General features: G+C 39.9%; 1 protein-coding gene across 3 annotated transcripts; it reads right to left on the bottom strand.

The window, feature by feature from the left end:
- Positions 1-30,402: 30,402 nt before the first annotated feature.
- On the bottom strand, positions 30,403-135,560 carry LOC126474873 (uncharacterized). Of its 3 annotated transcripts, none has more exons than XM_050102367.1 (9): positions 135,234-135,560; positions 134,497-134,604; positions 103,655-106,774; positions 101,759-101,847; positions 97,817-97,849; positions 47,694-47,861; positions 37,155-37,352; positions 36,840-37,067; positions 30,403-32,769 (listed from the first exon to the last, which is right to left on the bottom strand). In XM_050102367.1, the coding sequence occupies exons 2-9, from the start codon at positions 134,564-134,566 to the stop codon at positions 31,897-31,899; spliced, it is 4,779 nt and encodes a 1,592-aa protein (XP_049958324.1). In that variant the 5' UTR covers positions 134,567-134,604; positions 135,234-135,560; the 3' UTR covers positions 30,403-31,896. The 3 variants fall into 3 exon arrangements, with proteins under 3 accessions (XP_049958324.1, XP_049958315.1, XP_049958332.1); XM_050102358.1 differs by having other exon boundaries at positions 134,497-134,589; XM_050102375.1 differs by lacking the exon at positions 97,817-97,849 and having other exon boundaries at positions 134,497-134,589.
- Positions 135,561-144,179: the final 8,619 nt, after the last annotated feature.

The following is a 144,179-nucleotide window of genomic DNA, read 5'->3' as shown; positions in this document are numbered from 1 at the left end:
TTGCAGTAGGTACTGGGAGATGAAAAAGCTTGCACAGGATAGAGCAGCATGGAGAGCTGCATCAAACCAGTCTCAGGACTGAAGACCACAACAACAACAACAACAACAAAGAGTGTAATTTGTTAAAATTATGGCTTCTGTGTTGTGGTTCTGGCACTTCGTGATTTGAACGATTTGTCCTCTTTTTTGAAAACTGGTTACTCAAGTGTCTTTAAAACGATGATGAGCAGATCTTAATTAATTTTACCTGTATGGTTCAAGTTTTAAGGGTTATTTTCCTTTATTTCTCAGGAAACATAGTGGGGTGGGGAATCTCATGAAGTCCTTCAGACTGCAAACCCACTATTTCATTTTCTTAACTACTTCATTATATTAACTAACACACAACTTCTTCAACTTTGAAGGGAAAGTATAGAAACAAATCTGCAGCACAGCCATAAGTAGCTGTGCCAACCTGTTTATCAGCCACCTAAGGGACACCTTCCTAGCCTACTCAATCCCCAAACGCTGGTCTGGTCCAGGTTCATTGGCAATATATTCATGATCTGAACTCAGGCAAAAGTCCAACATATCCTCATTCCTTTATAATCTCAACACATTACCTCCCATCCACTTCACCTGGTTCTTCTGAACCCTGTGTGTCACCTTCCTGGATATTTACCTCCTCCTCTGTGACAGCTCCATCTACACCTCTGTCCACATTAAACCCATCAGCCACCAATAGTACCTGCATTTCGACACCTGCCGTCCCTTACACACCAAACAATCCTTCTCATACAGCCTGGCCACCTGGAGAAGGTGTGTCTTCAGTAAAAGAAACTCCCTTGCCAGTAAGCTGAATCTCTCATGAAGGCCTTCACTGTCAGGCACTATTGCCCAGACCTAATCCGCAAACAGATTTCCCATGCCATACCCCACACATGTCCGATCCTCCAATTGCTCCAAGAACCAACAACAAGGGAGTGCCCCTTCCATCACCCACCACCACCCCAGACTGGAACAACTAAGCCACATCCTTTGTCAGGGCCTTGATTATCTATCCAAATCCCAACCTGAACCCCTTGCCACAGGAATGATACCCCTGTGGAAAACCCATTTGCAAGAACTGCCCAATCCACCCACTCAGCACTTCCTACTCCAGTCCTGTCATAGGGTTATCCTACTCCATCAGTGGCAGAGCCAGCTGTGAAAGCAACTCTGCTGCAATCACTGCAACGCCGTTTTGTGTTGGTATGACTACCAACCAGCTGTCTACTGTTATGAACACGATGGCATGTCTTGGTGAAATTAAACTAATTGTTGAATTTTTAGTGGCCACTCGATTCCTATGTGATGATTTTGGAGTCACTGACAGAAAGTATACAGTCATTAGTGCAGAAATACCGAGATCGTACAATATTAGTTGGAGGCGACATTAACCTACCGAGTATAGACTTGGAAAGCTATGGATTCGTTGCAGGGGGTACAGACAGACAGTCTTGCAAAGTACTTCTCAACACGTTTTCTGAAAACTGTCTTGAGCAGCTAGTTCCACAGCCCACAAGCAACTGAAATATTTTAGACTTCGTAGCTACAAACAGGCCCGACTTACTGACGGTGTCAGTTTAGCGACAGGGATTAGCGAGCATGATGTTATCATAGCGACTTTGGTTACTAAAATTAATAAATCAATCAAGAAGGCTAGGAGATTATTTCTGCTAGAAAGAGTTGATAGACAGTTGTTAGCATCCCACTTAGACAATGAACTGACATCATTTAGTTCCAGTACGGTGAACAAGGAGGAATTATAGGCAGAGTTTAAACGGATTGTAAATCATACTCTGGGGAAGTATGTACCAAGTAAGTGGATTAAGGATGGGAAAGACCAATCATTGTTTAACAACGAAATTCGAAAAATGCTGAGGAAGCAAAAGCTGTTGCACTCTTGGTTCAAAAAAGAACGGGCAGATGACGACAGGCAAAAGTTAATAGAAAATCGTACATTTTTAAAAAGATCGATGAGCAAACTTACCGCAATTACCACCGTCATACCTTAGCAACAGATCTTGCCGAGAATCTGTGAAAATTCTGATCCTACGTAAAATCGCTGAGTGGGTCTAAGGTTTCTACCCAGTCACTTGTTGACCAGTCTGGTGTGGCAGTAGAAGATAGCAAAAGTAAGTCAAAGTTTTAAATTACGCATTTAAGTAATCGTTCACACAGGAGAATCGTACAAACATATCATCGTTTGTCCATCGCACAAACTCCTGTATGGAGGACATTGAAATAAGCATCACTAGTTTAGAGAAACAGCTGAAAGAGTAGAAAGCAAAGAAGTCGCCAGGGCCTCATGGAATCCCATTTCGGTTTTACAGATAGTGCTCTACAGCATTGGCCCCTTACTTAGCTCCTATTTATAGCTAATCTCTTGCCCACTGCAAAGTCCCAAGCGGTTGGAAAACAAAACCGCAGGTGACCTCAGTATATAATAAGTGAAACAGAGTAGACCTGCGGTAATACAGACCAGTATCTTTAACATCGATTTGCTGCAGAATCCTTGAACATATTCTCACTACGAATATAATACATTTCCTTGAGGGGGAAAACCTTCTGTCCATAAACCAACACGGTTTTAGAAAGCATCGCTCGTGTGAATCTCAGCTTACCTTCTTCTCACATGAGATCCTGCGAACCATGGGTGAAAGGTAACAGGCAGATTGCATATTCCTATATTTCTGTAAAGCATTGGACACACTGCTGACCGTTAACGAAGGTACAAGGATACAGATTACGTTTCCAGGTGTGTGAGTGACTCGAAGACTCTACATCTACATACATACTCCGCAGTCCACCATACGGCGCATGGTGGAGGGTACCTCGTACCACAACTTGCATCTTCTCTCCCTGTTCCACTCCAAAACAGAACGAGGGAAAAATTGCCCATATGCCTCTGTACGAGCCCTAATCTCTCTTATCTTATCTTTGTGGTCTTTCCGCGAAATATAAGTTGGGGGCAGTAAAATTGTACTGCAGTCAGCCTCAAATGCTGGTTCTCTAAATTTCCTCAGTAGCGATTCACGAAAAGAACGCCTCCTTTCCTCCAGAGACTCCCACCCGAGTTCCTGAAGCATTTCCGTAACACTCGCGTGATGATCAAACCTACCAGTAACAAATCTAGCAGCCCGCCTCTGAATTGCTTCTATGTCCTCCCTCAATCCCAAACGCTCGAGCAGTACTCAAGAGTAGGTCGTATTAGTGTTTCATAAGCGGTCTCCTTTACAGATGAACCACATCTTCCCAAAATTCTACCAATGAACTGAAGACGACTATCCGCCTTCCCTACAACTGCCATTACATGCTTATCCCACTTCATGTCGCTCTGCAGTGTTACGCACAAATATTTAATCGACGTGGCTGTATCAAGCGCTACACTACTAATGGAGTATTCAAACATTACGGGATTCTTTTTCCTATTCATGTGCATTAATTTACATTTATCTATATTTAGAGTTAGCTGCCATTTATTACACCAATCACAAATCCTGTCCAAGTCATCTAGTATACTCCTACAGTTACTCAACGACGACACCTTCCCGTACACCACAGCATCATCAGCAAACAGCCGCACGTTGCTATCCACCCTATCCAAAAGATCATTTATGTAGATAGAAAACAACAGCGGACCTACCACACTTCCCTGGGGCACTCCAGATGATACCCTCACCTCCAATGAACACTCACCATCGAGGACAACGTACTGGGTACTATTACTTAAGAAGTCTTCGAGCCACTCACATATCTGGGAACCAATCCCATATGCTCGTACCTTAGTTAGGAGTCTGCAGTGGGACACCGAGTCAAACGCTTTCCGGAAGTCAAGGAATATGGCCTCCGTCTGATACCCTTCATTCATGGTTCGCAAGATATCATGTGAAAAAAGGGCGAGTTGCGCTTCGCAGGAGCGATGCTTTCTTAAAGCCGTGCTGATGCATGGACAGCAACTTCTCTGTCTCAAGGAAATTCATTATATTCGAACTGAGAATATGTTCGAGAATCCTGCAACAAACCGATGTCAAGGATATTGGTCTGTAATTTTGAGGATCCGTCCTTCTACCCTTCTTATATACAGGCGCCACCTGTGCTTTTTTCCAGTCGCTCGGGACTTTACTTAGGGCAAGAGATTCGCGAGCTAAGTAAGGAGCCACAGCAGTAGAGTACTCTCTGTAAAACCGAATTGGAATCCCATCAGGACTTGGCGATTTATTTATTTTCAACCCACTCAGCTGCTTCACAACCCCAGGGATGTCTATCACTATGTCCTCCATGCGGGACTCTGTACGAGACTCAAACGGCGGTATGTTTGTACGATCCTCCTGCGTGAAAGATTTCTGAAATGCTAAATTTCAAATTTCAGCTTTCGTTTTGCTGTTTTCCGTTGCTAGGCCAGACTGATCAGTGAGCGACTGGATGGAAGCCTTCGACCCGCTTACCGATTTTACGTAAGACCAGAATTTTCTTGGGTTTTCAGCAAGATCTTTTGCTAAGGTATGACGGTGGTAGTGGTTGTATGCTTCGCGCATCGCTCTTTTTACAGCAGCACGAATCTCTACTAACTTTCGCCTGTCTTAATTCTCCCGATCTTTCTTGTACCGCGAGTGTAACTGTCTTTGCTTCCTGAGCATTCTCCGAATTGCGCAGTTACACCACGGTGGGTCTTTTCCGTCCGTGACCCACTGTTACTCCTTAAGTAGCAGTACCCAGTATGTTGTCCTGGATGGCGAGTGTTCGTCAGAGGTAACGGTGTCGTCAGGAGTGCCCCACAGAGGTGTGATAGGATCGTTGTTACTTCGATGATCTGGCGGACAGTTTAAGCAGTAGTCTGTAGCTGTTTGCTCATGAGGCTGTGGAATATGGGAAGGCATATCGTTGAGTAACTGCAGGAGGATACGAGATGACATGGGCAAAATTTCTAGCTAGTGTGATGAATGGTAGCTAGCCTTATTTGCGAGGGGAACAGCAGCGAAAATGATTAGTAATGGTACAGGATACCCTTCGCCATGCAACATACAGTGGCTTGCAGAGCATGTATGTGTATGTAGATGGATGGGCACCACCAAACTGTGGCCAAAATCAAAGTGGACCACCTTGTGGCACAACATGCCACAGAACATAACACACTTGATTTCAATGGCTGTTTCACAACCTGGGGCATATTTATATTTCCCTCCGTCACCAGCTTCTCTGAACTTTGCAGATGGTACATATCCTTACAGCTCATTCTCTACTCCCAGAATCATCTCAGCCTCAACCTAAGAAACCTATGTCCCTACACCCTCCAATCAAAAGTTTCCACCCCCTCTGTCCTATCATCTCTCCCCAATTCACATACATCACCCTCGCTGTGCTCTGCTCTCTGCCAAAACCATCAGGATGTGCCCATTTCTGATGCTCTCCTTTTCTGCTCCCCATCGCCCCCTATCTCTCCCCCACAACCTCCTCATACCATGCCAGGCAGTCTTGTCGAGCCACCATCTAGTCTCTGCACACACTGTGCCAGGCAGTGCTGACATCTCTTTTGTCACTTCACGTGTGATTAAACACTGTTCAAATATGTCCACATGCGAGCAGGTGAGCTCCTGGAGAAATTTAAAGATCGCAAATGTTTGTATGACAGTCTGTGCGACTAGTAGAACAATAGGGATGCAAGAAGTGTAGCACTTTTCTCATTTTTTAACAAGTCCATAATGGGAACCCATAGTGGTTTCATGTTGTGCACAGAAACAGTAAAAGACATATATTTTAAGAGCATAATTCCGTCAGCCTTCTGTATTTCCCTTTGTATGTTTGATTTCCAGTGCTTTTTGGGATTAAAATCTATAAGCCAAAACAGATGCAGATTAGAGCAGGGCTGTCCAGTATATGGCCCACAGACCAAACATGGCACACGGTCACAAAGAATCTGGTCCACCATAGCTCGATGAAGTACCTGTGTTTTCAGACAAAGTAGTAAGTGAGGACAATGTTTTAAAATTAATCTGCTTTTTCAATTGCATGTTGGCACAAACAAATATATATATGTGAGGCAAGCAGTTGTTGCCCAGTTGCTAACCTACTGGCTGCCCACTTTTTTACCTGCTACCTGCCACATGTTTCCCCACATCTGAATCAAGCATGTGCTAAGTTGGCCACCGTGCTATGCCCAATGGCGACCCCACCTGCAATCATGCAGATTCTTTGTTTCGGGTCAGTTAATAAGTCAGACTCACTCTGCACTGTTGCAATGGCTGGACGTTGCTTAATAGTCAGCTCCCAAGGTCGCATATTTCCTGTCACTCACATGCAGGTGTTTATGTTATTTAACCCAGACAGTCCAGTAATAAAATTTTAAAAATTTTTGGTTTACATTCTGATATTTTATTAGCATTTGTTATTACAAACACAGAAAACAGATTTTACAACAATTTCATTTACAGTTTAGTCACAATAGGTCTTCCTTCTAGAAGGATGGCAGTCTAATATGACTACATTTTCTACAATATTACATCAACTACAATTTTGTATGGAAAGACAGAAAACATGAAACATGGAGAGCCAAATCACACATGAGACACTTAGTAGTGGTCTTCTTCTCACACATTCTGCATTGCAGTTGTATTTTCTTGTTTGTTTTGCCATCTACTGCCAAATCATCAACATAATTTTCTTTCCCATCATAACGTCATTTGCTTTATTTAGGCTGGAATGTCGCCCTCTGCTCTCGACAATCCTCTTATTTCTGTCAAGTATGGCAGTGGCAATACGTCGCCTAAATGTAAGATGGTCAATTGGCCCCTCATTATGCCTGTACAGGTTCCAAGCATTTTGTTCAGCAACATCGATTAGATGTGCTATTACAGGAAAATGCCGGTTTTTGCCTCTTGTGGATGTTCTATATAAGGATATATTTTGATCTGCGTGATCTACTCCACTTATATGATTATTATATGCTTGGAACAGTCTAGGTCGAGGCACTGACACTTTCTGTTTCTTCTCCCTGGAGAATTGGCCTACCTGTCTCAGTAGCAGAACCTGGTCGTAATTGGTAGCCAAAGTAACAACACTGTTATCATTCCACATGACAAATGATATTCCTGAAACAAAAGTAGGTTAATTAACATGTTCATTTATATGAGAGCATAACATTTTAACGTATATGTCAGACTTTTATCAGAAACAGGACTTGTGTGTTCCTCTTTTCTCCTCCTTGAATTTTTCTGGTGGAGACAAAATGCAGCTTTTAGGTATTATGTTCCGGGGGATCTCCCAGTACCTTCAATGCCTCTTTTTTGAGATCTAGCAGAAGCTGAACGCTGGTAAACAGGTTGTCAAAGAAAAATCGGTATGGGATATTTTTCAGCAGCTGATCAACATATGTACATATAACTCCATATCCCAGACCCTCGCCCTCATGCTTTTCGCCGCTAGTTCGAGCTCCCTGATAAGGTTCCAGCTATATTAGATGTCCATCACTGGTGCCTCCATATCAGAACTTATATCTGTATTGAACTGGTTTTCCTGAAACATATACCATTATGAAAACACTTGAAATTATTTGGACATAAAGCATTTTTTTAAATGAGTTATTTACCTTCAATGAACTGTTTACTGTTACAATAGGTGACAGTAGTGGTCTTCTCCCTGAATTTGGAGGAAACTGTCGCTGGTAATCGACGAGGATATGTGGCACCTGAGAAGGGCAACAATGGATCAGTAACTCCTGCAACATGACAAGTAAGTGTCAATGTTTCGTTTGGTGGTTTGTCTGAACCTGTAGCATAGTCCGTCTTCCCTTCCTGTTCTTCTTTCTGGGCTTACTGTAGTCTTGATTCGATAGCTGGTAGTGATGGAACAATCTGTGTCAGCCGAGGTGGCTATTCAGCAGCTACTTGAGCGAGTGTCTGAATCAGAGACAGAGCTTGCTCGGTCTAAAGAAGCGAGCAAGGAACGGTTTCCTGTTAATGCAGTAATTCTTGACACTAACACTTCGTCTTTGGTCACCCCTTTCGCGGGAAAAGCTGGGGAGGATGTTATTTTATTTTTTTTTTTTTTTTTTTTTTTTGAGAACCTTAGCACGGACTCTAAATTGGGAAATTGGGGTGCAGAAACACTTTTGCATGTGGCTAAGTTGAATGTAACTGGGGATGCCAGAGCGTACGTTACATGCCATGAAGAATTAAGGGATGCTCGGACATTTGGAGTATTCAAAAAAAGGGTTGCTCGAAAGGTATCGGAGGAAAAATACGTCTAGATATTATCGGGAACAATTGAAAGGATTGTTTCACAGGAATGGGGAATCAATAGAAGCTTTTGTAGGTCGAATTCGAAAAATTAATGTTAACACCTATGAGCTAACGGATTCCAGTAGGGTTAATGAAGCCTTCCTGCAGGAAGCTGAGCAGAGGGCACTAGACGCATTTTTGCGGGGAGTACAACCTGAAACCTCCCGCAAGATTAGGGTGGAATTCCCTAAGACTCTCAATTAGGCAGTCGGAATTGCTGTGGCGTTAGAGGAAGTTGAAGCAGTAACAAAGACGCGGGACAGGAAAGCAGTATTTAATGCAGAAATAAAATGTTTCACATGTGGTCGGATGGGACACATTAGACGCGATTGCAAGGAAGTGAAATGCAGAAAATGCAGACGTTGGGGTCATATGGAGCGTAATTGCAATGGGTCCTGGCAGAAACATGATAGGAAACCGCAAGGTGGGCCTCACTCCCCTCAGTTAACCGGGGCAGGGGGTGGTGTGTCCACTGTGCAACAACCCCTGTGATGATTAATGCTAGTGCAAAATCAGTGACAGACATTTTTCTGACCGGCTTGGTGAGGGGCAGACAGTGCAAATTTTTATTGCCGGGTCTCAGGTATCCGTGGCGAGTAGACATGTACTCGGTAAAGTAGAATTAAAACCACCACGCTGGGCGTTAATTGGCGTGGGTGGGGGACAGGTGAAGTCACTCGTATCAGCGGTGTTAAACTTCCGACTGGAAATGAGGAACTTCCAGGTGAAGGTAGAAGTTCTTCCAGTTGTTGGCAGCAGCTATGATGTCATACTCGGATTGGATTTCCTGGTTGCTCATCACGCAAAAGTTAACCTGGAACGGCGTACAGTAGAACTGGACGGAATACAATTTCGCCTAGGTTCTGCGGCCGAAAAACCATTACTGTTGCAGGGAACCGCTCAGACGTCGGGTGGGCCAATTAAACTGCGTACAATGTCCCTTATGGTTAACTCGCGGGATACTATACCGAAGGGTACAGGGAAAGTAATCTGGGCAGATGTTGGAGCTAGCGTACCGGTAAATTCGATGTGTGTCGTTGAACCTTTGTCTGAGAATGAGCTGCTGCATAAAATGAAGTGTTTTACGCGCCGTAGCGTGTCCTACGTGCGAGAGATAGAAGGAAAAAAGGTTGTGCCTCTCAGTATTGATAATTTTGGCCTTGAAGAGGTGCAGTTAGCATGGGGTACCGTAATAGCGAATCTAGAGATAATAGGGGAAGATGAACTAGATAAGGATTTCGCAGTAGATTACACAATGAGGGAGAGTCTTTCAGCTGGTCCACACTGAGGGGAAAAGTAGCACATTTAGCAGGGCAACACAGAGATGTCATGGAGAACCTTTTGACGGAATATAAAGAGTTATTTAATTCTCATGGCCCACTGCCCGCCACACTGTTAGTTCAGCATTACATCTCCACTGGGAGTGAAGCACCTGTGTATAAACGTTCACATCGTGTTCCAAAAAGTTTACGGCCTATCATGGAAGATTTTATTAATCAACATCTTAGGGAAGGGATAATAGAAACCAGTAGTAGTCCCTGGTCCGCTCCTGTCGTAATAGTGGGTAAAAAATCACCTGATGGGGGCAAGGCATATCGTTTTCGTTGTGATTATCGTTTCCTGAATCAGAAAACTGTATCGGATGCATACCCAATGCCTAATATCACTGAAACTCTGAATAATTTGGGTCAATGTCGGTACTTCACGACCTTGAATCTTCGAAGCGGTTACCACCAGTTGGAGGTCTGCCTGGAAGACAGACCGAAGACAGCTTTTTCGACACCTACAGGTCATTTTCAGTATCGGCGAATGCCTTTCGGACTCAAAAATGCTCCGGCAACCTTCCAACGGTTACTAGATAGCGTGTTACGAGGGCTGAAACCTAATCAGTGTATGATATATTTGGCCGACATAATTGTTTTCTCAAAGGACGTGCAAGAACGTGCGCCGTTTGCGCGAAGTTTTCGATCGTCTGAAAGCAGCACGGTTAACTCTACAAATGGAAAAATGTCATTTTTTGTTGCAAGAAGTCCGTTATTTAGGTCATATTATAGGACAGGAGGGTGTCCGCACGGATCCAAAACTTGTAGAGGCGGTAATGAATTTTCCGACACCTACAAAAGTAAAAGAGTTGCAGCCTTATTTAGGTCTCGCCAATTTTTACAGGAGGTATATTCCAAAATTTGCGGAAATTGCAAGGCCCCTCACGCAGTTGTTGAAGAAGGAAGCAAAATTTCACTGGTCAGCAGAATGCGAAGAGGCTTTTCAAAAGTTAAAAAATTTGTTAACATTTAGTCCGGTTTTGGCTTTTCCAGATTTTAGTAAACAGTTTATATCATCTTGCGACTCTAGCAATTTTGCTTTGAGTATTGTACTATCTCAGGAAATAGATGGGCAGGAACCCCCGATAGCATATGCTTCCAGACAGCTAAACAATGCAGAAAAAAATTACTCAACAACCGAGAAGGAGTTATTGGCATTAACTTTCGGAATAACCTATTTCCGGTGTTATTTGTTTGGATGACGTTTCAAGGTGATTACTGACCATGCAGCACTTAAGTGGTTGTTAGGGCTTAAAGACTCAATGAGTAGATTAACTAAGTGGGCTTTGTGTCTTAGTGAGTACGATTTTGAAGTGATTCATCGACCGGGTAAATCGCACAGAAACGCGGATGGTCTCAGTTGTAAAGTATGCAGCATGGAATGCACAGGAATAAATGAGAACGAATGAGTAGAGGCACCGCCGACACAGATTGTCAACGATTTACCTCACAGCGACAGTTCGTCGTGGAAGATGGGATATTGTACTGTAAAACTAGGAATGGTCCATGCATAGTCGTACCAGAAAAATTGGGAAGCGAAATTTTAAGGCAAGCACATGATTCAATGTTTTCTGGTCATTTGAGTCGAAGAGCAACGGAAAGGAGGGTAGCACGGAGTTACTGGTGGTCAACACGTAGACAAGACGACGATCAGTACGTGAAGAATTGCATTCTGTGTGCTCAATGGGTGGAATTGAGTCATCAGAAAATTGTGTTGCAACGACTACCGGAAGTGGATAGACCTCTACAATTACTGGGCATAGACGTCCTAGGACCGTTTGTACAACACCAGCGGGTAATCGCTATATTTTAACAATAATAGATCATTTTTCGCGCTACGTGTCTATGACAGCTATTCCGGACCAGCGAGCCAAAACAGTGGCTCACGCCATGGTACATCAATGGATATTGAAATTCGGAACACTTAAAACTATAATTACAGATCAAGGGTCAAACTTCATGTCCGATTTGATGAAACAGTGATGCAAGTTGTTGCATATAAAGAAATTGAGAATGAGCGCGTTACACCCGCAGGCTAATGGTCGGACCGAGAGAGTTCATCGTACAATAGCTAAGATGTTAAGTTATTACGTAAATTCGCAACACAACAATTGGGATACCCTATTGGCGTTTGTAACCACGGTGTATAACCCAAAAGTGCATGAAAGTACAGGACTGTCTCCGTATGAAGTACTGTTCGGTCGGAAGATGCCATCTCCGTTTGATTTGCTCATGACCCCACCAGGAACCGACATTTCGGCTGTTAAGGATTTATCCACAAAGTTGAAAAAAATGAACACTAAAGCGTTAGAGAGACAGGACAAAGTTCACAATAGAAATGCGGCTTTACACAAATACCATGTAGGACAATGAGTGATGATGACTAATCCGTATGTGCCAAAAGGCAAAACGAAAAAATTTGTATTCCGTCATCAAGGTCCTTTCTAGGCGATCGAGATGACATCGCCGGTGAATGTAAAATTACAGCTTCCAACTCGCCCTTCTATTGTGCATGTGAGCCGATTTAGGCCTTTCAAGGGGAATTTTGAGGAACTTCCTTCTTTGTCTGCAGTAACTTCTATTGGAGAGAAAGATGAATCTAAGAAAGGAGTAGATACACAAGAGAACCAAGTTAATTGTGGAAGCGATCAGGTATGCTATTATGCTCTTAGGCCACGCGTAAAAAGGAAGAGCTAATGTGAGTTTTTTTCTTTTGTTTCTCAGAAGGCGTGACGTTCTGGTAGACCAGCAGTTCCAGCGTCATGGGTTGCGCTGAAGAGGGAAGAGGGAAGGTGTGCACTATCTCTCAGCATAGTTATTCTGTTTTGCTGTTGCAACTTAGCTGAAGCCTTGAAGGTACGTTCTACACTCCTGGAAATGGAAAAAAGAACACATTGACACCGGTGTGTCAGACCCACCATACTTGCTCCGGACACTGCGAGAGGGCTGTACAAGCAATGATCACACGCACGGCACAGCGGACACACCAGGAACCGCGGTGTTGGCCGTCGAATGGCGCTAGCTGCGCAGCATTTGTGCACCGCCGCCGTCAGTGTCAGCCAGTTTGCCGTGGCATACGGAGCTCCATCGCAGTCTTTAACACTGGTAGCATGCCGCGACAGCGTGGACGTGAACCGTATGTGCAGTTGACGGACTTTGAGCGAGGGCGCATAGTGGGCATGCGGGAGGCCGGGTGGACGTACCGCCGAATTGCTCAACACGTGGGGCGTGAGGTCTCCACAGTACATCGATGTTGTCGCCAGTGGTCGGCGGAAGGTGCACGTGCCCGTCGACCTGGGACCGGACCGCAGCGAGGCACGGATGCACGCCAAGACCGTAGGATCCTACGCAGTGCCGTAGGGGACCGCACCGCCACTTACCAGCAAATTAGGGACACTGTTGCTCCTGGGGTATCGGCGAGGACCATTCGCAACTGTCTCCATGAAGCTGGGCTACGGTCCCGCACACCGTTAGGCCGTCTTCCGCTCACGCCCCAACATCGTGCAGCCCGCCTCCAGTGGTGTCGCGACAGGCGTGAATGGAGGGACGAATGGAGACGTGTCGTCTTCAGCGATGAGAGTCGCTTCTGCCTTGGTGCCAATGATGGTCGTATGCGTGTTTGGCGCCGTGCAGGTGAGCGCCACAATCAGGACTGCATACGACCGAGGCACACAGGGCCAACACCCGGCATCATGGTGTGGGGAGCGATCTCCTACACTGGCCGTACACCACTGGTGATCGTCGAGGGGACACTGAATAGTGCACGGTACATCCAAACCGTCATCGAACCCATCGTTCTACCATTCCTAGACCGGCAAGGGAACTTGCTGTTCCAACAGGACAATGCACGTCCGCATGTATCCCGTGCCACCCAACGTGCTCTAGAAGGTGTAAGTCAACTACCCTGGCCAGCAAGATCTCCGGATCTGTCCACCATTGAGCATGTTTGGGACTGGATGAAGCGTCGTCTCACGCGGTCTGCACGTCCAGCACGAACGCTGGTCCAACTGAGGCGCCAGGTGGAAATGGCATGGCAAGCCGTTCCACAGGACTACATCCAGCATCTCTACGATCGTCTCCATGGGAGAATAGCAGCCTGCATTGCTGCGAAAGGTGGATATACACTGTACTAGTGCCGACATTGTGCATGCTCTGTTGTCTGTGTCTATGTGCCTGTGGTTCTGTCAGTGTGATCATGTGATGTATCTGACCCCAGGAATGTGTCAATAAAGTTTCCCCTTCCTGGGACAATGAATTCACGGTGTTCTTATTTCAATTTCCAGGAGTGTATATAAAGTGGTGTGTTGTTCTCGCGACAAGCGGACGTAATTATGTCTGGACATCAATGAACCTTAAGAGTGGACTGTAATATGTGGGCGGTTGAAGACGAAATCTGTAAATTAGAGGTTACATTTAATGAACTTCATTCCATGGTGGCTAATCAGTCAACGTTTTATGACACACAGGGGGAATATCAGCTACTACGATCAGCTTTTGCACGCTTAGAAGCTCAGTTGCGGCAAACTGCAGGGTTAATCTCGCACGTCCTTAGTAAAAGAGGATGGTTAGACGCAGGTGACCGTATCCTAAAAACTGTTTTTGGGACCGCTGACGCGGAAGATATTAAATGTATTAATGAAACGCTACAGCAGATACAGGATAATGTGAATAGCAACCAGGGAATGCTAGATCTTCACACAACCCAATTAGAGAGTTTGGAGAAAGATGTAGTTAATAATACGCGCCAATTGCGAGCTTTGGTCGCGACCTTGATGTCCCACATTAAGGCCACAGCCGACACAACCAATCACGACTTGGGTATAATCAAGTACCGGTTGGATAACATCGATTCACAGCTGATAATCGCTAAGCTGCTCCGTTTTCTTGCTGATAGTATTACGGAAGCACTCATAGAAGCCACGGAACTACTACAGGAGGCTTTGTTGCACGCAATGCGCGGGCACCTAACCCCGGTACTGTTACCTTCGGAACAACATCGGGAAGGATTACGGAAAGTTCAATCAGAACTGCCTGCATCCCTGGAACTACTGATGACATTAACAGACGAACACTTATCTCTGTACTACAAAATGGCCACTGTTACCAGTACGCGGACGGTTGCCCTGCTGAGAATTCATATGATAATACCATTAACATGTAAGGATTGTAAATTTGTATGTTATGCCTTGCATACGTATCCAGTGAAGTGGGAAATTCTCCAGAAATTCGTACAATTAACCGTACGGGAAATACTGTTGGTGGCACGTAACAGACAAGCTCATGCGTTCCTCACTACACAACACTTGCTGCGTTGTCGAACAGGTCCAGTTACCATCTGCCACACGAAATTGTTACACACTGTTCCCAAATCTTGTGAGTGTTCTCTATTCCGCTCTCAAGAACCAGTTGCAGAGTGCCCTAAGGAAATTATATCACGCACAGTGCAGTTCTTTCAGCAAGTGGGTCCACATTGGGTATTTTCAGTAATGGAAAACACAGTCGTTATTTGAGTTTGTTACGAGTAGGGTAAGCAAGGGAGTACGCAAAGAATAGAATTGCAGGGGCAGGGACTGTTAATTAACGGCACACAGTGTGACATTTCAGGGCCAACTTTCCGTTTACCAGCCGTGATTACTGGAGCTACAATCATGAACATAACACACACATTGATCTACGTTCCCGACCAAACGGTGCTATTCGCCACGAAAGAAAATGTCACTCTTTTGAATGGCACATTAGACCCGACTTTGCTCGCCTCTTTGGACCGGATGCTAGCAGCTGAGGATGGATGTATAACTATGGAACATCTTTTTCAACAAGTGCATGAGTACCGTAATGAGTATAAGCAACGCTTACTAGTTATTGGATCATCAACCACCGCCACCTTTTTTTTATCTTTGTCATAGGATTAGTATACTATCGGCTCAAGAGAAAGGTAGCCCAAATCCCGCCCCTTCCAACCTTTAACCTAAGGCTCCAGACAAAATCACTGAACAGTTGTGATGCACTGCAGCAGAACCCTGAGTAATGTTTATGGACAAAGATTATACTGAGGATAGAAGTGAAAGAACACAGAGTAAACAGTGAATCAATCGCATTTTGCGGTGTTTGTGAAGTGAACTGAACTTGTTTTGACTTTTTGGTTGAATTCGGGAACGACATCTCTTTTCGTAAAAGAGAGAATTGTAGAGGACAAGGGGTAATTGTTAGGAAATATGGTGCGAAATTGTAATTTAGTGTGTTTCACTGTGCGATACGCCAGCCTCACGGCAAACTGAGGGCGAAGGCTGACCAGCGCGTTATGCAGGTGACACACTTTTGCAACGAGCGTCGGTATGTGTGTACGTGCGCGGCAGCCATCAGAACGCAGCATTAGCAGAATTATGCTGGCGCGGGCCGCGTGTGGCGCGGTTGTTAGCCAACTCATCGAGAACATTCTAATAAACACACCGCCGCGTAACCAGCGGATTCAGCAGCGGTCTGCACTATTTAAGGGCATCAGAGGTGGGCGTCGGGATGCGGTTCGACCGATTGGGCGTTCGGTCGCTGTCACGTCGTCGTCATCAGTGACGCTGTCCCCGAGGACCGGTCGGCGGGGGCGTTGCCCGCTGCTACACCGGCGACTCCCAGCGTCGTCACGAGCCGCCGCGTCTGCAGGAGGCGAGCTGGGCCAGGCCTCGGGCTGCTAACCTCCTACCGCCTGCGCAGCCACTGACCGAGCGTGGCGTCGCGTTCCCCAGACTGCGTGCATCACCGGAAAATGTATTGGGAGAACCAACAATAAAGACGAAGATTGCTAAAAACAGCCACCTTCTTCTACCCAGCCACACCTTACAACCCCAACCATGTCACCCGCTCCGGTTATCCTTTTACACTTGATATGGCACTGAAGACAAGTTCATTATGGCTGTCAGTTTCTCCTTGCCAGTACATCTCCCTCCTCGGGATCACAACATACCCACTAAGGAGAAGAACAGCTATAAAAACCCGCAATTTATTTTCAGTGCAGTGTGTCAAATTTTTTTTTTTTTTTTTTGCAGTATGCTGATTGGTGTATGGAACCATCAGGCTAATAACCTCTTCATAAAAAAAAAAAAAAAATTCATTCTATTCTTAAGCACTCCTACCTTTTTTGTTAGATACAGTATTCATTACAGGTCATTCTACAGTTGATTCAGGAATGCTGTCTTTTGTCCAGTTGCACCTTTCTTTTTTCCTAGAATTGGGTTTTGAAAAAGAATACCATTTACATTTTTTTGATGGAGGAGGAATAGCTGACTGAGATATCTGATGCTTACTTCCTGTATTATTTCTGTTGTTGCTACACATTCAAGATGTACCAGGTATTTGTTCTTTCTGAAAAGAATTTGTTTCCATTGGTGAATCTACAGTCAATGTCCGAATATGTGGGTCAGTAATCAAAACTTTTGCATTTAGCTGACTTGCAGCAAAGTTCTCTATTCAAGGATTATTCTGAGCACCTCTTTGTCAATAGCAAAACTCCTTTACTACTTTAAGTGTCTCATTTCGTAATCTAATACCCTCAACATCACCCGACTTAATTCGACTACATTCCATTATCGTCGTTTTGCTTTTGTTGGCGTTCATCTTATATCCTCCTTTCAAGACACTGTCCATTCCGTTCAACTCCTCTTCCAAGTCCTTTGCTGTCTCGGACAGAATTACAATGTCATCGGCGAACCTCAAAGTTTTTATTTCTTCTCCATGGATTTTAATACCTTCACCAAATTTTTCTTTTGTTTCCTTCACTGCTTACTCAATATACAGATTGAATAACATTGTGGATAGGCTACAACCCTGTCTCACTCCCTTCCCAACCACTGCTTCCCTTTCATGTCCCTCGACTCTTATAACTGCCATCTGGTTTTTGTACAAATTGTAAATAGCCTTTCGCTCCCTGTATTTTACCCCTGCCACCTTTAGAATTTGAAAGAGAGTATTCCAGTCAACATTGTCAAAAGTTTTCTCTAAGTATACAAATGCTAGAAATGTAGGTTTGCCTTTCCTTAATCTAGCTTCTAAGATAAGCCGTAGGGTCAGTATTGCCTCAAGTGTTCCAATATTTCTACGGAATCCAAACTGATCTTCCCCAAGGTCGGTTTCTACTGGTTTTTCCATTTGTCTGTAAAGAATTCGCGTTACTATTTTGCAGCCGTGACTTATTAAACTGATAGTTCGGTAATTTTCGCATCTGTCAACACCTGATTTCTTTGGGATTGGGATTATTATATTCTTCTTGAAGTCTGAGGGTATTTCTGCCTGTCTCGTACATCTTGCTCACCAGATGGTAGAGTTTTGTCAGGACTGGCTCTCCCAAGGCCGTCAGTAGTTCTAATGGAATGTTGTCTACTCCGGTGGCCTTGTTTCGACTCAGGTCTTTCAGTGCTCTGTCAAACTCTTCACGCAGTATCATATCTCCCATTTCATCTTCATCTACATCCTCTTCCATTTCCATAATATTGTCCTCAAGTACATCGCCCTTGTATAGACCCTCTGTATACTCCTGCCACCTTTCTGCTTTCCCTTCTTTGCTTAGAACTGGGTTTCCATCTGAGCTCTTGATATTCATACAAGTGGTTCTCTTTTCTCCAAAGATCTCCTTAATTTTCCTGTAGGCAGTATCTATCTTACCCCTAGTGAGATAAGCCTCTACATCCTTACATTTATCCTCTAGCCATCCCTGCTTAGCCATTTTGCACTTCCTGTCGATTTCATTTTTAAGACGTAACACATATGAATATGGTTCACAGAAGCAGAGTTGCAGTAGCATCACTGGAAAATCGTTTAAGACTAGTAATGAATGTGTTTTGGGTTCAATAGGAACTGTTTATGAGTAGACCTACATCAACATGCTTGGTATGTACTTTTTGATAATTTGTGTCGATTGCAGTTCGCTTCACGAGTTTCTTCGTAGATTTCAGACTCATTTTAATTTATTCAAAATTAGGTAAGATTTTTATAATCTTGGAGGTTTTAATACTGCTATAATTTATTTACAGCAGCGCAATTAACACCAAAAGACGATATCATTTGCCTTTTGAGTGTTATTCTACACTCCATATATAAAATAGACCATTGTTATGTAGTGCGTTTATAAATGCCAGCAACTTGCAACGCTCCAGCGGCAGTTGGAAAAAGCTGTGGGAGTTTCACAACTGTTTGTGTGTAGACTGCAAACAAAGTTGGTTAGTCGGTCGATTGTTGCAGGTGTAGCGCCATTTAGCAATTATCAATTTTGACAGAACATTTTAGAAATTTACACAAAGCAGCTCCTTTTCGAAACAGCAAGTTTGCAACCAAAGCGTAATTCGCTGAAAAATCAAGAACTATATCACAACAAAGGCCAATCCACATTGGTCGTCACGCTACCTCATGGTTTCGAGAGAGAAGAAAGTTACGGCAGTGTCGTCGTCTGCTAACACCGGAAGTTAACGTATTTTCACTGTGCACACTGATTCTAGAGTTGTGGATTGCGTCCTTTTGTGTCATCTTTTTATTATCAATAATTATTATTGTTATGTTGCTTTCGTGGCTAATAGCAAATGCTGTACAACGACTTGGATACTGAGTATTCTTCCACAAGCGAGGTCAGATATTCGAAAGCGAAAAATTATTTAGGTTTTACAATAACAGCACGGAGCTGGCACCTAAAGACATAAGTTGATAATGCAATTTTCATTAAATAACATCCTAAGTGAAAAATTCATCTCTAATGAAGGAGAAAAATACGGTTGTTTATGACATTATTAAGTGTGTGAGACAAATATGGATACAGTAACAGGCTCTGTTTATCCCCTCATATTTTGATGTATTTGTATGTATATATGTCTGCTAGCAAACAAATGTTGATGTCTTAAAATATTATTTCACTACTCGCACTTTACCTTACAAAGCTGATCAAGAATTTTTTTTATGAATAACGTATTAAGGATGGGACTTCCTTTTTGGAAGTACACAAATATAGTTTTTCTTTAATACTCAAACAAGCTTTGCTATAATATCATCTTCAGTAGGCTTTTTTTTCTTTTTCTGAAATACATACATACAGATTACATAGATCATGAAATTTGTTACACCATTGTTGTTATTGAAATTATATATGCATTTTACCCTCTATTTTACATTGTGTGGGTCCTGTGGCTGCCAATGGAAATCAGGCACAGATCTCAATTTGTACAACATATTATCTGCAAAGGTAATGGATGTTAGGATATCGTCTGCACTGAATTTTTGTTTGTAATCCAAATTTAAAGTATACATTCCGGTAAAAGTCATGGCTTATGTCCCTTTCTGGCCGTACTATTGCTGTATTTGGCTTGTCCTGAGCTATGACAGGTTTGTATTTATGTGCCAAACATGTTTTTGTGCAATCGGAATTTAAATGCATCAAGTTGGAATGACCTGTGGACATTGGTAATTATTTTGCACGACTTTGGTATGGTTCGTTATTCATGGTTCATGTTTCGTATTTCAACAGCATTTACTCACGTTTTCTCCTTATTTCCGAGTACTGCGTCTTGTTTGTTTGATGTGGCTTGGACACATGTTTCATTGTCCAATTTAGGTTTTGGATGCACTTTTGACTTTCATTTGTTTCACTGTTTTGCTTTCATTACAGGTATCTTATCCAGAAATTTCTACAAGTCTGTCTCATATATATACAGAGTAATAGTCTTTGCAGAATCTGGTATGTACCTGCATTGTTGAATTGTCTATGGTGGTGTTAGGTATTTTTCAATCTTTTTTGCAGTGTGTTGCTTGTTCTATAAGCTGCACATGTACCTTGTTTCCTCAAGGATGATTGGATGATTTAGAGGGAGGCGAAAAACAGTGAGGTCTTCCGTCCCATTTTTTCATGGTTCTTGCTCTGTGTTACTTTGTTGTCACATGTCAGTTTCTGACAAGTTTTCCAATTTTTTGTGGTTTCTTCATCTTGTGTGTTCTCTGTTTTGGTGGTTAGTGAACCAGGTCTGGATATTAACGATAACTGTGTATTTGCGAAGAGGTGTGTTCACCATTCATTCATCATCATTTTCTGCAAGCACAGGAACTGAGCTAAAATTTCCAATATGATATACTTCATAGCGTTTGGGTTTGCCATCAATAAACTTTATCATTGTTACATTAATTCCGGTACCATACGCTGACTTTTTGTGTCATTGTGCTCACTCATACTGTGAAACAAGATAACTTTGGGGCAGTTTCAGATGTTCTTGTCAATGCCTAACAACTCAGTACACTTTTAAGATTTGACCTGTAGTGCAAAAAAATTGACCTATCAAAATATGGATAGTAGTATTCTATTTTACGAACATTGCAATTTTCATAAATGTCCTCAATCAGTGTCCCAATTTTACATTGACATGTGGAACAACATCGGGACTGCACCATCTTCACTCTGAAATACTATGAAAAAATCACTTTTTCCACTGTTACGCTTCAATCATTGAATTATGGCTACACAAGGCAAAAAAATATATGTACAGTAAATTTGTCACATTTCTTTAATATAGTTAATCCATATAAAATTTATGTGAAGGTGATCCCATAAGTGAGGTTTCCGACGCGCTGGGCCAATAGAAAAACTGTTTCTGTGGCTGTTTGGCCACATTGTGTTCCCCTTGCTCCCTCCACACTCTACAGAAACCATTGCACATCTGCTGGAGCTTCCAGTCTTGGCTTGCGAGCCACTTGTAATGGAGCTCCTGTTAGCCACTAACATCAGGTGCAAAGTTCGCCCAGTTTTTCGGTTTTGAGAGCGAAAGGCGTTAAACCAATTGACATTCATTGACAATTGCGAAGGTTGAACAAATCATGCCTCAAGATCGCTGGATCACACTTGATGAGCTCTGAAATGTTGTTCCTGACGTTTCTCGAAGCACCATTCAGTGGACCTTGACTGAAATGTTGAAATTTCTGAAGGTGTGCTATGTCCCAAGAATGCTGACAGACTACCACACACAGCAATGCAGCGAAACTTCCAACAAGTTTCTTCTACACTATGCAGATGAATAGGACAAACTTTTGGAATCAATAGTCATGGGTGATGGAATCTGGGATTTCCAGTGCACACCTGACACCAACCGCTAGTCATGTGCGGAAATTTAAAAGAACACTTTCTGCCAGTATAGTCATGGAAACCGTGTTTTGGGATCGAAGGGAGATATTGCTGGTCGACTTCATGGTTTTTTGGGACAGGTATTGTCAGGCATTAAAAAAACTCAGGTGGGAGATTCAGAAGCAAAGAAGAGAAATGCTGAGCAAGAGCATAAGCCTTCTCCACAACAACACTCACCCTCTCGCCCCCCCCCCCCCCCCCCCCACCTTCAAATCCTGGATCTTCTGTAACAGTTTGGATGGGACCAATCCACCTTATAGTCTGGACTTGGCGCCCAGTGACTACCACTTGTTTCCCTAGTTGAAACAACATTTGGCTGGAAGGCGTTTCAGCGACGACGGTGGCGTGAATTATGAGGTCGATGCTTCTGCAATGGCATAGTGCTGGACTGGTATGACATGGGCATACAAAAACTGCTACAGTGTCTACAAACATGCATCGCTCGACATGGCGATTACATCGAAAAAATAGAAAATTGTTCAGACTTGAAAATTATATATAATTTATTGTAAATAAATAATACCCCCATCTTACAAAGGAATGGGTCCAATCCAACATGTCGAACCTTACCCTGGAATTTTTTATACATTAAGAATACACAAGAAGAAAATCTGAAAATTTTAGCTGTAAAGTATGTTTTAAAAATGTTGGAACTGCCAAATTCGTACCCTGGTAGGCGCCTGAGGAATGTACACCCCTATAGGAGCTCTGGCAGATTGGGCACGCGCAACACAGCAGGTAAATAGCCATAGTTGACGGTACACCGGTAAACAGATACTCTGACAACTCAAGTTATATAGTGTTAAGCGAACTACAGTTTCCGTTGATAGTTTCTGACACCGTTATTCACAGTTCCTATTCGCTGCAACTCATTTAACATCTATACTAACTACCAGTTGCCAGTTGGTTTTGTGGAATCTGTTTAACAATGGAAACAAAGTCGAACCATATTCATTGTGTTTTCTTCATGTACATCTGCTAATAGCACCTTTCATCACACAAGCTTCAGGGTTTCACAGCAATGTGGAATCCATTTTATGTTCTCAAAGTTGCAAAGATGAAATATAAAGAACATGGTGTCCAACCGAAATCACCTACTTCTCCTGAAGACTTACATATGTGTTATTTGTTGATTTCTCGGGCATTAATTTGAATGGCATCAATATTTCGTTAGGAACTGTGGAAACATTAGAAGTCTTGACAATTCCGTGAACTGTGGTACGAACAATGATGGTTGTCCCAATAGGAGTGGAACAAGAATACCTTCCCAGTCCTAAGGAAACGTGTGTAGTAATAGCTTTCTCCTGCCAAAGAAAAGGCTGCGTAGTTTTTGTTAAACGAAGGAGGGAGAAAAGCTTCACAGTTTCGTTTCGTAAAATCTGAATATGAATTGTATAAATAATTATATGAAGCAAGAAAGATGCCTATCACTGAAACTCACAGAAGTGCGAAAGAAAACCTATTTGAAAGACTGCTCGTGAGAGACCGTGCACCATTACCGATGGAGAACTGCGAGATTGCTCCTCCAAACTATATGTTGATGAAAATTACTGATTTACAGGCTTATTCGGCTGCTAACATCGCTGTCCAAGGCTTATTCGAGCTAGTTATGCAAATTCATGTAACTGTACGGCATATGAAGACGAAAATTACGACGTTTGCAGCTAGTAAACATGTATGAGATGCCATTGACAAAAATTCATAACTGACAAAGACGAAGTTATCATCCCCGCTGTGCTGTGTATAACGCTGATCAGCCAGGTTTCGTGAAAGAACTGCATGCAAATAGCACTATCATTCCTATGAAACATTCGTGTACAACAGCGCCAGTGATAAGCGTGAGGGAAGTTCTGTTTCCGCTGACTTACATCTGTCCTCAAAAACCAAGGCAAATCAGGACCTAAAATAGAGGACTGTTAAGCTACAGATATCTAGTAAGCGATGAAACAAAATCTGGAAAAATGGTGAAGTGTAATTTTCTACAGTTGAAATATATTTCCGGAAATCTACAGTACAATTTTCGATAGCTCTTTGCTATTTCAGGGTTATCAGAAGAACAGGATCCCTAAATTCCAGTCATATCACACACTATCATTTCGCATTGCCACATTTTATAAATTGGGTGAAGTATACCTTATACGCAAGAAAAAAAAGGAAGAACAACGGCTGGGACTATTTTTTGCCTCATTTTCTTCTATCAGATATGCTTGGTATAAGAAAAATGTTTGCTTTTGTTGTTGAACAGACACTTCCGTATTTCTGTGTCGACTATAGGGAATAAACAAGTAAATGTTATACTGTTAATAAAATATACATTATTTTAAAAAATACAAAAGGCCCGACGCTAGTAGGGCTCGCGCACTGTGGTTCCGAGCAGACTTACTTATGAATGTGTACAATTCAATTGATTCAGCGAATAGAGAATCTTGAAGATTTTTGCCGTTTACCCACCTTGATATTCGCCTGATACCGCTCCCACGGATTCCAAGACTTTCGAGAATTGTTTTAATTTCAAGCTTGTAGTCGAATAACAAATAAGAAAAGAATTATTTTTCGTGTTACATTACAAATTAGCATTTTATGATTTTTTTCCTTTACTTGTACTGTGAAACTTCTTCCAAAATTTTATGATTCTAGACCAGTGGGTAGTACCAAGACCTTGTAGGTTTTGATGAGCGAGTTTGCGAGAATCAAAATACCGTACGTGACCTAAACAGCCGTTACCTTTTAGTTGCATTGACCTCGAAGCTTACGTCTGTTACACCGCCAGGGAAACATAGGATGTGTCAAAAATTTCAACTTAATCCAACTGCCCGATCCTATGAAAAAAGAGGATCCCATTCGTTTGATGCGATTGTAAAATAACAATTTTTCCTTTGGTTATACTATGAGCCCTTGCTTCTTGCCAAATTTCAATATTCTACGTCAACAGGAAGAACCCTGTTAAGTTTTGATGAGCTTGTCTCAAAATAGGCGACAAACGACCGTATCTTTCGATTGCATTGACTTGGTGACGATTTTAACTTGGTACGTCTACCTATTCCTGAATAATTAAAAGATTTTTAACAGTCAGGTAGACAGAAGACAACGAAGTGATCCTTTTAAGTATTTAGCCGTTGAGGCATGGGACTAGTTATTGGGAACGACGTACGTGTAATTATTATTTAATTTCAATACATTGAAGTCCCAACCGACACAACTTGTTTATAATATAACGTCAAAAACTACCTTAATTCTCTTTTCTCTGTTGGTCACCTTTGAAGGAATTACATTTGCAACAGTCACTCGGAAAGTATGAAATGCAAGTAACTCGATAATTAAGGATACACATGTTTTAGGTGATCAGACTTCGCGTGTATGTTCTCAGGAATTTTCTGCTATGTGGCGCTACACTCTCGTCACGACTATGCCTCCTCTATCGCCAGTTTGTAGCTAGGCTGAAAGGGCTTTATAAACTGCTGCTACAAGCGGTTCTTCGAGTGGCAAAAATGAGCAACTTAAGTCAAAGTACTCCTTCGTGTTCCTGATAATTTGCAACAGTTTATGCACTTCTCATTAATTTTTTTTCTTGTTGCTTTCCTAAGGTATTTCAAACAACTTTCAATTCATCACAAACATTTATTTTTCCGGGTACTAATTTTCCAACATTTTAGCATTACTAGTGTCCTCAGTATTGGCTTATAGTTTATAACATTCTCTGAAATTCAGGTGGTCATTTAAGTATTTGGGAACTCCCGAGAGGTATATACTCCAAGCCAATGATTTTCTTAGCCCAGAAGTGATTCATTTGTGTCTAATTTTTTAGTTTTAAATGGTAAAGCAATTCTTTAATTGAAGGAGATACGAGATGTATTTCCAAGACCTAAAATTTGCATCCCTCTTATTTGAATAATAATGCCCAAATTCACAGTAAGTTCTTACCCTGTTGAAATATATGGTTTCTAAAAGTTTTGCAGGACTAGTTTCAATGGCTTTCTTTGGTTAAAACCTTATAGCCAGCCAAAGTTGCTGGTGATTTTTTCTTCTTTTGGAGAACGTTTTGTTTGGAATACTTGCATCCCCAAAAAGCTAATTATAGTCTGCCCAGGCATGGGACATATTGCTACATGAAAGCACCACAAATAAGGTGTGGCAGAAGCATGGGGGTTGATCACTCTAGACAGTTTAGCTTAGATAACCATCCATCCAACATGATACCATCATGAAGTCGTCATTATTATTACACGTCTCATACTCAATGATGCTCTCAAAATAGAAGAAAGATTGAACAGGCTAATCCAAGTTCTTGAATCAGATCTTTGCCAAATCTGACTCCTGCCATTACTGATTTGTCTCCCTTAAGTGCTCGTCATTTATCACAATCCAGAGGGCACATATAGCTTGGGAAATATATATTCTACAGGCTTTATCATTTTCTCCCCTGCTCATCCCAGTGTACTTTGACAGTGCTGGTGAAAATGCAAAGTGCTTAGATTCACCAGTATGAAGCCTACAATTACTTTTACAGTCAGATCCTGGCAGAACCATTAAATTCTCAGAAGTTTTAGTCACATGTTAAGTCAATCAATATGTTGTGGATATACCTGCTGTTGATATTAAAGGCAGAAATTTTAAACACCTCATTTAAAGATGTATTCATGTACCAAAGTTTGACCACTGCACAGACATAAGTAATGAATACCGAAAAGGAAATAAGAGTGGTGAACATGAAAGAGACAACAGATCCTGACACAATTCAAGTTTGGTTTTGCATTGAATGAACACACTGAATAAGGTCGAGACTGGAGGAAGAGTGCAGGTCACCACTACTAATTTTGCAAACAGGACACGAAGTAGGATACATGGAATTACAGAAAAGTAATACTGACACCCACATGTTTTAGGACGATATGTAGAAGAAAATAAGTTTCTCTCAAAATGTCGGGATGGCTTCAGAAAAACCAGTCATGTGAAACACAGATTGCTTTATTCGTACGCCTTGCAAACAATAGATGCAGACGAACAGGTAACTTGTGTCTTCCTATGTTTGCAAAAGATGATTGACACTACAACAAATCGTTGACTGCTAACCAAAATATGCGATTATACGGGATATCTTAGCAAATATGTGACTGGTCTGAGGAATATGACTAATATAACCCAGTATATGAATTGGCTGATCACATAAAATCAGCATTGAGGAAGATGAATTGAAGACTTTCGCTGGAAGGGTTCTGCTCAAGTGCAGTGCATCTGTAAATAAAATGCATACAAGATGAAACCTATTCTAGAGTACTGTCTCAGTCTTTGGAGTCCCTCTCATGACAACAGACATTGAACAAATTAAAAAGACACACTGTGCTAGAACTGTAATACGTCAGACAGCCGGCACAAATGCCAGGAAACAAACTCTAAATCTGCAGAACAAAGATGATATAACTTTCCTGAAATCAAGTTCTGTAAATTGTATATCTCACGTAAGAATCAAGAGGATAAGAGATTAGAGCAGCTACACAAGCACTTCGACAATCTGTTTTTCCCTTGCTGAATGTGCAAGTGGGTTAAAATAAAATCTGTACTATTGATAAACTTTACCCTCAACCATGCACTGTATAATGACCTGCAGAGTATATGTGTAGAAATCACTTCAAGACAGCACAAGCAAAATACCTCACAAAACAGTAGTCTAAATGTATCAAAAAGTTTTTCTATAGAGATCATCGACCTTTTGATGGGAGAGATGCACCTGGAAGATTTAATTTTGGAAAGGGGGGTGGGGTGTGGCGCCATGATCTGTTACAATATAAGTGTCATACCATTAAGGAGGCTTACAGAATGGCAAATAAAAATATTGACAATGAAATAGAAAATAAAGCAGTGAAATTAAACTATTTAAAATTATCAATCAATTTTGTCCTTTTGTTCTACTTGGTGGTTTGGAAAAGAGCTCCTGCTCAAAAGCTGTTACTTAGACATATCTGCACTCATCTTACACACAGGGAAAATTTGTGGGTGGGCTGCAAGTTTGGTGATTGGCATTGCTTCTCTAACATTGTTGTTTATGCTTTTAACAAATGTACTATCTATGGTTACTGCACTATATTTGCATCTGCAATGGAATCCACAAATCCTCAAGTTACTAACAAAGGAACTATTTGCACAATGGAGCATTGTCGTCAATGTTACTAAGGAAATGATAAATTTATGACTGACAGCCACAAAATATTTTCTCTCTTTGGAGAATCCCAAAAGTGGCTCATCTTGGAGGGCCCTAAGACTGCAGTATTAATGACTCGCATTTGGAATCAGTCAACTCATACCTTGGGTGTAACGTTTTGTAGACTTATGAAATGGAACTATCACATAGCCTCAGTCATAGGTAATGCAGGTGACAGACCTGGTGGAATACTATGGAAGTGCAATCATTTAAGAAAGGAAATTGCTTAAAAATCATTTTTGCAACCTATCCTAGAATATTTCTTAAGTATCTGGGACCCATAACATGTAGAACTAATGGGATTCTAAATGTATACAGAAAAGGGTAACACAAATGGTCACAGGTCTGTAAGCCATGTAGGATAGTGCCACAGAGATGCTGAAGAATTTGAACTGAAGGACACCTTAAGAAGATAGTTTGTGTCTATCCCAGAAGGCTTGCTTAAAAAGTTTCAAGAAACAGCTTTAAACAATGACTCTAAAAATACACTGCAATCCCTACACATCATCACTTCCATATGGATTGTGAGGACCAGATTAGATTAATTACAGCACACGCAGAGGTCATCACTCTTCCCGTGTACCATATGTGAATGGAACAGGAAGAAGCCCTACTAACTGACACAATGGGAAGTAGCCTCTGCCCTGAACTACACTGTGGTTTGCAAACTACTGACATAGATGCTGAAGTACACAATATAGACTATGCACTAAGTAAATCAATTTTAACTGTGCAATTTTGTGAAACTGTTCTCAGAAGAGATTGAAGGCTCACTATCATGTAGTTTTTAGCTCATGCTGAACTACAAACAGGACTTCACTTTACCAAACACATTAGTACCTTCCATACATATGAGGAAAAAACCAATAACACCAAATGTAAAAGAAATGATGCTCATGTACTGACCATATTTTAGTATTATTTTGGGCAGATTTTTACTGTATATGGTTATGGTAAAACTATCAAGGGATTGGTTACTTGTTTACTTCAGGTAGTTTCAACAGATTTTTTAATACCTCAAGTGCTCCTATCAACATTATAAGTGTGTGTGTGTGTGTGTGTGTGTGTGTGTGTGTGTGTGTGTGGACTGGGTAGACATTCATCAATCTTGACTGTTTCATGTTTGAGTACTGCTCTTTTAAGTTTGTTAAGAGCTGAACTACCAGTATTTTAATTTGTCTTCTAAACAAGATGTTTGTATCAATTCCAACATGCACAAATACGCTCTGCTTTTCACAAACTTCTTGCTTCAGTGAGTGTCATTGCTGTAATGGCCTTATGATTTCTAACCTTTTTGTCTTCAATTACAATCTGGGTCTGTTAGTAGCCAGATGAGCTAAAATATTTGTCTTGTTTGTTGGCTGTTGACCTAATTATTGAAGGCAACTATTTTATAACGTGTTCAGTATTAGTCCAAAAGACCATCCCTATCTGCTGGTAAGGTATGTGTAATTTATCCAGTAAATCTTACGCACATTTATGTGACCCTCAGCTACCATTAAATAATTCGACTATTTCCATGGCCGATACAAACATCTGATCCCACACTCGCTTATTACTTTTGTCAGTGCTATTTTGCAACTGTAAACTTACTGGACTTGTATGTTTTAGCTTCTCATAAACTCTCTTAAATGTTTCCTTCCTATATGTACCATGTATTTACGAAAATTTTCCAAAACACTACTCCAGTTTTCAACCATTTTAGTTCGTAATATTATGTGAGAGTAACTGCTTTTGATGGCCTCTTTTCTATGAGAGATTATTCTGCACAAGGAAAATGTACATGCACATTACATTCGTCTACTTATTGTAAATGTTTCCATATACTAGCAACTGAAAAGCCTACAATTAACAACTCCTCCTTTCTTCTGTGTCTTTACCTGGACTTTGAAAGAATCTGCTGTTTGAACACACTGTGAGCTCTGTTTCATTATCAGTGAGAGACAGGGCCTTTAACATATAACTTATGAGAATGCAGTAACCAGTTCAGCCATCTGCCACACAACATAGTTCTGAATCTCTGCACAACAGGCCTGCCACTATCAGGTGATGGTTTGGTGACTGATTGGTTACATCTGTTGATCAGGAAAGGCTAACATTCCCATTCATAAAAGGAGTTACAGTCCTTCCAGTACATCAATGCAACTACAGTTATCACTCAAAATGAGCAATGAGCACACCCCACCAACAGAGTCAAAGCTTCAACCTGTCAAGGATCCCTCCCCTTTTCATCCAAATCTAAATCTTTGCACATCCAAATCTAAATCTTTGCATGTTTGCCACACCAGCCTCTCATGTCTAGGACAAAGCATTAGTTACCCACCTCTGTTAGATTTATTGTGTCTTTTACTAATATTTTATTATGTACTTACCTTGTTAATCTTCTGTCCAAGAACAAAATTGAACTATGCCTATTAGGAAGTCAGTATCACTTAAGCAACATTGCAATCATTTTTCAATACTCCTTGTTCCAGAATAAAAACTGTACATTACATTAAAGAAAAAATAAATATGTAAATATTTAATGAAGGCCCAAACAAAGTTTGGCTTAATAGTTTCACACAAATACACTGTGTCTGATGGAATGCACTTATCCGAAACAGTATGTCATGCTCCCACTTCACTGTTTAAAATGTTTTCACAAATAGAGGATGCACAGACTAATAAATATTTTACATAGATAACCTACATTCGCTCACATATGCAGTATTTATAAAAGCACTCAAGGGATTAGTACACAGTTATTCTAAAGAGCAGTTGCTTCTTAAGCATAATTCTCAGGCTAGAAATCAAATATGATTTCTGAATTTGCAGACTGTACACCATCCTGAGAGGAAATTCTATGTACCTGATTATAAGAAAAACACAAGAGCTTGTAGCTATTTCACATCAAAACAAAATTCCAATAGTTTACATAATACATACACCAAATATCAGAATCAAAAGTATGAAAATTTCATGGCTAATTTGGCATACTTCATACACAATAGCTGTTTTGCCAGGATACTTGACCCTCAGCACATTTGCAGTTGATGATATAATGTAAACAAAAATAAGATCTACAAGCTTCGCTGAAGTGTAGTCGTGTAAAATTACTTTTTAATAATTGTGGCACGAAAATACAACATTGTGTGGAAAATTACATTGTGAATATTGTTTCATTTAACAGTTAACATAAGAAACAGTATACTCACAAAAAGGCGACTACTATTGACTTACAACTGAAAGTCGTAAAACAAATATACAATTCAAAATTTGAAGAGAGTCTCAGTTCAGTTGATTTATCGGGTATTACTTGGCTGCCTGTTTATTTTAGTATGATACTTTCCTTCCTAATAACACATTTCCAGCCACTTTCACAGATCAGCTAAATCTTCACAAAGTTATAAGATTTACAGAAGCCACATATGGTCAGCAAATATGCAGCTTACACATTTACACATACAACTTCACCACATTCTACAAACACAACCATAGAATCCACTTTGGTTAAACTTAAAAAAGTGGCTGTCTTTCTTTAGATTACACAGATTTGTTGCCCTGTTATACAGATGATGGCTTCTTTTTATTACGTGTGTCCAGAAATAAATAGAACACTGCACAAATTCCACTGTTAAGTATTTATACTACCTATTGTTTTCCGTCTGCTCCTTCCTTAAAACACACACACACACACACACACACACACACACACACACACACACAAATATATATATATATAATCAGTCTGTACAATTTCAGAATTGAGAACAGTCTTACTAACCACTGATTCAGACCATTATGAGCTATTATAAATTATACAGAATTACTGTAATTTCCACATGAAGAAATTTTTACTTACTTTTAACTCAGTATCATACTTTTCCTACCCATCGAAATAACAGCTAAGACATTAAGCAAGACAACTAAAGAGCAATCCATACTTATAGCAAGATATAGTAACTATTCATCATCTAATTTGCGTCTCTTCGAAGGTATATCATCACCAGAAATGGGAGATGAGCATTCAGAATCAACCTGACTTATCTCTAGGCTCTTCCTTCTTCGTAACCGTTCTTTTACTGCATGCAGTGAGTCTTCCCCATTTTCTCGGAATGGAGTGTCATCATTAGTTTTGTTTTTTGCTGGGCTATCTTCTAGTTCTATTACTTGTACATTACTTCTCTGCTGAAGCTTATGCTTGAATCTCTTTGGTCCTGGGGCACAGGGTACTTTAGTTATAGTTATTTCATTCCGACCCTGACCTGCTATTAATAATTCATCATCAGAGAGTTCAATAACATCAACACCACTCTTATTATCTGCTATATGGTCAAGTACCTCCTGTGACACATGCTGACTACAAGTTGGACAGTCTTCCAACCTACACACTTTCACATTACACAATCGCAGGTGTCGGCGTTTCATGTGGCCCACATACATAATATAACCTGACGGACCATCAAATGTTGCCTCACACTGTTCACAGTAATAGACCTTTTCCTGTTTTTGCTGCATTGCTGCCGGTATTGCACCTGTTCTACTTGCAGGACCTGGGCGTGGTCTTGCTGGCTGTGGAATTATTGTTATCTCGTCATTAATTTTCAATGGCTTCAGTATGGTGTCACCTGACTGCAATCTTGGTGGCTGCGTAGTTTTCTTGTCCACGACACCTCTCTTTGCAACTACACTGTGAGCAGAATACACGTGGTTCTCAAACTGTTTATACATTCCAAATGTTGCCGTGCATACTGTGCATTTGTATGACAGGTGTGCTGGTTTTAGAGACATATTGTGATCCCTTGCAACATGACTAAGAAGTTTCCATTGATAAACCTGGAATGAAAGAAACCTATGTAATTATACAGCATTCTTGTAAACAAATTATTTTATTTCATACAAACTACAGAGAGAAAGCACAATACACGACACTAAAAATAGGACTCGGAAAGAATAAATTCATAACTTAAGATTTTCACATGATGTACATAATTAGGCATGATGTGAAACAGCATGTACTATGCACCAATAATTTACAACCCCAATTCATGGATATATAGAACTAATGGCAAAGAGATGCACAACAGAAGTCAGTTGATCACAACTATTACTGACGTACACTGCTGGAAGTACTATATGCTTCAAATTTAGCACAATATATGCAAATAATGAAATTATTTAACAATATTATGAAAAGGAAAGTTGCCATTGACCATGTAGCAGAGATGCTGCGTTGCAGATAGCCACAACAAAAAGGCTGTTACAAATAAGCTTCAGGCCAACAAGGCCTTCGCAAAGAATAGACCACACACACACACACACACACACACACACACACACACACACACACACACACACACACGAGACTGCAGTCATTGGCAACTGAAGCCACACTGTGAGCAGCAGCTGCACCAGTGCATGATGGGAGTGGTGACTGGGTGGGGATAAGGTGGACGCTGGGGCGGACAGGTGGTGGAATAGTAGGGTAGGGGACGTGAAGTGCTGATGGGGGAGTGCGCGGGAATGAGGTGGAGGGAGGGTTGGGCAGCTATGTGCAGTCAGGAGGTTAGACGGAGGGCAGGGGAGCGGTGGAGGGGGTAGCGGCTAAAGGAGAGAAGTAAAAGGACTGGATGCGATGGTGGAATGAGGGCTGTGTAGTAGCTGAATACGAACAGGGAAGAGTCTGGATGGGCGAGGACAGTGTTACGGGAACACGGGATGTATTGCAGGGAAAGTTCGCACCTGCACAATTCAGGAAAACTGGTGTTGGTGGGAAGGAACCATATGGCACAGCCTGTGAAGCAGTCACTGAAATGAAGGATGTCATGTTTGGCAGCGTTCTCAGAAACAGGTTGGTCCACTCGTTTTTTGGACACATTTTGTTGGTGGCCTTTCAATGCGGTCAGTCAGCTTGTTGCTCACATGACTGGTTTCACAGGTAGCCCTGCCTTTGATGGGATAGGTGATCTTTGCGACTGGACTGGAGTACGTGGTGGTGGTGGTGGTGGTGGCGGCGGTGGTGGTGGTGGGAGGATTTATGGGACTGGTCTTGCATCTAGGTGTATTAAAGGGATATGAGCTATGACATAAGGGATTGGAAGCAGGGTTGTGTAGAGAGAGATGAGTATATTATGTAAATTCGGTGGACGGCAGAATATCACTGTGGGAGGGGTGGGAAGGATAGTGGGCAAGATGTTTCTCATTTCTGGGTACGATTAAAGGTAGTTGAAGTTCTGGCGGAGAATTTAATTCAGTTGCTCCAGTCCTGGATGGTATTGAGTTACGAGGGAAATGTTCTATTGTGGCCTGACGGTGAGACTTTTGGGAGATGGAGGGAGACTGGAAAGATAAGGCACGGGTGATTTGTTTTTGTACAAAAATGCGAGGATAACCTTGTACAAAAACAAATCTTCCATTACGTTATCTCTCCAGTTTCCCACCACCTCCCAAAATCTCACTATCCAGCCACAGAGGAGCATTCCCCTTCATAAATCAGTGCCACCCAGGGCTCTAGTAGCAATTGCATTATCTGCCAGGGTTACGACTACCTCTCATCGTGCCCTGAAATGAGAAATATCTTGCCCAATACCCTTCCCACCCCTCTCACAGTGATATTCTGCTGTCCACCAAACCCACACAATATACTCATCCATCCCTACCGAACTCCTGCTCCCATCCCCTTACCTCATGGCTCATATCCCTGTAACAGACCTAGATGCAAGACCTATCCCACGCATCCTCCCTCCACCATCTACTCCAGTCCAGTCACAAATATCACCTATTCCATCCAAGGCAGTGCTACCTGTGAAACCAATCATGTAATCCACAAGCTCAGCTGCAACCACTGTGCTGCATTCTATGTGGGCATGACAACCAACAAGCTGTCTGTCTGCATGGATGGCCACTGACAAACTGCAGTCAAAAAACAAGTGGACCACCTTGTTGCTGAGCACACTTCCCAACACGATATCCTTCATTTCAATGACTGCTTCACAGCCTGTGCCATATGGATCCTTCCCACAAACACCAGCTTTTCTGAATTGTGCAGGTGGGAACTTTTCCAGCAACATATCCGACATTCAGGTAATCCTTCTGGCCTGACATTCCCATAATCCTTCTGCCCTCAACCTTCGTTTGTCATTGTCCTCACCCATCCAGCCCCTTCCCTGTTCCCATTCCAGCACTACACAGCCCTCATCCCACCATCGCACCCAGTCTTTTTACTCCTATCCTTTGCCACTACCCCCTCCACTCCATTTCTGCCCTGCCCTCCATCTAACCTCCTGACTGCACATAGCTGCCCAACCCTCCCATCACATCATTCCTGCGCACTCCCCCATCAGAACTTCACATCCCCCACCTCTACCATACTATCCCACCACCTGCCCGCCCCAGTCTCCTCCTTACCCTACCCAGTCACCACTCCCATCACGCAGTGCTGCTGCTGCTGCTGCTCACAGTGTGGCTTCAGTTGACAGACTGCAGTCATGTGTGTGTGTGTGAGGGGGGGGGGGGGGGGTCTATTTTTGACAAAAGCCTTGCTGACCTGAAGCTTATTTGTGACAGCCTTTTTGTTGTGCCAATCGGCGATTCAGCACCTCCACTATATGGTGAGTGGCAAGTTTCCTTTTCATAATATTGTTATATTCCATCTTGAATTTTCCATTGGTTGAAATTATTTATCAAACACAAAAATTTGGCTGGGCAAAGAAGATTCAACACATTATCAGACATACACAAGGAACAGAAAATCAATGTCTACTGTACCTCCAATTACAATCGGTGAATCTAATTGTCAAATAACTATTATATGAATACCTGTCACAACACAAAGCATGCTAATGGAAAGACAGTAATTTCCACAATGACATATGAACTCTCACAATTCCATTAGGTGAGAGAGAGAATTTCTCACCTAACCACTATGACTATAAAGACAGGGGAAGCTATTTTTTTTTCTTTCTTTCCAGTTTTGGATGAAGAGATTGTATACCTATAAGCCAACAGATAAAAAGAAATGAATTAGTGATGGAAGTACATCAACTATATGCCTTCCCAAACAAAGAGTGTATGAAAGTCTGGTTCTAACATAATAATGGCTCTTTTCTGCTACTGAGTAAGATTACGGACACTGTGAAAGCAGTTCCAAATGTCAGTGCATGAAATTTTTTTTATATCTGTTGAGTGTGGAAGTCAGTATATGATGAAAATGAAATAATGAAGCTGGTTCAATTTCTATATCCCTAAGCTACCGATTCTCAATAACACAAAGGACACATTCAACTGATACAGTTTAAGCTCATTGCTGCAAAGGGAAATCTTATTTGTCTTACAGTTATATACTGCTAACTGGCAGTAGTGCATAATATTATGCCAACTGTATCAACAAAAGTGGAATCAACAGGACACCTAACAGTCGAACAGTAACAAATGAACAACATCAGTGACTACTTCCCATAAATCTTGGGGCATGTCAGGTAAGAAAAATAGTACCAGAAAATGGTATAGTGGTCTGTGTTCTAGTCTGGGACACAGTTTAACCTTATATGAAGGTTCAATCATGAAAACGTTACATTATTTCAAGATGTCTCCTTCACCCTGAATCTGTCATAAGGCAACAGTTGAACTACATCACTCAAAAAAATGTTCAAATGTGCGTGAATTCCTAAGGGACCATGCTAAGGTCATCAGTCCCTAGACTTACACTACTTAAACTAACTTATGCTAAGAACAATACACACACCCATGCCCGAGGGAGGACTTCAACCTCCAGCGGGAGGGGCCGTGCAATCTGTGACATGGCGCTCAGGTCGCACGACTCCATCACTTATCAACGAATGTCAATACCACAGCCAAGTTAATTATTTTAACATAAGATATTCATAAGAAATGATAGCATCACTCACCCGTCCACAGACTGGACACCGGCCACTATCTTTTCCTTTGTTTGATGCGTCCTGCATACTAGAAGTAACAAGCCCATGCGAACCGAGTAAGTGACGTTCCAGGCCCTGATCAGTGAAAAATCTGAATTGACATTTTTGACAGTTCAATGGTGGCCGATTATATATCATCTTCGGATGAATTTTCACTTTGTGAATCCACTGCATATGATTCCTCAGCTGCTCCAGATCCTAAAATGGAAATGTAACATTTTATTTGTAAGGCAACAATGAGACAAAATTCTCAAAAGCTGTTAACTTTTTTCATGGTTTACATACCTTTATATAACCATCACATATTTCACAAATTACAAATGTGGGTTTCGCACCCGGCGTTCCTGGATGACCTGGCAGACCAGGATGTTTAGAATTTTGAGTATTTCCTTGGGATACTCCAGTTGTTTGTCGAGGTAATGGAGTAATTGATATACTGGGCTGCTGAAGAAGCTTTGCTGCTGGATTCTTGCTATTTGCACTCTGAAATCAATGAAAGGAAAAAGAAATGACTCAGAACCAAGGAAAAAGGACTCTCCTCCCAAATGCTAAAATTAAAGAGAGCCAACACACAAGTACCGGTAGCTACAAATAAATGGCAATTAATTTAGTACACAAAAAGTATGGTTTTGACAGAGGAACTACCTAACAGAGCAGAAAAGATTTTGTAAGTAAATTAATATCCTCTCAACTATCAGTTTTACAAACACAATTCCATATGTATTGCTATCTACCACCTTCCTGTTCAATAGTAAAGCCGTGCTGGAACACAAAGATATTAGAAAAAGAAGTTCTACGGATCTATTATATCTGCCCGGGATGGCCGTGTCCAACTGACCAGAAACACACCAAATGTTGCTATCAGATTAAAATGAACAATTAACACTATTACACTGAGGTGACAAAAGTCACGGATACCTGCTGATATTGTGTCGGATCACCTCTTGCCTGGCACAGTGCAGCAACTTGATGTGGCATGGACTCAACAAGTCATTGCAAGTCCCCTGCAGAAATATTGAGCCACACTGTCTCTACAGATGTCCATAACTGTGAAGGTGTTGCTGGTGCAGGATTCTGTTCACAAACTCACCTCTCGATTATATCCGATAAGTATGTTCACAGAAAGGCAGCACGTTTTATATTATCGCGAAATATGGGAGAGAGTGTCACAGAAATGATACAGGGTTTGGGATGGACACCATTAAAAGAAAGGCGTTTTTCGTTGCGACGATATCTAATCACGAAATTCCAATCACCAACTTTCTCGTCTGAATGCGAAAATATTTTGTAGACACGGACTTACATAGGGAGGAACAATCACCAAGATCAAATAAGGGAAATCACACGAGATTGGAATAATAGAGAATTGTGAAGGTGGTTCGATGAACCCTCTACCAGGCACTTAAATGTGACTTGCAGAGAATCCATGCAGATGTAGATGTAGATAGATGTTGCCACCCTGACTTGTGGCACTCTTGGGACTAGTTCTTACTGCATGACAATGCAGGACCCCATACTGCTTTATCTGTTAATCTAGCCAGAAGTTTTATTGCAATCCCATATACACCTGACCTCTCGCCGTGCGATTTTATCTTGTTTCTGCGAGAAAATTGTGGACATTCAACGTGCTGTGGCAAATGAGCTTACAAGCACTGCAGTTGAAAATTTCCCTGTTTGCTTCCAAGACCTCCAGAAACACTGGCAACAGCGTGTAGCTAGCCAAGGTACTACATCGACAGGCACTAGCATCGTTAACTGGTAAGTGCAATTTTCTATTTTTACAAAAAGGATTGCATAACCTTAAATGTAATTGCCTTATATTACGGATCATGGTTTATCCATATAGAGTGGCAAATACCTCACATCATGATTAAAGATTATGATCAATAAGGTTGTTCTGGAACCAGAGCTTCAACTGCAAACATACCAATAACTGAAACGTAACAAATGTAGATGAAACTCAATACACTGCCACATGCCCTCCCTCAGTGGGCTCACTGCTTTAATTTTTTTTAATTTATTGTGGGAAAGGAGTGGGAGTCTGTTGATGGCAGCAATAAAATGGTATAGTACAAGACGACAGAGTACTTAATAGGATCAAATCTTTAGATTAAGGCTAGCATTAAACTAGTAAAATACAGATTAAATGTGTTGCTGCCTCTTGACTTTATTAACATGTTCATGCTTGTACTGATAACTATTTTCAAAGTTGTTTAAGTCCATCTCTTTAATAATAATAATAATAATAATAATAATAATAATAATCGAAATATCCATACCCAATACAACAAATATACAAAAGAAAACAGGAGAAAAAATTGAAAAATACATCCAACTGGCTGAGGAAGTCAAAGACATGTGGCATCAGGATAAAGTTGACATCATACCAATTATACTATCAACTACAGGAGTCATACCACACAATATCCACCAGTACATTAATGCAATACAGCTACATCCAAACATATATATACAGCTACAGAAATCCGTAATTATTGATACATGTTCAATTACCCGACAGTTCCTAAATGCAATATAACACATACCGTACAGTTAAAAGTAAGTGACGCTTGATCAAGGTCCGCGTCACTCCATTTTTAACCGGACTTAATGTCTGAGAAAGTGAAGATAATAATAATAATTTAAAAAACAAAAAACCCACACGAGATATCATCTTACAGAAAAAGTTTAATCTAATTTAATCACAGATTAAGTGACCTCATTTGTTTATGGACTTACTCCATCTTCAAAATAAACAGTCCAGAATAAGGCCTGTACTCGATTGCGTGAGTGTACTGTTGTTTAGAACGATCATTGTAGAGAGTTGCCAGAGATATTGATCGTGAACAGACATTTTGATGGGACATCAAAACTAACTGCATTTAATGTGTTGCAGTAACTTATTTAATTATACTCATTATGATTCATACTGGACCATCACATGTTGGAAGCTATGGAATACTCATGCTGCTTGTTCACCCTGACCACACATTTTTACAGTACGCGTAACTAGAGACGTGGTTGGAATTTTCCTTCTTTTAATTTTTGCCCACATCAATAAGAGATAATACGGATGTGGAAATACAATTTAGCGTCAAAGAAACTGGTGTAGCCATGTGTGTTCAAATACAGATATGTAAACAGGCAGAATAGGGCGCTGCAGTCGGCAATGCCTATAAATGCCAACAAGTTAGTCACAGTTGTTAGATCGGTTGCTGTTCCTACAATGGCAGGTTATCAAGATTTAATGAACGTGGTGTTATAGTCGACACACAAGTGATGGGACATGTCATCTCCGAGGTAGCGATGAAGTGGGGATCTCCAAATAAAACCATTTCACGAGCGTATCGTGAATATCAGGAATCCAGTAAAACATCAGATCTCCGGCATCGCTGTGCCCAGAAAAAGGTACTGCAGGAACAGAATCAACGACAACTGAAGAGAATCATTCAACATCACTGAAATATAATCCTTCCACAAACTGCTCCAGATTTCAATGCTGGGCTATCAAGAAGTGTCAGCATGAGAACCATTCAACGAAACATCATTGATATGAGCTTTCAAAGCTGAAGGCTCACTCGTATACCCTTGATGACTCTGCACGACACAAAGCTTTACGCCTCGCCTGGGCCTGTGAACAACGATAATGGCTTGTTGATGAGTGGAAACATGTTGTCTGCTTGGAAGAGTCTCTTTTCAAATCGTATCGAGCAGATGTACGTGTATGGGTATGGAGACAACCTCATGAACCCCTGGACCTTGCAAGTCTGCACAGGTCTGTTCAAGCTGGTGGATGCTCTGTAACTGTGTGGGGCGTGTGCAGTTGGAGTCATGTGGGACCCCTGATACATCTAGATACACCTCTGACAAGTGACACGTACACAAGCATCCTGTCTGGTCACCTGCATCCATTCATGTCCCTAGTGCATTCTGATGGACTTGAGCAATTACAGCATGACAATGTGACACCACACACATCCAGAACTGCTACAGAGTGGCTCCAGGAACACTCTTCTGAGTTTAAGCACTTGCCTTGGCCACCCAACTCCTCAGACATGATCATCATTGAGCATACCTGGGATGCCTTGCAAAGTGCTGTTCAGAAGACATCTCCATCCCCTTTTACTCTTACGGATTTATGGACAGCCCTGCAGGACTCATTGTGTCTAATTCCCTCCAGCACTACTTCAGACATTAGTCGAATCAATGCCACATCGTGTTGCGGCACTTCTGCGTGCTCGTGAGGGCCCTACACAATATTAGGCAAGTGTACCAGTTTCTTTTGTTCGTTTGTGTAAATGATTCATATTATGAATATGTAATTACAAGAAGAAAAAAAGTTGAACACCAAGAATACTCTAATCTCTTGAGACAAGGATTTTGTTCATGTGTGAAATGAAGATGAATAATTAGTTAATGAAGTGAACAATCTACCGCTGAGGAGGATTCCAAGTCCGATTCATTCTTATAGGAAGAATTGTTAGTTGAAAATGTTGACCGCAGTAACTGTTCCTTTATACAAATTGTTCTTCACTTATCATATATTTTGAATGATACCTGATGAAACAAATATGCAGGGCAATGCTTAAATTGTTTATCTAGCAACAGAAGATGCCAACATACCTAGCAGCCTGTGGTGAGAGGCAAAATGAATACTTTTGTTGGCATACTGCTTATTATGGGTATAGTGCCACACCAGAAAACACATTATATTGTTCTGAAAAGGACATCTATACGTACACACACACAAAAAATGCCACGGCACACAATTGAAAAATATCCACATGGAAACTTATACGGGTTTTGGACAATAAATTAGCTAAATCTGAAGATCAATTGAACAAAACTTGGAATATTGTACAAGCAATTGCTGATACTTTCAAAAATGCCATTAAATCTTGCAAAAACACCTATTGGCAAAAGTATAGTTTCAAGGAGAAGATGACTTGGTTTTTACCAATAATCAGGCGAGCACTGTAAGTATGGTCAGAAGTATATAAACTGTGTCTTCTTGAAGGTTATACTTATTGACACATACACCAAAGGAAATGCAACAATTGAGAAAACAACATTAAAATGATGTTGTAAATGGATTATTATTCAAGAGCTGTAAATTATTTATAAGCAGCTATTACGTGAGTCTCCCTTTGACTGAAGCTTTTTGTTAATTTATTTGTGGTGCTGTCAAAATAAACAAAAGATTCCTACTGACATAGGCAAACGAAGTACAGAGCGAAATAATGATGTATGAAAGCTGAATTTTTAAATGGACTGACAAAAGACTAGTGTGTGTGTTAACTACATGCGAGAATCACATTAGTACAATTGGCCAAGGGATAGGTAAACTGAAGCACAATGATGATGATGATTACTATTTTTTTTTGTAATATTAACACATACAAAAGAGTGTCAATTAATCTGACAAACTAAGTGTTACTGCAGCCATTAAATGGTATAGAAAAACTGTTACACAATTTATGCGTGGGAATTGATTAATAAATGCACGGTATACATGATGTTCCAAAAATCAACAGCAAAACGTCAGGAACGGAATCCTCATCTAACAAGATGAAAAAACGTCTAGTTAAAGTGGACTCTAAAATGCATATTTAAGAGCTATGAGCACTTAATCTTCAATACTGTGAAAAAAATTCCCTTCTACTGCAAACTCTTTGCTTTCCATATTTTTGGAGGAGGTAGTATGAAACAAAATAAGAAAAAATGTCCAGTAGACATGCACTCTAAAATACACACATTAAGAGGTATGAACACTCGATCTTCACTACTGTGAAATACTTTTCTTCTACTGAAAATTGCTCATAGCTCTTAAGGTATGCATTTTAGAGCCTACGTTTACTGGAGGTTTTTTTTTTTTTGTCCACACTACACCCCCCCAAAAAAGTATGCAGAGCAAAGAGCTTGCAGAACAAGAGATTTGTATCAGAGCATCAAATACAAAGAGGTGTTCATAGCTCTTAAGGTGTGCATTTTAGAGCAGAGGCATACTAGCTTTTTTCCTTGTTGTTAGATGAGAAATCCATTCCTGAAGTTTTGCTGTCAATTTTTGGAACACCCCGTATAAATCAAAGACTGTGTAACAAACAAAACTACATTAAAATTTAGACAGGGTGTATACGGGAACAAGGGAAAAAAATTCCCGGATTTCTCCCGGATATCCCGTTTAATAAATATGCTTCTTCCCGGGCGAAAATACACTTTTTCTGTGCTAAGTGACAGTAGGTTTTACGTAGATTTTCCCTCGGAACTGTAAAACTTATCAATTCTTTGAATGGTTAACGTTTTATACAATCGCATAGAACTTCTCGGAAAAAAAGAAGAGACAGGGCAGAGAAGTTTTGGAGGGACTTAAAAAAAAAAAAAACAGGAGAGAAGTTTTGGAAAGACCTTTGATGTGCAGCAACATACACACTGCATATTTTCGTATTACGAAAGTCTAAATTCAAATTGCACCAAACACAGCGCGTTAGTTTCCGAGCGTTGAAACCGAGGTTGCGATGTCCTTTTGTAAGCGAGTCATATCTCAAGCCAAGAGATGTCGCCAGCCGATGACAGCAGCTATTCAGAGCATAGAACACGTGTTATAGTCAGCCAACAGCAAGATCAGTTCGCGCTAACGGTTTACATTAATGTACACAGTACCGTATATCTACAAGAAAAGCTAAGCTTTCATGTCTAACATTAGTCTCTAAGATTAATACGCTACAACAGAAGTTAAGCTTTCACATTTAATATTGATCTTTTTTTTTTTTTGCGTGTGTTATACTTTAAGACACATCACACAAATGTGTCAGTAAATTTAAAATTATGCCATTAATGTCTCGGCTCGAAATTCGTGTAAGTGGCTGGTCCTCAAACTGTTCAGTTTCGAACGCTCTGTGATTTAGATATCCATCCCACTTTCTCACACGTAACATAATTTATCTTGCGTAAAAAGAAATTTACTTTGAAAGTAACGCTTTTCGAACCACCGTTCGCAGTACTATCCGGAGATTGTTAGAAATAGGTTCGAGTTACCAGTTGCCAGAGAGCGTCAGAAAACAGGCACTATTGTGCGTGTGCAACTGCAGTGGTGTAGGAAGCCCATATGTTTGTGTGTATAAAGCACTAAGAGAGCTTACATTACACCATAAAAGAAACAGGGCATCAGAGGATACTACACAGAGCATCGGAATTTTGTAAACCATACTAAAATGCATAATTCGGCTTGAAGTGCAAATTGGCCTTTTCCAGATTCACAATGAAGTAGGTCCCATCTGATATTAAGCTTTTCAGTGTGGTTTTTGGGATGTAAATTTTTTGGGGTACCAGTACTCTACGATCTCATTTTTGGTTCTGTATTATGGCATAATGCCATATATGGCAGAAGATGATAACGTGCACTTGAAATTCAGTGAACAGTTGGAACTAGCCAATACTGTGAAATGAAACACTTCGTTTCAAATCAAATGATTGCCTTGGTGGAAAGATTAATAAAGCCAAATTTCTTTAGTAAAACTTGCAAAAATAACTTCACTGTTCTGCAAGGCTTAAGCTTGACTGCTATTAACTTGGAAACAAAATAAAATCAGAAAACTGAAATTAATAATATATTTTTGCCCTCCGTAATTATGTGAATGCATTTTAATTCACTTTGATAGCTCCCAGCCACAGAAATCAATTTTGTTTTCATTTTACATGGGAGCTGTACATGAAGAGAAGCAGCGAAATCACTTAACGTAAACACGGGCCACGTGGAAGTTAACCCCGTCCCCACTACAACTCAGACAACTCTGTGAAAACATGAATCTGGCAGCTAGAGCGCGCGAGAAAAATTTTTCTCGTTTGCATCTGGCTGCTTGCTGCTACTACCGATACAGCTAACAGCCAAACTTCAAGTAGCGGCAGATGGTACTGCTTGTACGTGAATCAAATGCGCATGCGCAACAGACCGCTGGCAATTGCTCAAATGAACCTAATGTGAACAGTTGTGACGTCATGCTCATAGCAAGCAGTTTATTGTTACGAAGAATTACAGTCTGCGCCCTACGGCCTTTGACATATTTTTGCTATTTTCCAACGCTTGTGTGTGCACGGTTTTTTGTTGTTGTAAATTGCACATTTCCTTTGCCACTGAAGTATTATTTTTTTCCCTCTCTTTTATATTTTATTGCTGCAGTATCATTCTCCAGTAGCAGGATACAATAACATTCTTTGCTAGAGAATCAATTCTGCAGTCAAAATTACAAAAATTTAACTGAAAGCTAAAACAATGAAAAATTCTCGCAATTCCGAAAAATTCCCAGGTTTTTCCCAGCTTTCTCCCGGATCAAAAAATTCCTGGGTTTTTCCCGGATTTCCCGTTTGTCCCGGGTCATATACACCTTGTTAGAGAAAAAATTCTTGATCATCTTTGAGTTCACTGCATTGAACAAATAAATAATGAAAGAAATACTTTAAAAAAGAGTGACATTTTCTTGAATCATACAGACAGCCTGCAAAAAGTCAAGCAAAAAATGCAAGGAATGTTACGAATGGCCTTAATTGCATGGAAAAACCAAGTTTGTAATATTTTTAAGTATTATGTTTTTACAGTTAAATTTCTGTTTATTATAATACACACATCAAAAAAGGTTTTGCATGAGCCCAGTTCCCAGAACTCCTGAAGACAGACAAGGGAAGCGTCCAGGTGTCTCGGAGTGAACCAAAGTAATGTTGTTCGGACACAGAGACAGGAACTGATGATGACCCGCCTCCCTCAGGCTGCCCAAGGGCTACTACTGCAGTGGATGACTGCTACCCTGACAGCAATGCCTCCATGTCGAATAACACTTTTCGTGCAGCCAATGGACGTCGTGTTACGACTCAAACTGTGCGCAACAGACTGCATGATGCGCAACTTCACTCCTGTCGTCCATGGTGAGGTCCACCTTTGCAACCACGACACCATGCAACCATACAGTGCGGTAGAGATGGGCGCAACAACATGCCGAATGGACCGCTCAGGATTGGCATCACGTTCTCTTCACTGATGAGTGTCGCATACACCTTCAACCAGAAAATCGTCAGAGACGTGTTTGGACACAACCCGGTCAGGCTGAACACCTTACATACACTGTATAGCGATTGCAGCACAGTTGGGGTTCCCTGCTGTTTTTGGGTGGCATTATGCGGGGCCAGCTTACACCGCTGGTGGACATGGAAGGCACTGTAACTGCTGTACGATATGTGAATGCCATCCTCCAACCGATAGTGCAACCATATCATCAGCATAATGGTGAGGCATTCGTCTTCATTGACGACAATTCGCACCCCCACCATGCACATCTTGTGAATGACTTCCTTCAGGATAACGACATCGCTCGACTAGAGTGGCCACCATGTTCTCCAGATATGAACCCTATCGACCATGCCTGGGATAGACTGAAAAGGGCTGTTTATGGACGGCATGACCCACAAACCACTCTGAGGAATCCACGCCGAACTGCTGAGGAGTGGGACATCTGGACCAACGGTGCCTTGATGAACTTGTGGATAGTATGCCATGAGGAATACAGGCATGCATCAATGCAAGAGGAAGTGCTACTGGGTATTACAGGTACCGGTGTGTCCAGCAATCTGGACTACCACCTCTGAAGGTCTCACTGCATCGTGGTACAACATGCAATGTGTGGTTTTCATGAGCAATAAAAATGGTGGAAATGGTGTTTATGTTGATCTCTATTCCAAATATCTGTACAGTTTACGAAACTCTTGCAACCGAGGTGATGCAAAACTTATTTTGATGTGTGTATTATATTTAGTTAACTTTATGACACTGAGTTGTGTTTTCTTACTATAGAAATTTTGTTAGTTATATTTTTCAGATGAAATAAAATAACACTTATTCTTTTTCACTAACTTATGTTAAACAGAGTGAGCCACCGATGGTACACGCCAAGATATGACGACTCCTGCATGAGTCACTGCTGGTACACGTGGCCTGATGGGTGACTCTGGTGAGAGTCCTAGCGGGGCACGTGCCGACCAATAAGAGAGCAGAGTGCAAGCTACCGCTGGTATGCGACTGGTGTGATTGTGTTAAACACCATGGACTAGGAGGGATGAGCAGTCAGGGTCAACCAGTCAAGAGGACGATATCACTCTTAATGAAGTTAAAAATTGAGGTCTGGTTAATGTCAATAAATCTATTGTGGTAAGGTAACAGTTGTTATTTTATTCATAGTGACAAGCTCTGCTAGTTTTTGTGTAACAAACCACGGGTTAGAATACTTCACTAACACACTCATCAGAGATGGCACTCCAGGGTTGGGAAGAAGTCAAAACTTGTACTTATCTCAAAAGTCACCTTGCAAGGCTTCACAGAATTCATGAGTAGCCTAAATTACAATTATTCTGTAATGACACGCTACCATAAAATTTAAACACTTTTCAATCTACGTCATTTCAATCACATATCAGCAAAAGACCTGCTTAGCTAATCACAGAAACGAGTTTTCTGTTGTCCATAGGAGTTTAAAACAATCCATATTGTAAATTAGAACCTATCTGCTCCAAATGTGCCCAGCTCTTACATAATTACACACTTTAGCTATGAACATTTCCTTTGTTAGTCCTTTATATCTATTAAATGTGAAGTACTCTAGGTTATGTCGCAAATTCTGTACTGAGCTGCAAGTCTTATTTGAAGCATATGTGATGCATATATAATTCTCTTTGATCTGAAGGCCAGCAATGTCGGTCTTTAGACAAGTGACTTTTGTATTATGACATGGTCCACACCATAACATTTACCCAATAATACTGTATTATTGTATGACACTTTACCTGTATAGTAATGGAATTGCTTGCAGCAGAGATGTTTGGAACCAAAGCTACGGGGGCTGGAACGGAAGCCACTGCGCTTGCAGTGCTTGGTGGCATTATTGTAAGACGTGGTACAGATGGGATGCCAGCAGGCATCATTGGCATCATCTGGCCCGGACTTCCAACCATCTGCAAAAAAATAAAAAAATAAAATAAAAAATTACTTCTTTGTGACAGATGCTGAATGAGCAGAAACTAATGTGTCCCAGGAATGTTGAGTTTACAGATGTTCCAGTTAATGTAGTGTGTATACAGGCTCCGCTAGTGCTGCACAACATTAGTAAATAAAATTGGTATTAAAATAATGTGTAACAAATGCTTTCACTCCTATCTAGTGTAAAATTCATGTCTGGGAGATTACCAATTGTAATCTTAAAAACACAATCAATTGCTACAGCATCCAACTACTTTTTAAGCCAAACACACAGTCCATGAAGTAAGAATATGCTCCTCTAACTGCACTAAGAATTTATTATTCTATTGCACAACTGGTTTCAAAGCATTAGAGATCCATCCTCAGGTGCTGACTACAGAACAGACTGGACGGAAAGGCTAGTTTAAAGTCCACACAAAGAATTACAAAAAATGACAGTCTGCATAAAGCTGGCTCACTCAATTAAAAAAAAAAAATCACACATGCATGGTGGTTGGGTCAGTCAGTATGTTGAGTCAAGCACATGCACTCCCATGTGTAGTGAGCTGAAAAAACCAAGAGTTTAACAGCTGAAGACCAGAAGACAAGTGGCATATAAAAGGCAAATATAACCAACATTTATCCTATGAGCACCCAGCAGAGGACGTCACTGAGGCAATCAAGGCACTGTGTAGTTCGATCTGCCAAGGGGCTAGAAGGACGTGACAGTGCATACACCTAACATGAACCAATACGGATCACAGACAGTACCATAAAATTCCACAAAAAGGGCTATTAGTCCATCCATTTACAATGCGTAGGTATTAAAATAACTTCATCAAAAAACTGCAAATAGAAGAAGGAAAGTCTCGTATAATATCCAAGATACAACCATTCTACCATCATAAATGCAAAAGGTAACTCTGTGTTACCTTGTTACATTCCATCCTGGGTTTTCCATTGTTTGATCTATGTTACCTTTTCCGACAAAACTGCTGAACTGTTTTTGATAAAATTTGATATGGGGTTAGACTGAATACTGAGAAAGAACACAGGCTACTTTAGAAGGTGTGTGGTACAAGATATTTATTGATCTGAAGAATGTTGAATGAATTACGGAAAAATATATACTCTTTGGAAAACTATTTACTCTTTGACTTTTGAACACACTTATTGCTTGATATTTCCTATGTAATACAATTGAAGGTAATGAACACAAGGTTTACACAATCCTCAGTGTGTTTAATCCATAGTTCTAAAGTGTGAAAGCAACTGTTTTTGGCAAAATTTGCTATGGCGATAGCTCGAATCCTGATGAAGAACATAGTCACTTTAGCAAGTTAAATAAATAAATAAATAAACAAAACACCAATAAAGAATTGTCCCCTAAAAGGGTACAGCAGAGAATGGAGTATCTTTTTTTTTTTTGTAACCACGATAAAAAAATTATTAAATCTGTTGCACAATGTACATGCTGTATAGTGTATAGCTATTGCGCATGGCACACCACGAGCTATGCTTATCTGAACAGGGAAATACTTCAAGGCAGCTGATGTTCTTGCAGCACAATAGCTCACTTGTTCAGCTTCACTCAAAATAACAAAACTAATGAAATGTGAGTCCATCATTGGGTGATAGCTATGAATAAATGAAACTGTATCAATAATACGTAAAAAATTTAACAAGCCTGAATGTAAATGAGAGAGAGGCAAGATAAAAAAAAGGGAATAAAATATTATACACTATATACGTCATAAGTGAAGAAGCCATACAATGCATGAAAAGAAGAGGAGGGAATAAATGTGAGAAGTATAGTCAGGATATTGACTACAGTAACGCACAGCATATGTAGTTTGCATATATATAACCTACGAGTAACAGGTGGTGGCAACTGTATAAACTTTATAGGCATTAAAAGTACTACACTCAAACTATTTTAAACAGAGCAAGCTTAAGATGTGATAAATAAGGCAAACCACATTCAATGACAAAGCCATATAGACTTGTTAAAGGGCATGCTTACATGTGATACATGCACATGATACAATGGAGTAACAGTCAAGAGTGTGTGAAGCATAATGTAAAATGACAGCAAAAGTTGTGTAGTAAAAGGATTCGTTAAATATTGGTCCTCAACTGTAGCATGTACATTATGAGTGAGCTAACAGTACTAAACAATAAACATGCAACACTACTCACAGGCAGAATGATTATAATTGTACACCAGCACCGTGGAATTTTTTGAATGATTTTGTGATGCTTTCAGCTGCTATTTTCTTTATTTGATGTATGACTGTACATTTTCAACTTTAGCTCTTTTTCATGTATTAGGTTGCTGCATAAGTTTATAGAGTTTTACTGCACAACTGGTACACATAACAGTGACTTCAGTTATCAATAATATATTCACCTTCACTATTTACAATAGTATGCCAATACTGGGATAATTTTTTTGATTCTGTGACTGTAGAAATCACGTGGTTTTGAGACGAAAAACTCGTCGAGCCATATTCAGAGTGAATTTTCATTTGGGAAGGAAATTCCTTGAAGGTTGTTCAATAGGGAGCAGGAAAGGAGTCAATCCATATGAAGTTGGTTGCTTGACGATTTTTAAATATTTTAATTTTTTTATGTGAGATTGCCCTTTATTTGAGAAATTCTAACAGTTTTTTAAAATAATTTATCTTGCACCTTTACTGGGTGGTGGCCATTTTTATTTGTGGGCTCTCGACAATTTTTCAGTCTGGAGACATTAGCGAAAATTTTAATATCTCTGCACTGGGTTAGGTTACAACATTGCAGTTGACATGATTGTTTTCAGAAAAGTGTCCTCTACAATGTTGTCTATTACACAAAATACATTAAACTAAAAAATAACCAATCAAAATGACCCAAGTTTGGTATCCAAATTTTCAAAAATCTACTCTTTAGGCTGAAAAATAACAAACAAAGAGTGATTTATGGGAGTATCTGACTGTGAACAAAGATATGAATTTTTGAAAATGAGGAAATAATACACATTACTCTACAAATGATCTTATGGCTGTTGCCTATTTAAGTGGTTTATTGTTTAATTGTAATAAAATTTTTGACATATATTTAGTTAACACTATCACCCAATATTTATTTAGTTTATTTATTTTTAATAATGCAATATTAAACAATAGGAGCTTTTGCTTTTGCTCTGTGGTAATTAAATGCCCATTTACGTTTAGGTTTATTGTTTATAAAGAAATACATTATTGCTGGGTGTGGCATTGTAGAAGTACATTATTGCTGGGTGTGGCACTGTTGTAGTCAGTCTGTTCTGAAACCTCTGTTAGAGTGGATGTACATACTTGTAGAGTGTAGAATGTGTTATGTGCTTTGTTCTGTGTGTAATTGGTAATTAATTTTGAGAGATTTACTGGAATGGAATAACATGGATGAACGGTGCTCTGTTGGACAGTTAGCAAGTGAAGTGTGTCACAAAACAGTTTACAGTTCAGTTTCAAAAAACTTGAAAAATGTCAATGACTTTGATGAAGCTAGACAAAATTTCGAGTAAGTTCTTCTGTAACATTAGTGTTCGAGTATCATGAGAAGAAATATATTCTGAAGTACAACCACGTTTTTGGAAGGAAGTGCTGTGATCCACTTAAAGTTCTTAAAAAGCCAATTACTAAAGGTTTGAGGTAAATAAAACCTGTAACATTTGTCCTTGTTATATGAGAGTGAAACAGTTTCCCAAATGAAACACAATAATTCCCTGAGCCCAAATCATTACTCAAAAATATTTGTTGTGAATCCAGAACCAGAATCATGTAACATTGTTAATGACATTTATATTCCTAATGAGGACGCTGTTAGCATATTGGATTTTGCTTGTTCTAAGTTAGACATATCTCCTGCTTTGAAAATAATAAAATTAAGTAGCAGAAAAAGAAAAGCAGCTGTTGAAAATAAGGTACAACAAATTTCAGACAAAATTAGAAGACTTGGAATCATGCTTTAATAATACACATACCAACATTTTTTCTAAAGGAGAAGAAAACCTACCACCAGCATCATCCGACACTTAATATTTGGGCATAACAGAGAAATTAAAAATTAAATGTTCCGTGACATGTAAAGAGGCAAAAGTTAAAAATTTTAAGTTTGCTCCCTGATTCATGGTCGAGAGAAAAAATAGTTCAAGAATTCAATGTTTCTCATCGTTTGGTTAAACTAACCCGAAAATTAGTGAAAGAGCATTCTTGCAATTTTAGGAAAGAAGAAAGGAGTAGGTATAAGTGAAGAAACAATTAAAAAGATCCGTCAGTTTTTCGAAAATGGCGAAAACAGTTGAATGTGCCCAGGTTGCAAAGATAGCAAAAGAGTTGTTACAAATGGAGTTAAAGTAACAAAGCAGAAACAACTAGTGCTGTCACATTTACATGAACTTGATGTAGCTTTCAAAAATTCTCATCCTGAATGCAAAATTTGAAGGTCAAAATTTTGTGACCTCTGCGCCAAGTGGTGTATTTTGGCTGGATCCTCAGGGACACACACACTGTATGTGTTTATATCATCAAAATTTCAAACTGATGATTGCAGGTGCAAAACCCAGTGATCTTAACTGCAAAGAGTTACTAGATTTAATGGTCTGTGACACCAACAATTATGAATGCATGATGAGTTTGTGTAATAAATGCCCTGGTAAGAAAACCGTTACTGAATTGTTTCACAAATATGAGCCAGACAGTATTACGTTCAAACAGTGGGTCACAACTGGGCAGAAATGATAACAGTGGTTAAGTCTCAGGAAGAGTACTTGGAATCTTTAACTGATAACTTACAAAAACTCACCACTATGTTTCTAAAATCCAAAGTATGTTTTTGAAGGACAAAAAAGCACAACTTCATGAAACTGAATGCATAGTGCTCACTGATTTTGCAGAAAACTTTAAATTTGTGATTCAGGATACAATACAAGGGTACCACTGGGTCAATGACCAGACAACAGTGCATCCAGTTGATGGACAGTTGTGGCTTGTAGAGGTTGAAAGAATAAGTTTGTAAAACAATAATGTTTTTGTGGATTTTTACCACCATGCTGGCCCAAGAACATCATTCAAGAAATCTACTAGTGACAAAGTTTGGATACCAATGAAAAATGTTTTAACGAAACTTTCAGTGCTTGAACTTACCACAGCAACTGGGAGGTCTTATTCTATATCACAAAAGCTGTCTGAAGAAATAAGTGTTCCTAACATTCACCACCAGGCTTAGGAACAGTTGCATCTCAAAGGATGTTATTGAAAATATTTATTTGAAGTATGTCAAAATAATATAAATGTTAATTTCAGTGATGTTTCCACTTTTTGTATATAATTTAGTACCTTACTTCAATAATAATTGATTATATCCTGCCAATATCACACATGAAAAGGCAACAGCCATAAGCTCAGTTGTAGAGTTATGTGAATTATCTCATCATTTTCAAAAATTTGAATTCCACCAAACACTGAATCTCACTTTCCAAAGCATTGAAATCAAGACTGCGATGAGCTTTTGTAAGCCAGTCATAGCTCATGTCACGTGATCTCGCCAGCTGATGACAGTATAGGACACGTGATGTAGTCAGCCAATAGCAAGATCACTCATAAGTAGCACAAACACACAAATAAGAAAAGTTAATGGTTTAAATTAATATACATAGCATTCACATATAATATTGGTCTTTTAAGATTAATAAGCTGGAAGAGAAGCTAAGCTTCCATATATAATGTTCATCTTTCTTGCGCGCGTTACACTTTAAGATACATTACACAAATGTGCTAGTAAACTTTTTAATAACGACGTAAATGTCTGATGATCTGGGCTCGAAATTCTTCTAAATGGTCGTCCTCAACGAGTTGATTTTTAAATGAGAGTCAAACACTTTGCGATTTAAGAAATTCATTGTACATTCTCGCACATAGTTCATCTTGCGTAAAAGGAAATCTGCTTTGAATGTAACTCTTTTCAAATCACCATTCGCAATGTTTTCTCGCGACCTGTTAGAAAAAGGTACGTTTCAGCAGTTGCAAGAGAGCGTCAGATTACAGGCGTCACTGTGCTTGCGCAGTTACGATGACGCAGGAAGCCCATATGTTTGTACATGTAAAACATTAAAAGATCACTATGTCATAAAAGAAACAAGACATCAGAGGGTACTCCAAGAGCATCCGGATTTCGTGAACCATACTAAAATGCATAATTCAGCTTAAAACGCACATTTGTATGTAAATTTTCTTGGATTACCAGTACTGTATAATCTCATGTTTGGTTCTTTATTATGGCATAATGCCATACATTCACTTAAATGCAGCGAAGAGTTGAAACTAGCCAATAGTGTGAAATTAAACACTTCGTTTCAAATAAATTGACTGCCTCAGCAGAAGATATTAATAAAAGCCAAATCTTTCTAGCAAACCGGCAAAAATAACTTCATTGATCTGCAAGGCCATTAATGCTTGACTGTCAGAATCATGGAAATGAAATCTGAAACTAATAACATATTTTAGCTTTCCGTAATTATGCGAATGCATTTTAATTCATTTGATAGCTCCCGGCCACAAAAATCCATTTTGTTATCATTTAACGTAAGAGCAATAAACGAATAGGAAACAAAAACATCACTGAACATAAGCACACGTCAAGTGGAGACGACTCACCTGCCCACCACAACTCCGACTGCTCTGTGCATCAGCCCCACATTTACTACATTTCCGAACCGGGCAATATTAAGTAGTGGTGCCCAGTTATACTTCTGTAACCAGAAGAAGGTTCTACTCATACGAGACTCAACTGTGCATGTGGAAGAGCCCGCCCACAACTGCTCAAACGGAACTAATTTAAACAGCTGCCACGTCACGCTCATTGGAGGCAATTTGTTGTTATGAAGCATTGCATAGTCTTCCTAAAACCTTAGACATGCTTTGCTCTTGGCAGATGCTTGTATGAGCACTGTTTTGTTGTTGTATACAGCGCATTTCCTTTGCAACTTAAGTTTTATTATTGTTCATATTTCGTTGCTGCAGTATTATTCTGCAGTAGTGGGTACAGTAACATCCTTTATTAGAGCATTGGTTCATACCAGTCAAAATCGCACAAAATTTAGCTGAAAACGAAAACAGTGAAAAATTCCCGGAATTCTAATCAATTCCTGGGTTTTTCCTGGTTTTCTCCGGGATGAAAAAATTGCTGGGGTTTTCCCGGATCTCCCGGAGTCGTATACACCCTGCTCTATCACACTCAATAACAGAAAGACGTGTCGGACATGTTCTAATTGCTTTATTTGGCACACCATTTTCTAGTGTTCACAGCTCCACTCACTATCTCCAAACGACAATACGCAAATTCAAATAGCAACAGTGAACCACAAACAAAAAAATCTCTGAGCAATATTAAGAGAGATACTATCTAAGACAGTGTTGCCAAAGCAGAGATACTAAACACAGCCTCCCAAAATGCCTTCACAAAAGGAGACGAAGTAAATATTCCAGAATTCGAATCAAGAACAGAAGCCAACATGAATAATGTAGAAGTAGATATCCTCTGAGCAGTCAAGCAAGTCTTCCGGTTCAGATTGTATACCAGTTAGGTTCCTTTCAGAGTATGCTGATACAATAGCTTCATATTTAATAATAATATACAACCGTTCGTTCGATGAAAGATCTATACCCAAAGACTGGAAAGTTGCACAGATCATACCAATATTCAAGAAAGGTAGTAGGAGTAATCCACCGAATTACAGGCCCATATCATTAACGTTGAGTTTGGAACGCATATTGTGTTTGAACATTATAGATTACCTCGAAGAAAACGATCTACTGACACACAGTCAACACGGATTTAGAAAAAATCATTCTTGTGAAAAACTAGCTCTTTGCTCACATGAAGTGTTGAGTGCTATTGACAAGGAATTTCAAATTAATTCTGTATTTCTGGAAGGCTTTTGACACTGTACCACACAAGCGGTTTGTAGTGAAATTGTATGCTTATGGAATATTGTATCAGTTATGTGACTGGACTCATGACTTCCTGTCAGAGGGGTCACAGTTCGTAGCAATTGATGGAAACTCTCTGAGTAAAACAGAAGTGATTTCTGGTATTCCCCAAGGTAGTGTTATGGGCTGCTGTTCCTTATCTATATAAACAATTTGGGAGAAGATCTGAGCAGCCATCTTAGGTTGTTTGCAGACAACGCTGTCATTTATCGACTAGTGAAGTCGTCATAAGATCAAAACAAATTGCAATATGATTTAGAAAAGATATCTGTATGGTGCAAAAATTGGCAAGTGACCCTAAATAAAGAAAGCGTGAGGTCATTGACACGAGTGGTAAAAGGAATCTGTTAAACTTCAGTTACATGTTAAATCAGTCAAATCTAAAGACCGTAAATTCAACTAAATACCTAGGAATTAGAATTACGAAAAACTTGAATTGGAAGGAACACATAGCAAATGATGTGTGGAAAGCTATCCAAGACTGCGTTTTATGGCAAGACAATTACACAATGTAACAGATCTAATAAAGAGACTGCCTACACTACACTTGTCCATCCTCTTTTAGAATACTGCTGTGCAGTATGGGATCCTTACCAGATAGGATTGACGGAGTACAGCGAAAAAGTTCGAAGAAGGGCAACACGTTTTGTATTATCACTAAATAGGGGAGAGAATGTTACTGAAATGATACGGGATTTGGGATGGACATAAATAAAACAAAGGCATTTTTCATTGTGGCAGAATCTTCTCAAGAAATTTCAATCACCAACTTTCCCCTCCAAATGCGAAAATATTTTGTTGACACCGACATACATAGGGAGAAACGATCATAATAAAATAAGGGAAATCAGAGTTCACACGGAGATATATAGGAGTCAATTTTTTTCTGTGTGTTATACGAGATTGGAGTAAAAGAACTGTGAAGACTGTTCAATGAACCCCCTGCCAGGCACTTAAACATGATTAATAGAGTATCCATGTAGACGTACAATGACAATAAATCAAATAAACCCATAGCAACTGAAATAACCAATACACAAAACAAAACCACAGTGAACTTGTGCACCAACCTAATATTTTGTGGACGATTCTTTATCGGTATACTATGCCCTGTATGTCATTGCTACTCCTCAAGGCATCATCACGAAATCATTCAAAAAATTAATCACAGTTGCAGAACTTATCACAATGGAGATTATAGAACCACAGAAGTTCGAAAAACACTAACATCTCATCTACTGGTTTAATGTTTCAAGCTCATTTGCTGCTGTCCTCCACAACAAATCCTTTGTGTCAAATGGAGTATCAAATCAAAGAGGAAGGCGGGCTGAGCTCTCTACTTCATTGTAAATAAACACTGTCCACACCAAATACTTTTAGAGCTGAAAAATAACATTTAGCACAAATCATTCTGACTAGCAAACCTTATCTTTCAGTGAAATATAGTAAATACTTTAATAAATTATTTTAACTGTAAGCAAGTCTTGCAGTCAGATAAAATTGCCGATTTCTCTAAATTTCAATGTGGCCCGATATGAAGCAGAATGACATTTGTTCTCTGTGTCACAACAATATATGAGGAGATCCTGTATGCACTACGATGTTTTCAGTCTGCTAGTAACTGCCAGAACTTTTTGAATCAGATTCTGGATGACTATATGAACAATGAGTCACTGCTAGAACTGGCCAATTCATACAAATATATGAGTGTACCACTTTGTCACGATATGAAATGGAATGATCACACAGGCTAAGTTGTGGGTAAAGCAGGTGGTAGTCTTCAGTTTATTGGTTGAATACTGGGGAACTGCAATCAGTCTACGAAGGAGATAGCTTACAAATCACTCGTGTGAGCGGTTCTACACTCGTGCAAGCGGTTCTAGTATACCACACAAAGTACATTGGACCTGTACCTATTTCAAGAACCAGCTTCAAATGATGACTCTACGAATATACTACAATCCCCTACACATCACATATATAGGGATCGTGAGGATGAGATCACAATAATTGACACACACACACACACACACACACACACACACACACACACACAGAGAGAGAGAGAGAGAGAGAGAGAGAGAGAGAGAGAGAGAGAGGCATTCAATCAATCATTCTTCCCACACTCTATGCATGAATGGAACAGGAAGAAACCATAATATCTGGTACAATGGAACGTACCCTCTGCCATGCACTTCACGGTGGTTTGCAGAGTCAAGGTTTAGATGATGGGGTCAATGACACTGCTATGCAAGTGTACTAGAAAATAGACGGCATATTATTTTAACATTGAACAGAAAATATTCAATTCTGGGCATAAATAAGGCAGCATATCACACTGTACAGGACATTTGAGGAATACAGGGTGAACCACCTAAAATTTGCACTGCAAGTATTGTGTAAATGTGAAGTGCTATTGATGTGTGGTTTTCACAGAATGGGTTGGTAGTCAGGGGCTCGTATTATTATCCAATCAACAGATTGTAATAATCCTGAAAAAGTGCATTTTTTGTGCAAAGATACACTTTTTTAAATGGAACAATGCCACTCAACATTAACAAACTAAAAGTAGGGTAAATTAAAATGTCAGAGGTGTTTGTTGCAGAATTCTTGTGGGAGTTGTTTATGAGACACCATATCTTGAAAAGTTCCCACACTGACAGTCCTTCAATACCTGTGGCAGCACACACTAAAGAATACAACAAGTGTATACACTAGTTTGTGGATTCTGACCAGTAAAGAGGCAATTGATATTCACAGGTTGTGTTCAAAAGACCACTGGCAGCGGCAATACACGCTCCCAGTCTGATATGGAATAACTGCTGCAAGCGTGCTAGCATTTCAATGGAGATGTTTGAGCAGGCTGCAGTAACACACTGCTGCATATCATTGGGTGTAGTTGGTATGTTCTTTTAGAGAGCGTCTTTCAGCTTTTCGCACAGAGAAAAGTCTACAGGCATCAAATCTGGGGAACATGCCAGCAAAAATACAGGTCCTCTGCATCCAATCAAACTATCTGGAAACAATTTGTAAAGACAGGCTGTAGTACTTCATGCACTTTCAGTTGGACAGCCATCATGCTGGTAACACAGGCTGCTCCTAGTCTGCAGAGGAACGTTTCTAGCATCCATGGAAGGTAGTCTGTTAGGAGGTTGTGATACTTAGACACAATCAGTGCAACAAAAACCACCAACACTGTATTTTACTCTGCTTTCAGTCTGTTAATGTCAATAGGCATTGTTCCATTTTAAAAAGCATGTTTGTGCAAAAAATACACTTTCGAAGTATTATTACGAGGGCAGTTCAATAAGTAATGCAACACATTTTTTTTCTGAAACAGGGGTTGTTTTATTCAGCATTGAAATACACCAGGTTATTCCCCAATCTTTTAGCTACACAACACTATTTTTCAATGTAATCTCCATTCAATGCTACGGCCTTACGCCACCTTGAAATGAGGGCCTGTATGCCTGCACGGTACCATTCCACTGGTCGATGTCGGAGCCAACGTCGTACTGCATCAATAACTTCATCATCCGCGTAGTGCCTCCCACGGATTGCGTCCTTCATTGGGCCAAACATATGGAAATCCGACGGTGCGAGATCGGGGTTGTAGGGTGCATGAGGAAGAACAGTCCACTGAAGTTTAGTGAGCTCCTCTCGGGTGCGAAGACTTGTGTGAGGTCTTGCGTTGTCATGAAGAAGGAGAAGTTCGTTCAGATTTTTGTGCCTACGAACACGCTGAAGTCGTTTCTTCAATTTCTGAAGAGTAGCACAATACACTTCAGAGTTGATCGTTTGACCATGGGGAAGGACATTGAACAGAATAACCCCTTCAGCGTCCCAGAAGACTGTAACCATGACTTTACTGGCTGAGGGTATGGCTTTAAACTTTTTCTTGGTAGGGGAGTGGGTGGGGCGCCACTCCATTGATTGCCATTTTGTTTCAGGTTCGAAGTGATGAACCCATGTTTCATCGCCTGTAACAATCTTTGACAAGAAATTGTCACCCTCAGCCACATGACGAGCAAGCAATTCCGCACAGATGGTTCTCCTTTGCTCTTTATGGTGTTCGGTTAGATAACGAGGGACCCAGCGGGAACAAACCTTTGAATATCCCAACTGGTGAACAATTGTGACAGCACTACCAACAGAGATGTCAAGTTGAGCACTGAGTTGTTTGATGGTGATCCGTCGATCATCTCTAACGAGTGTGTTCGCACGCTCCGCCATTGCAGGAGTCACAGCTGTGCACGGCCGGCCCGCACGCGGGAGATCAGACAGTCTTGCTTGACCTTGCGGCGATGATGACACACGCTTTGCCCAACGACTCACCGTGCTTTTATCCACTGCCAGATCACCGTAGACATTCTGCAAGCGCCTATGAATATCTGAGATGCCCTGGTTTTCCGTCAAAAGAAACTCGATCACTGCCCGTTGTTTGCAACGCACATCTGTTACAGACGCCATTTTAACAGCTCCGTACAGCGCTGCCACCTGTCGGAAGTCAATGAAACTATACGAGACGAAGCGGGAATGTTTGAAAATATTCCACAAGAAATTTCCGGTTTTTTCAACCAAAATTGGCCGAGAAAAAAAATGTGTTGCATTACTTATTGAACTGCCCTCGTACAATCTGTTTACTGGCGAATAACATGAGCCCCTGACTGTCAATCCATTCTGTGTAAACTGCACATCACAACGCTTACCATTTCTGCAATATTTGTGGTGCAAGTTTTAGATGATTCATCCTGTATAACTGCCAAGCAATTTTAAGGATGGAAACATCACAGTGGTTCAACAGGTAAGGTAGAAAGACATCATAAAAGCATAATGAGCTTTACCACAGATTCTGGACTTTGTGTGATAGCTTTATGATTATATACCAATTTTGTGAAAGAACTTAATATGTTCTGCAAGCCATGAAGGGTACCATGCAATTGGAAAAAGTAGCAGGTTATTCTCTTCTTCAAGTAAGGTTGCGCAACAGACGCTTATTATACAGGCCTAGACCGCTGACATCAATTTACTGTAAAATTAAGGAAAATTTTTTATATTTGCATATTACAACCTTTTTGGAAAATAAAAATTTCTCTGTAATATCAACAAGGATTTTACAAACAATCATATTGTTAAACTCTGTTCACTCTGAAACTGTCCATAACAATATTCCGGTTGACGACGTTTACCCACAAAATTCTTAAGTTTCTGACGGATTTATATAACTGCATGAAATTATTAATATATACAGAGTGTTTCACAATTCCTACTACTGGCTTCTAGCAGTTGCAGTGGCGACTTAGTGGACATAGTTTTTATAAGGAATGCATGTCCAGAAATGTACGATTTGGCTATAAAATAACTTTGAAGACTGAATCTCTTTCATTTCTCCCACTTCACAGTATCCACACAGCAGAGACAATGAGCTCTGACTTGTGTGCTCTACAGAAAACCATGGCAGGAGCAATGTTTTAAGTGCTTGTTGTCAGGTCCTCTTCACTTGATGTCGTCACCTTGGAGGTAGAGATTTTGATATCAATGTTTGAAAATCCTTTGAAGTTATCTCCTTTGGCACCAACACACCCTGGAAGGCATTGATGGGGCTCTGAATTGAAGCCCCTTTCTTGTTGTAACTGACTGCTCAAGACAAGTGTCTCTGGCATTTTATTCCTGTACTGACAAGGAGAGAATCATGGATGCAGGACCCACTTTTTGCAACAACCTAGGCAGTGATGTAATGTCAATACATTTTATAGAAAATTCCTGCTTTGAAAGAAAAAATAAATAAACATATTATGGGTCCAACACCCCCCCCCCCCCCCTTTAGGCTTCCAAGCTACAGAAAATTTCCCTTAGTAGGATTTCGTATTTCTCATCTCTACAACAATGCAGGTTAATTTCTTGATGGTTGGTATTCTTGATATCCACAACAATCTGTTTGCTTTCAGAGGAAGTAGTTGATGATGTCAGTCAGCTGTTATTTATCTTGTAAACGTGCAGTGATTTAGTGCAGTTCCCAACATGTAGGCCTCCAGTAACTTTGGTGTCCTACACAGCAAAAACGAAACCAAGTAAAAACTTGCTGATGTTGTCAACAATGCACCAAGATAAAGGCACTCTTGTAGGAGAGAAGAGTAAAACCGAGATAAATGCATATTATAATTCCACTAAAGGTGGAATTGATACCATTGATCAAATGGCGTGTATGTATACCTGCAAGAGGGGAACAAAGAGATGGCCTCTATTTGTATTTTACTCTCTCGTTGACATTTGTACTATCAATGCAACCACCATATTCATCCAGCAACATCCAAGATGGGGGGGGGGGGGGGGGGGGGGAAGGGGGGGGGGGGGGGGAAGAGGAAAAAAAAAACCACACACACACACCAAACGAAAACTATCTTCTGCAAGCTGGGATGGAACTAGTTAAATTGCAGGTAGAAGAAATAAGTGCCAATGCAAGAGGGTTATCTAACCAAATTGTTCAATCAATGGAGACTATTCTACAAAAGAAAATCAAAGAAGTGACAACAGAAGCACATCAGCCTCCTGCAGGGAAAGGTCCATGCCATATTTGTGTAAGAAAAGCCAAAAGAAAGAAGCAGAAGTACAACAATCTAAGTAAACCAAAACAGTATTTTGGACAGTGTCATAAATATGTGTGAAGTGTGTCTCTTGCCTTGAAGTTGAGGACTCAGAGTAGTCTATTGTATATGAACACATCTCTATTTTGTATTGTAATATGTCAATTTTTTATTCACTCAATCCAATATTTATAACAATTAACAACATTTATAAACCAATGCCTTAGTTAAAATACATAAACCATTCCGAAACTTGTAATTTTTCATCAATAAACTTATTTAATACCTGTGGGCTCGCCAAACCCCCCCCCCTTAGGCATCCAAGTTAGAAAAAAAGGCTTGGGCGTCCTACGGATAAGGTCCCAGGTATTAACACCCTGCAGCCATTCACTTTGGTGGGTCATCATTTGCAAGTAATAGATGAAAAAAGATTTCCAAATCTTGTGATGCTGTACAGCTTTAAGAAAGGGGTGTTTAACAGACTAGTTGCTCAGCATAATGGTTGATATACAGGCTCCACATGCAAAAGGTTGTGGATTCGTGTCATCAGACGCTCTGAAAATTTTTATTTTTTGACCTTTATCACAATGACATTGGTCATTATTTTTAATTTGATTTATTGGTTTAAAAAATATTTTTATTTCCATTACCTTGTCATATTGTTGTATTCAGTGTTTTATCTCAGATTTAATTTTTACCATTTTATCAAGCTTTTTTAATTCACGTTATTGCATTCATACAGGGGCGGAAACAGAAAAACATCTGGCTAAAGTCTTTACTTTGTGTATACAGGGCTATTACAAATGATTGAAGCGATTTCATAAATTCCCTGTAGCTTCATTCATTGACATATGGTCACGACACACTACAGATACGTATAAAAACTCAAAGTTTTGTTCGGCTGAAGCCGCACTTCAGGTTTCTGCCGCCAGAGCGCTCGAGAGAGCAGTGAGACAAAATGGCGACAGGAGCCGAGAAAGTGTATGTCGTGCTTGAAATGCACTCGCATCAGTCAGTCATAACAGTGCAACGACACTTCAGAATGAAGTTCAACAAAGATCCACCAACTGCTAACGCCATTCGGCAATGGTATGCGCAGTTTAAAGCTTCTGGATGCCTCTGTAAGGGGAAATCAACGGATCGGCCTGCAGTGAGCGAAGAAACGGTTGAACGCGTGCGGGCAAGTTTCACGCGTAGCCCGCGGAAGTCGACGAATAACGCAAGCAGGGAGCTAAACGTGCCACAGCCGACGGTTTGGAAAATCTTACGGAAAAGGCTAAAGCAGAAGCCTTACCATTTACAATTGCTACAAGCCCCGACACCCAATGACAAAGTCAAATGCTTTCAATTTTCGGCACGGTTGCAACAGCTCGTGGAAGAGGATGTGTTCAGTGAGAAACTTGTTTTCAGTGATGAAGCAACATTTTTTCTTAATGGTGAAGTGAACAGACAGAATGTGCGAATCTGGGCAGTAGAGAATCCTCACGCATTCGTGCAGCAAATTCGCAATTCACCAAAAGTTAACGTGTTTTGTGCAATCTCACGGTTTAAAGTTTACGGCCCCTTTTTCTTCTGCGAAAAAAAAAACGTTACAGGACACGTGTATCTGGACATGCTGGAAAATTGGCTCATGCCACATCTGGAGACCGATAGCGCCGACTTCATCTTTCAACAGGATGGTGCTCCACCGCACTTCCATCATGATGTTCGGCATTTCTTAAACAGGAGATTGGAAAACCGATGGGTCGGTCGTGGTGGAGATCATGATCAGCAATTCATGTCATGGCCTCCACGCTCTCCCGACTTAACCCCATGCAATTTCTTTCTGTGGGGTTATGTGAAAGATTCAGTGTTTAAACCTCCTCTACCACGAAACGTGCCAGAACTGCGAGCTCGCATCAACGATGCTTTCGAACTCACTGATGGGGACATGCTGCGCCGAGTGTGGGAGGAACTTGATTATCGGCTTGATGTCTGCCGAATCACTAAAGGGGCACATATCGAACATTTGTGAATGCCTAAAAAAACTTTTAGAGTTTTTGTATGTGTGTGCAAAGCATTGTGAAAATATCTCAAATAATAAAGTTATTGTAGAGCTGTGAAACTGCTTCAATCATTTGTAATAAACCTGTACAGAATGGCAGCATCCCAACCTGCTGGAACAAAGCGAACATAATCTTACTACATAAGAAAGGAAGTATTCACAATCTGAAGAACTACCACCCCATTATTTTACTTTCTGTTTATATATGAAGTGTTCACTAAAGTCCTGATAAGTCACATTAAAATGGTAGATGAAGACTGCACAGCCAATAGAACAAGCTGGATTCCGCAGTGGTTTCAGTACAATTGACCATATAAACACACTACGTGAGGTAATTAGTCGAGCCAATGAGTATGAAATGCCACTATGCATAGCCTTCACTGAGTTCAAAGAAGCTTTAGGTTCTGTCAGCCACACTGCAGTCAAACAAGCAATGGCCGAGCAAGGAGTGGAAACAAAATATATAAACATATTGTGAAACATATTGTGCAACATTTATGACACCTATGTGGCATCTATCAACATAGGAAAAAAAAACAAGTGGGAATTTCCCATTGGAAAAGGAGTAAAGCAGGGCGATCCTATATCCCCGAAGTTATTTATAGCAGTTCTCGAGATGGCTATGTCCAAAATTATTTGGAACAACAGAGGAATAAGGATAAATGGTAAAAGGCTCACCAACCTGAGATTTGCTGACGATATAGTGGTCCTAGCTAACAGTAAGATGGAAATGCAGTCCTCTATAAAAGACTTAACTGATGATTGTCAGGAAGTTGGACTTAAAATGAATCACTCTAAAACTAAGGTTATGCATAGTAAGTGGGCAGCTGCAGGACAAATGTTACAGAATACATTTATCTGGGGCAATTAATTGACACAAAAGGGGGTTTGAAACCTGAAATTTTTTGTCGAATTAAACTGGGTTGAAGGGATTATGGAAGGAATGCAACAGTTTTCAAATCTAACATGCCAGTCTACTTAAAAAAAAAGGCAGTTTTTGATCAGTGTGTCCTACCGGTTTTAACGTACGGTTGTGAAACTTGGACTTTAAATTAATTTCGTAGAACTGCTCAGAGAGCTATGGAAAGGCCAATGTTAGGTCTCACTAAGAAAGATTGACAGAAAAGTGAAGACATTTGAGCAATAACAGGAGTAAAAGATATTATACAATGGGTTAAGACTCTAAAATGGCAGTGGGCAGGACATATTGCACGAACGAAGGATGGAAGATGAACAAAATCAGTTTTAGAGTGGAGTCCCAGAGAAAAACTAAGACCACCAGGGAGACCACCTGATCGCTGGGATAAGGAACTCGAGAGAGTTGCGGGCTTCAACTCGCAGAAGACAGCAACGGACAGAGATGCATGGAAAAACATCTTAAAAATGTATTTAATAACTTGAATTCATCTGCATTTTTTGTGCACAGTGCAATAATAATTTATATTTTAAATGTTTGTATAAAGATTGCTATCCAAAAAACTGTTCATCTCGTAATAAAAAACGCATTTTTGACACATCGGGACAGTCAATGTAAATATATTATTTCGACTCTGGGTTTTTAACCAATACATTGGCAATTTCAAGTGTTTAATAGCAAACATAGATAAATAAAAAGAATTAATTCACATGCACGCGGATTCAGAGTGAACGAAGAATGATAAAAAAATGAGAGTACCTGAAGAAGTTAATGCGATGATTAAAATGACATGACAATAGAAATAAAAAAATTACATTTAATCCATAACAATAATGCTCAAAGTCATTTTGGTAAAGATTTCACAATAAAAAATTCAGAGCACCTGGCAAGATGCAAATCTTTTCCATGAGAGTTCTGTACCTTGACCGTTCCTCTGCGGAACCAGCCCATTGAACGTCCCTTCTTTAAAGCTGCAGAGCGTCATGCAATTTTTTTTCTTCTCTTTTTCCAAGTTCATCAGTTACTTGCAAGCAAAGCCTCACCAGGGAGAGTGGCTGTATGGTGTGATAACTGACACACTAACACACATCACTTCATAGATTATTTCAAAAAGTCAGTCCCACTACTGGGGGCCTTGCCTTGTGAGTCTCGTCTGTTTTGAGTCGTCATTTTCGTCTACACGTCCGTGAGAGTGTTGTGAGAGCTGTCTGCCGAGCAATTGGCTTCTGAACTGTGAAAGTGAGCTTACGAGAGACTATTCTTTTTATGAAAAAAATTTAAATATAATAATACAATGTAGTAATAAGCAATGATGATAGAGTTTATTCATAAGCAAAGCAGAATTCATAGTAGAAATTCTTGTCACATGTCGTGTGATAAATTCTTTACTCTCCTGAGAATTGATAGGGCTGGAAATGTGTCATCAAACATTTCAGAACATATAAATTTTATCTGCTCGAGAAACTACGTACTTGCAAACACATCAAACAATATCTAGGACACAGCAAATAGTGCCATTTTTGTCTTTCATATCTTGTTTTCTTGCCAAGTGTCAAACTGCTTTTACCTTTAACAGGAATGTTACTATTACAAATTGCAGATATCACCTACACCATTTTTTTAAACTAGTTGTTAGCCAAGGGAGTCCGAGCCCATGCCCAAATGACACAAACAAATTGCTCAACATTTTGTTGTGCTGTGCAATTATATGTAGTAACAGGAGCATGCGGCTTCAATTTGTTATCAACACACGTAACAGAGTTTTTTTGTTTGTGGCGGTGTTATGGTACTCAACAGAAGTTTTGTCTTAAAATGTCTAGCTGTGCAGTAACAGCATGCCTTTCATACAGCAGGTATTCTGGATCATGAATCGCCATCGAAAAGATTCCTTCAATGTAAGGACACAAACCATGTGTCCATTATATTTCAAGCCTGATGATTATGTATGCGACTTGAAAGCAGAACTTCTTAGTCTATCGCTGACAAAAATGCTTAGGGCCAGACACAGTGCCAAGTGTAAGCATACAACGAAGCGTTCTCAGTGCAAGCTGTAATACAATTGCTGATGGTACAGTTCACCAAATAGGGCAGGCAGGTTGCATGCAAGGAAGACAATGAAATATGCTCTTGGGCACTCGGTTAATGCCCCCCAAAATAATTATATATATATATATATATATATATATATATATATATATATATATATATATATATAAAAACAAAGATGATGTGACTTACCAAATGAAAGTGCTGGCAGGTCGACAGACACACAAACATACACACAAAATTCAAGCTTTCGCAACAAACTGTTGCCTCATCAGGAAAGAGGGAAGGAGAGGGAAAGACGAAAGGATGTGGGTTTTAAGGGAGAGAGTAAGGAGTCATTCCAACCCCGGGAGCGGAAAGACTTACCTTAGGGGGAAAAAGGACGGGTATACACTCGCGCACACACACACATATCCATCCAGATGGATAAGTCTTTCCGCTCCCGGGATTGGAATGACTCCTTACCCTCTCCCTTAAAACCCACATCCTTTCGTCTTTCCCTCTCCTTCCCTCTTTCCTGATGAGGCAACAGTTTGTTGCGAAAGCTTGAATTTTGTGTGTATGTTTGTGTGTCGACCTGCCAGCACTTTCATTTGGTAAGTCACATCATCTTTGTTTTTAGATATATATTTCATACGTGGAACGTTTCCCTCTAATATATATATATATATATATATATATATATATATATATATATATATATATATAAAAATAATAGAGGGGACAATTCCACGTGGGAAAAATTAGATATAAAAACAAAGATGAGGTGACTTACCGAACGAAAGCGCTGGCAGGTCGATAGACACACAAACAAACACGAACATACACACAAAATTCAAGCTTTCGCAACAAACTGTTGCCTCATCAGGAAAGAGGGAAGGAGAGGGGAAGACGAAAGGAAGTGGGTTTTAAGGGAGAGGGTAAGGAGTCATTCCAATCCCGGGAGCGGAAAGACTTACCTTAGGGGGAAAAAAGGACAGGTATACACTCGCACTCACGCACATATCCATCCACACATACAGACACAAGCAGACATATTTAAAAGACCCAGATGACAGACAAATATGTCCTTTTTTCCCCCTAAGGTAAGTCTTTCCGCTCCCGGGATTGGAATGACTCCTTACCCTCTCCCTTAAAACCCACTTCCTTTCGTCTTCCCCTCTCCTTCCCTCTTTCCTGATGAGGCAACAGTTTGTTGCGAAAGCTTGAATTTTGTGTGTATGTTTGTGTGTCTATCGACCTGCCAGCGCTTTCGTTCGGTAAGTCACCTCATCTTTGTTTTTATATATATATATATATAAATATAATTGAGGGAAACATTCCACGTGGGAAAAATATATCTAAAAAGAAAGATGATGAAACTTACCAAACAAAAGCGCTGGCAGGTCGATAGACACACAAACAAACACAAACATACACACAAAATTCTAGCTTTCGCAACCAATGGTTGCCTCGTCAGGAAAGAGGGAAGGAGAAGGAAAGACAAAAGGATATGGGTTTTAAGGGAGAGGGTAAGGAGTCATTCCAATCCCGGGAGCGGAAAGACTTACCTTAGGGGGAAAAAAGGACAGGTATACACTCGCACACACACCCATATCCATCCACACATACACAGACACAAGCAGACATTTGTAAAGGCAAAGAGTTTGGGCATTTTTTGGGCAGAGATGTCAGTCGGGGCGGATGTACAGAGGCAAAGATGAAGTTGAAAGACAGGTGAGGTATGAGCGGCGGCAAATTGAAATTAGAAATTAGCGGAGATTGAGGCCTGGCGGATAGCGAGAAGAAAGGATATGCTGAAGGGCAAGTTCCCATCTCCGGAGTTCTGACAGGTTGGTGTTAGTGGGAAGTATCCAGATAACCCGGACGGTGTAACACTGTGCCAAGATGTGCTGGCCGTGCACCAAGGCATGTTTAGCCACAGGGTGATCTTCATTACCAACAAACACTGTCTGCCTGTGTCCATTCATGCGAATGGACAGTTTGTTGCTGGTCATTCCCACATAGAACGCTTCACAGTGTAGGCAGGTCAGTTGGTAAATCACGTGGGTGCTTTCACACGTGGCTCTGCCTTTGATCGTGTACACCTTCCGGGTTACAGGACTGGAATAGGTGGTGGTGGGAGGGTGCATGGGACAGGTTTTACACCGGGGGCGGTTACAGGGGTAGGAGCCAGAGGGTAGGGAAGGTGGTTTGGGGATTTCATAGGGATGAACTAAGAGGTTGCGAAGGTTAGGTGGACGGCGGAAAGACACTCTTGGTGGAGTGGGGAGGATTTCATGAAGGATGGATCTCATTTCAGGGCAGGATTTGAGGAAGTCGTATCCCTGTTGGAGAGCCACATTCAGAATCTGATCCAGTCCCGGAAAGTATCCTGTCACAAGTGGGGCACTTTTGGGGTTCTTCTGTGGAAGGTTCCGGGTTTGAGGAGATGAGGATGTGGCTCTGGTTATTTGCTTCTGTACCAGGTCGGGAGGGTAGTTACGGGATGCAAAAGCTGTTTTCAGGTTGTTGGTGTAATGGTTCAAGGATTCCGGACTGGAGCAGATTCGTTTGCCACGAAGACCTAGGCTGTAGGGAAGGGACCGTTTGATGTGGAATGGGTGGCAGCTGTCATAATGGAGGTACTGTTGCTTGTTGGTGGGTTTAATGTGGACGGACGTGTGAAGCTGGCCATTGGACAGGTGGACGTCAACGTCAAGGAAAGTGGCATGGGATTTGGAGTAGGACCAGGTGAATCTGATGGAACCAAAGGAGTTGAGGTTGGAGAGGAAATTCTGGAGTTCTTCTTCACTGTGAGTCCAGATCACGAAAATGTCATCAATAAATCTGTACCAAACTTCGGGTTGGCAGGCCTGGGTAACCAGGAAGGCTTCCTCTAAGCGACCCATGAATAGGTTGGCATACGAGGGGGCCATCCTGGTACCCATGGCTGTTCCCTTTAATTGTTGGTATGTCTGGCCTTCAAAAGTGAAGAAGTTGTGGGTCAGGATGAAGCTGGCTAAGGTAATGAGGAAAGAGGTTTTAGGTAGGGCGGAAGGTGATCGGCGTGAAAGGAAGTGCTCCATCGCAGCGAGGCCTTGGACATGCGGAATATTTGTGTATAAGGAAGTGGCATCAATGGTTCCAAGGATGGTTTCCGGGGGTAACAGACTGGGTAGGGATTCCAGGCGTTTGAGAAAGTGGTTGGTGTCTTTGATGAAGGATGGGAGACTGCATGTAATGGGTTGAAGGTGTTGATCTACGTAGGCAGAGATGCGTTCGGTGGGGGCTTGGTAACCAGCTACAATGGGACGGCCGGGATGATTGGGTTTGTGAATTTTGGGAAGAAGGTAGAAGGTAGGGGTGCGGGGTGTTGGTGGGGTCAGGAGGTTGATGGAGTCGGGTGAAAGGTTTTGTAGGGAGCCTAAGGTTCTGAGGATTCCTTGAAGCTCCGCCTGGACATCAGGAATGGGATTGCCTTGGCAAACTTTGTAAGTAGTGTTGTCTGAAAGCTGACGCAGTCCCTCAGCCACATACTCCCGACGATCAAGTACCACAGTTGTGGAACCCTTGTCCGCCGGAAGAATGACGATGGATCGGTCAGCCTTCAGATCACGGATAGCCTGGGCTTCAGCAGTGGTGATGTTGGGAGTAGGATTAAGGTTTTTTAAAAAGGATTGAGAGGCAAGGCTGGAAGTCAGATATTCCTGGAAGGTTAGGAGAGGGTGATTTTGAGGATTGGAATGACTCCTTACCCTCTCCCTTAAAACCCATATCCTTTTGTCTTTCCTTCTCCTTCCCTCTTTCCTGACGAGGCAACCATTGGTTGCGAAAGCTAGAATTTTGTGTGTATGTTTGTGTTTGTTTGTGTGTCTATCGACCTGCCAGCGCTTTTGTTTGGTAAGTTTCATCATCTTTCTTTTTAGATATATATATATATATATATATATATATATATATATATATATATATATATATATATTTCCCCACGTGGAATGTTTCCCTCACTTGGTTAATGTCCTCCCTCCCCCCCCCCCCAAAAAAAATAGAGAGACAACAGCTACAGGCGAGTTTGAGATTGATAGTAAACAAATCTGTAAACTTAATAACTAATTATAATGTAGGAACAAAACAGTCAGCTGTGTTTACAAACACGATGTATAGTGAAAAGTCCTTAAAACTAATGTTGAAACATTGTGTTTAGAAATTAAAACAACAGCAAAAATATCGAAAGAAGCTAGTGCAGTGGAAGAAAAGACATTTGCACAGCTGTTACACTTCGTGCTGCATTTAAGAAGTGTTATTTGTTCTCACAGGTTAAGTTGGTTTCCCACTTCCAGGATTATCAACACTGAAAACATGGACATCACGTCCTTTCAGATGCTTTCCTGGTGTGCTCCCTGTCATCTGTATCATCAAAAGTTTAAACTGTGTGTGTGTGCGCTCTTATTTGACAAAATAAATTTAGGCAGTAGTATTACATACAAACACAATTCTGTTGAAGATTATGTTGTACGATCAAACAATAACATTTCATTTTTAATGGTACACAGTTTACTTTCAAGATGAAAGCAACCAGTCCACTACATTTTTAACACACAGGTAAACACAATTTACCTGCTCCATACATTATGTTGGCAACAATGTTGTTGCAGTAGTATTCAACCGCAGCACAAAAAAATTGATATGTTTGGAAACGGCTCAATAAGATGGGAACGAACTCCTAATTTCCCAATCCTAAGTATGGAGAGAAACAAAGTAAAGATAGGTCAACTGTCAAAAAATTCACAGTAAATTGTTGAAGTACTCTTGACAAAGTACCTGAAGTTATCGCACTCAAATTATTCTCGGAACCTATAACTGGTTGAAACCTGAAGTAGAAAGCTCTGAAATATTTAGCGAAGAATAGAACATATCCTGAAAAGCCAGAATAGACACTACAGGAGTAGTGTTCATTGCAGTCACAAAAATATTGTCAAAATTGAGTGTAGCTGCAAGTTTTCTGGATGCGAGAAACAGGCCTATGTGAATTTAAGTTATTGGATGATTTTACCATCCACTAAATCCCACTGTGACAGATGGAGAATCATTCAAAAGTAATCTACACTGTATAGCATAGAAATTCCTAGATTATTCAATATTACTTGAAAGTGACTAACCTTCCAAGTATAGACTGGAATGTCGACAAATTCATTGCAGCTGGTATGGACAGGCAGTCTTTTACAGTAGTTTTGAACATGTTTTTGAAAACATGTCTTGAGAAGCTAGTTCGACAGTCCACTCACAATGGAATTAATTTCTAAGCTCATAGCTGCAAACAAACCTGCCTTATTGACAGTGTCAGTATAGAGACGGATTAGTGATCATGGGGTCATCATAGCAATGATGGTTGCTAATGTTAATAAACCGAATGAGGCTAGGAGAGCATTTTTAATAGAAACAGCAACTAAGCAGTTTTTGGAATCTCATTTAGACAATGAATGGACATCATTTTGCTAGAATATGAGGGATGTAGAGGATTGGACAATGTTTAAACTGATAGCAAATCACCCTCTGAAAAAGTGTGCCGAGCAACTGGATTAAGGACAGAAAAGGCCCACTGTAGTTTAAAAACAAAACTCAGAAAATGTTGAGGAAGCAGTGACAGTTGCACTCTCCTCAAAAGAAAAAACACAAATGACGACAGCTTAGCAAAATATCTTGCCGAGAACCCAAAAAAATTCTGGTCTTGAGTAAAATCACTAAGTGGATCAAGGGCTTCTATCTTGTCACTTGTTGACCAGCATGGTATAGCAACAGCTAATCATCCATGCAGGAGTACTGTACAAACATACTGCTGTTTCACCTTTGCACAGACTGCTATATGGTGGACAGCCATTCTTGGCACAGTAAAGCAACTGAAAGAATTGAAAACAAATAAGTCACCAGGTCTGGATAGAATCCCAATTCAGTTTTACATAGAGTACTCTGTGGCATTTATCATGAATTATCCGCCTATCATAAAGTCCCTAGCATCTGGGAAAAAGCACAGGTGACCCCCATATATAATATAAGAAGGGTAAAGAATGGAGCCAAAAAGTTACGGGCAAATATACTCAACATCGGTTTGCTGCAGATTTCTTGACCATATTATGAGTTCAAATACATCAAATTTCCATGAGACAGAAAAGCACCTGTCCACAAATCAGTACCATTTTAGAAAGCATTGCTCCTGAAAAACTCGGCTCACCTTTTCCTCACATTAAATTCTGTGAGTCATAGATGAAGGGCAACTGGCAGATTCCATAATCCTAGATTTCCGGAAAGTGTTTGACATGGTGCCCCACAGCAGGCTCGACATAAGTCCGAGCATATGGATTTGGTTCCCAGATATGTATGGGCCTTGAGGACTTCTAATGCAATAGAACCCAGTACACTTCCTCAACAGCAAGTGTTTAGAAACCAGGGTATCATCAGGAGCGACCTAAGTAAATGCGACAGGACCGCTCTTCTTCTCTACATACATTAACGATCTGACTGACATGGTAGCAGCAATCCACAGTTGTTTGCTCATGACGCTCGGCCATAGGGGAAGATGTCATCACTGAAAGACTAAGACAATACAAGATGACACACAGAATTTATAGTTAGTGTGATGAATGCTAGCTGGCTTGCTCTAAATGCACAAAAATATAAATTAATGCAGAAGAGTGGGAAAAACATCCCCATAATGTCCGAATGCAGCATTAAGGAGAGCACGTACAGAACACTAGTGAGGCCCATTCTTGAGCACTGCTCAAGTGTTTGGGATCCCAACCAGGTCGTATTAAAGAAGGGCATTGAAGCAATGTAAACTGCTAGATTTGTTACCGGTGTATCTGATCAACAAGAGTGTGTTATGGAAATTATTCACTAACTAAAATGAGAATTCTTGGAGGGAAATCAAAAAACACTACTGAGAAAATTTTTAGAACGAGCATTTAAAGCTGACTGGAGAATAATGTTACTGCTATCAACGTACATTTTACATAAGGACCATGAATATAAAAGAAATTAGGGCTCATACAGACTTACTTCATTCTAGTTGTGAATTGAACAGGAAAGAAAGCAATTAGTAGTGGTACGAGGAACACTCTCCACCGTGAAAGAGAGCTGCAGGATATAAACTTTCCTCTTCAACATGCACCAGAAAAATCTGTTGTTAAAGAAGGTGTGACTTCTCGGCAGAAGAATTTCTCAACCTGGCTGGCTACATTGCATAATGCACAAAGAACTGACAACAGCTGGGATCATCATCCAGTGTTATAAAATGTCCTCCTACAGATATAGAACATTCTGGTTGGAATGATGTCCTGTCTTGGGGTGGCCTCACAGTTCTTACAGATGACGGTTCGCATAAAATGTTCAGTTGGAATTTATTTTTAAAAAATTTACTGGTTTGGAGAATGTTTCAAAAGAAATAAAAACAGCAAGAGCAAGAACAAATTGTGCTGCTGTCCAAAACTGTTCATCAAAACTAGACATTTCATTCACATGTGATTCCTGAATACGAATTTGAAAATGCAAAAGGCAGCAGCATCATAAAAGCAAAAATCTCTTCACAATACACAAGAGCGCATTTCAATAATTTAGAAAGCTGAATTATATCTTCCACAATATATTTCAATCATACTGGATATTCTTCACCAGTTAATCCATTTCACACTAATATTGCACTCAACAATATCCATTACAGCACACGTACCTTGTTTACCATAAATCTGATGCAGATATCTGTGATCTCGTTTCGACTTTAATAAATTTCATGGCTGAAAAGTCTCTTCTTTCTTTGTTTGTTGTCCCAAAGAGACTTTGGTTTAAATAACTACAAGCAAATGTCCTTCACTCTAGTAATGTTCACTACGTAATGAATGCCCAAAATTAATTACTGCACAATCATTTCTGTATAAAAAAGCTTACAAATTTCCTTCTTAATAATGGTTTTGTTTTTAAACTGATCAGCCATGTTTCTATGTCACCAGGGATCTACTTTACATTTCGTTCACCATGTAAAACCAGGTTGAAAACTTATGGAAATGACTTTAATTGACCTCTGTGCAATATTAAGGTTTTTCAGTACGTTTGGTCAAAGTGCTGCTTCCACAGCACATTCACCTTGTTCTTGCGGGAATATAAATTGACACAAATTCTAGTTATCCAAGTCAGAGATGATCAGTTTTAATATAATTTTAAATGAACTGATGCTTCTGCCTTCTTTTTTTAAAACTAGGCTCTGGGATGCCAACTAACTACAACTAAATATGCAAAAACAAAGTGCTTGTTGTCATAACAGGATTCTTTCTTCAGCTGTTAAAAACAAGCCAGAAACAGCATTTTTAAGCAATGTTAAGACATGGTTGGAATATCAACAATATTATGAGGATGCACTGCTACTCACAGTAAAAATGACACGTGGTGTTGGGACAGACAGAATGGAAAGACTTAACACTGAGATTTTGGTCAAAGTCTTCCTCAGAAAAGAAAACACACACATTCACAAGCAGGTACACCTCACACACATGACCACTATTTCCGGCCACTCTGAGCAGAATGTCCTGAGATAAAAGTCCAGTGTGCATGAGGTTTGCCTGCTTGTGTGAATGTGTATTTTCCTTTCCTTTCTGACCAAGGCTGTGGCCAAAAGCTCAGTGCGTAACTTTTTTCATTGCGCCTGTTGCAACCCAACACTTCATCTTTACAGTGAGTAGCAAACTATTCTTTTCATAACATTGTTGAAACATTTTTCAATTGCCAAAATATATTCAGAAGCTTTTCTTTAGAAATGCTGCAGGTCCGAATAAAACACAAGTTCACCAAACTTTAAATCCAACTATTCACAGTACCCTCAGAATTCTCGTATAGTTCATGCCCTAGCTCTAATTTTATTCACATATTTCTGAACCGATGGCATAAAATGCTGTATATTTGAGATTTTAAGGTTTTTCCACACAGTGTCTCTCAGTGTATAATGCAGTAATGTTATAGAACAGGACAATTTAAAAAGTTTTCAACCGAAGTTGCAGTGCAGTTGATTTGTACCTATCATTGACACTTTACCTGTCAGTATATGTACTGATGACGTAACTGTCATCTAGTTCTAAATTTTGGTAGGCATAGTTTGACTTTCTCAAATAATTCTCATCCTCCTGCTTTAGCACAAAGTGTCTCCAGCCTAGCAAGTTTTTCGATTATGTTAAAATTAACATCAATGCCTGTTATAAAAGCAGCAAACTGGGCAACATCACATGTCAGTTAATTAACCAAAAGTTAGAAAAAAGAAGTACAAGCATGGACAAGGTCTTCCAGAGATACATCCTGAGAGAGTTCCTAGTTTTGTTTTAACTATTTGCCCTGATACAGCAACCCCCCCCCCCCTTTCCTTTTTAGCTTATTATTAAAATGGCATGCAGATATTTGGCATGCTCACATCCAAAAATCTGGTCCAAGTTATCTCAACCACGACAATGCTCACCCTCCTGTAAAACAGATTATTTCCAACTACTGATTACTGGTGCTCCACTAACTGTATGTTTCAGAACTGATGTAAAGTAATTAAATTAACTGCATGAACTGGTTATTCTTTTACCTCCTCTGAGCAAAGAAGACCCTGTAGTTATCCCTATCTTCCAACACTGTCAGTGTACAAGAAGTACTTGAACTGTCTAGACACACATGAATTCATCTCTGTGTGTGTGTGTGTGTGTGTGTGTGTGTGTGTGTGGGAAGGGGGGAGGGGGGGGGGGAGTACGTGTTGCTAAATGCTAAATGTTGCAAGTGCGTAGATTTGTATCAACTCACTTTTCTGATCAAAAGGCTGCATGTTAGTGAAGTGGATCTCTCATCCTAGTGTGACCGTGTGTATTTTATGTAGCGAAAATAAGCTTCTCATTATTGTAATAACCTCATAAGCTATTATCTGCATAAAAAGCATCATTAGGATTTTCTGTAGAACTCTTGGGGATCTATTCAGAATTGTGATGATCATTTTTTTCACAAATCGGGTAACTAATTTTTTACATGATTAATGTTCTCCCAAATACAATTTTTCCCAAAAATTCTGCACAACTATTCAAATTCTGTACAGAAAACACTAGTGTAGATTAATCTAATCTCGTCCTCATAATCACTATGGGAGCAATGTGTATGGGGGCCCAATGAATTCCAGTGCAGTTTGTTCAGCATTTCTGTTGGTTGGTTGGCTGGCTGGCTCATTTGGGTTGGGGGAGGGGATGGTAAGGGACCAAACAATGAGGTCATCAGTCCCTCAATCCAAGAGTGGTGCATCTGGGAGCAGAGACGTCCACTGAGAACATTTTCTGGTCTAGTCGGGAGATTGATAGCAGGAGAGTAAAAATGTAATGGACATTTTTTGTACTGTCAATAATAAAAGTAAAATGAAGAAGATAAAGAAGTCAAGAGGTGGGCATCCCCGGGCCTCTGCATATGACAGGAAACATCCCTCTCACAGTTGTCCCGCTCGTGTTTTGCAGATTCCTTGACTTGCGCCATAGGGTGGTGGGGTTTCAGGTTCCGCTGAATAAGTCAGGAGTTCACCACACTCAGCTGGCAGCTACAAGGATAGCGGAGACTGTGTGGCGTGGACTGGGTGGTTTTTTAGCTTAGAAGGCCTCGGGAAAGTATGGGGTGGGCTGCAATCTCTAAGGGTGCATGGCAAATACAGGATGTGCTTGGATCAAGGAACAGTCGGAATTGTAGTTGTAAATTGTTGTAGTTGTGCTGGGAAAGTCCCCGAGCTTCAAGCGCTAATAGAAAGCACAGAAGCTGAAATCGTTATAGGTACAGAAAGCTGGCTAAAGCCTGAAATAAGTTCTGCAGAAATTTGTACAAAGTCTCAGACGGTGTTCAGGAAAGATAGATTAGGCATAATTGGTGGTGGAGTGTTTGTCTCTGTCAGTAGTGGTTTATCTTGTAGTGAAGTCGAAGTAGACACTCCGTGCGAATTGGTATGGGTGGAGGTTATACTTAACAGCCGAAGTAAGTTAATAATTGGCTCCTTCTACCGACCCCCAGACTCCGATGATATAGTTGCTGAACAGTTCAGAGAAAATTTGAGTCTCGTAACAAATAAATACCCCAATCATACGGTTATAGTTGGTGGGGACTTTAACCTTCCCTCGATATGTTGGCAAAAATACTTGTTCAAAACCGGTGGTAGGCAGAAACATCTTCCGAGATTGTCCTAAATGCTTTCTCCGAAAATTATTTCGAGCAGTTAGTCCACTAACCCACGCAAATTGTAAATGGTTGCGAAAACACACTTGACCTCTTAGCCACAAACAATCCAGAGCTAATAGAGAGCATCATGGCTGATACAGGGATTGGTGATCACAAGGTCGTTGTAGTTGGGCTTAATACCGTTTCTTCCAAACCCACCAGAAACAAACGCAAAATAATTTCATTTAAAAAAAGTGGATAAAGTGTCACTAGAAGCCTTCCTAAGAGACAATCTCCATTCCTTCCGAACTGACTATGCAAATGTAGACGAGATGTGGCTCAAATTCAAAGATATAGCAGCAACAGCAATTGAGAGATTCATACCTCATAAATTGGTTAAGAGATGGAACTGATCCCCCATGGTACACAAAACAGGTCCGAACGCTGTTGCAGAGGCAATGGAAAAAGCATGCGAAGTTCAGAAGAACACGAAATCCCGAAGACTGGCTAAAATTTACAGACGCGCGAAATTTGGCACGGACTTCAATGCGAGATGCCTTTAATAGGTTCCACAACGAAACATTGTCTCTAAATTTGGTAGAAAATCCGAAGAAATTCTGGTCGTATGTAAAGTACACAAGCGGCAAGACGCTGTCAATACCTTCGCTGCGCAGTGCCGATGGTACTGTTACTGACGACTGTGCCGCTAAAGTGGAGTTATCGAACGCAGTTTTCTGAAATTCCTTCACCAGGGAAGACAAATGGAATATTCCAGAATTTGAAACACGAACAGCTGCTAGCCTGACATTCTTAGAAGTAGATACCTTAGGGGCTGCGAAGCAACTCAAATCGCTTGATACGGGCAAGTCTTCAGGTCCAGATTGTATACCGATTAGGTTCCTTTCAGATTACGCTGATACAATAGCTCCCTACTTAGCAATCATATACAACCGCTCATTCACCGATAGATCTGTACCTGCAGATTGGAAAATTGCACAGTTTGCACCAGTGTTTAAGAAGGGTAGTAGGAGTAATCCATCGAACTACAGACTTATATCATTGACGTCGGTTTGCAGTAGGGTTTTGGAGCATATACTGTATTCAAACATTATGAATCACTTCGAAGGGAACAATTTATTGATACGTAATCAGCATAGTTTCAGAAAACATCACACAACTAGCTCTTTATTTGCACAAAGTAATGGCCGCTATCGACAGGGGATCTCAAGTTGATTCTGTATTTCTAGATTTCCGGAAGGCTTTTGACACCGTTCCTCACAAGCGACTTCTAATCAAGCTGCAGCCTTATGGGGTATCGTCACAGTTGTGCGACTGGATTCGTGATTTCCTGTCAGGAAGGTCGCAGTTCGTAGTAATAGACAGCAAATCATCGAGTAAAACTGAAGTGATATAGGTGTTCCCCAGGGAAGTGTCCTGGGACCTCTGCTGTTCCTGATCTACATAAATGACCTGGGTGACAATCTGAGCAGTTCTCTTAGGATGTTCCCAGATGATGCTGTAATTTACTGTCTAGTAAGGTCATCCGAGGACCAGTATCAGTTGCAAAGCGATTTAGAAAAGATTGCTGTATGGTGTGGCAGGTGGCAGTTGACGCTAAATAACGAAAAGTGTAAGGTGATCCACATGAGTTCCAAAAGAAATCCGTTGGAATTTGATTACTCGATAAATAGTACAATTCTCAAGGCTGTAATTCAACTAAGTACCTAGGTGTTAAAATTACGAACAACTTCAGTTTGAAAGACCACATAGATAATATTGTGGGGAGGGCGAGCCAAAGGTTGCGTTTCATTGGCAGGACACTTAGAAGATGCGACAAGTCTACTAAAGAGACAGCTTACACTACACTCGTTCGTCCTCTGTTAGAATACTGCTGCGCGGTGTGGGATCCATACCAGATGGGATTGACGGAGGACATCGAAAGGGTGCAAAAAAGGGCAGCTCGTTTTGTATTATCACGTAATAGGGGAGAGAGTGTGGCAGATATGACACGCGAGTTGGGATGGAAGTCATTAAAGCAAAGACGTTTTTCGTCGCGGCGAGATCTATTTACGAAATTTCAGTCACCAACTTTCTCTTTCGAATGGGAAAATATTTTGTTGAGCCCAACCTACATTGGTAGCAATGATCATCAAAATAAAATAAGAGAAATCAGAGCTCGAACAGAAAGGTTTAGGTGTTCGTTTTTCCTGCACGCTGTTCTGGAGAGGAATGGTAGAGAGATAGTATGATTGTGGTTCGATGAACCCTCTTCCAAGCACTTAAATGTGAATTGCAGAGTAATCATGTAGATGTAGATGTAGATGTAGGTTACAGTCAAGCGTGCACCCTATGCAACAGAAGTGCAACACCCGGAATAGAAAATTGGGTGTGGTAGAATGGAGGCAAACACAATCTAAAAGTGATTAATGAGGACAAGAGGGATGAAGGATTAGTCAACAAAGTAGGGTTGGGAATCCACGAGACCTAGCACATAATGCGAGATGCCCCATTCTCGACCATCCAGGCCATGCTCTAGAGGTAGATTAAAACCTTTTAACTGAGAATAAAAAACTTTCACGGAGAAAACTGAGAACCAGTTCATCCAACCGTGAATCATCTGCCAATATTAGAGGCAATGAGTGTGGAAGACCGTACTTTGCACAGAGAGCCAAAAGGAGGGGGCACTCCACCAAGAAATAAGCTAATGTCTGTAATGCTCCATAACCACAATGTGGGGGTGGTTTGTTACACACGAAAAACTATGGGTTAACCTGGTATTACCTATATGGGGACAACATAAGACTGTTGATTCCTGCTGGGAGAATTGGAAGGGGAGCACAATAACCCACCAGATGTTGTTCAATTTCCGAGCAAGCAGAGATCATGTGTGCATCCACAAATCCACACTAGTGTCAACAAAGCAAACAGGGTGTAAGTAAGTGCTCCACTGATCAAACTGTCTGCCACTTCATTCCTTGGGATACCCACATAACTTTGGAGGCAGGAAAAGACAACTGACAGAGAGAGGTGGCGCAGCAGTTAGCACACTGGACTCTCATTTAGGAGGACGACAGTTCAATTCTGCGTCCAGCCATCCTGAGTTAAGTTTTCCATGATTTCCTTAAATTGCTTCAGGCAAATGCAGGGATGGTTCCTTTACAAGGGCAAGGCTGACTTCCTTCCCCATCCTTCCCTAATTTGATGAGACCGATGACCTAGCTTTTGGGTCTCTTCCATCAAATCAACCCAATCAAAGACAACTGAGCAGACAACATGACAAAGATCAGTGAGATCACAAATAGCTGTAACCAAAGCGTTGGCAAGCATAGCATTAGTCAATAGCCTGGAGACTGCTCACTGAGTTGGTACGTATTAATTTAATAAAATGGAGGGTTCTGCTTGTGGGTGTCAACTGTGGCATACACACACACTACATGTTCCTGGCAGCGAAGGACATTCCATACTGGCAGATGTGAAAGCATATCTCATCTGACAGCGCCCATGCAGGACAGATATCAGGAAGATGACACCCATCATAAGTAAAGAGAATGGGACACTTGGGATGATCAGGGAATTTTTTTAATGGTGATTGCATATGAGTCCAAGAGCTGCTACCACTGAAGAGGAGGTATCCCTTTCACCAAGAAAGTTTTCTGTGGGACCTGTCCGGAAGGCAGCACTGGCTAGACACATGCCACGATGGTGGACTGGATCTACCAGTTGTGAAGCTGGAGGAGCCATTATGCCATAAACCTGGCAACTATAGCCCAGTAAAGATGAAGCCAGGTCCCAGTAAATACGGATAAGAGTAGCATGATCCTCACCACACAACATGGAGGCAAGGAAGCAGAGAATGTTAAGCTTCTGCACGCAGTTAGTCTTCAGGTGACAAATACTGGACAGCCAGGTCAGCTTTCTATCAAAAACGAGGCAAAAAAAATGGGACCATACATTAACATCCTCCAGGAGCAAGATGCCTAAGTAGAGTCCCAGGTCAGGATGGACTGTGGTACAATGGCAGAAATCCATGACCCGCATTTCTGAGGAGAGAATTATAAACTATGGGAAAGAGCCCATGCTGGCACCCTGGAGGTTGTGTTTATGAGAGGATACCTAATGGAAGCTGTACCAAATGCAAAAATCATTGACAAACAAGGTACGAGTGACCAGCAGCACAACACAGTTCACAAACCCATTAAAGGCAACAAGGAAAGATTGACACTTAAGACAGAGCCTTGTGGGATGCCATTCTCTTGGACCTGCAGGGAGCTGACTACACTGTCAACTCTAGCCTGAAACGATCAGTGGGATAAAAACTGATGAATAAAAATTGATAGAGGTCTTGGAGACCCCAGTCATGGAAGGTGAGCAAAATGTGATGACGCACGGTGATGTCATATGCCTTACACAGGACAAGGAGGACTGCAACAAGTTGTTGGCATTTAGAAAAAGCCTGTCGGATTACTGCTTCGAATCTAAACAGATGGCTGGTAGTGGATCGTCCCTCCCAAAAACCACACTGATAGGCAGACGAAAAGTACTGAGATTCAACAACCCAACTTAATCTGCAGACAACTATCCTTTCTGGTAGCTTACAGAGTGCACTGGTCAGGATAATCACCAAATAATTATTGAGAGACATTAAGTTCTTGCCTAGCTTAAGAACTAGGACAACTATCCTACCTCGCTTTGGTGAAGCGAAGGCACCTTGGAGTCAAAGATGGCTGATAACCCTGAGAACATATTGCCTTCTGGAGAACATTAATGTGTTTTATCATCTGATTGTGAATTGAATCTGGGCCTCTGGCTGGGTCGTGGGATGAGATAAGAGCCTGCAAGAATGGATGAATCGGTACGAAGACCATCCTGTACAAGAAGACTTGTAACAGCTGTTGAACATTGGTAGCCCAGTAAGACCAAGGAGCTAGGCCCACTTCTGAGATGAAGAGATGCATTCCCATAGAGGATACATAGGGCTACCAGCAGTCTTTCTTACTGTGCTTGATTAAATAGCCTTAGTGTGTAGTCACTAAAAAGTGATAAGGTTTGTCTGCAAAGGATGTTGTTTGGATCACTGTAGGGCTCGTCAGCGATCTTGACTTGCTATTGCAGTGTCTTTGGTCTATCATTGCACTGGTTAATGATGTTGTTGCTGCTGCTGTTTGTGTGTGTGTGTGTGGGGGGGGGGGGGGGGTTACCTCCTGTAGACAGGGGAACAGCAATACAACATCATGAATGATTGCTTCCAAGAGACCTTACACACCTCCATCACTACAATCCAATAGAGGGGCAGCGAATGTAATAGAAGAAGTGTATAAAGGCTAGTTGGCTCTGTAAATGTCAAGCGTGGGGGTCACTCTGTCTGGTGGTTGCAAGAAAACAACAGGATTGCCAGAAAGTGTTCACTGTCACATAGACCACTGTGCAGTGACCACTGCAGTGAAGCAACAAAATTAAGGGAAGAGATCATTAGATCGATAGCTGAAAAGGTGACATGGGCAGCACTGAAGTGGGTACAAGAAACTTCACTGAGAACACATAGAGAAAAAGTTGTTGGATTAATGTGGTCAACTCAACATATCAAAGTGGAGGTAGGTAAATGTTACAACTGTTAATTGCTGAACTCATTTGCACCAGAACCGCTATTGTCTCCAATGAGGTATGAAGGAGCTTCCATTCACCAATGTCATTTGTACAAACCAAAGTACAGACCCCTCCAGATGACCCCTCGAGACCAGTGCAATTCCAAAAGAACACACAATAACTAGAGAGAATTGGAGGATTGTCATCACTGAAGTGCATTTCTTGGCGAACAATGCAAACTTCAGAAGAAGAAGAAGAAGAAGAAGAAGAAGAAGAAAAGTGTTGCAGTCCGGCAGGTAACAGCAGTAACCATTACAATTTCACTGAATAATTGGTGGCCAGGTTAGGTGTGAAGGGGCCAGGAGAGGCGGTCACACTGCAGGATCACTGCTCACCAGTGGAGATGAATCATATCCACAAACATGGGCACCAGAGGAGCATTGTAACAATTCTTCTTCTTTTTCTCGGTACCCTTTGGTGGGCAAGATTCATTCAAGGTGCTGTCTGCATTGCGTGTGGGGACAAATGAAGAGCGGGCAGCAATGGGACGCACAGGCCATGGCTCCTTCAGCTATTGCTTGGCATTGGGCCTCCAATCTACGGGTTACTGGGAAGATCGATCCCAAGTGGGAGCACTGTCACAGGTACATGTCGCAAAACAACGTTTCTCCGGCCAGGTGCAGAAAGTGGTTCCCGAAGAATGTAGGAACCACGGGAGAGCACGTTAGTGAGACACCTGGTTTGGGGGAGTGACAGTCATGATGTTAGGGTAATTGATGGTCATATCTGCAGTATGTTGTGCTTGTATTTCTTCTCTGCCTCAGTATACACAGTACATAAAGGGCAAGAAAACATATCCTTGACTTTTACCCCATATAAAAATAAATTTTTCCCAGGTGAAAATAAATTTCCATATTAAGTGACAGTATACTTTTCCTTGGAGCTGTAAAACTTATCAATCCTTTTAAAGGTAAAGGTTTTATACACAGGTGCAGAAATTCTTGGCACTTCATGATCCAAAACCCTGCAAAAAACAATGTGTTTTGGAAATATCCTTGATCCACAGAAACATGTACTTTTCATATTTTCATACTATGAAAGTATAAAGACAAATTCCACCAAGCACAACATGGTAGCTTCCAAAGCAGTGAAATCTTGATTGCTATGCACTTTTGTCAACCAACACAGCTAACGTGATGATGTCAGTAAAAAGCAACATCACTCTCAAGCAGCGTAAACATACAAACAGGAACAGTTAATTGTTGAAATTAATATATACAGAGCCCTGCGGGGAGGGGTGGGGTTGGGAAGTATCGCCATTTTTTTTCTCCAGCACGATGTACACGCGGACAAGGAAAAAACTTCCTGTACTTTTCCCGATTAAAAACACATTTTTCCTGGGTGAAAATACACTTTTTCCATGTTAAGTGACGGTATACTTTCCCTCAGAACTCTAAAAGTTATCGATTCTTTGAATGGCTATGGTTTTATATACCGGCTTAGAATTTCCCAGCACTTTCGTAAACGAAACTCAGGGAAAAACAGTTTTGGAAAGATCTTTGATGTGCAGCAACATTTTCGCTGCATATTTTCATATTACGAAAGTATAAATGTGAATTCCACCAAACACCGCTGTGTTACTTTCAGAAGCATTGAAATCGAGATTACGATGCGCTTTTGTAAGCCAGTCACAGCTTGTCACGTTATCTCACCAGTCAATGACAGTGGATATTCACAGTAAAGGACAAGTGAAATAGTCAGCCAACAGCAACATCACTGGTAAGTAGCGCGGACGCACAAATAGGACGAGTTAATAGTTTAAATTAATATACATAGTGTTGCTACAAGAAAAGCAAAGCATTCCCATATAATATTGATCTCCAAGATTTGTGAGGATGTAGAACCACTGGCTCACCCTCCAATAATATTGTCGCAGAAGAAGCTGAGTAGCACTGTGGTGTAGTGGTTATGATACTAAACTGAAGCATGGAGGGTGTCGTGAGTTCAAAACTCACCTGGACTGTACAATTTTAATTTCTATATTCGGTTTGAGTACATTCTAGAAGTATCCACAAATGTCAAGAATCATTGTACAGGAATGTTCTGTAGTTGTATACATACTGTATGTGTTCTGGCCAGAGGCAGTTTGCTCAACGCTCTTCTATGTACAAGTGCTGAATAAACCTTCATTAAGTGAAGTCAGTGTTCGTCATTCATCTAATTACACCTTCTTCTATGTGATAATATCGCTACCCTACCGCAGCGAGAACAACTGTGTCTACCAGATCAGTTCTCTGTAGTACACACACTATGCTACACGCATTGTGTATACGCTGTGAGAATTAAAAGTATTCATAGTAATTGACGGAAGTGATTATTTATCATTGTAATTACCACGCCCGCTCTCCACTACCAACAGATTAGTAAAATGCAAGAGAAGCTAAGCTTTCACATATAATGTTGACCTTTTTTGTGTGTGATACAATTTAAGATACATCACACAAATGCACCAGTAAAATTTTTAATAGCAACAAAAATGTCTGATCTTCTGGGCTTGAAATTCTTCTAAATGGCTTGCCCTCAAAGACTTGATTTTTAAATGAGAGTCAAACGCTCTGCGATTTACGAAATTCATCATACATTCTCGCACATACTTCATCTTTTACATCTACATCTACATTTATACTCTGCAAGCCACCCAATGGTGTGTGGCGGAGGGCACTTTACGTGCCACTGTCATTACCTCCCTTTCCTGTTCCAGTCGCGTATGGTTCGCGGGAAGAACGACTGTCTGAAAGCCTCCGTGCGCGCTCTAATCTCTCTAATTTTACATTCGTGATCTCCTCGGGAGGTATAAGTAGGGGGAAGCAATATATTCAATACCTCATCCAGAAACGCACCCTCTCGAAACCTGGCGAGCAAGCTACACCGCGATGCAGAGCGCCTCTCTTGCGTAAAAGAAATTTACTTTGAAAGTAAAGCCTAGTTTACAGGACAACACTAGATTGCAGGCAACTGTGCTACTGGCCACTGCACATGCGCGCCACGTTTGCCCAACTTGTTGGTGCAGCTAAACACTTACAGTGTGTTCAAACTTTGGCGACACTAGTTGCACGAGCTTTGAGTTTGCATGTGTTCATAGTGTGTGGACAAACTGATATATGAAGTGGGGAACGGAGAATAACGTTCGCTTTTCGAATACCTATACTTTGTATAGGTGTTGTGGGATTTCAGTGACGTCGATTACAAAAATAAGCAACATATTGATGCACCTGAGATCATAATGTGCGGTCACAGAACATAGATGGTTTGACAACATCTGTGCTGCAGGCCAAAATTTATTGAATTAAGAGCACGTACACAACTGAATTAAGAAAAATGCAAGCAAGTACAATTCTGGCAGTATAAATTCTCTCGTCTACAAGATTAAAATCCTATCGTTTGAGTTGGCCGACTCTTTTAAGGAATATTTTTGACATGAGGGAAGGGCACAAAAATCAAAAAGCTGCATTCTTTATTCAATATTCATCTATTTAAAACATCGCAGCAAAGCTCCCCATTCACATATGTTTGAATTTTGAAATGGTGCCACTGTACAGATCTATCTTCAAGACAGTAGTTTGCAAACCATTCTCTCCTTCATGCGGCCTGCTTCGAATAATTATTGCCGTTAATGTTAATAATTATTAGTATTAAAGATGATAATTATTGGTATTAATGAACGAGCATCATCATCAACTAAAACTGCATATTCTTAGCATGCCGAGTGTTCTAGATAGTAATGCACATCATGTGCTATGAAATTTCAGAGCTTCATGCATCGCAGTATCTTTCGCGTATCGCATAATTAACTCTATTTAGAAGGAATGTGAACAGTTCAATTAACTCTATTTAGAAGAAATGTGGACAGTTCTGGTGACATTCTACTATAATTAAAGGAACTTCTTGGGTCTTCCATTATAAATTATTTCAGCAAGATTGCTGAGCAACTGAGCTGACATATTTTCTTCATCCAGTCATGAATCAAAATGTTTCTTTTTTTCCCTGATGCAATGATTCCGCGCAACAAACTTTAACTCCATCACAACTCGTGCAACATGCAGCTGCCAAAACTTTCATTTCAGACACGACTCGGAAACCCACCAAACAATGAAACTGAAGTGTATGCTGGGTTCGCCACGTCTACAGTGATATATGAAACAATTTGCATGCAACTCATTCAACACAATGAGTTGTGCAACCCAAAGTCATCATGTAAACTAGGCTTAACGCTTTTCAAACCACCATTTGCAATATTTTCCCGAGACCTGTTAGAAATAGGTCCATTCCAGCAGTTGCCAGAGAGCGCCAGTTAACATGCATCACTGGGCTTGCGCAGCTACAATGATGTAGGAAGCCCGTATGTTTGAATGTGTAAAACATTAAAAGATCTTACGATATTTTCATAAATACTCCAAGAGCATCAGAATTTCCTAAACCATACTAAAATGCATAATTCAGCTTACAGTGCACATTTGCATGTCCAGATTCCCAATGAAGTAGCCCTCGATCTGATATCAAGCATTTCATTTCAGTGTGGTTTTCAGGATGTAAATTTTCTTGGGAGTATCAGTACTGTATTATCTCATGTTTTGTTCTTTATTGTGGCATAATGCCATAAGCGCTAGAAGATAAAAACGTGTACTTGAAATGCTATGAACAGTGGAAACAAGCTAAAAGTACGGAATTAAACACTTTGTTTCAAATAAATTGACTGCCTCAACAGAAAAGATCAAAGTCAACTTTCCTTAGCAAACAGACAAAAATAACTTCATTGTTTTGCAAAGTGATTAATGCTTGACTGTCAGAAATGTGGAAATAAAATAAGATCTGAAGCTAATAATTAATCCGTAATTACGTGAATGTAGTTTAATTCAATTGATAGGTCCCGGCCACAGAAATCTGTTGTTTTCATTTGAAGTCAGAGCAGTAAACAAAGAGGAAACAGCAAAATCACTAAATGTAACCAAGGGTCATGTGGAGACTACCCACTTCCCCACTATAACCCAGACTGCTCTGCGCATCTGCCCCGGATCTACAATAATTCTGAATTACCACCCCCCTTCCCCCAAGCAAGCGTTAGAGATAAGACACCAAAAATTTAAAAAATCGACTTTTCAAAAAATGTTCATTTTGTAGCACACATCTTTCTGAACGGCCCAATACATAAAACATATATGTTCGAGGAAATGTAAGACGTGTTATTTGGTCTTAAGTGTGCCAAAGTGCAGTGCCACACCTCTTCACACAACATTCCTCTATCGCACATCACTGTATTTCGCTCTGTGGAATTCAAACATGTATATTTTGTAATGGATGCCATCAAATTATATTCATGACAGTGTAAATTAAAATGTCCTGTGGTGCCTCTCCTGCTCCCAGTCAGCCGGTTTGCCCTCACAATTAATACTGGATGGGATTATTTGTAACCGTGAGAATAAGAACTCTTCAGAAAATTTGCACTCTTTATTGCCTATTAGCTAATAACTTGCTGTTTTGTGTGACATAAAACCAAATATTGGATACATAAAGACCAGAGACAAGATAACAGTACACATTTCTTCAATACTTAGGTCCTAGCATTTTTTCTCTCTCTAATATTGCTAGAGTTTTACATGACATGCTTTCCTTTCTGCAAAAGGATCTATTACCTCAAAGTTCTTCAAACATTTTGCTACATGAAAAATCAGAATGTCGTTGTCTAATACTGAAAAAGCTGTTAATACAAATAGTATCCCAGACTGGTGATATTTCTCGATCTGATTACGTCTTTTTGTCACTGTCTGCTACATGAAATGAAATAGGTCTGTCTAATATTGCAGCAGTAACACACAGCAAATAAACGAGACTGTTTTGGCACAAATGGTCATTTTTATAGCACAATAGAATATAATTCACTAAGTACCAATATCAAATGCCTATTAGGCCTACCAAAAGCAAAAAGCTTTATGTTAGGAAGTAGTTTCACATTTCATTCATATGCTCAAGCTTCTCAAGCATGAGATCGGAAAATAGTAGTATAAATTTGGGGTCATCATATTCTTCCATAATTTGTGTGATTTCACCGATTCTTCTCCTTCCTCGGTCTAACAAACAATCTTGTCATCACTAATTCTGTAACTATTCCTGCCAGTGTCAAGACTCATTCTCCGGTAAACTTCACGAACCCTGCCACAATCACTGGTTTAGTTCTCCTGCATTTATTCTCCTGTTCAGCGTTATTATGTGTTCGCACAACGCGTTTTCTGCACTACTCCGAGAACTGAAATTAAGCGGCTGCTAGCTGGGGCCTGTACAACTGACTCTTACTAGTGTAGCAATCAGGCCAAAACTTTTCTGTCAGAATTTCATTTTCCTGGACACATAGAGAAGATAATACACAATGTTTCTTATCTGTTATTCCTGTTTGTCATTTATTTCAACTCTGGTAGTCTGAATCTATGGAATTCGATAGTAATTATAAAAAAGCTGATCATTCGCAAACCCAGTCAACCACATAACCAATAGCTATTGGCATTCACCCATTCGGCTTTATTCCACTCAGCTCGTATAGCCCTGTCCCCTTTTGTCTGCAGGAAAGTATATTTCTTTTCTGAGTGTCAATGTCTCAAAAGTGTTAAGTTCTGAACGAGAGTCGAACACACACACTCGCAACATGATTTATCTTGAGTAAAAGGAGATTTATGTTGAAAGTGACACCTCTCAAACAGTCATCCAAAATATTTTTCCCTTGATCTGTTAGAAATAGGTTTGTTTGAGCAATCACCAGGAAACAGGCGTTACTGCGCTTGTGCAACTATGATGACATAGGAAGCCCATATTTGGCGTTTGCCCTACTCATATGCCTTTCGTCGCACTTCTGTTTGGAATTTCGTACACACTGGAGGACCATGTGAACACGCGCAGCACAGCTGCATGTTGTTTTGAGGGGATGTATGGAGTTCTGTACTTGGACAACTTTTTTATAATATAATATCCAGATAAGGAACGTGAAATAAGAAAGCAGTCCTTGGTGTAATAGTCATTTCAAAGCTAGACTCTACAACTCAAAGTACCATAAAAGTTTTGATATGGGGTGACTTTATGAGTTTTTTTTTCTTTTAAATTTGCACTCTGCAATACTGTTCATAGCATTTCCAATCAGGTTTGCATCCACACAGCACTGCAAAAAGCTAGTAAGAAGGAATACAAATTTCTCACAATTAAAAAAAATAAAAATTAGTTGTCTTTATATATCAGAACTAAGGACAACCGATATTCTATTCCTTCCTGGAATAAACCCATGCGGGTAGTTATGATGATGAAACACAGTGTACTACCAGTCTATAATTTACCAAAGATTGGCATTCTGTAAATTTAAGATGTAAACAACACAAATTAAGAAACATCATTATGCCTAGAACAAGTAACACACAAATGATGACAAATTGTGTTTCATGGAATGCAGCTTTTTAAAATTTTGTTAAAGCTGTCAATATACTTGAAACCAAAAATTTTGTTCAATACTACTGACCAAATCTGCATGTTTAGTCATCTTCAAGTGAACATTTACGTATGTTCATACATATATAGCATTAAGATATCTTACATTATTTTATAAAAGGAACGGGATATCAGACAATACACCAGGAGCATTGGAATCTTGTAAACCATACTAAAATGTATAATTGGGCTTAAAGTGCACATTCCTATATTCGGATTCAAACTGAAGTAGGCCCCTACCTGGTATTAAGCTTTTCAGTGTGGTTTTTGTGTTGTCAGTTTTCTTGGAGTTCTAGTATCTTATCTCATACTTGGTTCTTTATTATGGCATAATGCCGTATGTATCAGAAGATGAAAACATACACTTGAAATTCAGCAAACAGTTGAAACTAGCCAACAGTGTGGAATGACACTGTTCCAAATAAACTGACTGCCCATGCAGTAAAGCTTAATGAAAGCCAAATTTCTTTAGCAAACTGACAAAAATAACATGATTGTTCTGCAAGACTATGAATGCTTGATTGCCAATGACATGGAAATTTTAAAAAATCTTAAAACTTAAACTAGTGACATGTTTTAGTCTTTCATGATTATATGAATGTATTTTAATTCACTTGATAGCTCCCGTCACAGAAACCTGTATTGTTTTCATTTGATATGAGAGCTGTACACGAAGAGAAAACAGCAAAAAATCATGAGAATACACGGCACGTCAAAACAGACCCTCTCTACTACAATGTTTGACTGCTCTGCAGATGCACGAATCTGGAACGTTGGATATGCCAGTGAAATTGTTCTGGATGGCATCTGGCTGCTTGCTGCAACTACTCAAACAGCTAACAGCTACACTTCAAGTAACCAAGAGCAGGAGAAGGTGTTACTCATACAGACTTCAGCTCTGTGCATGTGCACAAGTCCACTGACAAGTGCTCAAACGAACTTAATGTAAACAGTTGTGATGTCACACTTTTTGAAAGCAGTTTGTTGCTGTGAAGTATTGAATAGTTTTCATCCTAAGGCCTTTGACACATTTTACTATCGGCAGACACTTTCGTGTGTGTGTGTGTGTGTGTGTGTGTGTGTGTGTGTGTGCGTGTGTGTGTGTGTGTGTGTGTGTGTGTGTGTGTGTGGACCCAATGACAGAATTCTGTCTTATAAACATCACCACGAAGTTAAATGTACATCAGTATGAAGATATGTGGCAGTATAAAGAAATATAATTCTGCAGGACATGATACAGAGAGGAATTAGCAGTTAAAATGTAACTCGGCAGTCAGGTCTCATCTTAACCAACACCTCAGTAAAAAGGAACCTGTTGCAAAAGAAGCACCGAAAGTGAGCGACAATTATAATTGTTTTTAAATCATTTAGGCTTTGCTTGCTATTATTTTCCAAACTAACCACTGTTTTGGAAATCACCACATAAAAAAACACAACACCAGTGCAGCATACATCAATTCATAATGTGTCACTGCAAATTGAAGTTGGTGGATATAAAAATTCTTTTAATGAAATAATATGCCAAAACTTCCAGTCTGCTTCACAGTTTTCTTGCAAGGTGTGCCACATCGGTGACAGTTGACTGCAGTTTTGTATATTAGCTAAATGAGGGGCTACCATAGCTCTTGTTTATTGTTGTTGCTTTTCTTATATTCAGACTAATATTGTAGTTTTAACCAAAACCAACACTTCTTTCAATAATGCAACTATGAACAACACTACACACAGTATAGTCTCTGTTAGTTTGGCACTGTTAGGAGATAAAGCACTAACACTGGAAACTGTTCACACTTTTAACAACTTCTACCAATTCAGAACTAAGGAGCTGAAAGCGGAGGAGGAGGAGGATTAGGGAAAGATGGAGAAGGAAATCAGCCATGCCCTTTCAAAGGAACCATCCCCGCATTTGCCTGAAGCAATTTAGAGAAAATCATAGAAAACCTAAATCAGGAGGGCCGGACATAGGTTTGAACCATCATCCTCTCGAATAAAAGTCCAGTGTGCTAACCAATGCACCACCTTGCTAAGTGTGAAAGCTAAAGAAAATATATTGTGTAATGTTTGTAAGCACTACTTGAAAGCTTATGCTTTTCCAGTATCATATCTCAATTTAATGTTTTTTCATTACATGTAAATGGTGGAAACACTATAACACAAAAGCTGGTGGAAATCATCATTCCGCACATAGAGTGTTTGACAAAATGATTAAAAAATATAAAACAGTGAGTTAATATATTTATGAACTCCAGGAACATAAAAGCAGGGTTATGCTGTACTTATGTAGATATACTGACATATCAACAATGTGTCATTCAAATGATTGAATGTGACATGTCATGTGAAAATAAAGCTTCTATTCTATTTAACTGTTTATCTATGTTATTGCCTACACTGAATATATGACATTATTTCTACAATACTAATGAACCAATGCCATTATTACCTTTCTTCATAAAAAAAAAGCAAAGGTCAGACTAAATGTTGTACCCTTTTTGGTACCAGGAAAGAAGGTATGTTGCCACTGTGGTTTCATGGTTAAAGCCATTCACTTGATGCACATGTTTAAGTGATCTAGTGAAGAAATTAGGTATTTCTTTTTCTACAAACAACCAAATTTTCACACATTTGCAATTTGTATTAATTTGCATGTTAAAAAAAATACTGGCTTGCTGGATTTCATGTGAATTACAACATTACTCTGTAATTTGCAACTGCCGCACTGTGGCAAAACAGTGTCTTACATTCCAACAAGAAATGTATACATTTCTCAAACCTCAGCAATGATAATAGTTCTCTAATTAAAATTGTTTAATGAGCCAATTCAGCTGCAATTTAAACAGCATTCTGTGATAAATTACTTATGAACTGCTACAAAGGAATACTTATCAGACGTTTTTCAGCTCTCTGGGTAAGTGCTTGCCTTTGAAACAAACACGTCAACCTCCAGACTTTTTTTTTTCATATTTCCACTAGATAATGTGTTATGAAATAACTTTCTGGGGTAACTCACCGCTTAGAAAGAAAATACTGTTTGCACAAATGCGAGCCTTTACATATGTCTGCTTGTGTCTGTGTATGTGCCGATGGATATGTATGTGTATGTGTGTATGTATGTGTGTGTGTGTGTGTGTGTGTGTGTGTGTGTGTGTGTGTTTTTCCGCTCCTGGGATTGCAATGACTCCTTACCCTCTCCCTTAAAACACACATCCTTTCGTCTTTCCCTCTCCTTCCCTCTTTCCTGATGAAGCAACCGTGGGTTGCGAAAACTTGAAATTTGTGTGTGTGTTTGTGTGTTTTTTTACTGTCTCCTATCAACATACCAACACTTACGTTTGTTAAGTTACAGCATCTTTGTTTTTAGATATATTTTCCCACGTGGAATGTTATATATAAAAATCGTCATGAATAATCCATCACAATTTGAGAAAAACAGCTACGTCCATACCTACAACACTAGAGGAAAAAGTGATCTTTATTACCCGTTATTAAAGCTGTTGTTGCCTCAGAAAGGAGCTCAATACATAGCAAAACAATTTTTGACCACTTGCCCAATAATATGTCTGACAGGCAGCAAAGTTTTAAATCTAACCTAAAATTAATTCTCCTGAACAACTCTTATTCCATGGACAAATGAGTGTGACTAAAAAATAATGGGTTCATTAAGGATAACACTACGCATGTATACATAGCCTGTAAACTGAATTGTACCTGATCATTTTGATCGAAGACTCTTTCAAATGATCTAAGGAACTTTTAATGAACTTACTAACTAGTGCTTAAATGCTCTTTGAAATCTGGAAACAATAAGCATCAAATTTCAGACCTTTAACTATTCTGTTCTTATATCACAAAGACAAGCCCTTCTCTCTATTTCCATTACTAAAATTTCCACATCTATTTTCTCTCTATTTCTCCAATAACAAACAATATTCAAAACACATAAAATAGGGACGATGTAAACACTCATCTAGAGCAAACCGAAATGTGGAACACAGACACACATAACAGCAAATAGTATTCACATCAGCTTTTGAGCTCTTGCTTTTTTTTTTTTTTTCTAGCGACATTCATGCGGACACCCACACAATCACTCCCACACCTGCATGTGAATGTGTACACTTTTAATGGAAAAAGAGCAAGAGCTCAAAAGCTAGAGAGAATACTTTTTGCTGTTAATGTTTCTATGCTCCACACATCAGCCCGCTACAGGTGAGCGACTGTCTTTCCCTTATTTTACATATTGTTCCACTCGTGAATTTCCAATATTTGAAACAAGACAGAGACACAAACATGAAGAACCAAAATTTGAAAGCAACTACACACTGACTTCCCAAACAACAAAACCTCTCTTAGCATTTATCGGCAAGAACTAAAAGGAATTAATTTCTCACATAATTCAGCAGCTTGGTTAAAATAATCATGCAAACTACCAATAAGTATCGCTCAAGTGTGTATAATCAATACCAAGTATAAATAATAGAGGATACAGCAAATATACAAAGAAGAGCAACAAGAATCGTCACATGCTTGCCTGATTTACAGGAAAGCTCACAATAATGTAGGAATACCTGAACCGATATAAACTTCAAGACAGACGTTAACTACTTCACGGAGGTCTACTTACAAAGTTTAATGAAACAATATCAAATGAGGAATCTGGAAACATATGCAGCCTCTTAGGCATTTCTACCTTGGTGACCCCAAGAACAAGATTACACGAATTACAGTGTGTACAGAGCCATTTAAGCTGTCATTCTTCCCAGGCTCCATATGCGAATGGAACAAGAAGAAACCCTAATATGTGGTACAAGGGGAAGTACAATCTGCCACGCACATCACAGTAGTTTGTGGAGTATATATGCAAATGTAGAATGACATTATCTGAACAAAGATGCTTCATACATTAATACTTGTACCAATTTCAAAGTTACAAGAAAATTCCTGTAACTTCCAGCATGTTTTAGGTCCAAAAAATTAAATCTAGTGCTTTTACACAACATGCGGAAACAATGTTGTACAACTGTTTACATGCATGAAAGAAACACTTCCCAACTTTTACATTTGTCACTGATTCTCACAACGTCACTATCGCGACAAGCCGTACCTCCGCCAATGGTTTGCATTAAAATTTTGTTCCTAAGCATATCGTAATAAGATTTGATTCTTCACAAATACAAACAATACTGAACACTGAACAATTTACTTACAATGAGATATACTGAAATTTTTGTTTTTGCAGTCTATCAACATGTGAGAAACTGATTAAAATACTGCAGCACCAATTTCATGTTTTACAGCACAGTTCAATCAATTAAAACAACACAAAATGAGCACTAGACTTCTTATCAATCGAAAATATTCACAAGCCTATTCTTTATTCACTAATACTTTAAAATTATTACTTAAAACAACAAACACAGCATACAATTCAATCGCACTGATGTAAACATCTAATATATTTCAAGTAGTCGGGGATTAATAATTGTCTGATGCAGTGGTGGACAGCGAAGATAACAATCAAGATCATTAGCATTGTTTTTGTTGTTCATGTGATCTTGCACTGTCTATTTGATTCTTCTGCTTCCCACAGTTTTCCACTGCACATGAACACTCAGCAGGTCATGTAAGTAGAAATTTTTTTCGAGTTAACGTAACACTTTTTTCAAAATGAAAGACAGCCTCAAATTGTGTGCAAACAATTTTTAAAATCAGAGCTACTATCAACTGTAACAAAACTGGTTATACATATAGTAAATCACAGGATCCTACCATTCAGTTTCAATTTTTATACCGGACATGATTTTTTTTTTTTTTTTTTTGGAAGTGCTTCTTATAAAGTCTGTAATTTCCAAGCTATTTTGTCCACCATGCAAAGTTCCCATGCTTATGCAAAACTAATAGAATGTTGTTACAAAAAGGAAAAAGGACTGTACATAACTTATACACCATTAATATTGAAAATAAATACCACTTAACTACAAGTGGAAAGATACAGAAAGGGTCAGGATAGGGAGATTTTGGAAAGACAGACCGAGCCAACTTGTTGCAAGTAAACATTAAAATGACTCACCATTGGTGAGCTGGCAAGTAGGTACTTTGAACCCTGAAATTACATGGCATGTATAAGGAGTTGCTTCAATGGAAACAAGTAGAAAATCTTAAGACTGTAAGCAAATTTCACATAATTATTTCTGTTTTTCCTTTACACCTTACATATGGCATTAAACAGTACTATTGTATACTAAGCACATGCCTAGCATTACACTTTTATAAAATGAAACCATTTTCCACATTCAACTTTGTTTCAATATATATATATATATATATATATATATATATATATATATATATATATATATATATCCATTAACAAAACAAATATTGGACACTTAAAATCCTGCACTGTTGTTACAGAACTATGACACTTCCATACAATATTTGTGATATAACATGACAGTGTGAAATACAATTTTCCTTGTTCAGTGTCCCATAAAATACATTTCAAAATACTGTAAAAATGTCAGCACTTTGAGAATTTTTTTTTCAGAATATTGCACAACCTTCCGACTTTCTATGCATAAGGGCTGAAAGGGAATTCTGACTTCCCTTTTTTCTTGGAGAAAGTACAAATGCACCGTAAAACTCTTCATGCATAACTTGCCCCAAAAACACAAAAGTTCCAAATTGAAACACAACAGTAGTTGGCAACAATCACTTGAAATCTAAAGTGCAATGGTCATTTGTCAAAAGCTGACTTGTATGATATAATAAAGGTCTCTTGATTAACCAATCAAAGAGACTCCAAAGATTCTAGTGCTTTTTCCACCTATTTTTCACTGGAGACAAAAAGCAATTGCGCTGTTTTATCACTTCCACCAATTACACATATTTCAACACAGCTTTCCTGGCAAATGACAACATTTTCCTCATTCACAGTGTCCCCAATGTGGTTTCTCTCTAGACAAACTCCTTGGAAATACTGGCTCTATAATTGGTGTCCACATATAATTTTTCAATAGCAAAGTGAAAATGTACAATGCAATGGATATTAAATTTTAAAAGTGTTTCTGGATGATAGACGTATATGATACAGCACCAATTTGTAATGGATGTGTCAGACAAGATTTTTGGATATTTGATTAAGTACGAGAGCTGATGCAGATGATGAGATGGTGACACTATTAAAGAGGAAAACATCTATTTTCATTGATTATTTGGCAATAAAGTTTCTTCAGCTCCAGTCTCAGCCTTTTTTGAATGATCCTCACTTATTGGTCAAGACGCACACAAGAAGCTTAAGTGCCAAAAGTGACATGAGAGAAAATGTACAATAATAGAAGCAAAAAACTTCCATCAGTACGGATCTTCAATTAGCTGTTTGTGCTATAACTACAAACATGTGGTTATAAGCTGCAACTAATTTCCTTATGAATTATTGTCCTGGTTAGTAAATATATTTGAAATGTCAATTTCCTGGTCTAATTGGGCTCAGCACTTCAGTAAGTTACATGTTAAATTTATAAATTTTCTTATATATGGATCCAATACTGCACTTGTATCTGCATTGAGTTACAAATTCTTGAAATACCCACAGATCATTTCACAATCTTGACAAGATGTTGCAATTTGCCACTTAAGTTCAACTGTTTCAACAGGCATGCTACACTCTTTAAATAACCACAAACACAAAAATCTAAATGACTAAGGTGGAGTGGGAGGCCAAAGTACAGGCCTTGCTCAATCACTCCCTCTTGGTGCATATGATGTCTTCTTACAGCAGCAGTAGCAATGTCTGCTGGTACCCCATCATGCATCTACCATATTCCCTAACCTTTAACCGCAGGTGAAATATAAGAAAAATTAGACAGAGACATAATTGAGAAGTTAACATTTCAAACACTATCTGCACTAACTAGTAGACATTATTGTGATCTCTCAGGCACCCTTGCTGTGACTGATTAAATGGTGTGCACTTCCAGATGCCCTACCAAATTGTGTTCCAATTTTATGTACAATTTATACAAATAACAGCATAACTCTCAGCACTTTAAGACAATTGGGACTGCCATCGAAATATTGTGCATAAAATGGAAACAACAATTCAGTTATATAGTCTGAAGCACACCATTAGGATGCCATTTCATAATGAAGTCAGTGATTTATAACCACACATTCACAATTAGCTCCCAAGCAGCTCGTTGGCAGACTTATGTTTACTGAAATGTTTTTGTCTTATCACATACTTTCACTTATCAGTTTTCACTGTTATGACACACACACATATGTTAAATATTTTTGTCAGAATCCAGTGCATACTTTTCAAGGCGTAGTTGTTTCTTTTAAGTAGAAACATTCACTGGAATAGTGTTACCATTGTCGATATAAGTACTATAAGAAAGATGCCTAGATCCAAATGTGTTTAATCCAGCATAAGGTTCTGTTTTTGCCTTTTTTGTACTATTCTGAGTCTCTTCTCTACCCAACTTTCTGTTGTATTTCCTCACGCCCTCTCGGATATTTCGGAATAGTTTTGTTTAGCTCAGCATATTCTATCACGTTCCTATCATCAATAACTCAAAATTCTCATCTTCTCAGTTGATTTATTCCATTTTGAGATTTACTTTGTCTATACTTGCAATATCTTTTGCTTTTGGCTATGCACTTATGTTAAATACAAATAATTACCCCTTTCATCTATGTCCAATTTTAATTTCCTGAGATATGAAACATTTCTACTTTAATTTGGTATGCTTCACCATTCACAAATGATATTTCCGACTTCTCACCTGATGACTATTTCTTTGTGTTTTTTCTTACCTTGCTTCTTACAATCTGAAAGCAGTTTGCAGTATCATGTAATGTAAAAAATCCTTATTGTTTGATAAAATATGGTCAAATTCATTTTCATTCCATTTGGTTCTTGCCTAGTTAATTTTATACTTTTTGTTCCTTTTGACCCCCACTGCCCTGAGTACTTGTTAGTTCACAGGAACATTGATAGGCTGATTTTATACAGAACACTGTTTGTATTGAACGTGATACACATATAGTAGTCACACCATGAAGGAAAGATTACAATGAGTGGAGTATCCTACAAGAGCTTTTGGATAGCTTTGTAATACCTATCGCTGATGGCATAAATGGCCTCTGTAACTATAAATGAAGCAAAAAGAACACATATGTACAATGAAATCAGGATGCACATACAACTATGTGGAAAACCAGGAGGAACATGTCAACATCTTAAGCTCCTGCAGGTCTTGAGACTGCATCTATCTTTCCACGGACACTGAGCATCCATGTCAATCTAGCCAGTGGCACTCTACCCCTAATGAATAATAACTGTGACTCAAACAAACTTACGTATTATAAATCACAAATAATGTAAACAGACAAAAACCATAATAATAACAGTGCTGTAACTTTTAACCACACAGTAATTATTATTGCAGATAGCCAAAGAGAATCTTGCTGAAGACAGCACTGACGCAGGCTTTTGTTCAAATGTGTGTGGTATTTCTAAGGGACCAAACTGCTGAGGTCATTGGTCCATAGACTTGCACACTACTTAAACTATCTTACACTATGGACAACATACACACACACACACACACACACACACACACACACGCCCGAGGGAGGACTCGAACCTCCGGTGGGAGCGGCCGCGCAATCCGTGACACGCTGCCTCAAACCACGCGGCCACTACGCGCAGCGTTTTTTGTCCACAAACTAGTTACTACTGTGGATATCCTCCTCCACATGACTCAACACTCAAATGGATCTAACCCTAAAATACAACAATTCCCACAAAAATCAAAAGGAACACAGCTAAGGCTGCAAGGTATAATGTGTTAAACCCAAAAATCAAATACAATATAGTACACCCAGCAAAACAGCACTCTGCTTTTTTCATTCTTTCCAAAATACTTAAAACGCAAAACTGGAAATCATTTGAAATATTCTCAGACATCCTGAAATTACGAAACTTGCACTGTGTTTTGTAGCTTACCTGGTACAGCTGACTGTTACTCAACTGGTATGTAGTTGGAAGTAACACCTGAGACTGGTTCGGAGGTACTGCTTGTCGGTAGAGCATTCCTACAAGGATAATAAACATACAAGCAGTGAAAAAAATACAAGACTGACACCAGCTACAATGTAAAACATTATATCACCTTTAATTTGATTATTTTGTTCATGCAAAGCCCACAGTAGAAAATATACTTTTACACTCGTAGCAATCTCACGCTTGCTTACTTGGGTCATTTCATCCACTAATTAACAGACAAAAACTTATAGTAAACAAGCACATTATATGATATTCCATACCCAACCACTGTTTTTTACACGTTATCAGAGAATATCTATTATATTGCTTACAGGGGGAAATGGAAAATAAATTCGAATGCCATCAAGATTGAAATTGTTACGTAATATTGTTAATAACACGGAATTCCAGCAAAATCTTTATAAACTTACATCTAATCGTATATCAGTAAGGTGTGTGTGTGTGTGTGTGTGTGTGTGTGTGTGTGTGTGTGTGTGTGTTGGGGGGAGTGGGTGGGAGCAGGCAATCGTGTGTTTTTAAACACACTTGCAATAATTTTGCCAACAACTATAAACCACCTAAGTCTATATCACCATGTCCAACCAGAATTTACAGTCGTTAAAATGAAATTGGCCAAATACTGTTCTGCAACTTTCCCGACACTTACACAGGATGTCTTGAGGAGGAATGGTCAATATTCAGGTATATGACAGGAAAGATCATTTGAAGCAAAAAAGCTTGCTAAACATGGGCTCTAATACATACCTTACAACATATGATCAGTTGTTGAACGGAAGAGATGCGTTTCATAATAGCACTGATGAACAAGTATGTATACACACACACACACACACACACACACACACACACAAAAGGATTTAACTTTTACAAGCTTTCGGAGCCAGTGGCTATTTCTTTTGGCAGAAGAGTTGAAGGGGAAGGTAGAGTGGTGAAGGAAAAGGAGTGGAGAGATTTAGGGAAATGGGTGAAGTTAAGAAATATCACCCAAAACCCCAGTAAGTTTCCCCTGATCCTGGGGTTCTGGGTGACTTTTCTGAGCTGTACCCCTCCCTTTCGCTAAACCTCTCTAGTCCTTTTCTTCACCCCTCTTTCCTTCCCCTTCAACTCTTCTGCCAGAAGAAGGAGCCACCGGCTCCTAAGGCTTGTAAAAGTTAAATCTTGTTGTTTGTATGTTCCCCTGTCGCCACTTGGTGAGTAGATTCTTTATCTATGCGTTTATATTATAAAACACACTTAAAGTTATCAAATGTAATTTTTAATTAAACTCAGCAATTGTCCGATATGAAGTTGCCAACTGCACTGTATATTTCTTTCTATCAATAACCAACATATTTCTGCTTTAACATGGTGAACTGCAGTGTATTATAAAAGTTTATCTGTTACCAATTAACACACCCACTGCAGTCTGTAGTGCTGGTAATCAAGAGTTAGTGATAGTAATTACAGTACGCAACACACAAACATTCTTTGCAGGATATGTCACCAGAAACTGCTGGTAGACATCCTGTGATTTCAAACTGGATTCCACTATTGAATTAATACAATGACTGTCAGTGAATGATGTGCCTAATTGTATTGGTCATGAATTTGATAGGTGATCCTCCATTTTGTCAAAATGAATTACCTAAGTTTATTTCGGGTGTAGCATTTTTCACATTGTATTTCAACAGACCATATGAGAGGTGTAGATTAACACACAAGTCTTTATGTTTCAACTACTTACACTGACATTACCACATACTAATATATGTGTGGAACTGTGCATAACAAGCAAATTTTCATCACTACTGTTTTATTTTCATTGGGTAAAAAACAGCTGTTAGACGGAGTGCTCACCTTGTCTTAACTGTGTTGGTGCAACATGACGTGGCTGTGGCGGTGGCTGCACTGGCGCAGGCCTCAGATCTTGTGGTGTGTAGAACCTGCTATGCAGAGGTGGTCTACCCCTTCGCATAAGTCCTCCAACAGGTGGTGGTAGTGGTGCACCCTGAACAAGTTTGGGCAACAATGGATGTTGGGAATAAGTTTTCCCTTGTACTGCTTGATATGTAGCTGCGCCTAACCCAAGTGGTGGAGCAGCACGACTTCTCGGAACTTTGGGTATTTTTGCTGGAGGTTCCCAATCTATGGGTGGTTCCTGGTTTCGTTCAGGTTTGTGTTTCTTTGCACAGGATAGCAAGTGTCTAGAAAGTTTTCCTTTCTGATTATCTTCAAAAGGACAATTAGGGCACTGATGAAATGCTGGTGCTCGTTCGAGGCGACCCCGTACATTGTGATCAGCCTCCATGTGAAATAATATATCATGAGGGCTTCGAACTTCCAATGGACAAAAATTGCACCTATATACATAATTACGCATATGTGGAGTTTCTAAATGTTGTGCCATAACTAAAGATGATTCAGTCTTAAAACTACAGTATTCGCATTTTTTAAGTTCCATATGAAATGGTTCATTGTTTTCTTTGCTACTTTCCAGTGTCTTAAGTAAAGAATTTATAGCAAATTGAGTCTCAGTGTTCGGCCTTCCACCTTCACGATCCCTTCTTCGTTTCTGAGTTCTTAGCAGTTCTGTTTGCACATATTCATGAACGAGGCTCATTCCTATGTCAATAAAAAATTTTCCTGTAGGTTCATCAAAAAAGCTATGAGGTTTTTCCTTGTCCTCATCAGTTTTTTCTTCTTTTTTCTCCATGTCCACATTTTTTATAGCAGATTCTACAGTCAAAGGATCTTTAGGATTCCTTTCCTCAACAGCGCCCAGCTTTGTCTCAGACGTTTCAGTTTTTATTTTATTTTCTTGATCTTTTATTTTTGTGGTCTTTGATTCATTTGTTCCACATGTTTCTTCATTTGCCAACTTTTCTGTGCCAACAGTATTTATGCTCTCACCAGCTTTTTCTGCCTCTTTTTCACTTTTAGACTGTGAGGCAGGTATATCATTTTTCTCTTTATTGTTCTCTTCTTCCAATTGTTTTCTCAGCTGAGCAATGAACTGTTTCAAGGGTTTGAGTGGGGGTTTTTCATAAACATAAGGAACAATAAATGATGGTGCCTCTACAACAAACATGTCATCAGTCAGAGTAGGTAGCAGTGGAGTAGAAGGAGGGGGAGGTGGGGGTGGGGGTGGGGGTGGTGGTGGTGGTGGCTGAGGCTGTGGTTGTGGCTGTGGCGGTAGTTGCGGAGGAGGCAGTGGCGTAGTTAACCGAGGTGCATGTGCAGAAATAATTGGATTGCTCATGCGAGGATACATGCCCTGAGCAGGGATAGCAACTGGTAAAACAGAGTAAGTAGAATTGGATGAAGGACCTGCCAAAGGTGGTGGTTCCTGAGTTAAAGGTACTGGCCCCTTACCAGCTAGTATTGAATTTGTGTCTATGATAACCAAAGTTGGTTCTTTTTTACCCTTAATGTGTTTTGTACCCGCAGCAATTTCTGCCAAACGTTTTGTGTCATTAACAACAATAGTAGTTTTCTTGGAGTTCCTATATTTGCTGTTTTCTTTGTCATCTCTTAAGGGATCTGTAATCGCCAATGGGTCTACAGGTGCTATTTCCTGAATGTCTGGATCGTCCTCCTTCTCTATGTAACTTTTCTGCTTATTCAAATTACGCGAACTACGCCGTGGTGTTAGAGGTGCCACGATGGGTTTGGTTTTCTTCTTATTTTTTCCTAATGGGTCCCCATCAGTTTTGCTTTCAAGATCTTCCTTATCACTCACTTTATCTAAACTATTTCCACTTTCACTGCTGTTCTGCACAAATTTGTTCTCACTAGACTGTACACCATCATCATCTTCACTGAGTGCTTTAGAATCACTTTGAGCACTTTCTTGTTCACTGACACACTCATTTGAAACACAAAAGTTCTCATCATTCTTACCACTGTCTTGGTCCTGGATTGACATGACAGCTGCACCTTCAACTGACACACCTCTAAAATCCCCAGTATCTCTCTTGTCAGAAACACTTGTTAAAGCACTGTTACCTGTTTGCTGATCATCACACACACTTGTTGCACTGTCATTTATATTTATATCTGCAGCATTGACACTATCTCTACTGTCATCTTTATCAATACTTACAGGCTGATTCTCATCTTCTGTGCTGGACATATGTTCCATAGGAACTTCATAATTACTGGTAATATTCTCAGACTGATGAGAATCTTTGGAATTAACTATTTCTTTTACACTATTATCTACACTGTCTGCCACAGAATCTTCACTAATGATACTCGCTGTACTTACTTTATTCACAGTTTCTGTACAAGAATCTTCTTTCAGACTCTCTACAATTTGTTCTGCTTTACTTTCACTTGAAATATGATAAAAATTGTCTTCATTATCTTCTTTTGAAATGTCACTGTCCTGTGAATTACACGACTTGTCTAAAATCATTGCTGAAATATTATCATCCTCAATTTCACTGGTTTTTATTTCCCTCTCATTTTCACTTGTACCACCCAATTCCATTGGTGTTTCGCTATCAAAGTTCCCTTCACTACAATCCTCTTCTTCCGTTCCATTAAGGAAATTGTCAACATCTCTAGACTCACAAGAATTTTCTGCATCAATTCCACAGTATAAACTATCTTCAGATGGGTGGTGACTGAGCACATTCTTCTCCGTGGGCATTGGATTTTCTAAAGATGACAATGACCTTTGATTACTTTTGTCCTCTTCAACTTCTTCATGCTGAGTTTCTTCCTGGCTTTCACCACTACCCTCATAAGAAGCTTCTGATGCAGAATCTTCCTTAATGTCGATTTCTTTTGTCGTCAGTTCACATTCTTCACTGTTGTTCATTTTTTCTTCAGGACTGGGTGCCAGTGTACTATCATTCATACAGTCATCAGGAATGTCTGATAATTTCTTTGCTGAAATTAGCTTTTCTGGGCTATGAATACTGCATACTTCCATTGCTTCAACTCCATTCATTTCTCCATTAACATGGACATCTGCAAACAAGAGAAAAATTGCAATTAAAACCATGCCCGCCAACTAGATAACAGAATTTAATGGACCATATTAAATTTCCCTAAACAAAACAGTACAGTACCAATGGCAGGGCTATATTCATGGTAGGACTGCATTCTAAGGCACAGAGCAGACCACATTTAAAATTTTCAATTCTAAGGCACAGAGCAGACCGCATTTACAATCTGCAGTTCAAACGCACAAGTTCAAGTCAATAATGGAAACTTATTCAGCCCTATTCTGTAATAAAAGTGGTAAACAACATTGTTATTACAGAATAGTTGTCTTTTAGTGCTAATCTTTCAAAGATCACAGGAAAAGCCCTGTTGTATAATGTAGAAAGAGAAAAGTGCATTGTGAATGGACGTCATTATGATGCCATAACAAGTCACAGCAAAAAAATAATTTTACGAGTAAAATCTTGCTTTATTAACTCCAGAACTCCCACATAGAGGAAATAAACCTTGTGTTTACATAACAAACATTCCATCATATAAAGCAGACTCTTTATTGAGTGCTGTGTTGCGTATACAAAGAGTAAATTATCAGAAGAACCCTAATACCTACTTAAATTTTAATTTTTCTGCACATCAGAGGTAATTGTAGTAGTTGAGGTCTGATGCAGCTCTCTTCGCAATGCTATCAAGTGGCAGCCTTTTCATCATTGCTAATTTATATCCAACTGAAACTGCTTTATATTTTTATGTCTTGATCTTTTTCAACGATTTTTACTCCCTAAGCTTATATCCTGTACCAAACTGACGATTTCTTCATGCTTAAAATATATCCTATCAACTGTTCCTCCCCCCCCCCCCCCCAAGCAAAAATGCAAGCAAAATTTCTGTTCTCCCCAATTTGACTCAGTAAGTCTTCATTTTGGCCTGCCCGGTTAGTTGTGCAGTCTAGCGCACGGCTTTCCAAACTGTGAAGAAGTGCCTGGTACCCGGCACGAATCCGCCCAGCAGACTTGTGTCAAGGTCCAGTGAGCTGGCCAGTCTGTGGATGGTTTTTAGGCGGCTTTCCATCTGCCTCTGTGAATGCAGGCTGGTTCCCCTTATTCTGCCTCAGCTACACTATGTCGGCATTTGCTGCGCCAACAAGTTCTCCACGTACACGTACACCACCATTACTCCACCAAGTAAACACTCATCTGGTGTGAGATGGACGTTCCCTTGGGAGGAAGGAGGGGGGGGAGGGGGAGGGGGGGCCAAACCGCACAATAACCCTGGAAGAGTGGTTCAGTGTAGGGCAGGGGAGGCTTGAAGTGGACTGCGGTAGTCGTCGTGGGGTTATGGACCACTGTGGCTGCAGTGGAGACGGAGCCTCTCTGTCATTTCTAGGCCCCCAGTTAACATACAATACAAGCTGTCATTTATTACCCAATAATCCATCTAATTTTCAGCGTTCTTCATATCAAAAGTTTCTATTTTCTTCTTGTCTGTAGTGTTTATCATCCGCATACCACTTCCTTAGCAGTCTACACTCCAGACAAATACTTTCATAACATACTTCATAACACTTACACTTATATTCAGTGTTAAATTTGGCAACAGCATTTTGTATCCTCTTTACTTCTGCCATCAAGAGTTATATTGTGGATCAAATAGCAAAACTTGTCAACTTGTAAGATTCCTTATCCTAATATAATACCTCCCCCCTGCACAAAACTATTTCTTCAAGCACAATCTAGTAACTTTGCTGATGATATTTACCTTATAACCTATTTTCAAGACACTATCGATGCCATTCAACTGATTTTCAAAGTCCTTTGCTGTCTCTAACAAGAGCACAATGTCTTCAGCAAACCTCGAAGTTTCTCCTTGGCTTTCTTTACTGCTCGTTCATTATTTGTAGTAAATGTGTATTATTTCGGGATCAGAGAAAATAACATTCCTTCTTTTACGTATTATGAGTACGCAACGTATTATGAAGGTACAACACTAAGAACCTACGGTATGGTAAAAAGCCAAATTAAATTATCAAAATTATGTTTCAGGATTAAATAGTATAGTTAATAAGAAAAATTTAAGACAACTCCTTGCAGGTAAAGAAATGAAAACCTCAAAGTAGTTTACAACTGGTCAATATGCAATAAAGTTACACTGATCATAAAGAGAAAAAATGCCATGAATTTCAGTTTGAAGCTGGAACACACACACACACACACACACACACACACACACACACACACCGGGTGGTTACAATTAACCAGTGTTCCAAGTGCTACAGTGTGGGCTGTATACATCGCAGGACGCTGAAACATCAGAGGTATATTCACTATTTGGTGTGCTCACAGGGTGCACCAAAAAAAATAACAGTTCCAGTTTCAGCCACCAAGAGAAAATACATCATTAAAGCAATCAGAATGTGCAATGTTTTCTGTTTTGACGTCAGTATGCTGTTTGTCGGTTAGCAGCATTTGTTGATTCCTTCTGTGAAGTGACGGTGTAAACAGTTAAGAAGGCTGAAGTTTTCAACGCAAAATGCAATGGCTATTGAGAAGAAAGACCATACACTGCAGGTAAAATTGATTTATCGGAAAAGCAGCAATAACAGCACTGCATTGATGGAATACTGCCAACAGAAACAGCTGTGTAGAGGCCCCACGTAAATAAATCAGCTAAACAATAAATTGAGAAATCTGACGAAACAGACAAATTAGGTGGTTCAGCTGGTAAAGGGAAGTGGTCCATTCCCATGGCAGTTGACAAAGTTGCTGTAGCTATAGTCGACTGTGCCTCTTCTGCAAACCAGTGCTCGAGCTGTCACACAGGAGTCCTACCCCCCCACCCCCCACTCTGCTCACAAGTCAACAGTTCAACAGATTTAGCAGCGCATTTTACACTGGTATCTCCACATGATTCTGAATGTACACCAAATGAAGTCCCAAGATAGGCTGCATCATGATTTTGCCCTTCATTTTTTGGCACGAATGGAAATGGATGATACATGGCCGGGGAATATTCTTTGGACGGATGAGGCACATTTATTTTGCATGGTGCCATGAATGCACGAAATTGTTGCCTATGGGGTTTTACTCTGCCACATGTTGTGCAGGAACATCCACTGCTCTCTGCTTATGTGACTGTGTGGCATAGTTTCACAAGCTGCTTCGTTCTTTGTCTGTTTTTCTTCAAGGAGATGACACCTTGTGGACAAGTTAAGTGTGCAATTACATCTGAATGTTATAAGGAGGTCCTTGTGTGACATGTCATTCCAGTTTTGCAAGAATGCAACTGTGTCCACACCACACTGTGTCCACACACAAGTTGGTGCGACAGCACACGATGCTTACCAAGTGAAATATTTACTTTTGGGAAACCGTTGGCAACAACTGCAGCATCACTGGACAATTTCAAGATTTGTGGCCTTCCAGATCCTCCAACCTAAATCCATGTGACTTCTGGTTGTGAGGATGTGTTATTAGGCATGTATCTGGAATCTTCCTGATGTGAAGGATAGCATATGATTACACTGGATATGTCGACCATGCTATGTTATGGATGCAGTATGTTGCAAGTTGGGAGACTATATTGAATACATGTTGTGACCAGGGACCACATCCTAATAAACGTTCCAGAACAACAAACAGTTATCTGTGTTTGATCATTCCTCCCCTTTTCCTGTACCCACACTAGATTCTGAGAGCTTACAACAGCATATTTTTACCTCTGGCAGAAAGTGGAATACTTTTTCAGCATATTCCATGAATACATCAATTAATGAACATACCTACGATGTTTCAGCATCCTGTAGAATTCTTTCCTGGAGAACAAATTTACAAAATATGAACAGTCTTCAAGCTACAGAAAAGGGCCATAATAATAATAATAATAATAATAATAATAATAATCAAAAATTGTAATTGAGTTCATTGTACAGATCCTTTCAACATACTGGGGATTTTAACTGGCATTTGTAAGCACTTCAAAAATAACATTGATGATTACTGCATGAATAATCTCTTCCCATGAGCACAGAACTGAACTTACAATTACCAAAAAAGAATAATGTAAAACCCAAAATCTCATTTTCTACTAAGGAATAAAGTTGTACAATAAAATGCAAAAAAGAGATTACTAAAATAAACTTATTTAAAAAGACAGTAAAAAATTATCTTTTAAGCAATACATTCTACACAAGTGAAGGCTTACTTGGGGAAAAAATGTAACAAAGGCTATTAACAACAACAAAACATGTTTGTCATTTCACACTGTACTTTTTTTTCCTTCCTTTTTCTGGAAGACGTTATACCAAAGCTCTGCAATGGAGAGAGCTAATATCTTATCCTCTTTCTGCACTCAATATCTCATTGCTTACAGCATAACACTGACTATTTGCCAGGCTAGCAAATGGAAAGTTGCAGTACATCAAATGAAAACCAAAGTAACTTTGGACCTACAGCTTACAGTGAGTCATGTTAAGATTATGAAATAGTGTGAGCATTTAACTGGTAGTGTGAAATAAATGAACAGTATATTAGAAGCCTTTCACATAACTTAGTTCCAAGACAGCACTGTATACTAGGAATAAACCAAATGAGGTACCACTGTTCAAATCAAACAGGCAATGTATTTGGAAGGATAGAGGCTCCAATCTTCATTTGGACATCCTGATTTAGGTTTTATGTGGTTTCCATAAATTATGTCGGGATAATTACGGGTGGTCCTTACTATAAGGCCATGGGCAATTATCTGTCCCATCCTTGTCCAACTATATGTTAAGTATGTAAACATATACGTAAGTATATAAACATCTGTACATACAAATTATGTTACTTTGCTGTTCTTAAATTGTTAATACCATGACATGTCCAATATTTTTGTTAAAATGGTCCACATATTAATAAGACAACGACAACGGCAACAACAACCACTTCCACCTACTGAATAAGACGTTCACACCATGCAACACCTAAGCCTGGACAGCCTGGTGAGGATTTGAACCACACACCTCCTGAATGCAAATCCAGTACCTTTAAGCCCGCTTCTCACTCTGCACACATCTGGCATTGTAGGTAAATGTTCTGCCATTGTGTGCTTCATTGTCACGAAGTATGCCTTCTTCTTGGTGGTTTCTGAGCTATGTAGGCTTGCAGTTCATAAGCTGTTGTTTTAACTGTCAGCAAGTTTAACTCATGCCACAGTTCCTCATTCTTTATTATGCTATAAACTGTCATATTAGCAAAGACATTCCTGTGCTGGTCTGTAACATCATGTCTAATGGCACATTATCAGATGATACGGTCCAGGGTGCTAATGCTCCACATTCACAATTGTCTGTAATATGTTGTTGTATTGTCAGTAAGTAACTGGGATATCGGCCATGTCCCAACAATTGGTGTCTAGATCCCTTCGTCAGAAGGAAGTATAAACGCTCTTAACTTTTCTTTTGTGTTAGGAAGGAACTGAGAAGTTCTCCCTGTTTTACTCTGTTCCAGATTTCTTGCCATTCTGTATCAGCACATGCCTTTATTTGAGTCTGGCCTTGGCAGCCACAGATAGTAGTTGTGTGTGTGTGTGTGTGTGTGTGTGTGTGTGTGTGTGTGTGTGGGGGGGGGGGGGGGGGTGGGGTGCGTTACCCCTGTTTACTCCAGTAGAAGGCCTTTTGGCCAAATGCTTACTTGCTTCACATTCTTCCTGTTGTGCCCATCTGCGACTCAACATTTCCACTATTGGTGAGTGGCAACTTATCCTTTTCATAATATTCTCACTCCTTTATTTCCTTATTTGATGTAGAAGCGCAGGAGTAAAATTCTCTGTGTTCACTGTAGAGCCTGCGATGTCCTCACCTTTCTGACTATGACCCCAAGCGCTTGATCCGTAACACTCTACACTGATTATGATTGTGTTGTGGTACATTCTGGTTGCACTTAACGGCAGTTGAAATTTTCTTTGGCCAATTGTTGCTATTTTGTTCACAAGTTTAATGCCTCTCTTGTAGAAAATAAAGGTTTTGCTTTTCATCCATATTTATACCAAGGTTCCTACATACTTCCTTCTTTTGACATGTTGGTCATGCATGCTAATTGTGAGGTTTCTCATCCTTGATAATGTTCCTTTTAATAATACACAGGTTGGTTTGTGTGCTGCTACTGTTTGTTTCCTACACAGCAGTTATTTGGTCCCTCAAGAACAAACTTACAATTTTCATTGTATTTAGCCCTTGAGTTGGCATATATTATAATTAGGAGATTGCCTGTGTATGCGATGCAGTATCTAGTGTTTGTTATACTCTGTAGCTGGTTCAATAACGGCTCTACGCCAACATCTCAGAACTCAGGACTGCAAACGGAGCTCTGCGGGCAGCCATTGGTGATGTTTTTTCACAATTTTCTTTCCGGGATGTTGTAATTGCACCTGTCTGTGCAATAACCTTATAGGCTGTTATAGACACACCTGTGACAGTCCACCTGTTTCAGTCTTTTGAACAGGGCAGGTCATTACAAATTACCTAATGCCCCAGCTATATTGATAGGTATGCCTATAAACACTGAGTTTTTCACAATGTTCATTGCGGGATCTATCGCATACTCAGTGGATTTCCCTTTCCTGAAACTGTAGTGCAGGGGGCTCATGCCTCCTACCTGTCTGTGGTCCCTCAGATGATGACACAGAATCTTGGCTAGAGCTTTAACCAGGCAAAAATCAGCCAGTTAAAATTTTGCTTCTTTGGGTCTTTGTCTTCCCTTTTTTTTAGTACAAACATATTCGAGATTTTCTGGTTTCTGGGCACACGTCCCCACAGAAGATATTCATTGATTAACACTGTTATATATGGTACAATTTCATCCTCAAACTGATGCAACACTTCTGCCATAATTCTAAACAGACCCTGGGGCTTTCTTCTTTTGTAACTTCTTTACAGTCAGCCTGTTTTTCATATGCTGCTCTAGTAATTCAGAGTGAAGTTGCTGATGGTACTCTGTGTCCTCCATCGTTGTACTGCCTGACAACAGAATTCTGAGTATGTACTGCACTGATGTCCCATAGTCTGTCGCCATCGGACCATATCAGGTTTGAAAATATAGTGGGTGATAAAACATTGTTTGTTGCAAGTTTGTATGGAAATCACCAAACATCTGTTACCAACTGGTCCGTAACATATGCCCCATTTCTCTAGTCTTGTTTGGTGTAGTAGTTCTTTATATTGTTGTCTGACTGATGGGAACTCAGCCTTCTTTGTCATTCCATTTCTCCTAAGGATCTGTGTTACTGTCTTCTTGCTTGCCTTGCTCTGCATCTCAAGGAATGCAGTGCAACGGTCTGGGGAATTTTAAACCCTTTTTACTTTGTTGGGATAGCATTCCCTTGAATCGCCTACAATGATCGCACCAATTCATCAGCTTTGCATGTCCAGGACGGGAAATCACTTCATTATTAAAATAATACAAATGCTTATGGAAAGCAGAAACTGCAGACAGACATCAGAAGTAGTTTGGGATAAAAGCCACAGTGGTAAACCCAATAATGATGAAGGCTGACCAGCAGATTATACACAGTCCAGTCAAATTAATGTGACCACCGTCTACATTCAATGTCACTGTGCAATAACCACTGACAGGTGGCAGGTGGCAGCACTAGCAATGGAGGGTATATGAAGTACATCGAGGGATGCAGGAAACAGTACAGTCATTGTCGTAATGCAAAAATGGAGCAGTTTATCTCACATTCAAAAGGCATGATCACCGAATTTCAGGCCAAGGATGTATGTTTCCGAAATGATAGTTTGTAAACAGCTCAAATGCCGTTATGGTTGAGGTATACCATATGTGGCAAAATGGAGCTAACCAAAAGTGGCACCAAGGCAACTGTGGTGCTCCATAGGCCATTGATAAGGAGGAATGTCAGCTGCAGACATGTGTATGGGTGAACAGATGTGCAAATGTCAAGCACCTGTCGCCCAGATGAGACAAAGGCTACAACAGTGTCTCCTCAACAATCATTCAGCAAACTTTGCAGCATATGGGCCTACCCAGAAGGTGCCTGGTTCGTGCACACATGCTGACTGCTGTTCATATGCGACAAAAGCTGGAATTAGCACACCAATATCGCAACTGGACATCCATGAGTATCAACTGGCGGCCTTTTTGGATGAATCATATTTCATGCTCCATCGGACAGATGGCCATTTGAAAACAAACACCCTGCAAGAATGATCGGAAGGGTCCTGGGCAGAGGAGGGAGTGTTAAGGTCTGGGAATTTTTTTTTCTTTTTTCCTTTCCTGGGTGATCTCGTTATTCTGGAAGGCACAATGGATCAACATAAGTAGGCATCTATCCTTGGGGACCTTGTCATCTCCTACATGTGTTTTTCCTCAAGATGGTGGCATTTACCAACAAGATAATGCACAACAGCTTGCAGCTGTGGTTCGAAGAGCACCAAAATGAGTTTACCATACTCCCCTGGCCACCAAACTTCCTGGATTTAAACCCATTTGAGAACCCGTGGGGCCATCTCGATCAGGCTGTACGCACCGTGGATCCTCAACCATGAAACTAGCACAGCTCCGCATCCCTGTCAATACCTTCCAGAGCCTCGCTGACTATCTTCCTGCACATCTCGCAGTGGCCCGCACTGCAAAAGGTGATTATTACGGTTTGTGGCAGGTGGTCTCATTAATGTGACTGGGCATTGTATCTCAATATTCAGCTTCCATCTCCTGAATTTTATATTTGCCTGACATTGAGAATTGTGACCAAGTGACATGAAGAAAGAAGGAACAACAGGACATCCTGACCAAGACAGGGTTTAAAGATTGCAATTTGTCAAGACAAAACACTCACTTGTCCTGGATTTTGGAATATCACTGCCCACTTCACTATAGAATACACTGCCACCTGTTCGGCCTACCGATCTTGGGATGGATGCTTGAAGAATCACCCCAGTATTGTGGTCGACTATGTCCAACATCCTTTCTTGTTTCAATGGCTGTGTGTCCATTTCATCTTGCCACACTTCAGAAAGTGATCTACTTTCAGGAGAGTGAATCCACACTGGCATATGGTCACCAGAACAAATCACCACGACCTTTCCACTGAGCAGTAAGAATAGGAGAGAGCAGGAATGACTAGTGCCTGGTATCAAATCTGCAGCAGTGCTGAGGTGGATCTCTTTCCCACTGTACACAGACAAAAGAGGAAGCATTTATAACTCACCCTTGGGGCAAGTGTTAACAGAGGCAATATGTTAAGTAAGTTGAAATCCCCAATGAGAAGAAATGATGGTGGTAGTTGCCTGAGAAATTCTTCAAATGCCTATATGTACACAGGGCCAAGTAGTGACTGATATAGGCAATGTCGACACCAAGCACTTGAGCACATATAATCTATATTTTACCTTCAAACTCTACTATAGCATAATTTTGCAATCATTGTACGGACATATTGTTTTACACCTACTTCTCTACCCCTTACAAGAAGTCAGAAAGAAGGGTTGAAGAGGACAGAAAAGGGGTGAATGAAAAGGACTGGAGAAGTCTAGGAAAATGGATAGTTTACAAAAGTCACCCAGAGCCCTAGGTCAGGGGAGATTTACCATACAGGATGAGAAAGAAAGACTGATTGTTGGGGACTGCATCAGGTGAGATTTGAAAGCCTGAGAGCTTAAAGGTGGAAGACAGGGTAATATGCAGACAGAGATTACTGCTTAAACATCATGCATTAGTTAAAACAGAGTGAAGCAAAAAGTTGTTACAGTGAAGAAATGCTGGGACAGAAGAAATCTATATGGCGTGTGTGGTGAAACCGGTGCCGAGGTCACAAATGTCATGTTATAAAGCATGCTCTGTAACAGGATATTGCGAGTTGTCAGTATACACCCTCTGCCTATGCCCATTCATCCTAATTGATACTTTGACGGTAGTCATGCTGATGTAGAAAGCCAAACAATGTTTACGTAACAGCCGGTATATGACATGTCGTTTCGCAGGTGGCTCTCCCTTTGATAGTATATGTTTCGACAGTTACAGGGCTATTATAGATAGTGGTAGGTGGGTGCATAGGGCAAGTCTTGCAGCGGGGATAATCATAGGGATAGCGCCATAGGGTATATAGATAGTGGTAGGAGGGTGCATAGGGCAAGTCCTGCAGCGGGGACAATCACAGGGATAGCGCCATAGGGTAGGGAGATGGGTGCAGAAGGAGCATAGGGTCAGACAAGAATATTGTAATGATTGGGAGGGCACAGGAAAGCTATTCTAGGCATGTTGGGGAAATTTCCAGACCGAATGGATCTCATTTCAGGGCATGATTTTAGGAAGTCATGGCCATGTCAAAGTAGTTGATTTAACACATTCCTGACCAGGATAATACTGAGTCACCAATGGTGTGCTCCAAACCTGTTTTTTGAAGGGATCAGCAGTACCAGGATTGGATGTGATGGCCCACAAAATCTGCTTTTTAATTAGGCTGGTGGGGTAATTACATGCAGTGAGGGCTGTGGCGAGAATGGTGTATTGCTGTAAAGTGCCTCCATCCGAACAAGTATGTTTGCCTTGGATCCCAACGCAGTATGAGAGGGAACATTTGAGACGCAAAGGATGGCAGCTGTCAAAATGTCGTTGGTCAGTTTAACATGGATGGAAGAGTGTAGCTGGCCCTCAGTGAGGATGAGATCAAGGAAAGTGGAACGGGATTCAGAATAGGACCATTTGAAATTTACTTGGGAGAAGGTATTCAGAGATTTGAAGAATTTTAGCAGGTCAGCCTCACCCAGAGTCCATATGGTAAAGATGTCATCAATGTATCTAACCAAACCAGGGGCTGAACCGGAGAGGCCCCTCCAAGCGACCCATGGAAAGGTTAGCTTAGGAAGGAGCCATCCTGGTTCCCATGGCCATACTCCTGATTTGTTTGTATGTCTGCCCCTCAAAGGTGAAGTAGTAGTTGGTGAGTATAAAGTTGATTAAGGTGAGAAGGAAGGATGTCATAGGTTTGGAATCAGGCAGGCGCTGGCTGAGGAAATGTTCAGCAGTGGACAGGTCATGTACATGGGGATGTTGCTATAGACAGAGGTGGCATATCAATGGTGATCAGCAAGGTGTGTGGTGGGAGCAGGACGGGTAGGGATTTCAGAAGATCTAGGAAATGGTTGATATCTTTGTTATAGGAGGGAGGTCTTTGTACTCCAGGTTGCAGGTGCTGATCAGCTAAGGCAGATATACGCTTGGTGGATGATTGAGTTTGTGGGTCTTAGGAAGAAGGTAAAAGATGGGGGTGTGTAGATTGGGTGGAGTGAGAAGTTCTGTGGATTGTAGTGTCAGTCCTTGTGAGGGGTCTGCGGTTTTAAGGAGGGACTGCAGGTCAGTTTGAATCACATGGATGGGATCTTGATGGCACACACTGTACGTAGCGGGGTCAGACAGCTGGTGTAAACCTTCATTGACATACTCCTTTCAGTCTAGTACTACAGTGGTAGATCCTTTGTCTACTGGGAGGATAATGATGAGGTCATCAGCTTTTAGGGAACACAGAGCTTGGAGTTCTGCAGAGAACAGGTTAGGGTCATGTTGTAGAGACCTGAGGGAGGGTGATGAAGCAATGCTCGATGCGAGGAATTCTTGGAAGGACCTACTTTCATTCACAAGTCAGCCATTGGAAATATCAGTTTGCAACCCAATCCCAAAACCTTTCCAACAGCAAACCTGACATTGAACCCTACCTCAAACCAGTTCAGACCACGATCCCAAGATGTAGATTTTTCATCTATCCAATTAAATAATTTTGTCAATGTTGTTATATGTATACTGATAGTATTAGATGTTCTGCTACATTTCCTTGGGGCACATGCAGTGATACTTTCATTTCTGAAGAACATTTGCTGCATAACACTGGTTTCTAGTAGTCTAATATTAATCAAGTCAATCCTTTATCTGTAAGATATTCCATACGATTATATCTTGGTTAGTAATCAACGAAGCGGTACAGTGTCCAATGCTCTTCAGAAATAAAGGAAAGCGGAATTACATCTTTGCCTGAATCTACCGTTTCAGAGATGTCATGTATAAATAAAGGAAGCCGTGTTTCGAACGAGTAGGTTTTCCAGAATCCATGTTCATTCTTTGGGAGAAGCTTATTTTCCTGAGGAACTTCATATCGAGCATATTCTAATATGCTCTAGTATCCCGGAACAGGCAGCCAAAAGCATTGTTTTTGTCATCATCATCATCTTCAGTAAATGGAAACATCTCCGGGTAACTATTGCAGCTTACATATATTCGAGTCTGAAGCTTTGGTCTCCCTCTACAATATTTATCATCACTGTCCCACCACACTTCCTTTACCAAACTGGTAATTCCTTCATGTTTCATGATGTGAGGCCATCGGACAGCCAACCTCCATTACGAGTAACATTAGTGCAATCACATATAGTACGAGCACTGAACTTTAGCACGAGTTTTAAAACATTTAAATATGATTCACTTAAGGTTCACAAAGATGAGAGCCAAACTTTCAGTGAGGTCATCAACACTTCATTTACACATGATACATAACATGGCAGTATCTCAGTCACATTCAAACACAAATCCAGAAAGAAAAAAATCATTAACAGTATCTTAACAAAGATATTTTTTGTCAATGTAATGTTAAGAAATGGCGATGTGGGAACAGTTATTCTTTAAAAATGAATTTGTTGTCAGCAGTTGTAATTACTCATTTCTAGGCAAAACAAAACTGTGAGATTGGTCTGACTTTACAATATGTTAGTTGCTTAACTGTAAAGCAGTTCAGTGCATAGTTGATGTCCACCACAAAGTTCAAGCTGGATGTACTTGAACAACTCCCTCACAGACTTACCCATAACAACAAATGTTCTCTCTCCTTGTATGAAATGGTTTCCTCCGCAAAAATTAATATCTGTATTGGCCACTATCCATCGCCATTCACAAATCAGGCATCGTATGCACCCTGCTGGTCATTGACTCATAACTACTAACCATTCATCTTTGTTCAATAACAAAACAATTTTTTATCTAAGTAGTGCAACTCACTCTCTCTCACTCTCTCTCTCTCTCTCTCTCTCTCTCTCTCTCTCTCTCTCTCTCAAATGTTAGCTTTTTTTTTATAAATGGCTTAAGATTTTCATATTTAATTCACTGATAAAATAATTATTAGTGAATCACTGTCAAGTAATAAAAAAATATTATCACTCTGCACAGACAATATAAAATGTGAAAAAAATTCCCATTCAACTAACAGGTGACACTGGTTGTTATTTTCGAAAAACAATGGCACACATACTGAATTGCTTCAGTGTTAATTATTAATTGAATTAATAACTAAAAAGAAAGAAAAATTAAATTGTGTTAATGTATCTAATTTACTGGGTCATTACAACTTAATAAGAAGTTACTCAACTAATCTTCAGCATTCTTCTGTAGCACCCAGTTCTCTTCTTATCTGACTGCTTATCATCCATATTTCCTTCAGTGCAAGGCTACATTCCAGACAAATACCTTCACAAGAGACTTCCCAACACTCAAAATTATATTAGATGTTAAAAAATTCCTCTTTTCTTCTGATGCTCAAAATTTTAGAGTACCATTTCCTAATCTAACTTTCTCCGCATCACCTGATTTAATTTGACACCTTTCTATTATCATTGTTTTACTTTCGTTGATGTTCATCTTATAATCTCTTCCAAGACACTAATCTTCCAAGTTCTTTGCTGTCTTTGACAGAATTGCAATGTCATCGGGAAACCTCTAAGTTTTTAGTTCTCGCACCTGAACTATAATTCCCTTTACAAATTTCTCCTTGTTTCCTTTACTGATTGCTCACAATGTACAGATTAAATAACATAAAGGATAAGTTACAACCCTGTCTCACTCCCTTCTCAACCACTGCTTCCCTTTCATGTCCTTCGACTCTTGTAACTGCAGTCTCGTTCTGCACAGGCCGTATACAAGCTCCCTATATTTTTTCCCCTGCTACTCCCAGAATTTCAATGAATGTATCCCAGTCAACATTATCAAAAGCATTCTCTACTTCTAAAAGTGCTATAAATGCTGGTTTGCCTTTCTTTACCATATTTTCTAAAAATAAATCATAGTTTCAATTCTGTCTTGTGTGTTTTTACATTTCTCCCGAACCCAACGTCAATTTCTCCTAGTCTTCTATATAATTCATTTCAGTATCTTACAATTATGACTTATTAACCCTTTCGTGAGCCATGGGAAACATACTTCCCACTAAAATGAACTCGCTCCTAGCCCCGTGGGATTCACAGCTCCACCTCTGTATGGTGCTGCCACCTAGAGAACAGTTTAGGGTACTACTTTCAATCGGAAGTTCCTGCCGTTTTTGCTGTACCTTCGTGCAGAGGCATTGTATGGCTGAGTGTTGCTCTGTAGAGGGGCCTTTCAGTGCTGTTTGTGTGACATTTTGTGATTTTTTTCCTCAAAGCTATAGTATAGGGTAAATACTTTTGATTTTTGCTATGGTGTCTTATTGTTTGGTGTTTCCTGTTTGTCGCAAAATGTGTTTTACTTACATTACTTGTGGACTTTACTTGCAGTATTTGATTTTGTGATCCTTCCCATCGCCTCTTTGATAGCCCATTGTTTTATGTCTCTAGAACGAATATGTCTATATTTTGCCACATTTATTTGACATTTTTGACTTAGTGGGTTTCAGAAATAATGCAGCACAGATCATTATGTTACTAAAGAATGTCAAGTTTACCATACCAAACCAAGTGCTTACTTCTGTTGAATTGACGTAGTATTTTTTACACCCTCCAGTTTTCTATTTCTTTGCATTGCTTTCCTTTCAGATGTCTCATTCCCTAGACCTCAGCAATCCTAAACATGTTGACGAAATTTACAATGTATTATTTTCAATACCTGATGAAAGTGATTCAGAAACTGAAGAAGATGAAGGTGCTGCAGATGAACTGAAATGTTCTAGATAACACAGTCACCAGTGATTCAAGGCATGTTTCTGTGGAACAAGACATTTATGGTGATGAACATGACAGTGAATGATTCGTGTTCCTAACTGTTGCCGGTACTGATACATTGGACAGTGAAAGTGAAGAAGAATGGAACTGTGACTGTTCTTACTTCGACAATGTAAAGAACAACTCTGAAACACGAATAGAAGGAAAACCAAAATTTCTCTGTAATGCCAATGATCGGGAGCTCACTTATTTTTCAAGTTCTTTGATGACAATGTTTTCACTCTCATGGTAAATGAAACAAACTTGTACGCAAAACAAAATCGTGGTAGTAGATGTCCATCAAAAACCTGGGTGGACACAACTACTCAAGAAATAAGAGCTTATATAGGATGTCGTATTCTAATGGGAATTCACCAACTTCCTGCTCTCTCTAACTTCTGGAGTTTAGACCCTATACTAAACGTAGAGCCAACTGCTAATGTAATGACAAGCAAAATATTTAAGAAGATTGTAGAGAATATTCACTGTATTAACAACGAAACTGCAAACCCAAGAAGAAATCATCCAGAATATGATAAAATGCATAAATTACGGCCATTGATTGAAAAGCTTTTGCAGAGCTGTAAGAATAATTATGAGCCCTCATCATTTATGTCAGTGGATGAATCGATGATTCCTTTCAAAGGACGATCATCTCTGAAACAGTATATGCCAATGAAGCCAGTGAAACAAGGCTACAAAGTGTGGTGCTTGTCAGATGCACTCACTGGATGTAAAACGAACTTTGACGTTTACACAGGCAAGTGTAAGGCAGATAGTAGCTTGACATTGGGCCAAAGGGTTGTAGTAGATCTAACAAAGGAAATACATAATCACTTTAGAAGAGGGGTGTGTATGGATGTGGAAGTGAAGACCAACAGGAAATATTTACCCAAATTTATGACGGAAAACGTAAAATTGGAATGAGGAGAATTCCAGTTTGAAACAAAAGGTGCCATTTCTGCAGTAAAATGGATGGATAACCATCCAGTCACTTTCCTGTCCTCAATTCATGGCCCAAGAGAAACAGCCACAGTGAACAGGGAAAACAAGGATGGTACTAGTACAGAGATTTTCTGTCATGAAGTTGTGGCAGAATACAACAAAATAATGGGTGGTGTCCATAAGTTTGATCAATTATGAGAAAGGTATGCTTTTGGCAGACGTTCTGTAAAATGGTGGCACAGAATATTTTATTTCCTGGCGGATGTTGCTATAGTGAACAGTTTTATCCTGCAGAAAATAAGTAAAAGAGAAAGTGGACAGCATGATCAGCTCACATACAGGATCCATCTAGACAGACAATTGATCGCTGGTTTCTCATCCCGAAAAAGGCGTGGACAAAAACCTGTCGTTCTGGCAAAAAGGAGTACAGTACCTGAAGATGTTCATCATGTGGCTGTAGGGGAGCATCAACCCATTTTAGGAGAAACCTACAGAAGGTGCTGTCATTATAGTACCAAAGCTGCAGAAAAGCGCACTCGTTGTGTTTGTACATACTGTCACAAACCACTTTGCATAGACCCATGTTTCAGAAAATTTCATTTCAAGTAATTGTGAACAATCATTGTAAAAAACGAAGTAAATTTATCAAATAAATGTGACATATATTGAAGAAGTTGTTTTTGTCATTTAACTCCAAGGAAGGGCAGTGGGAAGAATACTTCCCACCTTGTTGTGTGACCTCACTTTCACAGTTGAAGCAAATTTGATATTCTGTATGATAAATATACCTATCTGTCAACTACTATCTGCTGTCCATTCATTAAAAAAAAATTGCTCAATAATTTTGCTCACGAAAGGGTTAAACTGATAGTTTAAAACCGCATCTGCTTTCTTTGGAACTGGAATTATTACATTCTTCTTGAAGTCGTTCACCTGTGCCGTATCTTGCAACCAGGTGTAGTAATATTCTGATGGTGGGCGCTCAATAATTCTGAGTGAATACTATCTACTCCAGAGGCCATGTTTTGGATTAGATCTTTCAATGCCTTGTCAAATCATTCTTGTTGTTTCTCTCATCCAATATTAACTTGTAATCCTGCACATTCCATCTTTTGTTTTCCTTCTAAAACGAGAGCAAGTCACACAACTTTCTGTCATTTGGGACTACCTGTTGCTGATGAGCTAGGAAAGGGCACTCTACATTAAGTCTAACTGGAATTTTGTCAGGACCTCGCACTCTCATCAGAGATTATTTTTCAATACTAATAATGCGAATAGTCCACAACTCGTGGTCTAACGGTAGCATTCTCACTTCCTGAGCACGGGGTCCTGGGTTCGATTCCCGGCGAGGTCAGGGATTTTCACATGCCCCGAGATGACTGGGTGTTACTGTGTCGTCGTCATCCCCCCTCCCCATTACCGTTGGAGGAAAGCAACGGCAAACCATTTCCATTAGGACCTTGCCTAGTATGGCAGTGAAGGTCTCCTGCATTGTTCCCTTACACTCTGTCAAGAAGAATGGGACTTCATTTCGAGTAGCACAAACATCAATTTCTCTTATTCAAGATTTTGTGTGTCATTCAGACAATGGTACTGTAGTAACTTCATCCATAAATACATCTTTAAATGTAAAATTTAATACTTCTGTTTCATGTCTGTTGCATTCAATTTCAACACCACATGGGCCCACAAGAGATTGAAAAGCAAGTTTTGCTTCTGTTCACTGACTAAGTACTACCACAATGTCCGAAGATTTTCTGACATATCCTGTTGCCATAGCCTGAAAAATTAATGTACGCCACATGCATGGTCCTTAAGGACGCAGAACTTGCTATTAATTTTGCCACATCAGTCTTCCTGTAGTCTCTTTTGTAACAAGAGTGTAGTAGTTTGTTTTTACAACATTCTCTGAATGGTGCCATTTATCTACAGTGAATTGTTACAGCTTTTTATTTCTTTGTCTGGTACATATTTATGTACACAGTAGTTTATGACTTATTTTAGTTTATGACTTAATTTAACAACAACCGTTCTGTTTGCCAGATCTACACTAAATGTGCTCCTAACTTGCTTTATGGTTTTCTTTTTGTGATCGTTCTTCCTATAATAACATCATAGTCACTAAACCTGTCTAAAATGTTTTTCCATACTTGAGCTATGGGATTAGTTGTTAGAGGCAGTTGTTTACTATTAATCTACAGGGCTGCTTGCCTTCGTATAGATAATGTATGCTATGTTTTACCAACTGATACTGGACAGGCTGAAGTCACTACGCACTACTACTACTACTACTACTACTACTACTACTACTACATGGGCTACTCTGCACAATTTATTTTAGGTTTCTATGAATTTCTTTATGACCAATGTGTGTGAATCTGGTGGTTAGCACGGAAGTCCACCAATCCCAGTTATTCTTGCCATATGTAATTTATTTTATTTTCACTGTTTGTTCTACGAGTTTCATTTACAGACAAGTGTTTTGCACTGGCACCAGCCTTACAGACATATTTGTGCCTCAATGTGTTAAGGACATACTTCAGCACAGGTTCTCTCCAACTCCATCTCACTGTATCTGTCAACAGCAAATAAAAGGCCAGTAATATTGAAAATATCTTATGGACAGTCTAATGCGGATGCTGATACCAGACTTGGCCGACAAGATATTAACACCTGAACTTAACGAAATCAGTCATGGAGCAAACTTCCCAGCTTTAAATGCGAACATTTTAGGTTAGGCTTTACCGTGACTGTTATTGACTATAAATGAAACAACAAGTTTACTGTTACCACCATCACGGTGACTGGTAGCAGTAAACTTGTTGTTTCATTTAACATCCCAGCTTTGCTATAAAGTTTTTTCGAGAAGCCACAGAAAACAAAAATATGGCTGGCTAGACGGGGGCTCAAACCACTGTCTTACCGTTGTGGCACCATGCTCAGTAAAGATGGATCAGTGACCATCAGAACTCAGTTCCTTCACTGTCACAAACATTTATCTTGCACCACACTTCAACTGTGACAACCACAGATATATTTAACATTTCTTCACAGGATAATCTCTGCTTCAGATTTCCTTACTCTAATAAATTTCAATACTTTGTACAACACTATTTTGTGAAATCTATTTTCATCTGACAGTTTACCTGTAAATTTAATACAGTTATCAAATGTGTTTTCCGGAAAGGGAACACATTAGGCAGTTTTAGCAGATAGTGTCACTTTCCCAGTTCAGACAGCAGTGTCCACTTACATTGCAAAATGGCTCTGAGCACTATGGGACTTAACATCTGTGGTCATCAGTCCCCTAGAACTTAGAACTACTTAAACCTAACTAACCTAAGGACATCACACACATCCATGCCCGAGGCAGGATTCGAACCTGTGACAGTAGCGGTCACACGGTTCCAGACTGAAGCGCCTAGAACCGCATGGCCACACCGGCCGGCTACTTACGTTGCAGTGAGCAACCTTTGTGGGCTATCACTCTGAGATATTACTGCCCCAGACTTGATGATAGAGGTAGCTCTGCTGCCGGATACTGGGAAAAAAGATGCAGTATATTTGGAAGGTAAAGGTACAAAGCACATCACCACAGAAATGCTGCATCTGACCCCTGTAACACTTATCTACAACACCTTCCCAACCAAGAATTTCTCTTAACTTTGGAAACAACGAAGAGTCACTTAGCACAAGATATGGGATGTGCGAAATAAATACCAAAGCTACCTACCTAGAGAATTACATCAGATCCTGTGTGCCACATGCATTGTGCATTATCATGTAGTGAACAAATTCACAGCAATAACACATCTCTACAATTTGTTATGAACAGCTCATAGCTTTTGTAATATTTCACAGTAGACATCAGCAGTTACAGTCTCAGGCAAAAATGCGACAAGATATGTCACTTTCTGAAAGATTGTTGCCATGATTTGATCATGGGAGTTAAGTTTCTTAAATTTCTGTATTAATGGTGAGTATGTAAAAGACAGTTCCACTGAGTATCAAGTATCATTTGTTCTCAGTATGAGCTAAGCAGTGTTAGTTTTTCCAAAGATGGAACTTAGTCATCTTGTTTGGCTACACTGGCAATTACTCTTGTATCTCTACACCAACATGCAAACATGTGCACATATCCCCAAATTGCTCTTGATGGGATAACAAAGTACCAGCAAATGAAAGCTGGGATATATGATTATCTGAAAAAAGGATTTAGTTCTGTGCATATAAGTAATGGGGTCCCATTATGAATAACTCTAAGTCGATGAATAGCTCTAGCAAAGACTCTATAAACTTCCAGCGAGATAAGAATAGAAAATTTTGTTTTACCTATGGATTGCGTCAATAGGTTTGAGGAATGTTCTGAAATTGTTTACTGAAAAATCCATAAACAAAGATGTTTTTACTAACAGGACAAATGGCGTTTTAGCAGGATTGATGTCACAGTACGAAAAACATATCATACTTAATAGGTATGAATTTCATGTTGTTTCAAACTTGTGCCTACGAAGTCTTGCACCCTATAAAGAAAGTTCTGGTGATGGAAAGCTGAGCAAAGACAGTGTAGTACCCGCTTCCAAGAATGCTTACAGACAGGAGAAACTGAAATTGCTTCCCATCTGCAAATCCACATCGCTTCAAAACCGTACACGTCCAAGAATCTCTAAAGTGCCTGGATGATAGGAGTACAATCAGTGAATTGGCTGATATTGTTTTATCGCAAAATGATGAGAGGAACTTCTCGTAAACTACACCTGAAAGGTGTCTCACTACAAAACAATCTACTAGTTTTCATTCCAAAACAACCAGCAAAATTCAGCACACTGATCAAGGAATTATGGATGTTATAACACAGTTTCATTTCAAGTGTCTTGTACAACATTATCAGCAACATACTAACATGCTACAATCTGTGAAAGTGCTGAATCTGCTGGACACACTACATTTTATTCATTTTGTGGGATGCTGTAGAAACCAAAGTTCTCACAAATTTGTTTTTGGAAGGCCGGAGTTTCTGAGGACAGTTTGTCACTCTCTCAGTATTTTTGGGAAATGATTTTTGTAGTGTACATGACTAACAATATTTTTTTTTGTCAATATAAGTTAATGCAGAAAAGAGAACTGCATTTAAGATCAGAGACAGAACACAAATCAGAGCTCTTTCCTTTGAAACATCAAACGATGGAGGCAGTTACCATGATTCACAGAGACATGTTTGTAGGGAACATTAAACTGCCTTACGAGTTAACTTAGACTTAACAACATAGAACACTGCGCTTCAGGTGTTTTTCCAATATATGTTGGAAAGAAACTACTGAAAGCCCTGGTAGGAAGCAGAAGCAGCACTCCACATAGTAGAGCAATTAGTGGGAAGCAGGCAATGGTCCACTGAAATGCCTGTATCTTGATTCTGAAATGCACTGGAAGAATGACACGTATGTAAAATAATTTCATGGAGTGGTTCGGGGCTTGAGAAATTGAGGGCTCGGACAGTAGCCCTTGATGGGTGTACGTGGCAATCATAGGCCTTATGGTGTGGATGTTGTGTTTTATAGAGGTCAACACCTTAGAAGTCAAGTTGGTAATCCCTCATGATCAAAAAAAGGTTACTTTCCCAATTGGGTAAGCTTAAAAGAGTTTGCACGTGTGTTCCCGTGCACGAGTGTAGAGTTCTAATTTCATTTCCAGTCATCTACGTGATCAGCGAAGTTTGAGGGAGTATGCACTCTAGGAGCAAAAGCAGACTGCCGATCCAGTAGATATCTGGAATTTGAGTTCAATGAACAAAACAGATACATTACATTTGTTTCTGTGAATTTTTTTTCCCCTCTGCGACTAGCTCCTTATTGATCTAAAACTGTCTTCCCATTTTATCTTTGTGTAGGACATGGGCAGAAGTTGCTATGAGACAGCTGGAGGCAGTATGTGAAATGTGAGCGAACTAATTTTTTCCAAACCAGTTATCGGGTTTCTCACTGTTACTTCTTACAGAAGAAGCCACTTAAAACCAAGCCACACACAAAACTTTTATCATTCCACGACTGCTTTACCCACAGACCCTTGGAGAGGGAACGATAAAAATTTTTCACCAAAACATGGCGGCATCAACAGAAATACTATACCCTCTACAGCTGATGATATCCTTGTGTCCTCTTCTTTTTCTGTTCGCTTTCCTATATTCCCACTGTACCCACTACACAGTAAATAGCATACGACAGATTCGAAGTTGACACATGATTCTGATTTCATGCTGAACTGTGATAGATGAGCTCAACTATCCCAAGTTGTTCTTTGTTTTTATTCCCCATTTCAAACCTGCCATTTTTTTAAAAAAAATCATTATCCAACAGAACACAATAACAACAGATTATTTTATGTTTCAAACTAAAAAATATCAGTAAATAAGATCATACACTTTTTGGAGATGTTTATTTCAAATGGAGGATCACATAAAACTTTCACCAAGAAGTATACAGAATTAAACGAGAAAGAAGAGTGGGATGAACTACAAATACAAACAATGTATGCAGTACTGCACTTATAAAGTCTTATTACTTATTCTCACAAGGTGTAAGTGCAAATTTCGAATTTGTAACTTATGGTTCAGATTTCATAACAGAAATATCTATCTTCCTTTAAGTGAATGTCATGCAAATCAAAGCAATTCTTCTATGAGTTACAGAATGTCTTCCTTCATTTCCCTCTCATTCCATTTTTCAACCTGTGCTGTGCCATTCAGTCCAAAGACAGACTGATGCTGCTTTCAGCTCTAGCTTTATCCTGTACAAGACACCTTATCTGTGTAATTACTGTTACCTACATCAATTTGCACCTACATTCTATTTTCAAGCCTTGATCCCCCTCCATGATTTTACTCTCCCCACCTCCCTCCATTACCCAACTGATGATTACTTGATGCCTCCAGATGTGTTCTAACAACCAATTTCTTTAAGCCAAGTTGTAGCACAAATTTGTGTTTCTCCAGTTTGATTTTCAGTACCTCCAATTAGTTATCCGATTTACCCATTTGATCTTCAGCATCATTTTGTAGCACTTCAACTTTCAACTAGTTTGTAGCATTTACTGCCCAATATTTCATTTTCATACAAGGCTACACACCAGACAAATGAACATTGGAAACAATTCTATGGCTTAAATTTATACTCTACATCTACATGGTTTCTCTGCAATTCACACTTAACTGCCTAGCAGAGGGTTCATCGAACCATTTTCATACTACTTCCCAACCATTCCCCTCTCGAATGGCACGTGGGAAAAAGGAACACCTAAATCTTTCTGTTTGGGCTCCGATTTCTCTTATTTTATTATGATGATCATGTCTTCCTACGTAAGTGGGTGTCAACAAAATATTTTCACATTCGGAAGAGAAAGTTGGTGATTGAAATTTCTTAAAGAAAATCACCTTTGTTTCAGTGACTGCCACCCCAACTCGCGTATCATGTCAGTGACACTCACCCCTATTGCGCGATAACATGAAATGAGCTGCCCTTCTTTACACTTTTTCGATGTCCTCCATCAATCCTACCTGGTAAGGATCCCACACCACGCAGCAATATTCCAGCACATGACAGGCAAGTGTAATGTAAGCTGTCTCTTTAGTGAGTTTGTTGCATCTTCTAAGTTAACTCAATGTTAAAGTTTTTTTTATTATTATTTTTCGAGAAAACTTTTCTGGCTATTCCCAGTTAGCACTTTATATCGTCTTTCCTACAGCTATCATCAGTTATTTTGTAGTGAAAATAACAGAAATAGTACACTTGAAGAGTCTCATTCCCTGATCTAATTTCCACCCGCATCACATACTGTTAATCTTGTTTCCCTTTCAATGGTATTTATTTTATAGCCTCTTTATTAAGACACTTACCATTCCATTCAACTGATCTTCCAAGTACTTTGGTGTCTCTGACAGAATTCTTGTCCCCAGCTAGTTTTATAGTCTTGACTTCTTCTTCCTGAGCTACTCCTTTTCCAAATTTCTCCTCTCTGGTTTCTTTATTGTTGGATATATGTAAAGACTAAATAATATCAGATATTAGCCACAACCATATCTTAAGCTCTCCTTGACTACTGCTTCCCATTTATGTCCTTTGATACAACAGCAGACTAATTTCTGCACAAGTTGTAGATAATCTTTCAATTCCTGTTTGTCACGCCTTATTATCTCAGATTTATAAAGAGAATATTCCATACAAAAGCCCTTTTCAAAATCTATAATTATGGGTTTAACAGATCACTGATGATGAGGTCATTATGGATGGAGACAGTCATGTCATTTTCACAGGAACCATCCCTGTAATTTCCGTGAATAAATCAGACAAACCATGGCAAATATAAATCTGAATGGTCAGGTGGGGGGATCTGTTTTTCCTAATATGTTGAGTATGGTTTTAACACACCAAAACATGTTTGTATGGAGCTCTTTAAGTCACTGATGTCTGCCATATGTCATATGGCAACAGCCATATAGTCACACAAAACTTCACTATCCCGATCTATGTTCCCAAGATTCCACTGTGTTAGCCTGAGGCGACACTTGCATAAAAATTTGTTTAAAATAAGAAGAAAGCATTAAATATGGTGCAAATTTACACATCAGGTTATACAAGATCAAACTGTTAACTCAACATTTGTCACACATTTACATTCGCTAGCATGGACTGAAACTGGAATGTTCGAGTGCATTTCCTTCATTGGAATGGAGGCAGGATGTACAATGTAACACTGTCAACCAGCACATATTCTCTAGCTCTGATCCGCACGACATGCTCCAGTTGTTCCCAAGGCAACTGATATTACTAGGAAATGCCATACAGAGGGACATTCTTCTCATTTCCAAATCTCTCTTAAAAATTAATACACTTACAAAACTACAGCTATCATTATTAATGTAACACTTGTGATTGACTCATAATAACCACAATGAACACTACAGTGGCTCACCACATCAGCACTAACATAAAATCCCAAAGCCAAGATGTCACCACCCAACATTTTACACGCACATCACTTTAACAATTAAGTGTTGAAGCTAAAAACAGGCACTAGTGAGACATCTCACTAATGCCTCCAAGGCACCCACCAGGTATTTGCGAGAGACTGATTGTCTGCCACCACTCTCGTACACATGCAAGTGTGTGATAAGAAAATTACAAACACCAAGAAGACATCTAACAAAATTACACACTGCTAGTTACGAAATGCACCATGCGTGAGGCACTTCATTACAAAACTGGAATTTCAGGTTGTAAGAAAGTGGAAGTAAGATCGAGCATATTTTTCTGCATGTCAACAGAAATTATTAAGTCTATGCATAAGCAGCAAATTAATTTGCAATGTACATACTTTTTCTTGGAAAATGACTCACTAGATCTGTATCAATAGAAAGATGAAGAATTTTCAGTACTACGTTGAACTACTCGCCATAACGACTTTTCTTTCCTCGGGGCTGTAGTTTAGCTGGAGTTTTCAGAACATCTATAATTTATACGGACTAATATTCAAATAATTAACACCCTTAGCAAACTGCCAATCATTGAACCACTTTGAAATCTTGTCAAACTCTGACTGAATATTTATGCAGTTACAGTCAGACTATAATTTGTTATAGATAACTGTTATCATCGGTTAAAAGTAAGAGGTTACAATTTATATCGTGCACAAGAACATTTATACAATATGAAGAGCAAGTGACCCAATACACTTCCCTAAGGTAAGTTACACCCATCGAGGACCCTCCATCCAAAATAATATGCCGTGTCCTCCATACCAAGAAATCCTCAATCAAGTCACATACTTTGTCTGAAATAACATAGGATTGTCTATTGATAATACGCCTAGGCGTGGTACTGACCCAAATGCTTTTCAGAACAAAGAAATACTGCACTTACCGGACTGCCTCGATTCACGGGTTTCAGGATGTAATGTGAGAAAAATACAAGTTAAGTTTCACGTGATCTATGTTTTCAAAATCCATGCTAGTTGGCATGGACGAGGTCGTTCTGTTCAAGATACCTCATTATGTTTGATCTCAGAGTATGTCTCAAAATTCTACAACAAATGGATGTCAAGGATAGCTAATTGACAATTGTTTTGCACATCACTTCTGCAACCCTTCTTCCAGGCAGGTTTCACCTGTGGTAAAATAGGTGATGGAGCAGTTGCTTGACTGCTGTAAGCAATAATAAAGAGGAATATTCGATCCAAGTCTGTGGCTTTGAGGAAACATGCGACAAATGGCATAAACAACAAGGAGACTGTAACATTATTTACGTGATAATTTTTTTCAAACAGGCTAAGCCACCAGGTCAATCTGTCACCACAATCAAGTGTTCTTCTATTTATATTCGTTGACTTCAACTAATAAATAACCTGCCACCTTTTGAACTAAAGCTAAGCTACAGATCAATTTGTCACCACAAACACTGATTCTGCCAACTAACAAAACTGAACATTTGCACCAAAATGTGATGACACAGCAGCCATTAACGATAAACCACTGGTTCAAGCTGATGATTAGTATCAAATAATCCTCTTGATGCATGGGCACTGCAGACAAACTCATTCTCAGAAATCAAAGCTCACTGTCAAACTGAAGCAGAACTTATAAGACAATGCACTATGGTTCTCCCTGATTTGGGCAATCTGCGGGTGGGGACAAAGCAGGACTGGCTTCATCTGCTCCCGACAATCATTGTAACACTAGGGGAAAAAAAATGGTACATGAATTGTGTGTCCTGAAGCTATTTTATAGGTGCTGTTAACACAGAATACTAAATCTATACAAGTTAAACTACACGATTCATAAAAGCTGAGAGTTCTAGAACACCCACAACCGAAAAATAAAACAAAACAGTAAAAACAATAAATTCAACTAGCCACATAATACAAAACTATAAATTTGTTTCGTCAAACTATATACGTTGAATGTTAACGTTTCCTGTGCTATAGCAATCTGGTAGAGCATAGGGCCTACACATTCTTCGCAGTATTTACCAGAGTATCAAAAGTTTCAAGTCAAATTTCACGGAGTGTAGCACAGTCACAGATCTTCCATAATTCTTAATAATACCACTCTTAAGTAATCTAGTCCCTTCTCTTTTAACTATTTCACTGACAGGCAAAAATTAAACAAAATAATACAACATGGCCATGTTTACACAGTAAGTTCACGAGCGATGAATAGCAGGTGTAAGCCTAATCTTTCAATATTCCCTGTGTTAAGGATTTTGCACATTATTGGCTGATTATGAGTACAAGCGGTTCACAACTGCTCTTAAATAATTACTCGTGCTCTGCAACCATCGAACTGCAATGAGATGCATGCCTATATTGCAAAGGTATGTAGTATGTAACATGTTTCTCTACGACAAGCTATTTCTAAAATCTATTAGTGCTATTAAAAGATAAACAAAAACTATTTCCGCCTCTGTAATCATGCTAACGATCTATATGGTTGGTACATGCCAAGAAAGGCTAGATCGGCACACACAGGCGTGACAAACTACGGAATGCGGCGTCTCGAAAAATTCGTCACTTGTCATCACTTAAACACGTAGTATCACCGTACGTACGATCTTCTGCGAGGGCGTCAAGAGGAGTAAGTTTAGTACAAATGCTGTACGTAGGGAAGAAACACGCCGTGTTTCGCGATCTCATTCGGCTAGGGCACAGTACCCTAATAACACCGCAGACCCACAAATACAGGAATATGATACAAAATCAGCACAAAATAACAAAATTATATGATCAGATACGAAACAACAACTCATACAACAAATGACAAGTTTCCAGTTACCTATATCACGGGACGCCGTAGTATTATCATCCGGCTGAAGTTCATTTGCTTCTCCCATCACAGCCTCCATGGAGACGTCAGGTATCTCTTAACCTTAAACAAAGTATACTAGTTTACTTGGTTAGGTGACACCTTACGTATAATATTCTACTGATTATTCAAGATGGCGTGCCCTTATGTATACATGACTATTTTTGTGTGTGTGTGTGTGTGTGTGTGTGTGAACGAAACTATTTTTTTCATACAAGAACTGTCGTATGCGACGTTCTGATTTGCAATGCGTCAAATGATGTTAGAGGATACCTTCAATGTTATTTTCTACATTACAATTTGTCACGGTTCGTCAAATTAATATCACTATGGTATCACCATGTTTTACAGTACAACACGCAGGCACCATTGTACTCACCGTCTAAATAAAATACAATTTCAGAACTCTATGGACTGAAATTTCTTTCTGTCAATGCGCTAATGTTAATGAGCACTAATTAAACAAAAAGGTAAATCAACTGTTAGTCAAAATGTTTTTCGAATCACATTTCACCACCTCGCGACTTTCAGTAACATTATTTTGCTTCCCGACACCACTCGAATCGCGACTCGCTAGAGGACAGCAGTGTTGTTTTTATTATTATTATTATTTTGTACCCAACACGTTGTACACATTGCAACTTCAAATAGATGGCACTAGCTCATACATCACACTTAATAGTTCACCGCCTTACAGAATGTCTTACCGTTTTTAAAAGTTACTCCTTTAGGGGGATGAATGACAGGCACTAGTCCACTTGCACTAAGCCTGCGTTACATTTCTGACCTCCCGCCATTTCCTCGCCTAAAAAGACATCTGCCGCCAGCAGGGAAAGAGTAAAGCAAAGATACGCAAGAACAACGGCGTGGATTAAAATACGCAAGCTGCACAACTCATCAGAAGTTAGCATCTATCTCTGCTACACCATACATTACGATTTCAACGTCACATACTTTGCGAAAATGTGACAAGCTACCACTACAAATTTTTGTTAGGACACGACGTCACTAACCCTGAACAACCTGAAACTGGCAAGATGGCGACCACGAGTCACGTGACCCTAGTACTGTGACGTACCCGCAAGACATAAGTGAGGGTCTTTTGTCCAATGATCTATAGACTTTTTCATCACGTGATAAAATGTATTATTGCATCTAATTTTGAAACCTACTAAAAGCTTTGTCGTTATAGTTCGGGTGACAAGTGCTGATCACTTGGCGCCAAATGAATGCGCTTCACCTTTGTTGAAGAATTCTTATATACGTTTCTAAAACATTGTTGGATGGTAGTTACCAGGCAGGAAACCATAGTATACAGATTTCCAGAAAATACCCGAAACTGGATGGAACTTAGCAGTACTGCAGTTCCCATTATCCTTGTGGGAATTCTGACTGTTCCAGGTGTACACCATTGTTGGCTGTTTCCATGAAAAATACTTCTATCGTAAGGTTCAATACAGAAGTAGTTTGCCTGTAAGCAAACAGACAACACAACTCATGTTATTGCCAACTTGGTTTAGTAATCAGGCACAGTAATATGTTCTTGCGACACACTGTTCAGTCTTATGCGAATGAGACGTACAATACTTCAGTGTACTGCAAATTGTCAAAGATTATTCCATACCTCTATCAACCATCACGTTCTACAATTGTCACACTAACTTCACACCAATAATGGTATAATGGAGCCAATTTCCGGAGCATTATATAATTTTTCTTAAACCCAGACACTTTTTTTATCGTCGTAATGCATACACAACTTAAAATGCGCTAATCTGATCTGAGAGAGAACGCGGAGATAAAAAAAAGTGAAGAGTACACAGAAAACTACAATTTCTGCCCTTGACGCAGTGCGCAGAGCTCACCTTAGCGCTCATTTTTTCTGTGATAATTGTTTCCCTATGTTATAAAAGTAGAATGGTTATACTACATACAAAATGTAATTTGTAAACGACGGCTATCGACTTTATACTACACACGATATGTAGACTCCATGGAGGGCTACTGAACGCGCTCCATGGAATAGCCAATCACAGGCCAGATACATTTCCCCCACTATCTCTCTCGTTTCAGCCCCTCCATTCCCGCTTGTTTGCCCGCCCCTTCTTCGGCCAGTTCCTCTCTACATTCTCTTCTCTTTCGCCTCTCTATATCACGCTCCATCCAGCCTGCCTTTCTGGTCTCGAATGCGCTGCGCTCTCTCTCTCTCTCTCTCTCTCTCTCTCTCTCTCTCTCTCTCTCAAGTACGGATGAGTACTGCAACATTGCGTTAGCCAAGAATGTCTTTGCAACCGAGTGCGATGAAAAATTGCTGAAAATACGCTCGATTCATTTGGAGTTCGGTAAGCAACTTCTAGCGCAGGATACTAGAACCCATCTCTTAATTTGCAAACTGCGTATTGAGGAATGAAACTAAATTTCCAAAGTTTGCGGACCTATAATTTCTTTACAGTCATTATAACTTTACACTGTAGTACAGTGCATACTTGTGCGCCTAAACTAGCGAGAAACCACATCAATATTTTGAACTTAAAAAGATTATCATTTGTATTTAGGACGGAGACATAGACTTCACCTGCAGTTGCGGTATGTCCGAAAAGCATATCCACACACGTAGTAATGTGTTATTGCGCGCTTTTCCCCCGTATGTCTACCGCATAATTTTTATTATTCCACGGGGAATTTACGAAGTCTACCGCTATATATTGGGTTTATGACGGTAAGTAATGAAGGCAACACTACACTTTCTTATCGAAAAGAGAATATAAGTAATTTCATTTTGCTGATATTGCAGAACTCTCACGCTGCTACAGATCATACACCAGCAAACATCGTGCAGTACATTTCAAGGTTTCGATAAGTCATGATTCATTGTTGATAAACTGTTTGGTCATATGAAATACTGACACAATTTAAAATAAAACAGACAATTCCTTGCTTTACTACTTACTCAATTGCCGAATCGATAGACCGTAAGAAGTCGACGTACTAGACAATCATGATAAAAAAAAACGTGCAATTTTTCTAGGGTGACTTGACAGCGAGGTTATTTTTTAAAAATCTGTTGTCCATTTTCGAATCAAAAATTTAAGTTTCGCGCCGTAAATCAAATACTGTATACACTCGTTATCTCGTATCTTCATAGCACGACATGGCAACGCTGAGAAATGGATAAGAAACGACCTATACCACTCCGTACACTCAATACCACGAAAGAGTGAAACTAATACAGACTTCAAACTAAGTATGGCACAGGGAAAACCCAATGAATTGGCGCACTGATTAAGACTGCCTCATCCGGCCGCACTCTTTTACGTGTTTCCATAATCAGTGGAGGTAAATGTCCAGACCGTTGAACTCGATGTTGACATGAAATTGAAACTTCTGGCTTACCTACTTTCTTTTTCTTTTCATACAAGAAAATTTCTATATGATTGGATAACTGTGACTACTTCTACGAGTAACCCGAAAATGTTTGTTAAATCACTCGCTTGCTGCTTTGCTATCGTTATTCCAAGAAAAAAGAAGCGATCGGGAAGACGTTTTTTTTTTTTTTTTTTTTTTTTTTTTTTTTTTTTTTTTTTTTTTTTTTTTAATTGGATTATTCTGAAGTCAGTTGTTCGGAAACGCAAAGCAGCTAGTAAGGTCGGACCAGGGATACTCGCTATAAAATAACATAGAAATTCAGCTTGTTGGGAACTATAGTATGATACGTCACCAGGAATAGTTCCTTTCGGGAGGTTGTGAAGATTTCTGTCAAGAACGATTCTTATTCTCGAGGTCGTATCTGTCAGAATTATTGAGATCTTTGGGAGAACTAGCCATGACAAAACGATTCCATCTGGTGTGCAAATCTGTAACAACTAACCCGCTTCATAGTGCACTTTAGAATCGTTCTGCAATCTGTCACAAATGCCTGCTCTATATACTTTCTCAATAGTATTGGACGTAAAGTGCTACTTCTTCACTCAAGGGATTCCCGTTTGAGTTAACGAAGCTATCCCGTAATGCCTCTACATCCACATCTACACGGATACTCTGCAAATCACACTCAAGTGCCTGGCAGAGATTTCATCGAACCACCTTCACAATGATTCTCTACTATACCAACCTCGAACAGACCGCGGAAAAAAACGAACATCTATACCTTGCGGTGCGAGCTCTGATTTCCCTTATTTTATTATGATGATCATTTTTCCTATGTAGGTCGGCGTCAACAAAATATTTACGCGTTCGGAGGAGAAAGTTGGTGATTGCAATTACGTGAGAAGATTTCGTCGTGAAAACTGCTTTGTTTTAATGATATCCACCCCAAATCCTGTCAGTGATACTCTCTCCCCTATTTAGCAATCATACAAAACGTACTGCCCTTCTTTGAACTTTCTCGATGGACTCCGTTAATCCTATCTGTTAAGGATCCCATACCGCGTAGCGCTACTCCAAATGAGGACGGACAAGGGTAGTGTAGGCAATCTCTTTAGTAGATCTGTTACATTTTCTAAGTGTTTTGCCAGTAAAAAGCAGTCTTTGGTTTGCCTTCCCCCACAACATTTTCTGTGTGTTCTTTCCTATTTAAGTTGTTCGTAATTGTAATTCCTAGGTATTTAGTTGAATTTATGGCCTTTAGATTTGACTGATTTATCGTGTAACCGAAGTTTCATGGATTCCTTTGAACACTCATGTGGATGACCTCACACTTACGATTATTTAGGGTCAATTGCCAATTTTCGTACCATGCAGATATCTTTTCTAAATCATTTTGCAATTTGTTTTAATCTTCTGATGACTTTAATACACGATAAACCACAGCATCATCTGCAAAAAACCGAAGACGACTGCTCAGATTATCTCCTAAATCATTTATGCAGATAAGAAACAGCAGAGGCCTTATAACACTACCTTGGAAAATGCCAGAAATCTCTTCCGCTTTATACGATGACTTTCCGTCAATTGCTACGAACTGTGACCTCTCTGACAGAAGTCAATAATCCAGTAACGCAACTGAGATGCTTGAAAGTTGCTTGAAAGTTATTATGAAGATCTAGATTTCAGCTAGAAGTTAGCCATTCTCAATGCACTATTATTTTCGCTGAAAGCTTGTAAGTCCCTGTTGTACGGGTTTCACCCACAGTTCATTGAACTATAATTTACAATTTATAAGTATCTTGCATTGAAGTCCGCACTAAATTTCGAGCTTCTGAAAGATCGCGCATTGATCCAAACTACAGGTAACAAATGTAGCAGCACGCCTCTGGAACGCTACGTCGTCTTTCTTTAATCCGGCCTGTCGGGAATCCCAGACACTCGAGTCGATCTCCAGATTGTGTGGCACAAGTGCTTTGTGCAGAATAGCCTTTATCAATGAGATATACTTTCCTATAATTCTCCCAAAACAACGAAGTCGACCGTTTACCTTCCCTACAACCGACCTCACGTGTTCGTTCCATTTCCTGTCATTCTGCAACGTTACGCCTGGACATTTAATCGACTTGATTGTGTCAAGCATCCCATCACTAATATTGTATTCGAACACTACAGGATCGTTTTTACTACTCATCTGCCTTAGCTTAAATTTTTCCAGATTTAGAGGAGGCTGCCATTTACCACACTCACTCCGTCTTCAGGTCACGAGTGGCCTACCGGGACCATCCGACCGCCGCGTCATCCTCAGCGGAGGATGCGGATAGGAGGGGTGCGGGGTCAGCACACCGCTCTCCCGGGCGTTATGATGGCATTCTTGACCGAAGCCGCTACTGTTCGGTCGAGTAGTTCCTCAATTGGCATCACGAGGCTGAGTGCACCCCGCCATTTACCACATCAAATAGAAATTCTGTCCAAGTCATCCTATGTCCTCTGACAGTCTCCCCCGTCGACACTTCCCCGCACACTACAGCGTCATCAGCAGACAGTCGCAGATAGCTGCTCGCTCTGTCAGGACGTCTAACACGGTCACCCGTCCCAAAAGCAAATTGCCTACCTTTCAGGGTCAACAAAAATTTGATTTTCAGTATTTCGCGTAATTAGTGGTCTAATTTAAAAATTTGAAATATTGTAATCATCTACCGATTAAGAGGCGTAATTTTATGATAAAGGTTTAACTAGTAAGACAGTTAAAAAGTGTGTAACTGATAGCGCGCAAATTGCACTGACTATATTCATCCAGTATTTCAGAATGAGAGCACTTAGCGACTGCCAACGAATTTTACACATAACTTGAAACCTTTACGAGACTTTTTCTCGCTGACACCCCTCACTAAATGATGTCAGGAAAAACGTTTATCACTTACTGCATTTTCGCTGTTCACGCAGTAAAAACTTCACCACGCGGCAGTATGTCTTCATTTATTACTTGTTTCCAACCAACTCTATTCGCAATACATTTTGCAGACAGTGTCCACGTATACTATATAATGTACCTGCAAAATTATATCATTGTGTGCAGCACATAGTTCAGCAGATATGACTTACATATTGAGATGCGTGAAGAACTAATATATGAGAAACGTGAAATACCCTCAGACTTCAAGAAGAATGTACTACCTCCAATTCCAAAATTGATAGGTGCGGCAGGAGTGAGTATTACCGAAATATAAGTTTCAAAGGCAATGATTGCAAAATACTCACATATATTATTTACAGAAGAATGGAAAAAGAAGCCGACCAAGGAAAAATTTGGAAAAATAATGAAAGATCAAGGAGAAGAAATAAAAGCTTTGAAATTTGCCGAAGACAATGTAATTCTGGTAGAGACAGAAAAGAACTTGGAAGAACAGTTGAATGGAATGGATAGTTACTTGAAAAGAGGAAATGAACGTCAATCAAACTAACACAAGGGTAATGCAGTGTAGTCGAATTAAATCAGGCGATGCTAAGGGAATTACATTAGGAGCCGGCCGGTGTGGCCGAGCGGTTCTAGGCGCTTCAGTCTGGAACCGCGCGACCGCTACGGTCGCAGGTTCGAATCCTGCCTCGGGCATGGATGAGTGTGATGTCCTTAGGTTTAAATAGTTCTAAGTTTATGGGACTGATGACCTCAGATGATAAGTCCCATAGTGCTCAGAGCCATTTGAACCATTTTTTAGATTAGGAAACGAGTCACTTAAAGTGGTTAATGAGTTTCGCTATTTTGGCAGTATTATAACTTATGATGACCAAAGTAGAGAGGATATAAAATGCGTACTGGGAATAAATAGCATGAAAAGTATTTTTGAAAAAGAATAATTTGTTAACATATCAATTTTAGTGTTTAGAGGCCTTTTCGTAATTTATTTGTCTGGAATGTAGCCTTGTACGGAAGTGAAACGTGGAAGAGAATAGAAGCTTTTGAAATGCGGTGCTACAGAAGGATGCTGAAGTTTGGGTTCGTAGATCAAACGACTAATAGGGAGGTACTGAATCGAATTGTGAAAAAAGAAATTTATGGCTTAGCTGAAAGAAGGGATTGGGTGATAACACGAAGTTTGTGTGTATGTGTGGGGGAGGGGGAAGGGGTCGGTAAAAATGTAAAGGGAGGCCAGGGCTTGAGCGCAGTAGGCTGGTTCAAATGGGTATAGATGGCGGATAGCTATGCAGAAAGGAAAAGGCTTGCACAGGATAGATGAGTGTGGAGAGCTGCATCAAACCAGTTTTTGCACTGAAGGCCACCATACTGACAACGTAATCACAGAACGTCAAATACAAACGCAATAAACCGAACACCTGCGTGACCAATGGGCTTCGAAAAGTCGAAATATAAGGTAGAAAAATGTTATCGTTAACTCGGCTGGTCATCTCGAGAAATGCGACTAGAAGTCCCCGAACACCCACTGTTTTTCGTCCCACAGGTGTTGGCCACGTAAGTAATGACGTGTGGACCCTTCTTCAGTTACTGAACAGCGATTAATCTGCAAATCAAATTGTACTCTGAGTTCTCTGCACTGAAGACGCGATTTGTTCTTATTCATCGTGGATCATGCAGTCGGGTATTTCTGTGAACTGATAGGGCAAGTAGACGGCGCTCCAGTTCTAAAGATGTACATCTGGGTTCAGTTCGGGGCCTCGAACAGGCAAATCCACCCGATTTGCTTAAAACCACGACTCCCTGAGTCCTTGTTTCGCGAACAGGAGCATTACAATGTTCATACAGAAAACGTCGGATTGTTGCCGCCGTATATTAAGTAATGTTAAATGTTTTTATTACATTTTCGTTCATTTTGTCAATAATCAAAAGTAATTGTTCGTGTTGAAACAAGGAAAAGCCAGCTTCACGTCATCAACACCCTCCAGTAAAGTTTATTGCCACAACGAAGAACATACCAAGCGATAATTAGAGGGGATTTGAGGGGGGGGGGGGGGCAGCTGCTCCAACGGGCCCCTTCTACCCTAGGAAAAAAAAAATATCTTTGGAAACTGAGCTGGCGTCCTGCACCGCCAGAGAGACAGACGTATCAGTTCTGTGTCAGTTTGATGAAGCCAGAACGTGTCATGGAAATTGGCTAGTAGGAACTGTACCCAAAACCATTTGTCACGAAATACCGAGCGGAGTGGCACAGAGGTTAGCATAGCTAGCACGCATTCGGGAGGACGGCGGTTCAAACACACGTCCGACCATCCAGATTTAGGTTTGCCATGATTTCCTTAAATCTCTCCAGGCAAATGCTGGAATGGCTCGTTTGAACGGGCACGGCCGATTTCCTTCCTCGTCCTCGAAACAATCCGAGCCTGTGCTCAGTCTTTAATGACATCGATGTCGACGGAACGTATACATTAATATTTCTTCCTTTTTGTCGCGGAATACCAAAATGATTTCACCGGTTGCCGCTGTTTTCCTAGCAACTGACAATGCCAATTGGCTCTTGGTTTTAAAAGCTTCCATTGCCATTGGACCTCCAGTATGCGATGATTTTCCTCCTGTCAAAAAGTAGGTTACTAAAAATGTGAATGTAGAGACTATTAAGCATGTTCCAGAACGTACCTGCTTCACAGCAAAACAATGTGTAACAATCTCATATAAAGTATACTCCCCCGCTGGAGTAAATTATAGGTAGTAGATACCTGCTAATGTAAAATGCTCAAATTCTCCACACACATATCACGTCTCCACGCGCTGAGTGCAAAATCATTTGCGGTGACACGCCACTCCATAAAAACCCTCTTACACTTTTCTCCAACCCAAAGAAAGCATTTAACGTTCCAAGCAAAGTTGGCATTTGTTTGTGGATAGGAAAACTGAGACCTATCACCTCTCAACGAACCATTCTGTGAATGACTTCTGTACCCGAGATGCAACGTACGTCCTCTGGAATAACAGACACGGAGGTCTATCCCAAGACTGATTCGTATAGTTAGTTAGTGTTTTGTGTTTCAGGGCGCTAAATGACGATGTCATATGTCCTCTTACCTTAAATAGAGACGTATGTGGTTAAGATGTTTTTAAAAATAAATAAATTCAAAGAACCAAACTGTATCAAGAATTTCAAAGGAGCCAGATTATTGTTGCTGGGTAACTACTTAGAAATGATGGATGACCTAGCCAATCTGAAAAACACAAAAATACCGCAACCAATATTTTGAGAAGGAGCTCTTGTCACACACAAGGACCGTTCGGACTCTCAACGTCGATGTTATCAGCGGGTAATACACAAAATCTAGCGCAAACCACAGTCGTCTCACTT

This window comes from Schistocerca serialis, chromosome 1, assembly GCF_023864345.2.
Source record: "Schistocerca serialis cubense isolate TAMUIC-IGC-003099 chromosome 1, iqSchSeri2.2, whole genome shotgun sequence".
NCBI classification, from domain to species: domain Eukaryota; kingdom Metazoa; phylum Arthropoda; class Insecta; order Orthoptera; family Acrididae; genus Schistocerca; species Schistocerca serialis.
The sequence above is the reverse complement of the archived record's forward strand: the minus strand, read 5'-3'. Positions and strand labels throughout refer to the sequence as shown.

Bases quoted from the DNA above. Each gene is read 5' to 3' on its own strand.
- LOC126474873 (XM_050102367.1), bottom strand. From the start codon at position 134,566: ATGGAGGCTGTGATGGGAGAAGCAAATGAACTTCAGCCGGATGATAAT. The intron at 37,353-47,693 runs GTAAAGTGTCAT...CATTGATTTCAG, and splicing joins GCAATTCCATTACTATACAG to AGTGCAAATAGCAAGAATCC. The intron at 37,068-37,154 runs GTATGTAAACCA...TTTCCATTTTAG, and splicing joins TATGTGATGGTTATATAAAG to GATCTGGAGCAGCTGAGGAA.